The 124101-nt window shown below is 46.4% G+C and overlaps 7 protein-coding genes, 1 long non-coding RNA gene and 1 pseudogene across 10 annotated transcripts; 7 read left to right on the forward strand and 2 right to left on the reverse strand.

Annotated features, from left to right (window-relative positions):
• Positions 1–13099: 13099 nt before the first annotated feature.
• LOC114785454 (P2Y purinoceptor 3-like) lies at positions 13100–14050 on the reverse strand. The gene has a single exon (XM_028971732.1). It carries the CDS (start codon positions 14048–14050, stop codon positions 13100–13102), a length of 951 nt encoding a protein of 316 aa, XP_028827565.1.
• Positions 14051–27789: 13739 nt separating this feature from the next.
• Positions 27790–31841, forward strand: LOC114785754 (tubulin beta-4A chain-like; annotated as a pseudogene).
• A 2780-nt stretch (positions 31842–34621) lies between these two features.
• LOC114785657 (DENN domain-containing protein 1B-like) lies at positions 34622–44499 on the forward strand. Of its 2 annotated transcripts, none has more exons than XM_028972127.1 (22): positions 34622–34811; positions 35063–35127; positions 36018–36061; positions 36133–36182; positions 36259–36378; positions 37391–37460; positions 37538–37618; positions 39210–39263; positions 39345–39455; positions 39529–39629; positions 39699–39744; positions 39817–39918; positions 40001–40126; positions 41723–41824; positions 41917–42007; positions 42087–42130; positions 42224–42280; positions 42605–42652; positions 42720–42833; positions 43110–43201; positions 43287–43509; positions 43606–44499. In XM_028972127.1, the coding sequence occupies exons 1-22, from the start codon at positions 34795–34797 to the stop codon at positions 44299–44301; spliced, it is 2454 nt and encodes an 817-aa protein (XP_028827960.1). In that variant the 5' UTR covers positions 34622–34794; the 3' UTR covers positions 44302–44499. The 2 variants fall into 2 exon arrangements, with proteins under 2 accessions (XP_028827960.1, XP_028827961.1); XM_028972128.1 differs by having other exon boundaries at positions 42090–42130.
• Positions 44500–44991: 492 nt separating this feature from the next.
• On the reverse strand, positions 44992–47787 carry LOC114785919 (uncharacterized). The gene is made up of 3 exons (XR_003749120.1): positions 47651–47787; positions 46933–47031; positions 44992–45488 (listed from the first exon to the last, which is right to left on the reverse strand). It is a non-coding gene; the product is annotated as an uncharacterized LOC114785919 (long non-coding RNA).
• A 1916-nt stretch (positions 47788–49703) lies between these two features.
• Positions 49704–63576, forward strand: LOC114785594 (complement C3-like). Its single transcript, XM_028971978.1, has 39 exons — positions 49704–49827; positions 51290–51485; positions 51564–51732; positions 51819–51889; positions 52335–52423; positions 52579–52661; positions 52819–52906; positions 53428–53533; positions 53618–53854; positions 54403–54555; positions 54667–54867; positions 55107–55298; positions 55390–55545; positions 55637–55766; positions 55970–56041; positions 56125–56319; positions 56390–56504; positions 57178–57266; positions 57359–57711; positions 58111–58171; positions 58262–58348; positions 58452–58655; positions 58742–58817; positions 59061–59220; positions 59300–59395; positions 59534–59687; positions 59837–60000; positions 60092–60250; positions 60444–60503; positions 60590–60680; positions 60853–60901; positions 60984–61074; positions 61161–61250; positions 62239–62344; positions 62426–62515; positions 62614–62715; positions 62797–62880; positions 62969–63104; positions 63225–63576. The coding sequence occupies exons 1-39, from the start codon at positions 49757–49759 to the stop codon at positions 63364–63366; spliced, it is 4968 nt and encodes a 1655-aa protein (XP_028827811.1). The 5' UTR covers positions 49704–49756; the 3' UTR covers positions 63367–63576.
• A 4770-nt stretch (positions 63577–68346) lies between these two features.
• Positions 68347–87020, forward strand: LOC114785455 (complement C3-like). The gene is made up of 40 exons (XM_028971733.1): positions 68347–68568; positions 68655–68823; positions 69650–69720; positions 69844–69932; positions 70121–70203; positions 70535–70622; positions 71137–71239; positions 71314–71449; positions 72393–72505; positions 72598–72750; positions 73479–73685; positions 73771–73962; positions 74036–74191; positions 74260–74389; positions 74470–74541; positions 74865–75059; positions 75167–75287; positions 77021–77109; positions 77192–77331; positions 78251–78463; positions 78644–78704; positions 79242–79328; positions 79407–79610; positions 79692–79767; positions 79867–80029; positions 81024–81119; positions 81239–81375; positions 81444–81645; positions 82442–82600; positions 82679–82738; positions 82821–82911; positions 84331–84379; positions 84792–84882; positions 84970–85059; positions 85223–85328; positions 85496–85585; positions 85657–85737; positions 85814–85897; positions 86513–86648; positions 86736–87020. Exons 1-40 carry the CDS (start codon positions 68347–68349, stop codon positions 86875–86877), a joined length of 4947 nt encoding a protein of 1648 aa, XP_028827566.1. The 3' UTR covers positions 86878–87020.
• A 1977-nt stretch (positions 87021–88997) lies between these two features.
• Positions 88998–106802, forward strand: LOC114785456 (complement C3-like). The gene is made up of 35 exons (XM_028971734.1): positions 88998–89062; positions 89771–89966; positions 91788–91956; positions 92063–92133; positions 92213–92301; positions 92381–92463; positions 92538–92625; positions 92989–93094; positions 93175–93295; positions 93378–93490; positions 94776–94973; positions 96942–97124; positions 97213–97368; positions 97445–97574; positions 97781–97901; positions 97998–98086; positions 98156–98295; positions 99117–99329; positions 99919–99979; positions 100247–100339; positions 100979–101182; positions 101271–101346; positions 101452–101605; positions 101683–101775; positions 102023–102173; positions 102646–102809; positions 102898–103056; positions 103818–103908; positions 104131–104249; positions 104346–104601; positions 104690–104779; positions 105675–105755; positions 105847–105930; positions 106401–106536; positions 106638–106802. The coding sequence occupies exons 1-35, from the start codon at positions 88998–89000 to the stop codon at positions 106777–106779; spliced, it is 4485 nt and encodes a 1494-aa protein (XP_028827567.1). The 3' UTR covers positions 106780–106802.
• Positions 106803–107685: 883 nt separating this feature from the next.
• Positions 107686–109290, forward strand: LOC114785873 (complement C3-like). Its single transcript, XM_028972518.1, has 5 exons — positions 107686–107877; positions 108008–108120; positions 108562–108645; positions 108721–108856; positions 108955–109290. Exons 1-5 carry the CDS (start codon positions 107807–107809, stop codon positions 109091–109093), a joined length of 543 nt encoding a protein of 180 aa, XP_028828351.1. The 5' UTR covers positions 107686–107806; the 3' UTR covers positions 109094–109290.
• A 1430-nt stretch (positions 109291–110720) lies between these two features.
• On the forward strand, positions 110721–122817 carry LOC114785600 (complement C3-like). Of its 2 annotated transcripts, XM_028971984.1 has the most exons (41): positions 110721–110800; positions 110891–111086; positions 111175–111337; positions 111502–111572; positions 111650–111738; positions 112033–112115; positions 112301–112388; positions 113057–113162; positions 113271–113391; positions 113508–113623; positions 113773–113919; positions 114198–114401; positions 114876–115067; positions 115144–115299; positions 115392–115521; positions 115605–115676; positions 115759–115953; positions 116144–116264; positions 116676–116764; positions 116875–117014; positions 117094–117306; positions 117392–117452; positions 117536–117622; positions 117712–117918; positions 118894–118969; positions 119153–119297; positions 119372–119437; positions 119518–119668; positions 119985–120148; positions 120235–120387; positions 120482–120544; positions 120631–120721; positions 120808–120856; positions 120993–121083; positions 121162–121251; positions 121432–121534; positions 121619–121708; positions 122086–122166; positions 122231–122314; positions 122382–122517; positions 122599–122817. In XM_028971984.1, the coding sequence occupies exons 1-41, from the start codon at positions 110724–110726 to the stop codon at positions 122729–122731; spliced, it is 4890 nt and encodes a 1629-aa protein (XP_028827817.1). In that variant the 5' UTR covers positions 110721–110723; the 3' UTR covers positions 122732–122817. The 2 variants fall into 2 exon arrangements, 1 of the variants encoding a protein (XP_028827817.1); XR_003749081.1 differs by lacking the exons at positions 121432–121534; positions 121619–121708; positions 122086–122166; ... (1 more) ...; positions 122382–122517; positions 122599–122817 and having other exon boundaries at positions 110724–110800; positions 120958–121083; positions 121162–121174.
• The last annotated feature ends 1284 nt before the right edge of the window (positions 122818–124101 follow it).

Here is a 124101-nt window from a genome sequence, read left to right on the forward strand (position 1 = left end):
GGATAAAAAAAATGCTAATGTACATGAACCAATTGTGTTAAATACGAGATAACATTATTTTGTGGAGGACTATTTATTAATATACAAGGCAGAGCAGATCAATATTTCATACAAACGTTAATTACAAATATTCAGGTTTGAGTAACGTTACTTCAAAATATTAATACTGTAGTCATCTGAAAAAAAGTACAAAGTACAAAAGTATTTAGTGATAAAAAATACTCAAGTACTGAGTTACTGTTTGATAGTAATATCAAATATCAAATTAATTTTTTTAATTGATGTATTCAGACCGCAAAAATTTTAAATGTGCTAATTCTGGTATTGTATAGTATATTTATAATTTTAATATTAATTTATTAAAGTACAATTTGTATTAATTGACATACTAAATCTGAGCATACAAACTGTCTTATATATGTTAATTATATGTGTTAGCCTTGATATATTAAATAAATTATAACTGTAATTCGTTCCTCCAAGGAAAACTGTGTGGTGGTCTACTTAGCTTGTGGCACCATTCAACAAAAGGTTAAAACAAAAAACGTTTTTATGAAAGACTGTCACGACTACGGACTTACGAGGGAAGGAAGCGCAGAGGTTTGACATACTGGGAAGGGGGTTTTATTATAACAAACAATAAAGAAATACAAATAAACAATGGCGCAGTGGCCGAAAACAATTTAACTTAAATTACGAACATAAACTAACCCGTAGGCGTGTGGCGATTGCCAGAACTCAAAACACATATGAAACAAAACCAGGTCAAGTTCGTGCAGAGTCCACGAAAATGCCAGAGACCCAGAAAGGGCGGAAACTTCCGGCATTTATGGGGCGTCAGGATTTGAGTCAGGTGTGGAGCCCAGCTGCAGGCAATCCTGACAGAGCCCCCCCTCCAAGGGCTACGTCCTCGGAGCCCCAACAGTACCATCAGTGGAGGCGGCGGGGCGGACGGCGGCAACCACAGGGCTCTTGCCCTGCTGTATCCTCCCCTTGGAGGACCCGGTCCCTCGGGCTGGCTCCCCGGCGTGGTCAGGCGTGGTGGCCCCGGTCCCTCGGGCTGGCTCCCCGGCATGGTCAGGCGTGGCGGCCCCGGTCCCTCGGCCTGGCTCCCCGGCGTGGTCAGGCGTGGCGGCCCCGGACCCTCGGCCTGGCTCCCCGGCGTGGTCCCGCTTGGCGGCCCCGGACCCTCGGCCTGGCTCCCCGGCGTGGTCCCGCATGGCGGCCCCGGACCCTCGGCCTGGCTCCCCGGCGTGGTCCCGCATGGCGGCCCCGGACCCTCGGCCTGGCTCCCCGGCGTGGTCCCGCATGGCGGCCCCGGACTCCCGTACCTGCACACAATAATCAGGGCCGATCCATCTGGGTACGTGTGGGCCCTGTCTCCACATGTCCCCTCTGACACGTCTTGTTTCACCCCCTGCACCAGGCTGGTGCCTTCTGGGACTATGCAGCCCCTCTCGCTGCCCGGCCCTGGTGCCAAGGGGGGGGCATTGCCAGACCATCTGGCTAGCCCCTTCTGCGTCCGTTGGGACAAGCAGGCCCTCTTCCTGCCTGTCCCAGCTGGGTCCTCATGCCTACCCGGGGGCTCTATGGCGCTCCACCCCTCTGGAGGCGGACGCAGGCCCATGCCTGGCCCGCCTTCCTCACTGGCTACCGGAGGACCCAGCTCAATCGCTTCCCCACCTACCCTCCCCTCAGGAGGAGTCCCCAACCCGAACACACCCCCCCAAAAAATTCTTTGGGGGAGCACCCCCCCGGCTGGACTTAGGGGTACCTTGGGGCTTGTCCACCTCGCCTTGGACCAGCACATTCGGGTCATGAACCTCCTCCCTGGGGTTCGGCTCCGCGTCTGGGTCGCCATCTGGTGGACACAAAGAGGGGAAGTGGGGGCAACATACGGACACATATGCCACACAGACACACACAGACAGAGACAGACAGAAGAGAGGGTCGTCTGGCTCCCTCTCTGGGCTCTCCGGGACCTCCTCAGGGGGCACAGCCAGGATCTCGGGAGGTGCGACCTTCTCGTCGCCGGTCATTGCTTGGTCTTCTTGCCCCGGATCCTGACTGGTACTGGATGTGGTGGAGGGGCAGTGTTCGATCCCTGGCTCAGGCTCTGGCCGATCAAACTCCGCCCTCAGTCTCAGCTGGAAGTCCCGAAAACTGCTGTCTGTCTCTCCCTGCTGCCCGAGGGCTGCGCTCCAGCCCCATGCTGACCCAAGCAGACACGCGAGGATGGTGGTGGTCTTATCAGTGTCTGCTGCCCCACTGAAGGGTCCCGGGACAATTGGGCTGTCCCACACGGGGCTGGGCTCATGGGTGGAGATGGTGGTAGGTGTGTGGTGTGGAGGGGGGTGGACGTCTTCTCCAGCAGGTGTGGACGCTGGTGCTGCGCTGCCATTTTGCTGGGGAACGTCCGGGCAGAGGGAAGGCGGGTCGGCGACTGGAGCAGGAATGGAGGATTCCCTGCGAGGCAGTCCCGGCAGCGCAGTTGCTAGCTGGCGACCTCCCATCTCCCTCTTCCACCAGCTTTCCTCACACTGCTGGGAGGGACATGGGTCTCCACGGACCTCGTGACGATCCTGGATGGGCGCGATGGGCGGAGCCATCCCGGCACCGACTGCCCAAACGCTGTCATCCTGGTCGTCGTCCGTGTCAACCTCGCACCCCCGGAAGTCACATGGGTCATCACGGACGCCGCGATGATCTCGGACGCGCACGCTGGGCGGAGCCATCCCGGCAACGACCGCCCACCGAAAATCCACGTCATCATCGCTTTCGTAATCCGTGTCCTCCCACCGGTGACTCCGAGGGTCGTCCACCCTGCGGACATCCTGGACCCATGGCGCGATAAGCTCCCATGGGCAGTACTCTGGCCATTCGGGCTGGAGGCTGCCCACCTCCTCGCTGGAGGAACGCCGCCGTTGTTGCCGCTTCTCACCCCCCTGGAAGTGACGTGGGTCCCCACGGACCTTGTGACGATCGCAGACTGGCGCGATGGGCGGAGCCCAACTCTCATTTTTTTTGGTTTTTACACTGAAGATGGTGGCATCGGACATTTTCCATTCTGTGTCTGTGCTGTGTAATAAGTTTGTGCCACCACCAGCCATGGAACTGCATGGCCTTGTCTGATTGGTGAAATGGTGTCATTTGATGGTGCCATTGCTACGTGGTGTTTGCTACGTGGTATTTTGCTACAGTCCCTGTCACTACTGATTGTGAGTGGCTCTGGATAAGGGCGCCTGATGAATGAAATTTCTCCTTCTCACTCCTTGTGATGCCCCCAGAAATGATTTTATTCGTAGCCCAATCTAACTATAATTTCATTACTTATTAATAGAGGTGTATCGAGATCTCGTACGATGAGATCTTGTGATATTAAAACCTCCCGACGTTTCTTGTTGAGGTAACTGCTATCTTGCGAGTGCTGGCCAGTTGCGGTCTGCATGGGTTCTCCTGAAGAAATTCATACAGGAGATGCCCCAAACAATGTTTAAATCCTTTTTTTTGCAGCATTTGTAAGCACTGCAAGAGAATATTACCATACATCCTCAGAAGCATCACAGCACCGTGTTTAAATCAACAGAACCAGTGACGAAAATGCCGGGAAGGACAGACAGCGCTAGAAAAAACCTGCACCTTGACTTCCACACTCACGTGCTGGAGCTGCTGCAGTTACAAGAGACGCGGGCATTTTTATTGCAATAGACACGGAGCCATTGTTCAAATCTGGGACTTAGGAGACATCTTAACACGTTAGAACCAGAGTACAACATTCCATCATGTGTGCGTTTTGCTTCCACAGTCATTCCTAATCTGTACAAGGGGGTTTAAGGCCAAAGTTGTTCAGACCCTGACCGGTGGCTGGACGTCCAGGGGTACGTTGAGCTACATCACAATCACAGTGCACATGATCAGTTGCAACCGGGATGTGGTAAATCTTCTACAATGTTTGAGTGCCACACAGTGCTAGAAGACAGGAGCTTAAAAACCAAACCATGGCACTGCTATTGTGACTGATAATGTACATAATTTGGATGTAGCTGTACACGGTCTCGCTTTTTCTTGGCCGTGTGATACGAATGTTCAACAGCTACCGCAATGTTAATGTTCAAGCAGAAGCTGCTACAACTGTCACCACACATGTTGATCATGGATGTGGTTGATCACCCTGGATATCGGGGCAGTGGTTGCCTAGCGGTTAAAAGCAGAGGACACAGAGGTCACCGTGCGCTGTGCTGCAGTGTCTCACAATGACAATCGCTTCACTTTCACTATCTGAATTGTTACTTGGAGCAGCAAGCCACAATAACAGCAGCAGCAGCCCTGAAATGAGGCAAAATGCCCGAAATATTGATACAATAGATGCATAGATACAGCTGCGATTTCAGAGATGCTGAAGATCTTGTGTGTTAGAGTTATACGTCGTTCCAACACTTATAAACTAGAGAAGAATGACACAAAGCATTCGAGTTCTTTTTACTTGCAAGGAGAGCGATCAGAGACGCGCATTACAGCATGCCTCCAACAGCTCGCATCCTGTCTTTTTATTTAGTACACTGCGGGACAGTTACCATGAGATCACATGCTTATAATTCTTGCATGTAGACTTGTTTCTTGGTAGACGCTCCATTACAAGGTCATGCTCGTGTGATCCATTTACATTTACAGCATTTAAATGACTTACAATCAGTAGTTACAGGGACAGTCCCCCCCTGGAGCAACTTAGAGTTAACTGTCTTGCTCAGGGACACGATGGTAGTAAGTGGGATTTGAACCTGGGTCTTCTGGTTCACAGGCGACTACCATCCCATCTACGGGCACCTTTTATGGCTGCCCACTGCTCACCAAGGGCGATGGTTAAAAGCAGAGGACACATTTCATTTGTGTCACCATGTGCTTTGCTGCAGTGTTTCACAATGTCAATCACTTCACTTTCACTTTATTGCTACCACTATAGAAACAATACAGTCCACATCAATACAGGCACCAAATGGAGAACACAGGTAGATGGCAATAGGTTAGATGGATTCAAAGTAAAAAATTCTGACAAGCCTTTGCCCTGTATGTCAGAAAGGTTCTGCAGGTCAAGATTCGTTCCAGATGTTGTTGTAGTTGCTTTCAAATGCATTTACATAAAGGACCATTATATGCTTATCCTGACCATACAACTCTAAATTAGGCTCATTGAGAAGATCGGTAAGATCTATCAGGAAAGCTGAATCGAAATGTGCATATTCATATTGAAAAGTAAATCTTTTTTTTAGGCAGAAACCATTGGTGATCACTATCAGTTGTGAGGGAAAGTAGCTTACCAGGGCTCTCAAGTGTCACACATTGAGCATAACAGCCACTCATTAATGTGGTCAGGCACTCGTGCACACCTGTCCTGAGGTGAGCTGCGTTTTGTTATTAACAATGGATAATGGATGTGTGGTAGGTGTGTGGTGTCGATATATACAGTATAAACCTGAGTTTGGATCAGATGCACTTTTCCAACAGGTCAAATAGGGGAGGACCCCCTAGTCCAGCACACAGCTGAGCAATGCACAACATGTTGTAGTGTTTTTTGTGAAGAGATTCTTCTACAGAGTCAGAACATTTTCTGCTGTTGACCGAAACACTGAGTAGCCTATGACAGGAGGGTTAAGGACCAGGAAATTCAAGGAGTTCCAGGGCTGAACTCAAAACAGGTGGCTGACACTCAGCAAGACCAATGATGTACAGAAGCAGAACAAGCTGAAGGACATAAAAACCACATCCAGAAAAAAGAGGGTCCTTCTAGTAATCATTAGTGAGGTTTGGTGACTGCAGAGTGACTGTAGTGCAGGGGGCTCAGTACTTGGAGGCTACCACTTGCAACCACGGTGAGGTTGCGGAAGGCAAAAGGCAGAATCATATATCATAACCAGACTGAACACAGCAACAAGACACAAGGTGGTTATACTGCAGCAGCAAGTTAAATCCCCTTCAGAAATGTCCATCAGTGTCATCAGCTCAGAACTGGCAGAAAGCTGTGGGTTTTGAAAAGGTTAGAGACAAAAAGCCATACCTCCAACATGGAAACAAGGCCAAGAAAAGAAAGGAATAGGGGTGCAAAGTAATGGTAGTGGGTACCCAGGACTAAACCATTTTAGCAGAAGTTTGTTCTCCAAAACAGAACTGTACTATAATGCGTGTCTGTAGGCAACCGTGAAGCATTGTTGAGGTTTCTTGCAAGTTTGGTGCTGCATTTCACCAAATTTCATTGAAAGTGAAGTGATTGTCATTGTGATACACAGCAGCACAGCACACGGTGACACAACAAAATGTGTCCTCTGCATTTAAACATCACCCTTGGTGAGCAGTGGGTAGCCATGACAGGCACCCTGGGAGCAGTGTGTGGGGACGGCGCTTTATTCAGTGGTACCTTGGCGGATCGGGATTCGAACCGGCAACCTTCTGATTACCGGGCCACTTCCTTAACCGCTAGGCCACCATCGGCCCAAAATGGTCTCTTTTGAAGATCTGGTGGTTAAAAGTCAACAGCCTGTTTCTCAGACCACATCTGTAACCTGTGGGGTTTGGCAGTGGAAAGGTTACAAGAGCTATAAATATAACAGAAAACCAATTTTCCACTTTGGGCTAGATCATTCCACCACGAAACTACAGGAACAAGAATCAGATGACTTATTGTCTTGTTTTCAGAACAAGCTGAATATCAACTCCATAGTATTTTTGTGTACATATGAGAGATTTCAGATAGAAACAAAAATTCATTTTCATTAAGCTGTATATATCCCATTTAGAAGTAGGTTAGAGCGGTAGTAATGGAGCGGGAGTGTTTAATAGAGTTAGACATAGTTTTATTTCGGCGCTAGCATATGCGCTAATTGTTAGCGCTTGGAACATGTGCTGCACCTCGTTCACCGAGCGCGTTTTATTTCTTCAGGGGAGCCCTGTGTGAGACGCTCTGCATCCACAACCCACGTTTTATTTGTTACAGTAAAAACGTCAGTTGCAACCGTCCTGTGTCCTGTCTACTGTACAATCACAACGCAGAGTACCTGGAAGGGACAGGTCCAGGGAAGACGGGTTACATTCAGCTCATGCTAAATGTATGTTTCAAGTCAGAGTTTCATGGGAGTGAACTTTATTTTTTGCTGATTTTGTTTGTTAGTTGAATTTGGATGGTTGTAGTTGTTTTATGATATGTTAGAATGAATTCAGTTTCACGAGGTGTGGCATCTATGTAGCCCCACCTCCTTATGTTGGGGCCCAAGGGAGACTTTGAACGAGGTGTCGGGAGGAGTAATAGGGAGGACACACTTCTTTGACCGTGTGAGTGTTAAGAAATACGTCAAACAAAGTAAACATTGGATTGAAAAAGTAAATTGACTCACGCGTCACTAACTTCACCGACTGCTCTAGTCATAGCGGTTTTGCTATGAGGGAGGCCGCAAAGTTTAAGCAATATTTGTATCAATCAGGCAGTTCGAGGGCCGCTCAAGAAGAGTGGTCAAGGTACGGGCTGTAGTAATCCAGCAAAGTTCAAGTACAGGTGAGCAGCAGAGTGAATAAGCTCGACAATGAGCGCACGCAGCGTCCAACATGGCCGCCGGGGCTTTATATGGGAGCTTCTGGGTTGCCGACCCCTTGGTCGTCCTCATGCCCGCCGTGGGCCCGGCAGTGGCACGGTGGCCATGACAAAAAAAATCATTGTATAACCTGCCTGTATTTTCATGTCAGTGATGTGCACCTTGAGGGAAAAATATTGGTAAAAGTTTAATGTGTCTCTCAATAAAAGAATAACAGTAAAAAAAAAACACTATCTGGGAAATCAGATGAAGCTTCTAAAATGTCCATAAATATGAGATTGTGGAATGCATAAAAACAATATACCACTCGAATTCAACAATAGTGCTCATTATTTGCTAGCTAGTATATTTTGTGGCCAGCGGGGGGCAGGAGGACACCCCAGAGGACGGGCAGGCCGCCAGATGCGGTGAAGTTCTATTGCGACAGTAAGGTGGTTCTGGGGTATGCTCACAATGATACGAAAAATATTATTTTTATACGCACACAACCGCATTCACTGCAACCGACACACAACTTCTCTACATGCCCACAGATCAAAATTCAGCTCACTTCTTAACAACAGCATATGGTTTACAGCACCCTGGGAGGGGGCGCAGAGGCAAAATTATATTTCTAAAGATGGAATGTATTAAATCCCAATAACACAGCCGATATGATAAGAAAAACTTGGCATAATCTTGCGTTCTGAATAGACTACAGCTGTAAATCTTGGCCTGGGTAATCGAGAGGAACGGGCGAGGGACGGCTTAGCAAAAATGTCCGCTCTCTATTTCTGCAGCGCGTTGACCTCTGCGCCATTCGCTTTGGTGGTGGAGGAACCATGACAGTTTTGCAGGATGTAAATGTGAAAGTGAGAGTGAAGTGATTGTCATTGTGAAACACTGCAGCACAGCACACGGTGACACAACGAAATTTGTCCTCTGCTTTTAACCATCATCACTGCCATGTCTGGGAAGATTCTCAGTTATCCAGGAGAATTTGTCTGAAAGTTGAGTCCTGGCAACTGGACTTTCTTGAGTGGAGAGATGTTTCATTCAGCATCCAGATTCTGCAATCGGATTGATGCAGAATGAAACGACTCTACATAAAAGAAAAAGAAAAGGACTCAATTGCCAGGACTCAACTTTCAGACAGTGGGCAGCCATGACAGGCGCCCGGGGAGCAGTGTGTGGGGACGGTGCTTTGCTCGGTGGCACCTTGGAGGATTCGAACCGACAACCTTCTGATTACGGGGCCACTTCCTTAACCGCTAGGCCACCACTGGCCCATGTAATATTAAATGTGTGCAATATTAAATGTTAGTTTTCTAACCTGCTCAGCCCTGGGCCCCTTTTTGGAATGGACACTCCCAAATTAAACTGAGAAAATCTCTGCAACTGTATGGTCTATTTGTAAAAATGTTTTGTTCTAAATCATAAGGCTACTGAAATTACTCCAGAGTGTAGGATGCAGCACAGATGTCAACTGGGTCAGAGAAAATGGAAAAGAAAAAAGGGAGCTTTACAGCTCAAGTTACCTATAGTGCTAAACCCGAATAATAAACCTGCATCAAACATATGGCTATTAAAGTAAACAGGGAGCATTAGTAGAGAAATTTCCAACCCGTCCATTTGGGCCCGCTGGGGACGTTTTGGACAGCGTATGTGCCATTTGAGATTTCTCAGGAACCTTTAGTAGTAATAGTTATTCCTTCCAAAATAGCTGTTTTAAAAATATCACATTATATGTATATTCCCCATAAATATGTTACCATTCAAATGAACAACATGCAGGACAGACTGGCTGAACAGGATTAGAAATTGAAACATGAAAAATATAACAGTGTGTGTGTGTGTGTGTGTGTGTGTGTGTGTATAAAACCTATACACAATTCAACAGTGAATGGAATAAATTAACTTTATGTACATTATTGTGTATCACGCCATTGCGTGAATCAGTTCTTTTTTCGAAGTGAGGCACAGTGGCTCCTGGCACTTTCTGCACTGTATGGCTCTTTTCACCCTGTGGATGCAGCGCTATGGTCTGCCTCGGCCTTCTCTCAGAAACCACAGAAATAGCGACGTCTGTTGCGTGTCCTGGACTGTTCTGACATATCTCGCGATTGCATTGATCGATTTGAATGGTTCAGGGCTCGTTTAAATTGGCTGAGCCAACAGAATTGAGGAGGATTTTGTGGATATACTGTCATCAACACCATTCACTAATGACCACGCACGAAACCCTGCATGTGCACATAATGGCTGCATTACGGTAATGTTTTTAACCTGGACCATGTTCCATGTAATATGTGCCATCACCTGGCAATAGTGAGCGTTGCACATCAAATGAACATTTAACATGCATCAATATTGTGCACACTGTGCCACCCCCGGGGGCGGGGCCTTCGTTTAGAGTTGGTTAATGAAATGTGATGATGCGCAATTCTCACTGTTGTCAGGTGATTATTATTTAATTATCGCAAGCGAGATGCAAAAATGTGTGCTGACGAGGTGAAACGAAGGCAATTATATTTGAAACCCTTGTCCTTTCCCTCACAGCGAAACAAAGCCAGGCTTTTAAAAAGCTTTACGTGGCACGTATGGCGCAGTAAAATCACCGACTGTGACTGTCATTTATTTATGGCACTGCACAGTATAACAGTCTGCCTGGTTCGGGCTGAATTCAACCAGGCTTGAGCCGGTCGGGCCTGACTTTTTGGGTCCTGCAGCCGTGCCAGGTTGAAGAGTCAACCTGGCATGGGGTGGTTGTAGCCTAGTGGGTAACACATTCGCCTGTGAACCAGAATACCCAGGTTCAAATCCCACTTACTACCATTGTGTCCCTGAGCAAGACACTTAACCCTGAGTGTCTCCAGGGGGGGACTGTCCCTGTAACTACTGATTGCAAGTTGCTCTGGATTGTAAGTCGCTCTGGATAAACCTGATGTCTGCTGTGCAGACAGAGTACTTGGTCCTTGGGGGAGGGGGGCATCCTTCTCGCTAGCTCTTTGTCTTTGTTCGCTGCCTCAAATGTGCCTCATTCAGTTCATCTTGGCCCTGAGAAGTCCCTGCTGGCATCCCTGCTGGATGTAAGAGATGTTGGCTTGTAGCCTGTGATTGTCCCCCCAAACCCATCAATGATGAAGGATTCTTGCCCCTGCTGGCATGGAGAGACCAGCCGTCTGCATTGCTAGCCCATTCTTCCACACAAACTGTTTTTAAATCTTGATGGTTCCTTAGACCTCTTGAAACTTTGATCTTCAGTTCTCTCCATATATTTCCAATGGGTTTTAGGTCAGGTGATTGACTGGGCCATTCAAGCAACTTGATTTTTTTCCTTTGAAACCACTTCATGTTTTTTTTTGGCCTTGTGATTGAGATCGTTGTCTTGCTGAATTGTCCACCCTCTTCCTGGTATATGGCAGCAGATTTTTATCCGTAATGTCCCGGTACATCTCTCCATTCATCCTGCCTTCAATAATATGAAGTTTGCCAGTGCCCCTTGCTGAAAAGCAGCCCCAAATCATGATGCCTCCACCCCCAAACTGTTGGTACGGTGTTCTCTCCGAACATGGCTGTAGCTGCCACATGTTGTAACGGTTAAAGGTTGTAATATCCTAGGTGGAACACAGGGTGGCACATGCAAGTATAAAGGTAGCAAACTCTATGTTGTTGGCAGGTGTTTGACCCGGAAGGGCAAAGGGTTTTTAACCGCTTGCATGAACGCTACACCAGCGCTTATGTACCGCCAACTGCTGAAGTAACCGGTGATATCTGCTATGTGCTTTTTGGAATAAATGGACATTGTATTAGACATCAAGATTCGTTTAATTGTGTAACATATAACAAGACCAAAAGAGTATAGCAATGTTACATCAAGCACGTCAGCCAGGCCACGTCACGTGTCAGGCACCTCCTTTAAACTTCTTTAAAAATGGCATTTACTCTCCAAACATGGTGTGTACAATCTACCCAGAAGTTATATTTTGCTTTCATTGGGCCTTACTATAGTCTCTCAATCATCCACAGGCTTCTCCAAATGCTGTTTCGCAACCTTTAAGCCTCAACATGCTTTTTGTTCAGCAGTGAATTCTTGCGTATTGAGTGTACATGGATGCCATGGCGGTTCGGTGCATTGCTTATAGTACCTACTGATGCATTTACATTTACAGCATTTATCAGACGGCCTTATCCAGAGCGACTTACAATCAGTAGTTACAGGGACAGTCCCCCTGGAGCAACTTAAGGTTAAGTGTCTTGCTCAGGGACACAATGGTAGTAAGTGGGATTTGAACCTGGGTACATTTACATTTTACATTTACAGCATTTATCAGACGCCCTTATCCAGAGCGACTTACAATCAGTAGTTACAGGGACAGTCTCCCTGGAGCAACTTAGGGTTAAGTGTCTTGCTCAGAGACACAATGGTAGTAAGTGGGATTTGAGCCTGGGTCTTCTGGTTCATAGGCGAGTGTGTTACCCACTAGGCTACTACCTGGGTCTTCTGGTTCACAGGCCTGGGTCTTCTGGGTCTGGTCTTCTGGATCACAGGCGAGTGTCTTAACCACTAGACTACTACCACCCTATGCAAGGTCTTGCTGAAGCTCTGGTTCTTGGCTCTTGGAGAACTCTCCTGATTATTCTTTGGACTCCTCGGAGAGGGATATTACATGAAGCACCTGATCGTGGCCAGTTTATGGTGAACTGATGATCTTTCCATTTCCAAATAATGGCCGCCACAGTGCTCACAGTGACTTTAGATTACGGAGATCTTGGCAGAGTTCTTTGATTTTACCCATCATGAAGTCTTTCATGTGCCTCCTGGGTAATGAGAATCATTTATAGGCCACTGATTAAGACTAAATTAGTTGATCCCAATTAATACTGTTAGAATGCAGGGTTTCTCTCTCAAAACTGACAGATTTCAGGTGATCTCCTGACCATGACACTGACTACATCCTGGACTCCTCCAACCCTACAACTGTAGGACTATATCATCCCCAACCCTGCACTGACACCATTTGCTGGCTCACTCTACCCTGGAAGGGGGTCCCTCTCTCTATCACTCCTTCCCAAGGTTTCTTCCTTTCTTTTTTTCTCTGTCCTAGAGTTTTTTTGTGTGGAGTTTTTCCTTGTGTGCAGAAGGGTCAAGTGTGGGGGGTGTCAACTGTAGGGCCTGTCAAAGCCCATTGAGACATACTGTATGTGATTTTGGGCTATATAAGAAATAAATGTTGTTTGTAGGCTTTATAAGCACCTTGTTATCTTCATGTGTTCAATATGTATTCCCTGAGTCATTTCACTTTAGTTATGATGATTCAACTTGTATATGTTCTGATTTCTTTGTATGAATTCAATATTTGGTACATCTAGTGGAAAAATTGTGTCAATTGCCCACTTAGAAATTCCCTTACCGATAAGAATGCTGATGTGAATACTTATTTTCCCCGTTGTATGTGAATAAACAGTTGCAGTATTTTTTTAATCAACTAACAACCAAAGTTTATTTAGTTGCCAGATTGGAGTGAATGCACTCCTTGCCTTCAACAGCAAGAGACTGAGTTGGGGTTTGTGGGAGACATGAAGGGCAGCTTTCTAGCATGGTAGAGGAAGAAGAGGGGTTGGAAGGCAGTTCTGGGAATGGAGAAGGCAGTGCATGTAGAGTACAGGCAGAAGTAAAGCAATGCATTTCGAATATTCATAAAAAACATGTTGAAAACATATGATATTAGAGCAGGGAGGAAGCTGACAGTGATGACTATGAAGATGATAAGCACAGTGATGAAGGCTCTCTTCTTCACAGGGTGCATGCTGTCGCGGGCCACGGGGCCAGAGTCCATCAGGGCTTTGAGCAGCGACAGGTTGCAGAAGATGATGAGGAGGAAGCAACCAATGCAAACTGTGAAAGTGATGGAATTACCTATCTTATATTGACTTTTATCTGTAATGGCATCTATAGCATAGGACAGAGCACAGGACCATATTACAACAATGCTGAGGATCCTTAGCTTGTTGTCACGGAGACGCATGAAGGCGGTCGGGTGCAGGACCGCTACGTAACGGTCCAAACAGATACAGGCAAGGAGAGGCGGCACGCCCAACTCATTCAGGCGAAAAGAAAAATAAATGAAGCTGGTTGCTGCATCACTGCTATTTTCAATATAGCGCATTATTATTTCAATTGGGAGAGACACACAGTACATTGCATCCGTGACGGCTAGGCTGCCAGTATAGAGGTCAGAGGTCGACCGCACCACCTGGGCCCACAGCAGGATCCACAACACCCTCAGGTTGGCTGGGAATCCCAGAAGAGCAGTTAGGATTTCCATGGACTGCCTGAAGTAGGCCTGACCTCTATTTAGAGTACATCCACCAAATAAGCTGTATAAGTCTGAAGAGTTTTTGAAAAATGAGAAGTTCAGTGCATCAGCACTGAGGGTAAGGCTAGAGTTGCCATCAATCATGGAGAAGATCTTTGGAGAAAAAATGGGCATCGTGGTGCAGAGAAAATGCAGATCCTGCTGGGAAAAAACTACAGATCAATGACACCGACACTACAGTTTGTAAACTTGTCTTTGAACAAATATGGTATTTGTAGCACAGCAGATGGGTTGGGAGTGTTTGCATTTAGTTTTTATTTATTTATTTATCTCCTATTAAGATGACTGAATTTATAGTGTTAAGTGTTATACTGCTGCATCTGTTTTATCAGAGGTGCCACTGAGCAGATTAGCAAGGTTAACACAGTTCTTCTCCACTGGATTTTCCAATTTTCCATTTCGGTCTAGGATTTTACTAAATAAATCTTCCATTGAAATTATAGGCTGATCATTTCTATGTTAGTGGGCAAATTTACCAAAAAATCTGCATCGGTTCCAAATTTTTTCCCTAAGTATAGTCTGAGCCTGCCGGCTTTATTCAACCCTGACCAAATCTCTGATTCAATTTGCTAAACTTGAAAGGAATCTCCACCATGCTTCACGTTGGCTCTCATTATTGTAACACTCTTCAGGCCTTTAGTGCGTTGTGCTACAGCCAAATATTTCACATTTTCTGATTTACATTTACATTTACAGCATTTATCAGATGCCCTTATCCAGAGCGACTTACAATCAGTATTTACAGGGACAGTCCCCCTGGAGCAACTTAGGGTTAAGTGTCTTGCTCAGGGACACAATGGTAGTAAGTGGGATTCGAACCCGGGTCTTCTGGTTCATAGGCGAGTGTGTTACCCACTAGGCTACTGCCACCTCTGATGCTGTTTTGCCGCACCGCTATTCCTTTGGCTTTAGAGTTCGGACGCTTGGCCTTGTTTCCACGCTGGAAAGATGGCTTTTTGTCTGCAACTCCTCCATGAACCACTTCTAGACTTCTTCAAGTTGTAAATGGGTGTGTCTGGGACCCACTGGTTTCTTCCAGTCCTTTGCTTATGACAGTGCTGGGCATTGATTGATTCTCGAAGGGATGCAGTATACCCACCTTGCGTTGTGTAGCTGTGTTCAGCCTGCGTTCGCGATGCATGATTTGTACTTCACCTTGGTGGCAGAGATTGGCTGTTTCCCACCGAGTACTAAGCCTCCTGCACCACAATTTTTTTCCAACACCGTGCGACTGGTCATGGGTTTCGTGTACTTCTGCTTCTGTGTATCATTGCTGTTGTTAAATTTCAGTCACCTGTCCTGGTTTGGCACCCCTCTTGTCACCGGAAGCCTTCTGATTCTGACTCTCTTCACAAGTAGAAAGAATAAGTGTTGTGCGTTGCTCACCTGTGTGCTGGACTAGAAGGTCCTTCTCTAGTCGTCCTGTTAGAAAAGTGCATCTGATCCAAGCTCAGTGAGGCTTTTATACCGACACGACAGGCACATACCACATACCGTCCATCATTCCATTAAAAACAAACCCCAGCTCACCTCAGGACAGGCGTGTGTGAGGCAGGTTTGCATGAGTGCATGACCACATTCACTTTTGCATACAGTTCACACATGCAAAAGAGATCATACATGCATTTGTTATCATCTAATGATGTCTACATGAATATAATGTTTGTGACCAGCGCCTGCACAATTCATCTCAGTATTTTTATTTAAAGACTGATTACGTCTTATTGATACTTACGAATCTGTTCATCAGCGAATCGTTTGAAGGAGCAACTTTTTTTGCAGTGTTGTGTCCATGCCTTTCCACCAATGTGTGCATTTTAAGGTGGCAGTGCAGTCCAATGCATGTCATAAATCAATATGTGTGATGCAGTGGTGGGCGATATGTGTGAAATCAGATTTGTGCCAAAATTTTTAAACGACGTTGAAATGTAAAATAAGAGGCTGGAGTTTTGATAGCATACGTTTTTGCTTACATTTTTAGTTACATTTGCTAATTTTCACAGCTTCACTGCTGGCTTTTTGGACACTGTGCCCTGTTTTACGTTCACGCTGCCTGAGGATCCGGTTGGACTTCTGGCAGAGATCTTGTGTCTTTCGTGACAGCTCCATCCCTGGAACTAGCGATGGGAAGTTCGGCTCTTTTTTTGAGAGCAGCCGCTTGTGGCATTATATTTTCGCCTTTCTTGTCAATTAGTGAAAGTGATTGTAATTGTGAAACACTGCAGCACAGCACACGGTGACACAATGAAATGTGTCCTCTGCATTTAACCATCACCCTTGGTGAGCAGTGGGCAGCCATGACAGGCGCCCGGGGAGCAGTGTGTGGGGACGGTGCTTTGCTCAGTGGCACCTTGGCGGATCGGGATTCGAACCGGCAACGTTCTGATTATGGGGTTGCTTCCTTCACTGCTAGGCCACCACTACCCCATTATGAATGTTAATAAATCATGTTATGACATCTCTAATTGTAGAACTGAATGCCACAGGAAGTCATTCTTACCCGTGGCAATGAGACTGTACAACTCTTCCCCATTGTGTAGGTGATCAGTATTATTGTCTGCTTTTTCATGGTCCCATTACACTCTATAGCAGGGGTGTTCTTGATCACTTTTTACTCACTCACTCATTAAACCCTGAGTGGCAGGCTAAGTCAACGGTGGTGTGTGTGTGTGTGCAGGTGTATATTTGTGTTTCAGGTGAAGTTGAATGTTTATTTTAACAAGGAGCATATTTCAATAAAATGACTGTCTAGATAAGTGTGTAATTTCATCTGAAAATGGATGGAAATTAAATTAGTTATGTGAACTTCATCAAGCAATATTTGTTAGTTCAGTTCAGTTATTAGTCATGGGGGCTCAATATTGATCGAAACATCATAGAAACGTTGTGATATTTTACTACTTTTTAAGTAGTATTAAAAAACTAAATAAATACTCTCGACTTAAGTTTTGTTAAAAATGAATGAAATGTGTTCTATTTGGTTAATCATTTTTCATTAAAAACATGGATGCCAGGTGTCTGACAATAGGTAAATATAAACCAAACAAACATTTTCAACACACGCTCATGCCAGATGGGGCCCATAAATCAATAATTAATTTCAATATTTTGACAAAGTGTATGGTATTGTATAGTTAAACATATAGTTTTTTAGTAATAAAATTATAGTTAAAATGGGCTATGAATAAAATATTTTCTAGGGGCATCACAAGTAGTGAGAATGAGGAAATTGTTTCCCTCAATGAGAAAAAGTGTGATTATATATTTTAGTATTGTTTTTAAGGCTTGATGTGAAATGTATGCATGTGCTTTATATTCGCGTAAAAGCATCGTTGTACACATACCGTCTGTACAGTGAATTCCACGTGAAGAAATCAGCTAATCAGCGGAATTCAAGTTTATTTATGAAAGAGAACACAATCATTAAAAAAAAAGCAAATCTTCACCTCACTGACTCCCTGATGGTCTGAGCTCAAACTTCATTTAGTAAAGTTTAAAGAGATGTCAAGATTTGGATAAATACAAATGGCACCAGAATTAAAGACAGGTATTTTTGTAAGCCAGGGATGCAGTGCCTCACATAATTCATGTATGTATTTATGTATTTGTTTATTTACATTTAAGGCATTTGTGTATGGGAAAGATTTTCATTTATTGGCAGATCTGCACATAGGCCACACATAATAACAAACAGTTGTCATGGACCCCAGTTTATAGCCTAGAGGAAGTTCTGGCACCAACTAGGGGACTCAGTCTGATATAAGGTTACCACCCTCAATCCAAAGCGGATAAACCAGGTCTGCAATGTTACTCCTCAGCCCAGCCCTCCACCTGGTCCGACCACCTCTTATTGGCCATGACCCACTCGTTACTTTCGTTACTTGCAGCCCTCACCGGTCACGACCCCTCCTGATTCCCCAGGGAACAGACTGCACCTCACCTGGTGACTAGTCTGTTGAGCGCACCAACGGGACAAAAAACGTCCATGAAACGATATGGTTTGTCATCCCGGTGGCCAATTATGGATGTCAACTAACATGATTGGCTACCAATAACCTCAGACAGCAAGAAACTGGGACCCCTCTTCTTGAGACCCTTCTGAGTAATGCGATGAGTCAACCTGGTGGCCTACCAGGTGTCCATTTCCCATGTTTTCCATGTCTCAAACCAGTGTCAGGCCCTGTCAACACCCTTGTCACCCGCCATCACAGATCAATTATGGGGTACCAACCTTCACCATATAACTTGTCCTCATTTATGTCCGCAGCTAGGACTTCGACTTGGGCCTCAAGTTTCTGATGTGGCTGGGCTTTCTGGAACCAGGCAGTTTGGAAATCTGTGACAGGAGGTAGAGGGAGGGAGCAAGCGGAAGTGACGGGGGTCAGTGTCCACAATAAATGTCAGGTGGCCAGGAGGGATGCTGCCCGCTCTTTGGCGAATTTAGTTCTCAGAGATGCTTTTCAACGATGCCTGACTGACCTCTGTGAAACCACGATCTCTGCATGCTGCCGCACCTTCCTGCCACCCAGAACCAAGCAACAGCGTCCGCCTGTGCCACTCAAGACGCCCTCCCTTCCGGCCCACACTCCCAGACCACCCTCAAACCAGCCATCTTCCTGTTCTCCCCAAAATTCGCCGGTATGCCGGCTAGAATGGCAATTAACCAAATGAACCAGACAAAAGAAATGTGTAAAGCAACAGTAAAACAGAGGCTGGCCTGGTGCCTAGTAAAGGAAAATACAAATCAGCTTCCAGTTTTCATGCAAAAACCCAAATGAACACTCAAACACGTATAGACCTACGTTTCACAAGCATTCGATATGGTGAATCGAGATTGGGGTCCTGATTTAGACAGTTTAGTGTAACCATTGATCGCCATGTGATAAACAAGGAGCGCCCCCAGCTCATGCCCCCAGTTCATGTTCTCTGCCTGCTCGTACCTCAGAACTACAATGCCCTCAATGGACTTAACAATCACTACAGATGACACCCCTCATCCTTAGATCCTTTCTGAACACAAGGAACCACTCCCTAGAGATCTTACATGGAGATTAAATGGAAGAAACCTTCCGAGGTAGCAAGAGAGTACAATGGCCATCACTGCAGCGTTACTGTCAACACTGGTTTAACAAGAGTCACGAGTATAGAAAGTCCATTACTTCTAAGGTTGTCCATGCAGATGATGCTCAGTCATGAGTCCGTTTTTGATTTGGTGGGACCCAGGGTCATGCTGGGGCCGGCAGTTCATGTCCATACCTGCACCTACATTTACATTTACGGCATTTACCAGACGCCCTTATCCAGAGCGAGTTTAGTTACAGGGACAGTCCCCCCCCCTGGAGACACTTGCTCAGGGACACAATGGTAGTAAGTTTGAACCTGGGTCTTCTGGTTCATAGGCAAATGTATTACCCACTAGGCTACTATCACCTCTCTGGTTTCATCATCGGACTTTTGAGGTGGTCTGGGCACCCCCGTCAGACCCGACCACCCTAGAGACACAGCAGATTACGTCATTGCCTGTCCAACCTGCAAAACTTATTAAGTCAAGAATCAACAGCCTCAGGGCCTCCTCCTGTCATTGTCCCACCCACACCGCCCTTAGTCCCATATGTTTCTCACTTTCCTGACCGGTCTCCACACCTCCCATGGCAACACCAGCATATTGGTGATGGTCAACAGGTTCTCACAATCTTTATGCTTCCACTCTGAAATGTGAAGTACTGAGTTGTGGCAATTGAGTTGTGGCCCCCTCCACAACCCCTACTCTAACCTCTCAAGACTCGGCGACTGCCCAATAACAATTTTCAAGGCTTACATCAGATTAAATCATCCAGATCATATCTACAGGCAACCGATCCACCTGTCCACTGGATCCAGTCCCCTCTACAATACACCAAACAATCTCTCCTGACTATATTCCCTTTAACTTCCCCCACTGATCCTGCAGACATCATTAAATACCAACCAGGTTCTCTCATTTCTTCCTTCAGCTATCACTTAATCTGTCTCATTCTTCTTTCTGTATTGGGGTTCCATCCCCTAGTAACCATACAGCAACAGTCAGAGGAACTGTTGTGCAGGAAATTACTTTAGTCCAAAGCTGATCTAAAAAATTTTTTTTACATCTGATTTAAATTTCCAGCATATGTTGTCCTTCAGCAGTTTCATAATATCTCAATGTCTTATGTGCTGATATTGTATCAATACGGGGACACCAAATATCGATATTTTTCCACTGGGGGGTGTTGTTGAGTGTTTTATTTAGTGAGATCAGCAGACGTGAGAGTGAAGTTCAACCTTCACTCTTGAGTTTCAGGCAGAGTGATATCAGAAAACAGGACAGACCGAGCGATTGTCATGATGGCGACCCCCTCAACATGTAAATATATATAAATATGAACCTGAATAAAGGAAACGGATTTGCAATCTGTGTCGTGCCTCTATGAAATATTTAAGCAAAACAACCATTTTACGAGTGTCACGACTACGGACTTACGGGGGAAGGAAGCGCAGAGGTTTGACATACTGGGAAGGGGGTTTTATTATAACAAACAATAACGAAATACAAATAAACAATGGCGCGGTGGCCGAAAACAATTTAACTTAAATTACGAACATAATCTAACCCGTAGGCATGTGGCGATTGCCAGAACTCAAAACACATGAAACTAAATCAGGTCAAGTTCGTGCAGAGAGTTCACGAAAATGCCAGCGACCCCGAACGGGCGGAAACTTCCGGCATTTATGGGGCGTCAGGATTGGATTCAGGTGTGGAGCCCAGCTGCAGGCAATCCTGACAACGAGCTTGGTAAATATGTTATATTAAATATTGTTTCATTGATAAAATTTACACACAAGATATAAAAGAAAACATTACATGTAGATTTTCACAGGGGTATCACTTAAACTGAAATAGAAATGCATAAATAAAATAGTTATGCATAAGCACATAGTTATGGCTTGAGCCTTTCTCACACTTTTCTTTTTTTTTTTTTATCATGATTTACTGCAAAATATGTGATTAAATAGTTGCACATTTTACACACTTTATTTAGTTGTCAGTTTTGTCTGATGGTTTGGAGTGAACGCACTTCCTACCTCTCACTGTCACGTTGGGCTGGACATGGCAAGGAGTGAGGACGCATATGCATGACGTCACAGGACAGGGGTTTAATACAAACTGCACAGGACAAGGGAACATAAATACGCACAATGACCCAATGGCGAACAGACACGAACAGGATAGTTTTATACAATTATATAAATAGACAGCAGGTGAACACGATCAGGGAACATTACACAGTACGAACATGAAACTCCGGTCCGAACTCCGCATCCGGAGTAACCCCTGCCGGTCCGGATCATGACACCCACAGAAACACACTCAGTTGGGTTTTGTGGGTTAGGACATGAAGGGTCGCTTTCTGGCATATTAGTGGAAGAAATTCAAAATCAAATTTAATTTGTCACAGACACAGTCGTACACGGTACGATATGCAGTGAAATGCTTTTAGCGACTACTACAGACCACAGTATTGCAAATGTTGCAAGTATAACCAAATATTACACTTTTATGTTTTTAACATAACATATGTGCACCAGGTAGGGTGAAGGTGTGCAAATGAGTGAAAGACAATGTATAAGATTAAAAAGCAAAAGAAAGAGTAAAGAGGCAGCACGCCCAACTCATTCAGGCGAAAAGAAAAATAAATGAACGCGTATGCTGCATCATTGCTATCATCAATATGGCGCATTATTATTTCAATGGGGAGACACACACAGTACATTGCATCCGTGACGGCTAGGCTGCCAGTATAGAGGCCAGAGGTCGACCGCTCCACCTGGGCCCACAGCAGGATCCACAACACCCTCAGGTACGCCCAACTCAATCAGTCCAATGAACATGTATGTTGCGTCACTGCTATTATAAATATAATACATTATTACATCAATTGGGAGACACACACAGTACATTGCGTTGCCAGATGTTCCATGAAATGCATGAAGTAGAACTGATCACTATTAAAAATAAAAAATTCACACTTGTCATCAAATTCAAAGGAATAATTATATGAGCGTAAAAAGTTTTTGTAAAATGAGAAGTGGGTTAGAGTCAGCCAACACCACCTTGTGTCTTGTTGCTCTGTTCGGTCTGGATATAATCTGTGAATGTTTGTGCCTTGAAATTTGTGCCATCTTCCACAACCCCACCTTGGTAGCAGAGTTTGATTGATACCACCAATTTTTAAGCCTCCCGTACCACATTCACTCTGCCTTCACCAAACCTCACGAATGATTAAACCTACATGAAGCCTCCGTTTTCCATACTTTCATCCAAATTTCCCAACACCATGTGACTGGTCCTGGTTTTCAGGTCCTTCAGCTTGCTCTTCTTCTGTATATCATTGGTGTTGCTGAATGTCGGCCACCTGTCCTGAGTTCAGTTCTGGAACTCCCTGTTTTCCTGGTCCTCACCCCTCCTGTCGTACTCAGTGTCTCTGACACGTCATAACATGTTGTGCGTTGCTCACATGTGTGCTGGACTTTTGGGTCCTACTCTAGTCATCCTGTTAGAAAAGTACAACTCAGTGAGACTTCTACACCGACACCACACATGCTTGATTTGAATGTGTACATCGGCCCCACATGATCCGAATATGGCCAACCCAACCAGAAAGCACGATGTTTCTCTTTATCAATGAATTTTTACTCTTTAAAGATACATTTTAAATTCATGTATAAATGTTTACAAAAATCATGTTGAATCCAATTTATTATGTAATTCCGTCACAATTTTATCACTTTTGGAGTATGAAATTTTCAACTGTAATGTCAACTTTACAGTTGTGAAAATCTTTTTTTTTGTAAGATTATAAGATATTTCAATAATTTATGAAGAAAATTTAAATGAGCATATTTAAAATCTTGCTATTGAATGGTTGCCAATATGAGAACATTGATTATGAATACAGTATCTCCTACCCCCTCTTTACATTTCTAGTGCAGTCACCAACCCATCACCCGAACTAGCAATCACCCAACCACCCAAACGTCATCCCCCTGTAGGCGGGCACATGTAAATGAACCTGCCCTATGATCCAATGACACTCCTTGGTGCCTTTTTTCCATTTCCAGTGGTGGGCAAACATAATTAAATTGATTTCATGTTTATCTAGTATATTCAACCTTCTCAATAATCAACTGAAATGTACTTAACAACATCACGTCTACAAAAGAAACATACATTAATTGTGTTACATTTATTAAAATTTTCAGTGCACATACCACACATCAATTAATTAAAACTGATGAAATTTTACAGAAGCATTCATGCATGTTTTTTACAGTTAAATGTAATATGTTCTGTAATAGGCGAGTGAGTAATACACAGAAGACCCAGGTTCAAATCCCGCTTACTACCATTGTGTCCCTGAGCAAGACACTTAACCCTAAGTTGTTTCAGGGGGGGGGACTGTCCCTGTAACTACTGATTGTAAGTCGCTCTGGTGTCTAATAAATGCAGATTGTTCTGTCCCAGAATGGTCAGGCTGTACACAGTGTGTGTTTGAATGAATGTTTTCTGGCATTTGTAATTGAGAACATAAGTCTCAAAATTTTAAAGAAGATGTGTAAAAAAGACTAAAAGTGAAAGTTACTGAACTCTCAGCAGCAGACACTGCTGGAGTCGCTTGAGGACATCCAGGGCAGTTTCTTAATGTGGTAGAGGGCCAAGATGGGCTGCAGACTGATCCTGAGGATGAACATGATGAAGCATGCCGGGTACACGCAGTAGAAAATCATGTTTGGGGGGGGTACTTAAGAAATACACGTTGAACACCACTGTAGGGAGGAAGGTGAAAATGATGAGCAGGAAGATGCTGAGGACAGCGAGGAAGGCCCTCTTCTTCACCGGGTGCATGTTGTCACGGGCAACTGGGCCAGAGTCCATCAAGGCTTTCAGCAGTGACACGTTGCAGAAGATGATGAGGAGGAAGGAAGCACAGAAGACAGTCATGAAGTAGCAGCAGTCCTGAAAATGCATATTAAAAATGCAGTAGCTCAGAGACAATGTCCATATAAGTGTGGTGGCGATGATCCTGTATCTGTTGTCACGGAGACGCAGGAAGGTTGTGGGGTGAACAACAGCTATGTAGCGGTCCACACAGATGCAGGACAGAAAGGGGCCGACGCTAATCTTTCCTAGATTGTATAGAAACATCACAATGATTCCCAGAGCGTTATTTGGGACCAGCAAAGCGTGGATTACATCCAGGGGGAACAGGAGGCTGAACAAGGAGTCCAGAAGAGCCAGGCTTCCAGTGAAGATGTCCGAGGTTGACCGCTCACCGCGCACGAGGATGTACAACACCCAGAGGTTAGCTGGGAAGCCCACCAAGGTGGTGAGTAACTCAGCGGTGAACGTCAAGTACAGGACGTTGAGGATGTTGTAGTAGCAGTTGTCATACTCGTAATAGAAGGTGGTGTTTTGGTGGTTGAAGTCAGATGTGGAGTTGTGGAGGTATAACCATGGGCTCTGCGTTTGAACGGTGGAGTTCCCAGGACCATAGTTGGAAACGGGGTATGCGCTACGGCTAGAAGGAACAAAACGACTGGTGGGAATTTTTGGGGAACCCATATTTGGAATCCAAATTACAGCCTTCCTGTTGGGGAAGAATAAATAAATATGAACGTAATAATTTCAATTCAGTTTCTGTCTTTTTTTTTTGATCACATGCCAGATTATAAGACAAAATATTAGAAGTTATTGAAAACCTTATTAAATTAGCTTTATTTTGAATAAAATACAGACTTTAAACTAATATGTACAATAAAGTCTTTTATTTTCATTCGAATAAGAAGGAAAGTGGACCAAGGTTTAATCCCTGTGGAATGCCACTTTTCTCTCTGCTCAGTCCCAAAGCAACACAGACCACTGGGCTGACCAGAGGACACGATGAAGGCCCTCTTCTTCACGGGATGAATTCTGGTGCAGAAGTACAGTGAGGAAAATGTTAAAATCTCAGAATTTGGTACAGTAGCTCAGTGAGCTGGTCCATATCAGTGCCGTGTTGATGGTCCTGAAGTGGTTGTACCGGAGACGTCGGAAAGGTCTTGGGGTGAAGGACTTCTATGTAACGTTCTTTGCACATGCAGGTCAGTGGGGCGTGGCAACCCGATCTTATTCAGACGGTAAAATAGCCAAATAAAGACAGCCTCATAGCTGCATCCAAGTAAATATGTTATATGTCTTATGAAAGGAAATTTGCAGCTATCCTGTCTGTGTCATCAGAGTAGTCAAGAAATAATGAAATTATAGATACGATTGGGTTAAGAAGAAGATTATTTCCATTCATGAGTTTGTTTTCTCAAGGATATCTCAGGCATGTTGTATTGTATTACAGCTCGGTGTTCATGGCTTGTTGTGAAGTGTAAGCGTGTGCTTTTTGTTCTTGTAAACACATTCCGAATGTGCAGAGCATTTTCAAGTAAAGAAAACCGGACCAGGAAACCAGCAGTAGTGCAATTGATGCAGCAATTCGATTTTCTATTTTATTAATAAAAGAGAACTCGATAATTTAAAAGCCCCCAACACAACAGGAAATTCTCACCTCAGCAAGTCCCTGGTCGTCCGCGTTCTTGTCACCTGATCGCTAAAGTGTCCCTCGAACCACATTCAGTAAAGATTATATAGAGGTCAGGATTTGGATAAATACAAATAACAGCGGACCTCAAGACAGGTGAGTTAGTGCATCAGCGATTTGCATATCTCTCAGTGGAAAAGATTTTCATGTATTTGCAGATTTGCATACAGGCCACACATAACAACAAACATCATTTATTTTTTTCAATTATTAGAACAATCAGCATTTCAAACTTCATGTGGAATTCGCTGTTTATGTGACTCCAGTGATGTTCTGCAATTCCATGTTGAGTTCTGACAATTAAATCTCTCATTAAAATGTCAGCTGCAAACACACATGCTGACTGCATTGTTGTAATATGAAAATTATGCTTTCTGCACTTGTCAGAGAAGAAAAATCAAAATGCATCGTACTACCAGCAGCACTTTTCATGTCCACTATCATTCGTGTTGCATGCTCTAATGCTGAAGACGTGCAAGGTGAACTTGATGTGATGCCAGTCACTGTCAAAAGCAATAAAATAGGGCCCTTTTTATGGTCATATAAGTAGCCAATTAGGAGCCTTCTGAGAACGATGAAGGGACAGCTTTCAAATATTTAAAATCTAAGTCCCCAAGAAGGTTTACATGACTAAGGGCCCTATTTTATTACCATGCACGATGTTAAAAACCTTTCAGTGCAAGTGGCATCACATCAAGTTTACCCTGCACGTCTTCAGCTTTAGAGCATGCAACACTAATGTTAGTGTTCAAAGAGGACAACAAAATTTGACTTTGGGGTAAAAAAAAAAACAAGAATAATTCTTGGGATAGTTTTCTGGAAAATCCTGAAAAAGGAAATAAAAAGTATAAATAACAACTTCATGTAACAGAAATTGATACTGCAACATTTAAACTTGGCACGAGGCATATCTACATGAAAGAAATGTGCATAAAAATAGATATTTGCATTAAAAAATATGCAAATCAGCCAGGGTCCCACAGACACGTGCAGCTTTTGTGTGCACCTGGCCGTGAAACCTGCGGTCACCCTGCACCATCAGACTAACTGCTATTCAGCACCCAGAGAGGCGCCGAGACTCACGTCAGGTCAGATTGTTTGATTTCCAGCTAAATGGACCGTCTAACACATAATGGTCCATGCAAAACAGCCTGAATTGTATTCATGTAACACATTTAATGACAATACAAAAAAAAGGGACATCAAACCCTGATGCTGGCTTAAGTGCAAGTTTCTTTATGATGATCAAAGACAATGTTGACTAGAAAAGCAAGTAGTTAAAGTCTCTGTAGTGTGTGAAACATGACATCCTCACCTGTGTTATGGACTGCAGGCGTCTTCTCTGGGGATCTGGAGTCTCCTGGACACTGCAGGCTTTATAAAGGGTTCACTTGACCTTGAACCATTCATCATTTTAATAAAACAAATCACACTGTACCACATGATGGAAACGTCTGTGCCAACATTGTGACCAGTCAAACTGGAATTGTTGACATTATTGCAGATTCATTAACAAAATCTGAACTGAATGGTAAACTGAAATATCACATGGTCCTAAGTATTCAGACCCTTTGCTGTGACACATATAAATATATAAAGTTTGGACACACCTTCTCATTCAATGTGTTTTCTTTATTTTCATGACCATTTACGTTGGTAGATCCTCACTGAAGGCATCAAAATTATGAATGAACACATGTGGAGTTATGTACTTAACAAAAAAAGGTGAAATAAGTGAAAACATGTTTTATATTCTAGTTTCTTTGCTCTGATTACTGCTTTGCACACTCTTGGCATTCTCTCGATGAGCTTCAAGAGGTCGTCACCTGAAATGGTGAGCATGGAGCGCAGAGGAGGAGGTGCGATGGTGTGGGGGTCAAAGTTGAAGACAATTTATTCAAAACTGAAGACTTGTTGAGTTCTTTGTAAGCCAGCTATATATTTAAGATACCTCTCCAGCTCTGGGACGGTATTTAATTTTGTTGCATTTGTTACAAGAACAATAAAGATCTCCTGATTCTGATTCAATATTGTTCAATAACAATAAAATGAAAAATATAACAGCTGTATAAGATGGAATATTGAAACTATATCTGTATTGTTGCGTATCAGAATCAGTTCTTTTTAGAAGTGAGGCACGGTGGCGCATGACGGATGCAGCGCCATCGTCTGCCTGGATTCAACAGGACGAACTGCTGTGCTGCACCAGTTATATAAAACTGGAGTCTGCAGAAACGGCGATGCCTGTCGTGCGTTTTGCCTGTAAGCTCAATGGTTCATGGCTTGTTTGAGTCCGTCCCCGAGAAACCTCTCCTCCGCGGCAGCCGTCGGCAGGGCGGTGACGTCACGCTGCAGCAGAGGAGGCCCCGCCCAGCGCGGCCCCGCCCAGTGCAGCGGTCACTCCTCTCGCCCAGACTTGTCCGTCCGAAGCCGCCATGCGTGAGATCGTGCACCTGCAGGCCGGCCAGTGCGGCAACCAGATCGGGGCCAAGGTGAGAGGGACAGAGGGGGACAGAGGGGGACAGAGAGGGGGTTTTATTGTGTGTCGTGCCGGCCGGTGTGTTTTAGGGGTGTGGCAGCCCTTTCTCCCCTTTCAGGACGCGTCTCGGTCTTACATGCTGCTATCATGATAGATCTATATGTTATTATAATTGGTATAATTGCAAATTGAGGCGTTTGTTTTCTCGGATCATTCTGTTAATCCGGTATTTGCCGCGTTTTGAGTTACAGCATTTACCAGACGCCCTTATCCAGAGTCAGTAGACAGTCCCCCCCCGGAGCAATTTAGGGTTACGTGTCTTGCTCAGGGACACAATGGTAGTAGGTGGGGTTTGAGTGTGTTACCCACTAGGCTACAACCACCCTGGACTAATGATGGTAATGTGTATAACTGATCATTACTGCTCTCTCTCTCTTTCTCTGTCTCTTTGTCTCTTTCTCTCTCTCTCTTTGTCTCTCTCTCTCTGTCTCTCTCTCTCTTTGTCGCTCTGTCTCTCTCTGTTTCTCTCTCTCTCTGTGTGTGTGTCTCTGCCTGTCTCTTGCTGCCTTTCTCTCTCTTTCTTTCTCTCTACCTCTCTCTCTCTCTCTCCCTGTCTCTCTGTCTGTCTCTCTCTCTCTTTCTCGCTCTCTCTCTCTCTGTTTCTCTGTCTGTCTCTCCCTCTTTCTCTGCGTGTCTCTCTCTCTCTCTCTCTCTCTCTCTCTCTCTGTGTGTGTCTCTCTGCCTGTCTCTTGCTGCCTCTCTCTCTCTTTCTTTCTCTCTCTACCCCTCTCTCTCTCTCTCTCTCTCTCTCTCCCTGTCTCTCTTGCTGCCTCTCTCTCTCTTTCTTTCTCTCTCTCTATCTCTCTCTCTCTCTCCCTGTCTCTCTGTCTGTCTCTCTCGCTGCCTCTCTCTCTCTTTCTCGCTCTCTCTTCCTCTCTCTGTCTCTCTCTGTTTCTCTGTCTGTCTCTCCCTCGTTCTCTGTCTGTCTGTCTCTCTCTCTCTGTATCTCTATCTCTCTGTCTCTCGCTCTCTCTCTCTGTGTCTCTCTGTCTGTCTCTCTCTCTCTCTCTCTCTCTCTCTCTGTATCTCTGTCTCTCGCTCTCTCTCTCTGTGTCTCTCTGTCTCTCTCTCTCTCTCTCTCTCTCTCTCTGTATCTCTCTCTCTCTCTCTCTCTCTGTCTCTCTGTCTGCCTCTCTTGTTGCCTCTCTCTCTCTTTCTCGCTCTCTCTACCTCTCTCTCTTTCTCTCTGTCTCTCTCTCTCTGTCTGTCTCTCTCTCTCTGTATCTCTATCTCTCTGTCTCTCTTTCTCTGTCTGTCTCTCTCTCTCTCTCTCTCTCTCTGTCTCTCTCTGTCTCTCGCTCTCTCTGTCTGTCTCTCTCTCTCTCTCTCTCTCTCTGTATCTCTCTCTCTCTCTCTCTGTCTCTCTGTCTGCCTCTCTCGTTGCCTCTCTCTCTCTTTCTCGCTCTCTCTACCTCTCTCTCTTTCTCTCTGTCTCTCTCTCTCTGTCTGTCTCTCTCTCTCTGTATCTCTATCTCTCTGTCTCTCTTTCTCTGTCTGTCTCTCTCTCTCTCTCTGTATCTCTATCTCTCTGTCTCTCTCTGTCTCTCGCTCTCTCTGTGTCTCTCTGTCTGTCTCTCTCGCTGCCTCTCTCTCTCTTTCTCTCTACCTCTCTTTCTGTCTCTCTCTCTCTGTCTCTCGTTCTCTCCGCCTGTCAGTTTTGGGAGGTGATAAGTGACGAGCACGGCATCGACCCCACTGGATCGTACCATGGCGACAGCGACCTGCAGCTGGACCGGATCAGCGTCTACTACAACGAGGCCTCAGGTGCGAGGATGGCCGTTGTCTCCGTAGCGACAGGCTGGCATCTAACACCGTCTTTCATGTCCCCCAGGAGGGAAGTACGTTCCCCGCGCCATCCTGGTGGACCTGGAACCCGGCACCATGGACTCGGTCCGGTCCGGACCCTTCGGCCAGATCTTCAGGCCTGACAACTTTGTGTTTGGTATGATTTACACTTTTTTTGTGTGTTCATATTATTTCACATATTGATTTTTCAATTTTAACATAGACAGAATAGTGTAATATATTCACTCACATTTCCATTTCTGGCATTTACCAGACGCCCTTATCCAGAGCGACTTACAATCAGTACTTACAGGGACAGTCCCCCCTGGAGACACTCAGGGTTAAGTGTCCTGCTCAGGTAGTAAGTTGGGTTATTACATAACTCAATTATTATTCTGTATCCGTTATCTATACACGCAGAGACATTTTAATATTACTACGTACAAAATATGGAGAATATAGTGAAATAATTCAATTCAATATTGTGGCCTAGTGGTTAAGGAAGCGGCCCTGTAATCAGAAGGTTGCCGGTTCGAATCCCGATCCGCCAGGGTGCCACTGAGGTGCCACCGAGCAAAGCACCGTCCCCACACACTGCTCCCCGGGCGCCTGTCATGGCTGCCCACTGCTCACACAGGGTGATGGTTAAATGCAGTGGACACATTTCACTGTGTGCACCATGTGCTGTGCTGCTAGTATACGATCAAACGATCAAATTTGTACGATTCTCAGCTATGAATTGTCCACCCGCAGGTCAGAGCGGCGCAGGAAACAACTGGGCCAAGGGCCACTACACCGAGGGGGCGGAGCTGGTGGACTCCGTCCTGGAGGTGGTGCGGAAGGAGGCCGAGAGCTGCGACTGCCTGCAGGGCTTCCAGCTCACCCACTCGCTGGGCGGCGGCACCGGCTCCGGCATGGGCACCCTGCTCATCAGCAAGATCCGCGAGGAGTACCCCGACCGCATCATGAACACCTTCAGCGTGGTGCCGTCGCCCAAGGTCTCCGACACGGTGGTGGAGCCGTACAACGCCACCCTGTCCGTCCACCAGCTGGTGGAGAACACGGACGAGACGTACTGCATCGACAACGAGGCGCTGTACGACATCTGCTTCCGCACGCTCAAGCTCACCACGCCCACCTACGGCGACCTGAACCACCTGGTCTCCGCCACCATGAGCGGGGTCACCACCTGCCTGCGCTTCCCCGGCCAGCTCAACGCCGACCTGCGCAAGCTGGCGGTCAACATGGTGCCCTTTCCCCCGCCTGCACTTCTTCATGCCGGGCTTCGCCCCCCTCACCAGCAGGGGGAGCCAGCAGTACCGCGCCCTGACCGTGCCCGAGCTCACCCAGCAGATGTTCGACGCCAAGAACATGATGGCCGCCTGCGACCCGCGCCACGGCCGCTACCTCACCGTGGCCGCCGTCTTCCGCGGCCGCATGTCCATGAAGGAGGTGGACGAGCAGATGCTGAGCGTCCAGAACAAGAACAGCAGCTACTTCGTGGAGTGGATCCCCAACAACGTGAAGACGGCGGTGTGCGACGTGCCGCCGCGCGGCATGAAGATGGCCGCCACCTTCATCGGCAACAGCACCGCCATCCAGGAGCTGTTCAAGCGCATCTCGGAGCAGTTCGCCGCCATGTTCCGCCGCAAGGCCTTCCTGCACTGGTACACCGGCGAGGGCATGGACGAGATGGAGTTCACCGAGGCCGAGAGCAACATGAACGACCTGGTGTCCGAGTACCAGCAGTACCAGGACGCCGCCGCCGAGGAGGGCGAGTTCGAGGAGGAGGGCGAGGAGGAGGCGGCCTGAGCGCCCGCCGAATCTCCCACCGGTTCCGCGGTTCTGGTCAACGTGTAGCCGTTCCGCCAGCACATCTCGTGTCCTTCAAACGTGACCTTTTCTTTTTACCGTCTTCGTTTTACATTCGTTTTTTTACGTGTCGTGTCTCACTGTGTGCTGATGGAATAAAACGAATTCGCTTCCATTCGGAGGACTCGTTGGAATCAATGTTTACATTTACGGTTACGCCATTTACCAGACTTACAATCAGTACACGAGAGTAAGTGGGGTTTGAACCTGGTTCACAGGTGAGTGTGCTACTAACACCCATGTTGCTCGCCTCACATCACCTAGAAACATTTACATTTACAGCATTTACCAGACGCCCTTATCCAGAGCGACTTACAATCAGTAGTTACAGGGACAGTCCCCCCCTGGAGCAACTCAGGGTTAAGTGTCTTGCTCAGGGACACAATGGTAGTTAGTGGGATTCGAACCCGGGTCTTCTGGTTCATGTGTTACCCACTAGGCTACTACCACCCAAAGCTTTGAGATGTCTTCAGTGGTAGTAGCCTAGTGGGTAAAACACTCGCCTTTGAACCAGAAGACCCAGGTTCAAATCCCGCTTACTACCATTGTGTCCCTGAGCAAGACACTTAACCCTAAGTTGCTCCAGGGAGACTGTCCCCTGAAACTACTGATTGTAAGTCGCTCTGGATAAGGGTGCCTGAAAAATGCCGTAAATGTAAATGTAGGTCAAATTAAAAATTTTATTTGCAGTGAAATGCTTTAGCGACTGCTATAGACCTCAATATGCAAATATTGCAAGTATACAGTGAACCAAAATGCAAATAATGTCCCGACTACAGTGAACCAAAACACAATGTCACGACTACGGACTGACGGGGGAAGGAAGCACAGAGGCGTGACATGCTGGGAACGGGTTATTATTATAAAATAAACAATAAACACAAATAAACAACGGCGCGGTGGCCAAGAATGGGAAATAAAGGGCAACAACGTAAACGAACCCGCAGGCGTGTGGCACATTCACTCACAGAAGTCAAGTTCATGACCGAGTTCACAAAAATGCCAGAGATTCCGAAGGGGCGGAAATCTCCGGCTTTTACGCATTGTCAGGATTGGGCACAGGTGATGAGCCCAGCTGCAGTCAATCCTGACACATAACCAAATATTACACTTTCATGTCTTTAACATAAAACATAAAATATGTGTAACAGCCAGGTATCAAGTGAAAAAGTGAACGGATTTGTGCAAAAATTTGAGTCCAGAGTGGTTGAAAGTGAAAGTGCTGGAGTGTACTGGAGGTCTATGTAGTGTTGTGGTGGTGGAGAGCTCGCATGGCCTGGACGTCAGGGAGCGGAAGCGCTTCTCTGCGCGCCACGCCCTCTGACCTTTCCGGCTCTGGGCCTTGCTGGCCGTTCGTCACATTCTTATTATTACCGATCTTTCTAAAAATCAGCTCGACGCGCCGGGCCTAAAGAGAAACGCTCGGGTCCATTTTTAATACAAAAAAATAATGTGACATCTAGTTAAGAAATATTGACAAATTGGAATCGATTCCCACGTCACGCTGTGGCTGAAAATTCAAATACTTGAAATATTAGAGAAAAGAAGCCCAGTTGAAAGCGATTAGGGTTTCGGTGACCACGTCACAGCCACGTTTACAGCATTTATCAGACGCCCTTATCCAGAGCGACTTACGATCAGTATTTATAGGGACAGTCCCCCCCTGGAGACACTCAGGGTTAAGTGTCTTGCTCAGGGACACAATGGTAGTAAGTGGGATTTGAACCTGGGTCTTCTGGTTCATAGGCGAGTATGTTACCCACTAGGCTACTACCACCCTTATCCTAAATCCATATTTATTTAAACAGTAGATGATCCCAACAAACTGAAGTCATCTAACCACTTGTGCCATTTCATGCGGATCTAAGTAGTTTGTCATTTTTTTAGGAGGAGATGGTTCATGCACGGTTTCCATAGTTAATAGTTCGGCTGCTCGAATGAGTGTAAATACGGCAGCATGAGTTCTGTGCCGCCGAGACGGTGAAGACCAAACGGAGCCCAGATCTTCCCCACTGACACTAGGGGGCAGCACGTAGCACAGTTCCCAGCACGGTCCCGCCATCGCTCCTCCTGGACCCCGCCGGACTTCAGGCTGACGTGAAGGTCTCCGTACCGAGGCCCTGGGAGAGCAAGAGCCCGAGACGCCACCCTGGGCCCCATAATGTGAAAGAGGAAGCCCATTTCTGTCCTGCACTTCCTCTGTAAGAGCTGAAGGCTCACTTAACAATCTCTGAGCATGCTCTTCGCTGACAAGTTGAGCCTTATCAGGGCTTAGTTTGTAAACTCAATATTCTATAGAAACCGGATGAGAATTGCTGGTGTCTTCCTCTTGTAAGTCGCTTTGGATAAAAGCGTCTGCTAAATAAAGTAAAGTAAAGGCTGGAGGACATTTACATTTACAGCATTTACCAGACACCCTTATCCAGAGCGACTTACAATCAGTAGTTACAGTGGCTGTCCCCCCCGGGAGACACTCAGGGTTAAGTGTCTTGCTCAGGGACACAATGGTAGCAAGTGGGATTTGAACCTGGGTCTTCTGGTTCATAGGCGAGTGTGTTACCCACTAGGCTACTACCACCAGGACGTCAAGCAGGGTGAGATGAACGAGGTGAGAAGGACGTCTGCAAGGTAACGCAGCCACAGGGCTGGTTTTGTAACTTTACTACGCGGCGAAAATTCTAAAGTGGGCTTTTAAACAGACCTTCGCACATGACCTGACCGTGCGAGGAACTTGGTGAAAAGACGAACGAGAGCAACTGTGTGGAAGAAACGTTTCAGCCAATAATAAAATGAGGAAGGATACACATTCTGGTTCAGAGAAAGGCAGACAGACATCACACACACACACACACACACACACCAGGAAGTGATGTGGTGAGAGGTGTGCCAATGTGCAGTGTGTTCTGCATGCTGTGTGTGTGTGTGTGTGTGTGTGTGTGCTGACAGTGGACGAAGCCCTCGCTGCTGCAGCTGACCTGAGGATCACCTAATGGACCCAGGACGGTCCCGGAACAACCATGGGGTCCAGGTTAAAGTGAGTTCATCTCTCCTTCTCCTCCTCAGCCAGACGCCTTTTCTCACTTTTACTTCCCCTCCGTCGTCACGGCGATCTGAGAAGAGCAGGAGGAGAGGAGTTCTTGTCCTTCTTGTGATTGTCTTAAAAAACGAAATCCGCAGTGCGAGCATCACGAGCCCAGAGAGAGGTTCTTCTTCGTAGGTTCTCTAAATATCACCCATGTACCTCTTGACACGCCCGTCTTTGATGGTGATTTTGGCACCTTGCAGAGAGAACCCTGATCGAACGTTCTACTGGTTCTTTGAGGCCTCCTGTCCCATTGCCAAAGACAAAGGTACGGTCTTCTTTCTTTCTTCCTTTTTTAACTGTTCTGTGCACGTTAGTCGTTTACTTCTGCGCGAAACGCTCAACTTCCTGCCAATCCACCCAGCCCAGTAACCCGCAGAGGCCGGGCGACGTTGCCGCGGTTACAACCCCTTCAGCAAGAAAGACCGATCTGACGATCCGTCCGCTTCAGAGGTGGATTTTAAAGAGGACGGGAATTAGTGACAGTCAATTTTAAACCGAACAACGCACGCCGTGTAGGAATCGGACCACATCCTACCGCGTTCGAACAGTCGGTAGCTAAATGAGAAAACATCCGGTCGGTGGGCCATTTCGTGCAAAAGTCACCTTTGATATGAAAAAATAAATGCATAAAAAAAAAAAAACTTTTTTTTTTTTAAATGCAACCCTTTTTTTTTAAGAATTGAATGTAACAGTCACGTGCTAAGCCATGCCGTGGACATTACTGCCAGGGCCGGGACCAGGATTTATGGCTCCCAGGCATAAAAAACCTGGAGGGCCCTACATCAAACCAGACCTGCCACGGCTCCAAGGCTTTAGATTTAGATTTAGGTTTAAGGATCTATTTGAATTTTCAGACAGGACAGTTGTGCATAAAATAAAATAAAAAGCTAAACTATATTTAAAAAAAAACTGTCTTTGTTAAAGTGCAGGAGAAATATTACTATGGGCCTGTAAGACTATACATCGTGGTTGAAGAGATTATAATCATTTTGAAGAAAATAAAGATATAAATCAATATTTCAGCACATTTGTATGTTTTTTGTGTCCTCCTGTGATGGAATGACGTCAGTTTGTTCAGCGAACTTCTTTATTCTAATAAAAGTATTGATCCAAATTGAACAAAACTGTCACTGTGGTCTCTTCGGTCCTCTGCAGATCCCGGCGTGCTGTTTCAGTTCCCTGAAGACTTCAGCGATGAGGTAAAAAGGCCTAAACCTGACTTCCCCGCACGGAAGTCACACCTACTTACGGCTCCCGTCTCTCCCGCCAGGAGTCTCTGCGGAACCTTCCCCGCTTCTGCTTCCCATATGACATCGAGAGGTGAGAGGTGGCTTGATCCCGCTGTAGCCGGCGGCGGTGCCGAAGTGGGAAAATAACCCCTTGCTGTGGTTGGCAGGGTGAGGGAAACGGTGGCCGTTCAGCACTTCACCTTTGCCCTGACCGACCTGGAGGGATGTCAGCGCTTCGGGTTCTGCAGACTCACCTCCAGCTCCCAGACGTGCCTCTGCATACTGAGGTCAGACCCGCTTTAAACACGGCCAAACCGCGGCTCGGACCTCAGTGGCCCACGGTTAGAGCATAGATAATCTCACCTGGTGAGATTATCTATTTATCTGACCAAATGTCAAAGGTCCCCTGACATTTTTTTTTTTTTGGTTTATATATCGGTCTTGTTATAAGTCTCGTGGTGCAGAATTACAGCCACTTTGATCCAGTCCCACAACGAGACTCCCCGGGACGCGCCGTTTCACCGTCTGCGGCTTTAAATGCTAATGAGGAGGAGAGGGGCGGGACGAGGAGGAGGGCAGCCTGTAGAAGTTCAAACGGTGTCATCAACACCGTCCCCCAACCACAATGTTTGGGACAGACAGGACGTTGTGTCACCGTTTTTCCAGAAAAAAATTCAAATGTCCCGTGCGACTGAAATAAAATTGACATTCGTGCTCATTTTTACATCCAATCACAGAGCAACTGCAGCGCTTCGCACGTTTGGAATCCATGACGGTCCGTGGAGATCACGTTTTAGGGGAGGGGGCGGGAAATTCTCGGGGTGGAAAAAGCATGAGAAGCGGGAGGTAACCTTTCCCCTTATGACGTCATAAAATTCCGGATCCAACCCTCTGAGCTGCCGCTCCCTGGACGCCGAAGCAGAATGACCAAAGCACTCTTTATACATATCGCCATTTCTAGACACTGCAGGACCACAGAAAATAGTGCTCAGAGTCTTGGCAGTGGTGGCCTAGCGGTTAAGGAAGCGGCCCCGTAATCAGAAGGTTGCCGGTTCGAATCCCGATCCGCCGAGGTGCCACTGAGGTGCCACTGAGCAAAAGCACCGTCCCCACACTCTGCTCCCCGGGCGCCTGCCAAGGGTGATGGTTAAAAGCAGAGGACACATTTCACTGTGTGCTCCGTGTACTGTGCTGCTGTGTATCACAATGACAATCACTTCACTTTATCAATTTAATTCGCGTAGCATGAAACAATCCTGCTGAAGTCTTCCTCTCTCTTTTCCCGACCCTGTTCTGCAGTTACCTGCCTTGGTTTGAGGTTTTTTACAAACTTTTGAACAACTTGGCCGACTGCCTGACGAAAGGACAAGTGCGTATATCCACGCCCGGCGTACACGGGAGATTAAATGTGTTTAATTACGTGTTAATCACACTGAGCCCTTTCAGATGAACGAAATGCGAGAGTTGCTGTCAACCCTCTACGAACACCCTGTTCCGCTGGCGGACTCCCTGGTCACTCTGCAGCTGGTAAGTGGTTCCGGCGTCCGTTAGGAAGGACCTCACCCAGCGTCCCATTAACTGTCGAGAGCCTTGTGTCCCTATTCCGAGTTGACTCGACCCATTGGACAGAAACGTCCACTTGACGGGCCACGAGCCAGAACCTCAGCATTGTGAGCCTGAGTTGGACTGGACGAGACTAACCCACAAGCCTGGACTTTTGTAGAGCTGGACAAAACAAATATTTCAAAAAAATTCATTTAGCAGTTATTTTTTACATCTAACAATTTTTTTTTTCAGATCAATTACATTTTTCAGTTATTTAACATTAACATTAATGGACTATTATAGCCATTTATACATTCTAATTTACATATCTGAATAGTATTCCATGTCTGAATGTTATTTTTTAGCATTCCAATATGTTTATTGCTTTTGAACTCAAAATTACAAAATTCAATTAAAAAGTCACCCAGAATACAATAACCAAAGTGGGGTGGTAGTAGCCTAGTGGGTAACACACTCGCCTCTGAACTAGGAGACCCAGGTTCAAACCCCACTTACTACCATAGTGTCCCTGAGCAAGACACTTCACCCTAATTTGCTCCAGGGGGGGACTGTCCTGTAACTACTGATTGTAAGTCACTCTGGATAAGGGCGTCTGATAAATGCCGTAAATGTAACATGAGGGCTTGAATACAGAAGGTGTTTTATTAAAATAAACAGCATCCATGGAAGCCAGCAGTCCATCGTGGTGTCAGGTTGGATCAGTTTTTCAGGAAACACAAAGACACTTAAAAGCCATATATTAGTCATAGATCCTTTTTTTTTTTATTTATCAACTGATTTATTATATGAGGAATCATAAAAAGATGACTTAGGCAAAAAAATTATTAACCCTGAAATTTCGGCCGGGTTTTTAAGCTGCTTTGACATTTATCTCGTTCGTCAAAGCCTTCGCTAGTGGATCAATTTCCCGCCCACGTGCGATACGGAAATTCCAAGCTAAGGTGTCCCCTTATAGCCGACAATCGAGTATAAAGCGCAAATTACGGGAAAACACCCTTCTTTAATTGAAGTGCCTGCACGTCTGTGACGAACGGTTGTGTTTCTCGCGCTGTTGAAACCCATTTACATTTACGGCATTTACCAGACACCCTTATCCAGAGCGACTTACAATCAGTAGTTACAGGGACAGTCCCCCCCCTGGAGACACTCAGGGTTAAGTGTCTTGCTCAGGGACACAATGGTAGTAAGTGGGATTCGAACCCGGGTCTTCTGGTTCACAGGCGAGTGTGTTACCCACTAGGCAACTAACACCCTAGATATGAAACCCGCGTCGCTGCCACTCGCCGCCGCGCCATCTTTGTTTTACGTCCAGTGCGTCAGCGCGTTCGATGTTGCCCCCCGTCCTGGTGTGGAGCACCAGGACTCAGCATGGTCAGCATGGGGCCCATGCATCTGAACCCGTGAAATTCACCCGTGGCGACATCTGGAGAAGCTGGAATGGCGTTCGGCAAGGTTACAGAGATCGGTTCCTTTAAGACAGGACGTCATCGCGGATCTGACTCGCGCCAGCTTGCCTAGAGGCTCTTTTTTTTATCCCCGCTTTCACCTTCAGATCCCGTACTTCGTTGCCCCGGATCCACGGAGTTTACCGTCCATCCCGGAGAGTGTAAGGCTCCTGTCTCCTTCCTCTTCATCTTTCTCTTGGTTTCCCACCCATGATCTGATGTGAGGGAGATGTGTGCTCCAGAGGAACCTGACGGAGCTGGTCGTGGCCGTGGACGTGGGGAACCTGCTGCAGCTGTACGCCAGCATGATGTTCGAGAGGCGGATTCTCGTCTCCAGCCGGAAGCTCGGCACGGTGAGGCTTGGTGCATGTCCGCCGTCCTGGAACGAGGCCCCTGCTACACCGCGCCCCCTTTCTGTGCCGACAGCTCACCGCCTGCGTCCACGCCTGCGGCGGGATTCTCTACCCCATGTACTGGCAGCACATCTTCATCCCGGTGCTGCCTCCTCATCTCCTGGACTACTGCTGGTGAGAAATCGTGACGCTCAAACCCGCCCCAACGGGACACGCCCTGACACGACACGCTCTCGTCCGCAGCGCCCCCATGCCGTACCTGATCGGGGTCCACTCCAGCCTGATCGAGGTAACATTTTACTACGGCAAAATGAAAAGGGCTCGTTGGGGGGTTTACTTTGTTGACATCTCCGTCACACAGAAAGTGCGAAGTCACGCTCTGGAGGACGTGGTCGTTCTAAATGTGGACACCAACACCGTGGAAACGCCATTTGAAGACCTGAAGAAAATTCCATCTGATGTGGTAAAGTGTCTCTCTGGCTTCCTGCGTGGGCGGGGCCAATTCCAGTTGCGCTGCGTTACGATTCTGCATTTTGCGCGTGCAGGTGGCCGCTCTGAAGGTGCGCTTGAAGAAGCAGTCGGCATCTCCGGGGCCGGGCGTGTCTCGGGCCTTCCTCAGGGCTCAGGCGCTGCTGTTTGGTGGCTACAGAGAGGCCCTGACCTACCCTGCAGTAAGAGCGCGGCACCACACGCCCCGAGACAGGGGCGTGGCATCGGGTTCGGTAGTTTCCGTTCAGCCAATCAGGGTGATAGTAGCCTAGCGGGTAACACACTCGCCTACGAACCAGAAGACCCAGGTTCAAACCCCACTTACTACCATCGTGTCCCTGAGCAAGACACTTAACCCTGAGTGTCTCCAGGGGGGGAACGTCCCTGTAACTGCTGATTGTAAGTGATGGTGGGACGGTCAGTCACACGGTTGGACTATATTGCAGTGCTGCCATGGTTACACTAGATTCATATCACAGGTAAGGAAACAGTCCCGCCGCAGTGCCCCTGAGCAAAGTACCGTCCCCCCCACACACCGTTCCCCGGTGATGGGCTAAACACAATGACAAACACAACGAGTGTTTCACAATGACAATCACTTCACGTTCCACGGTTATATTTAGGCCAAGCGTGTGCGTACAAGTTTTTCCATTTTATATAGACGTTCTCTATATTGGGCCGAGATTAGAATTTCGAGGGGAATTATACTTGCCCTTTTAAAATCCCCTCAGAGCACATCGTTCCGTTAGGGAGGGAAAGAGTTCCTCTGCTGCTTCATAAACGGACCTGGAGAGTTCCTCAGTGGCCAACATTTACATTTACATTTACAGCATTTATCAGACGCCCTTATCCAGAGCGACTTACAATCAGTAGTTACAGGGACAGTCCCCCTGGAACAACTTAGGGTTAAGTGTCTTGCTCAGGGACACAATGGTAGTAAGTGGGATTCGAACCCGGGTCTTCTGGTTCATAGGCGAGTGTCTTACCCACTGGGCTACTACCACCCTACCAGCCAAAGCTTCCGTTTGGCTAATTGGACACTGATTGCTGTCACTCGGTGTCTGTAGTGATTAGGACTGTGCGGCAAAATACAAGCAACAGGCTCACTATTATTATACTCCGTTTTCTACCAAACATTTCTTTTACGGCATTTACCAGATGCCCTTATCCAGAGCGACTTACAGTCAGTAGTTACAGGGACAGTCCCCCACTGGGGACCCTCAGGGTGAAATGTCCTGCTCAGGGACACAATGGTAGTAAGTGGTGTTCAAACCTGGGTCTTCTGTGGAGTGGGGTTCAAACCTAGGCTACTTCCAAGGGTGGTAGTACCCAGGTTCAAACCCCACTTACTACCATTGTGTCCCTGAGCAAGACACTTAACCCTGAGTGTCTCAAGGGGGACACTGTCCCTGTAACTGCTGGTTGTAAGTCGCTCTGGATAAGGGCGTCTGGTAAATGCTGTGAATGTAAATGTTCTGGTTCATAGGCGAGTGTGTTACCCACTAGGCTACTACCACCTACCACTACTATCACCCATTCTTAGCTTTGTACATTTTTTCTTGCACGCTTGAAAGTGTGCCATAAAACGTAGTCGTTTTTGATCAGTCGTTAAACCAACTTTTGTGCGGTTGAATTACTAGCCCGAGACGTTTCTGTTATAAGGCCAGCGTGCGGCTTCCTGGATTCTCTGGCCGTTCTGCAGCGGCTCACTTCCTGTTGTTGTCAGACGTGCACGTACGAAATAGTGTGCGAGCGAACTTCCGTCCTCTCCTGTGCAGGACGGGCCCGTCTTCTTCAGCGACGAGTCCTTCCTCATTCATAAATCTCACAGCATGAGACGGTTCCTGGAGAGCGCCGTCCACCTACAGTTCTTCAAGCAGGTCCCTTCTCTACTTGAACTCTGCCGTGGCCGTGGATCCGTCCGGCGGCTCATTTGTAAGAAATGTCGCTCCTCTTCCCACTGCACATTCAGTTTATCGACGGGCGCCTGGAGCATCTGAATCGAGGAGAAGAACTCGCCGACCTCTTCGAGGAGGAGATCCTGCAGTGCGGCGCTTCATTAGGTGCGTGGGTGTGTGCACGTGCCTCTGAACATCTGCCACATCCTGACACTTTCATGGTCTGTTCTTCAACTTCCTTCAGCAGAAAGCCATAAATCCTACCAGCAGTGGGTGGACAACCTGAAGGTGAGTCCCAGCAAGGATCCGTCTTGCTTCCTTGCGTTCACTCCTTCGTCCGTTCCAACGTGGGACTGGTTTTGTTTTTCCGTCCGTTGGCAGAAAGGAGGCGGAGCCCTGCTCCTGACCGTCAAGTCCAAGGCCCACGTGTACAAAGGCGTAAGTTGACCAATTTAATAATTCCTTGATCCTTGAACTGATCTTTAGTGTTTTAGGCATTTTATTGTCCTGGTGAAGTTCATCACACGTTTATACTTTAATATGCACACAATTCTTAAGACATTTTAAGGTTCCGGTCACAAACTATATTTAAATATAATGAAGTGTGACTGCAGTGCAGCACCAGGATGGGCCAGTCGAGACAGCATGGACATTAAAGTAATGTCAATGAGACAATAAAACTGAACGCATAAATCCAGGTTACACCTCGAGGACCTCTAGTGGTCGGGGACAACTCCAAAGTGACTCGTTTTCTTCTTCCAGGGCAAATGTTACAACAGGCTTGGACTGAAGGACGTTCTCTCAGCCAAGGTAAATGTTTGCCGTAAACTCTGTACGAGACTCTGTTGCACCAAACCAAACTTCACATGCATCCTAGGAGCAGCACGAGGCCATCAGCATCCAGAGGGGAGGTTCGGTCACCGGGAAGCACCGGCGCGCCCAGTCGGACTGCTTGCAGAGCCGCCTGCCGATCACGCCGCATTTTGGACGGGTGAGCCACGCCCACTCCGCGTGACCCTGTAGTTTGAGCGCTCGCGTCATTGGTCACGACGCGTTCCGTCTTGGTCAGCAGTGTCTTGGGGTACCACCAAGGTGCCACTGAGGTGCCAGTGCGCAAAGCACCGTCCCCACACACTGCTCCCCGGGCGCCTGTCATGGCCGCCCGCTGCTCACTCAGGGTGATGGGTTAAATGCAGAGGACAAATTTCACTGTGTGCACCGTGTGCTGTGCCGCTGCGTATCACATGTGACAATCGCTTCACTTCAGTCTCGGCCGCGGCGCCCCACGCGGAAATGGCCAAGCCGGCACGGAGAAGACGGCGAACAGGAGACCAGCTGGAGACCAGACTGGGAGGACGGGTGAGGGGACCGGGTCGGGGGCGAATCGTCTGCCGTCGCGTTCGAGTTACGGAGGAATGAAGCTTGTGTGTTTGTTGCGTGGAAGGGACGTGGGGAATTCTGTGCAGGTTCCTGTTACCGACCTGGTGGTGCAGCTGGACCCGGCGGAGGAACCGGACGCCTTGTTGCTCCCAGACCCGGAAGAGATGGACCTTTTGGGGGAGATCTTTGACACCCTGAGCTCCCAAACTTCCAGGGAACACGGCCTGCTTTATGCCACTCGGAGTCTGGACCTGTTTGGCCCTGACAGTGCCGATTTCATCACTCGTGTGAGAACACGTGCTCCGTGGAGACCCGACTTTCCGCCGTCTCCTGAATTCCGAAGGTTTGTGGGAGTCTAACTTCTGCTTTGTGGTCTCCTGTAGAGCACCCTGGCTGCCCAGGAGAGCCACGAGAGCCTCACATTGTCCATGAGTGGCAGTCTGAGGAGCTGGGAGGAGGGACCTGAGGGCCTCGTCGAGGAGCGTGATGGTGCTGGCGACCGGCCGGAGAGCCCAGGAGCGGAGGGGAGCGGACAGACAGGGGAACTGAGCAGCTGGAGACACACGGGAGAAGACCCGACGAAGGATTCTGATTCTGACCTTCATGCTCAGGTGAAGAAGATGGGGTTGGAAGAAACTGAGGAGAGGTTGGACACTGAGACAAGTGTGGATGATGCAGGGGGAAACGAGGTGCAAGAAGAGCAGGTGAAGCACAACGAGGACGGGTTAGAACTAGGAAGTCCAGCCTCCCGGCCCTCAGAAAAAGAGAGCAATCTCCTCAAAACCCCAGAAACGTCTCCCGTACCCACCACGCTGAGCACTTCGGTTACCGAGGAGAACAAGAAGGCAGAGGAAAGAGACAGAAGTGCATCTTCACCCCGGGTCATGTCTGCAGTGGCTCGATTCCAGGTCCGGGACTTCCAAACAAAGTCCTCTCCAGACGCTGGGAATGTCCCGTGCAGAGCTGCAGCACAGGCTGCTTGCAACGCCATCTCCTCGGCGTCACCGTTAAAGGCTGATCACGATGAAGATCCGCCCCCTGTCAAGGTGTCAGAGCTGAAAAAGAGATTTGAAGGTTGATTGGCGGGCCGGGCAGCTCTTGCATGGTCACGACTGACATGATGGCAGTGACTCCTCAACATCGCCTCTAGTGGCACAAGGTGGTCTTACGAGGCGGCCTGGTCCACCGCAGGGCGGTTACCACAAATGTCTCAGCAATTTCTTTTTATGTTTGACAGTCAATTTCGGTTTTACTCAGATAAATTTATTTAGGCCAAAGCTTTTGTTTGCGTCTGTCTGCTTTCTCACTCTCTATCATCCATTTACGGCGTTTACCGGACGCCCTTATCCAGAGCGACTTACAGTCAGTAGTTACAGGGACAGTCCCCCCCCGGAGACACTCAGGTTCAAGTGTCTTGCTCGGGGACACGATGGTAGTAAGCGGGGTTTGAACCTGGGTCTTCTGGTTCACAGGCGAGTGTGTTACCCACTGGGCTACCACCGCACCACCATCCACAGCTTCGATTGCAGTGATCTAACCCTCTCCAGAAAAGCGCTCGTGAGCAGAAGCTGGGGCCGCTGCAGAATGATGGTCGTTCTCGCGCTTTTCTTCTCGTTTCCTCACACGGGCGGGAACAGCGCGTTAGAAACGCTTGCCTTCCTCCATTTCCGTTTCCGGAGCTCATGTTCCGTCTCTAGATCATCTGAACAAAACGACCAACAGAGGGATCCACCCGATGCTCGCTGGAGACCGTATTGAGCAACGTAGCAAACCGGTGAATGAGCTTTTAATGACAAAACAGATTTCAAAATTTTTTGGGATACAAAGACACATAAAGTTGGCCCGTTTAGACAACAAGGTCCTCCGTTTGTGCGAAAGAACGTACGACACTCAATGGCCACGGCGTGAGAAGAACAGGAAACTAGGGTGTACCTGACAGAACTAACAGCCCACACCAACAATGTCAACTACGAGACGTGATTCCGTGAAGGTGTGTGCGAGTTGAAATAAATAAAGGCGTGAGAGGTGGCCCCGCCCCGCCCGGGCCTCAGATGAGCCGCTCCTCTTTGGGCAGGGGCAGCTCCAGGCCGGGCCTCTCCACGCCGTGGCGCCGCGCCTGCTTCTGCTCCTCGTGGCTGGGCTGGTAGCTGCCCTCCGTCCGGCGCCTCCTGCGGACCACGCAGGTCAGGGCGGCCACGGCCGTCGCCGCCGCCGCGGCCAGCAGCAGCAGCAGCTCCGGCGTCGCTCCCCACGCCATGTCCCCGAACTGCGGGGGGGAAAAGAGCAAAACACGTTCCTTCATTCCGTCAGTGCACTTCCATTTAGGCCCAACATTTACTTGTCTGAGTTCGATTAACTCGAGTGTTGTTTTTTTTCCGTTTTCCTAACAGGTAGCCAATCGAATGTCTCCAGAGTTTAGAGCCAATCACGCCAACTGATGCTGGACAGTTTGCGCATCGCCGAGGTCTCTTTGTAGGAATTGTGAATACACACGTTAACGCAGAACACCATCAATATAACGCGGTGTTCTGCTGCGGCGGTAACTGCGTCGTTCGGCCACGTCCCACCGATTCCGGTTCGGCGAGTCTGTGGCATGATAGGACGTTGGAGGAAATAAAAGCGTATCGGCGTGATGTTCTCCTGCTGGTTATGCTATGTTGGGACACGCCCGTGTTAACTTGGGTGGTAGTGGCCTAGTGGGTAACACACTCGCCTCTGAACCAGAAGACCCAGGTTCAAACCCCACTTACTACCATCGTGTCCCTGAGAAAGACACTTAACCCTGAGTGTCTCCAGGGGGGGACTGTCCCTGTAACTACTGATTGTAAGTCGCTCTGGATAAGGGCGTCTGGTAAATGCGGTAAATGTAAAATGTAAATGCAACTTCTATCTGGTCACCCTGCACATACAGAGGTAAATAAGAGGGGCTGGTGATGGACACTCATATCGGACAGCTGCACTTGAGCGTCCCTTTTTCGTTGGGTCGTGAGGACTTTGCCGAGAGAATTTCAGATCGTGTTCTTGTATCCGGGTTTCGTCCAGACACCAGGAAGTCCGTGTTGACATGTGACCGACGGACACCGACTTTTATTTAGATTCAGCAGAAACGCAGACACCACCACCATAGCCAAAGTTCTCGGGGAGGGGAAAAAGGGGACACGTTTTTACCGCTACAATGATGAGCGATTTTTGCCCCTGCTACCGCATTTTATTCACAAAATTTTCCCCGATGACAATTCACAAAAGTAGCGCAACATTGTCACCATTAAGTCATACTCTCAGATATCAGTTGATGTGATTGGCTGTAAACTTTGGAGACATTTGATTGGCTACCTTTTGAAAAGGCGCCATCAGGCCACAAATAAATGTAAGGTTATTCACAAACATATACGGTGGCTTGTAAATGCAGGTTTTATCAGACATTTGTGCATCATATATATATATATATTAGTTGAGAAATGCATTTGTGAACGGTTTTACATGATTTGTGGGTCATAAATTATATTTGTGAATCTTGTTACATTTGTTCCTGAATCAAGTAATATATTCGTGAACGGTGTGAAGGTTTCGGTTCGAAACTCACGAATAAATACCTCCATCCTGGAGCGGCGCACATTTTCAGTAGTTCACGCTACCTTATTAACAATGTTAATAATTAAACCAGCAGAAAGCGAGAAGTAGATCAGCTGAACGGCAGGGCATGAAAGTACCGTGAGGTCAGGCTGGACGCGGACCAGGCTCCTCACGTCCAGTCATGCGGTGCATTCCCCCGAGAGTGTCCCTTCAGACGGCAGGCCTAGGACATGATCCTGCGGACATACAAAAAAAAAAAAAAAACACCCAAATCTACTTTAACGGATGAAACTGGGGTCACACATTTTTGTCAAAGCACCGGAACACGAATTTTTCTAATGGGGAAGGTTTCGGTGGGAGTTAATCATTCCTCTGGACAAACACGGTCGTCTCCAGGGTCCAAGGCCGTGGAGCCTGGCGCTGGCAGGACATCGTCTGCAGCATCCCAAGCAAACATTGGGTGCCACCAGGTTCCTCCTTTCCCCACATTGTCTGACGAGGCCCGGATTCGAACCCGTGGCTCTGCAAACGAGTCTCTAGTCACAGCTACATTGGGGTTGTCCTGGCCTGAAGGAATGTAAACTCTGGTATGTCGCCATTCGAGCCCGGCCGGCTTCACGCGATGACGTCAGCGCCGTTTTCGGTCCCCGGACGTGCGTTCCTGAAAGATGGGTCTTCTGCCGGTCATTTGTCGTCATTTACGAACTTCACCGCGCATCACCTGCAAGACCTTCACGCCACGCCACGCCACACCACCACACAGCTTCTTCTTCTTTCCTTCTTCTTCTTATCTTTTATCAGATGTGACGGGAAACGAAAGAAAGTTGAAAGACAAAAGCGAACCCGAGCTCTCACCTCCTGGCAGAAGATCCACGGCGAACGCAGTTATTATATTTATTATCGCTGTTTTAATATATTTTTGAACTCCCTCCGCATCCGAGCGACGCGCAGCAGCTCACCTGGTGCCGCGCACACCTGCGCCGGGAAGCTGAGGGGCGGGCCACGTGGTCGGCGCGGACCAATCACAGCGCGGCGGGGCGGGGCTCCGGGCCGACGGGAAATCGATACAGTTATTGTGGTTTACTACGGAGGTTGTAGAGGCGGTCCAATTAATTTATTTTTTGTACAATTTGCACTCTGTACTTGCATGTTATCATTTGCTTTTTATAATAATAATAATAATAATAAAAGTAATAATAATGTTTTTGTGTATAGTGACAGCTTCATTTATTTAGTCTATTGCAGTGCATCATTAAACGTGTCTTGCAAAATCCCTCAACTTCGAAATGGGGTATGTGTGTAGATAAAAACGTGAAATAAATATCCAATATCATTTGATTGTTGAATAATCCACAGCTATAGCTGATCATCTGAATGTTTAATGACGAGTTCGTTTGTGAAAGGAAGGCTTTGTACTCCTCTGTTGCTCCACGCTTGTTGAATTAGTGAGTAAAATGCTCCCAGCTACTTGTTCTGACTCCAAAACAAATATGTTGTGTTTGCATAAAGCAGGGATCTCTATTTAGCAGGATGTGAGCCACGCCCTGGGCTGCCCTGCTGATCAAAACAGCCTGTTCGATGCTCAGTGTGTCTCAATTACTACAAATTCATTCAGCAGGATACTGGGTGCAGGGCGGGGCTTCAGCAGGTAAACTCCGCCCACACATGGTCCAAGCCGGTCTTCGAACCCACAACCTTGGTGGTGTGGGGCTACGTATAACACTATAAACGTGATCATACCCCATATTACATTAAATACTGATGAGATGTTTTTTAGAAATATGTGTATAACTAATGCATTTTCATGAGGTCCGTTTGCTCATTAATTCTCCTGTGTCGTGGGCCAATGCTTCAAATTTTCATTTTGCTGCACCGTTACTGACATGCACACAACAACATTCCGTGAGTATGTCTGGATTCGCGGGCGGGGTCTTCTGGAAGGAGCGGTCGTTGTTCAAGACCGCAGCCTCCTCGCTTTGTTGCGCTGGGGACGGTCGCTTGTGCCTGGACGTCTAAATCTGCTTCGAAGCCTCGCAGCTCAAAGTGGCAAATCTTCAACAAATTAAAAAGTGCCGCAGCGGACGGCAAACAATGGACAGAACGCAGCCTTTGCTCTCTGTGCGTGAGCTGCCAATCAATAGCCTGTTTAGGCTTTCCAGGGTGCCAAAGGTCAAATTTCAGCATGAGCACGCTGTCATTTACCGGAATGGCCTCCAGTAACGGCTTTCGGTTTTCTCGATTCGCCATCGTCTCTTCCCAAAAGTGCAGGATTGGAACACGTTGGGCTCTTTGTGTGGTTCTTACGTTTACATTTACGGCATTTACCTGACGCCCTTATCCAGAGCGACTTACAGTCAGTAGTGACAGGGACAGTCCCCCCCTGGAGACACTCAGGGTTAAGTGTCCTGCTCAGGGACACGATGGTAGTAAGTGGGATTTGAACCTGGGTCTTCTGGTTCACAGGCGAGTGTGTTACCCGCTATGCTACGTACCAGCCCTGCATAACTCTGCATAAGAGAGTTATAATAAACTACTAATAAAACAAAACATGGATCACATCTCCAGGGGTCACGGCTGGGTTATGGTGCAACTCCTACATGCGAGTGTTCATAAATTCAGCGGATAAGTTGCAGAGGTAAACAGGTTGTCAAGCGCGCATTTCTGTCTCTTATCGCCGGGCAGGATGGACGAGGACGCATCTGGTGTGTGCATGGCTGGACTTTCCAGGTCCGAGCGGGGCTCTGACTTAGAGCCATGACCTTTTCCTCCTGTGCTGGAAATTCCCAACTTTTTGGCTTTGTACTAACCCCCCCCCCCCCACAGCTGCCGGTTGCCCAATCGCTCTGATGGGAAATCAGACCCCGAGGGGAGGGGCTGGCCGGGGATAAAAGCTCCGCTCCTGGGGCCGCACGGGCACTGTTTCTCTCCCGAGGACGCACCCAGGACAGACAGGCAGGCAGGATGCTCGTGGACCTGGCGTGGCTGGCCGCCGTGGCTCTCTCCCTCCCGGCGCTGGCCGACTGTGATCCCCTGTAAGTGCTCGTCTGCGGCGTCCACGCTCACTAATGCATGTAGAGCAGCTGGACAGAGTAAAGCGTGCCGGTGTCCATCCTGCAGGAGCGCTGTGGTGTGAGGCAAGACGTGCGGGGACGGTGTTGCACAACGGCTAGACATCAGAGGTCAACAGTATATATACTTTGTGGACCAATCAGTATATGTACTTTGTGTATTTCAGTATATATACTTTGTGTATATTTATCAGTACATTTCAGTATATATACTTTGTGGACCAATCAGTATATGTACTTTGTGTATTTCAGTATATATACTTTGTGTGTATATATCAGTAAATTTCAGTATATATACTTTGTGGACCAATGAGCGTGTTAGGAGGTATTTTATTTTATTTATAGGTATTAACATTTTATATATAGGTATAGGTAGGTATTTTCTATATGTATAAAATACCTCCTAACACGCTCATTACAAACGGAATATCGTGCATGTTGGTCCACTGTTGGTAGAACTCAGCATCGTGATGTTTCTGCCTGATGTAATCGAATCCGTAAGAAATACACATCCTGATCATTGCACAAGGCAAAACGTAAAACCAGGGCCGTCAACTGATGAAAAACGTAATCAATCAAAGGAATTCTTGCTGAGGGCGTCAACAGAAACAAAATTCCATTCCCGGCCAATCAGATTTTTCCGTGCAATTTATCAGTCAGTAATTTATATTTCCTTTTTTTATTTAAGGCATTTGGCAGGCGCCGATGAAGTGATCAATTCTATATCATTTCATTTCATTTACAGCATTTATCAGACGCCCTTATCCAGAGCGACTTACAATCAGTAGTTACAGGGACAGTCTCCCTGGAGCAACTCAGGGTTAAGTGTCTTGCTCAGGGACACAATGGTAGTAAGTGGGGTTTGAACCCGGGTCTTCTGGTTCATAGGCGAGTGTGTTACCCACTAGGCTACTACCACCCTATAGGTGGTAGTAGCCTGGCTCACTAGGACCCCCAACTATGAATACAGTCTTTTTATTCACTCGGTTGTAGTTTCTATACATAATTCAGACAATAAGAACGTTATAAGTTCATATAAATATTCTCTAAAGAGGAAGGTCTTGAGCTGCCGTTTTAAAGTGCTCAGGGACTGAGCTGTTCTGACCACCACCGAGGGGCCAAGACAGAGAAGAGTCTAGATGAGCGTCTTCCTCGTACCTTCAGAGATGGAGGGACCAGGCGATGTTGTATACGATGTTGTGTAGGTATATTATAGGTATAGGTGCATTACTGGTTAAGCAGCTACGTTGTCGTGAACACTCGTAGACACGCCCACCCTCAAGCGTTGACTTGATATGTGTGAAGACACAGTAAACACAGTAAACCCTGCTTGTCTTTTTATTGACGTGTTAAATGTAAAAAATTGGATGAAGCAATTAAAGTCCCAGTTTGAACACAATGAACTCTTTGAACGTGTCCCCGTCAGCTTCGTCATGTCCGCCCCGAACCTCCTGCGTGTGGGCACCCCAGAGAAAGTGTTTGTGGAAGCTCAGGACTACACTGGCGGCGAGATGAATATCAAAATCTCTGTGAAGGACTACCCGAGAAAGAGCCGCGAGCTGGTCTCCGAATCCGTCACCCTCAAAAGCGGGAACAGCTTCATGTCCCTGGCCTCCATCACGGTGAGTGGGTCACACCCTGCCAGGGTTCCGGCTCCGCGGCGTCCTGTCTGAACGCCTCGTGGTCCCCTTCTGATGCAGATTCCGGAGGGCAGAGATTACTTCGACGAAAATCCCACCGAGAACCAGTACGTGTACCTGCTAGCCCAGTTCCCCGGGCATCTGCTGGAGAAAGTGGTCCTCGTCTCCTTCCAATCCGGATTCATCTTCGTGCAGACAGACAAGACCATATACACCCCGTCCAGCACAGGTCAGGCCATCCCGCGTCCGGTGCGCCATTTTTAAATGACCGGGTGCCACGCCCGGTACTAAAACAGCTTCTTCCGTCATCTCCAGTCATGTACAGGGTGTTTTCACTGAGTCCTGTGCTAGAACCTGTCCAGAGTGGCATTTCTGTGGAGATTATGGTAAGTTTGACAATACGTACACTACCAATCAAAAGTTTGGACGCACCTACCGAAGATCCCAGTGCAAGAAACATATTTATTCTCTTGTCGTGTCAGGAGACAGTGAAGTATGTTTGATGAATCTCTTTTTCTGTCGCTGCCTTGTTCACTATCTCATCATTAACATGAGTGAATGATGAGAAAGTGTTCAGCATAAACTGAAGACACGGGCATGATATCACAGCAAAAGCTCCCTGATGTGGAGAGAAGCTGATGTGAGGCTTCTTACGTAACCTCACACGGGTAATTTCGTAGTTCCCGTGTCTTTAGTTTTGTTCTATAATGTAAAAATGCAGGACTGGTAAGTAGGTAGCGGCGTCCAAACCGTTGACTGGTAATGTTTAGACTGTATAAAGGTTGATGAGGCTGAATACACACTGCTGATTGTACCAAACTCCACCTCAAGACCCCTGATAACATCATTATCAGCAAAGAGGTGATTTATCCGAATGGCGGGATGAAGTCTGGGGAGCACAAGCTTCCGGAAATCGTCAGGTGGGCTGTTTTTGGACATTTTAAACAGTAGAGAAATAGACAGATTAAACAGTAAACTTTGAAATTAATTCTCATGAAAATAAGCATGATACAAGCATGCATTTTTACTTGGATTAGTGCCATGATGCGTGACATTTGACCCCTTTTCTGTAAAGCTTTGGGACGTGGAAATTGGTGACGAGGTTTCAGAGTACGCCACAGAAGAACTTCACTACTGAGTTTGAGGTCAAAGAGTACGGTGAGTGACCAATATTTATTTTCTCCAACAAAAGCTTTATTATTCTTAGAATTAATTTTTGTATAATTTAATAGTTTAATTTATTTAGTTTGTAAATTTCTTTACCAACATTAGATATCCATAGTTCGTTTGATATTCGTTATTTATTCGTTTTTAGTGCTACCGAGCTTTGAGGTCTCCTTATCCACTGAAAAGGCCTTCTTCTACGTTGACGATAAAGAACTGACCATCGACATCAACGCCAGGTAAAATACGTAACGTAAACCTGTCAAAATGTTCCATTACCACATAATCAACTTTGCTGAAAAAATTAAATACTGGATAAACTTTAAAAAAATTTAAGTAATCTGTCACACCAAATATTTTAGCAATGACGTAATGTAAATAAACAGTTTACAGCAGGTTTGAATGGTATATTCACTTCATGGTATATTACTTCAATGCTACGGATTACTTAACTTTTTTTTACGTTTAGCCACTTTTTACAGAGTATGCTTGGACTGAAAAAAGGCAACCGTAGCTGTTGTTAGTTTAATGTGTTATTTGGCATTAATGTAGTTAAAAAATATTGCTTTTCTGTTTTAAATAATCTGTCTAATTTCTGAGTAAATTGTGTCATATCCATTACTATAATGCAACTGACAGCAGGTTTGTTTGGCTTATCCACATTACGGCAATGCTGAAATATTAGGCATGACGGATTACCTAATTTTATTACGTTTAGCCGCTGTTCACATTTTACAGTGTTCCTTTTTGTCTTCCCAAGATATTTGTACGGAAAGGACGTGTCAGGCGTCGCATTTGTAACATTTGGTGTGCAGACCACAGACAATACAAAGAAGCTTTTGCCAGCAGCACTACAGAGAGTTGTGGTACAACTAACACACGGACACACACACCAACAAAAAATTCTTCTTCTCCTGCGTGCTGATGTAGCTAATGGTAGCGTCTCACAGGTCAAGGACGGGAAGGCCAAAGGGGTCCTGAAGAAGGAGCACATCCAAGAGACCTTCAAAAATGTGTACGATCTGGTCCACTCCAGCTTCTATGTGTCTGTCAGCGTGTTGACTGAGACTGGCAGTGAAATGGTGGAGGCCAAGAAAGGCGGCATTATGATTGTCACTTCGCCGTACACGGTTCATTTCAAGAGAACGCCGAAGTACTTCAAACCAGGAATGCCGTTTGATGTCACGGTAAAGTGTTCATCCCACTTTCATCATTTCACATAGTATCTTCTTTGCAAATCTTCTTCTAAAACATGCATTTTAAAATTCTACTCAGGTTGTCTGTGGGGTCTAGGTAATGATATTTTAGCCAAAATCAAGATTGCGAAACACTGCAGCACAGCACACGGTGACACAACAAAATGTGTCCTCTGCTTTTTAACCATCACCCTTGGTGAGCAGTGGGCAGCCATGACAGGCACCCGGGGAGCAGTGTGTGGGGACGGTGCTTTGCTCAGTGGCACCTCAGAGGCACCTTGGCGAATCAGGATTCGAACCAGTAACCTTCTGATTACGGGCCGCTTCCTTAACCGCTAGGCACCACTGCCCCTGATAGACCAACTCAGACATTGGTTTTGTAATCTTAGAATCAGTGTATATTTGATGTTAATTAAGGCTGTTTTGCAATGCAATGGTTTACAGTTCAAAGTGCCACTGGAACCATGAAATGGATCAAACATTTCCAAAGTCCAAATTTCTTATGGCAGTCTGCTAATAATCGTTTAACTTTTTGAAAGGTTTTCGTGTCAAACCCCGATGGCACACCGGCCAATAAGATCAGCGTGGAAGTCAGCAGCGATGGAAAGACTGTAATGGGCACCACTAAAGAGAATGGCTTAGCCAAGGTTACCATCAACAGCAAAGACGGGGCATCCAATCTCCCAATCAGTGTAAGTTTTGCTAGTTTTTGTCGTGGAAACAAGGTAAAACTTTTACGTTCATACAATATTTTATTTTTTTGTATAACAAGAACAGACACGTGTGCATTGTTTAAAATGCAGGTGAAAACCAAGGACCCATTGCTCACTGATGAGAGACAGGCCCGGCAGCAGATGACCGCGGAAGCCTACCAGGCCACCGGCTCAAAAAGCTACCTGCACATTGGTGTAGATGCGGCTGAACTGGCCATTGATGACCAGCTGAAATTCAACCTGAATATGGGCAACAAAGCAGACACCCAGAACCACGATTTGACCTACTTGGTAGGACACCCAGGGTCTGGCGGGTGACATGATGACCTTTCACCTCGCAATAGGTCTAAATAACCTATGGGGGGACAAACTTGAAAAAAAAAAAAGAAAGTTTTGCATAATTGACCAATTTGGCAACAGCGACAAAAATGAAATACAAAATTGTGTCTAGTTTTAAATCATTTAGTGTTAGTTATTTTTTTCTGTTAATTTTGCTAGACATTTTGCTAATCTCTTTTTGTCTGACCCAGATCCTGAACAAAGGGCAGCTGGTTCGTGGCGAGAGGTTCAAGAGGCAGGGCCAGTCTCTGGTGACGCTGTCGTTACCCGTGACCAAAGACATGGTCCCCTCCTTCCGCATCATTGCCTATTACCACACTGGCTCCACTGAAGTGGTGTCTGACTCTGTCTGGGTCGACGTGAAGGACACGTGTTTGGGAACGGTAAGGCGTGGTTCCACCGTTCCACCATTCCCCATACAAATGTATTTTTCGATCAGTATAACCTTGAGTGTCTGCTCTTCTTCCCATCCAGCTCAAAGTTGAGGTTGTCAATCCCAAGCCTGTGTATGAACCTCGAAAACCATTCAGTCTATCAATTACTGGTGATCCTGGAGCAAGGGTGGGACTGGTAGCAGTGGACAAAGGCGTCTACGTCCTCAACAACAAGCACAGGCTCACCCAATCCAAGGTACTCTTCTACTGATGCCAGGCAGTGAAGGTCATCTTTCCCCAACAAATTGTCCTGTTCTGATGCCATTTCGGTGTCCTGTGTTCCACAGATCTGGGATGTCATTGAGAAACACGACACTGGCTGCACAGCTGGGAGTGGCAAAAATAGCATGGGGGTTTTCTTTGATGCTGGGCTGGTTTTCCAATCCCAGTCAGCAGGGGGCACTGACTTTAGAACTTGTGAGTCCACATGAACATTTGTGTATATATAACTAGTAATTGTCCATTTCAAGATACGCTTAGCAGTGGTTTGAAAATAGTGCCCCAGGGATGTTGTGCTGGCTTGACCAAGAATGTGTTGATGTGTCTTTATTTCTTAAATTAGTGTTAAAGTCATGATTTGGTATTATATGCAGTGATATATGTATATTTTCTTCCTGCAGCGGCCACTTGTCCATCACCTGCCAAAAGAAGAAGACGATCCATCACAATCATGGACTTCCGAAACACCCTCGGTGAGCATTCCGACAATTCCATTCCATTATCAGCATTCATCATTTTGACTTTAATATAAAATGTTCCCTACACATTCTGACAGCTGAAAAGTACCAGGGCCTGGAAAAAGAATGTTGTACCGATGGCATGACAGATAACATCATGGGTCTCACTTGTGAGCGTCGCTCTGAGTACATCACTGAGGAGGACAAGTGTGTTAAAGCCTTCCTGCACTGCTGTAAGGAAATGGCGAACAAGAAGGTTGAAGCCAAGGAGCTGATCCTTATGCACGCACGCAGTAAGGCCTCTCAAACTGGAAACGTTACACACGCTGCTCTGGCATCTGCTCAGCTTTGTGTTCCGTGCAGGTGATGATGATGACGATGCCTACATCAGTTCTGATGAGATTGTGTCCCGCTCCCAGTTCCCTGAGAGCTGGCTCTGGGAGGAAGAGCTTCTTCAGTGTCCTGCTGGCAAATCCTGGTGAGTGTGGTCATTGATACTCTGGTATTAATTGGGATTCAAACCTCCATCTCTAAGGTCATCAGGTTTAGAGGTCGGCTGGGTTCCCACACAAACCGGTATTACCTTTGAGTTCTGTACAGGCCTAAAAGTAAAGGTCAAACCCAACCTAGACTTGGAACTGACCTGGTCCAAATGTTTGAGCCTGACCCTAACCCAAAACCCACTGGGACCCCAAATCCAATTAACCACTTCATGAATTTTGAGGTGAATCGAGTTGAAAGCAAATCAGAGCAACTCATCAACAACCCATACTAATGATGGGAATGAGCCTTCAACATTTCCGTGGTACTGTAAGTAACAAGGCGGTTTTCACTGGCCGTCCCAAAATTTGTATATTTTCCAAAATTATGCCATTTGGAGTCGAACCGGCAACCTTCTAATTACGGGGCCGCTTACTTGTCCGCTAGGCAACCACTGCCCAAATCTCTAATCATTACGGTCCCACTGAGGTCCCCTTTGATCAGGGTACGTCCCCACACTGTGGTGACAATCACTTAGCGGGGCTGTTTAGACCCATTTCTGACCATAAATCATAAACTGTGCTGGTCTCAGTTTGGGGGGGACTACTGCTTCCTTGGATTCATATACTTTATTCAGTGTTTAATATATATGTTTTCATTCTGATTCTTAGTACAAGCACCTCCTTTATAAAGAAAAGCTTCCTGAAAGACTCCATCACCAGCTGGCAGATCACCGCCATCAGTCTCTCCAAAACCCATGGTGCGCATCTCTGCTGTGTTATGCCCACTGCGCACCAGTGCACCAGCACAAGTGCATCTCTGATCTCTATGTGACATTCACTTTCTCTGCAGGTCTCTGTGTGGCAGATCCGCTTGAAATGGTTGTCGTGAAAAACTTCTTTGTCGACCTCAAGCTCCCGTACTCTGTCGTCCGCAACGAGCAGGTGGAAATCAAGGCCGTCCTTTACAACTACGAAAACCAAGAAATAACGGTGCGCGTTGAGCTGATGGAGACCGAAGACATCTGCAGCGCTGCCACCAAGAGGAGCAAACACCGGGTCACCGTGAATATGGACCCCATGACATCCCGCGCGGTGCCCTTCATCATCATCCCCATGGAGTTAGGAAAGCACTCGATTGAGGTGAAGGCGGCCGTCTTCGACTCGCACCTCACAGACGGGGTCAAGAAGGATTTGAATGTTGTGGTGAGTTTTGGAGTTGCATGCAGGTATTAGGCCAGCTTATTATATCATATTTCATTCTGGATGCGAAAAATCTCAAGGTCATGGGTCATCCATTCTTCAATAAAGTAATTCCATGGACCTGAATTGATTCAAGTGATTCAACCAGCACCTCAACAAATCAACAGTTTGGAAATCTTTACCTCAACCGTCATGAAGGAATCATTGCTAACATTCACTTCCCAGAAGGGAAGGGTTTTTCCCATCTAGCATTGCATGTAGAGTCTGTCACGAAGGACTCATACGCACAACGTCACAAAACAGGGGTTTAATGATCATGACAGAGGCTGAGGGAATGTTGATGTTGTTGGTAATGACGGTTGTGATTTGAGTCGAATTACGCTCACGATTTCTTTCTGCCAGGCGGAGGGCGTATTGACCAAAATCGAGGTGAAGAACGTGGCTCTAAAACCAAGTGAACACAGTGAGTGTTGACAACTGCCGTCAGACCATCAGGAGAATTAGAATTTCTCACATCCGTCTCTCATTCTGTGTTTCTCCACTTGGCGAACAGATGGTCAGCAGGTTGAAGAGGTCATAAGTACAATTCCCAAAAGACAGGTGCCCGGCACACCTGCCACCACACAAATCAGTATTACAGGTAACTGTGAAGAAATGACCCCACTCCTCTCATGACATCAGCAGCACTGATGAGGAAACTTTGGAATGGAGATGATGCCTCAACAGCCTTCTTCACTTTTCAGCTGAGCAGATCAGCCAGACCATTGAAAAGGCCATCAGTGGGGATTCCATGGCTTCTCTCATCGTCCAGCCCAGGGGGTGTGGTGAGCAGAACATGATCTACATGACGCTGCCCACCATCGCCACCCACTACTTGGACAACACCAACCAGTGGGATCAAGTGGGTCTAGAAAAGCGAGAAACTGCGAAAAAATTCATCAAAATGGGTCAGTGTCAATTTTAACACCACAAAGCTTTTCCTTGCTGCTTTTCGATGTGGCTAAAAGCATTTTTTTATGTGTGTTGCATGCAGGTTATGAACAACAGCAGGCGTTCCGTAAGCCAGATGGGTCTTTTTCTGTCTGGGCAGATAAACCAAGTAGCTCGTGGTAAATAATGGAAATAATCTGCATTTTGTCAAATGTTGAGGTTGTGAAAGTGTCTGGTCATTTTACAGGTGAAACACTGAACTCCAAACTTCCTGTCACACCAAACAATTCAGACCAATCTTACCAGATTTCCCAAATTCACATAACCAAATGCATTATACATGTGGCACTTTTTCATTTTTCGAATATCTTCATCCCTCCTCTCTCTGTGACCTCATTCCTGCCATCCTTGAACCCCTGCAGGCTGACCGCGTATGTTGCAAAAGTATTTGCCATGGCCAGTGACATCATAAGCATCCAGGACGATGTCATCTGCAGCACCCTCAAGTGGCTGGTCCTGAATGCGCAGCAGCCTGATGGCACCTTCAAAGAGACGTTCACGGTCTATCATGGGGAGATGGTGGTATGCATATAAATCACCAGCTATTTATTGAGATGTGGCATCAAACAATGCATTAGAGTAAACTATATCCGCCTTCCAGGGTGACGTGAAAGGCAAAGATTCTGATGCGTCCATGACAGCCTTTGTGCTGATCGCCATGCAAGAGGGACAGAAGATCTGTGCCGAGACTGTTGCTGTAAGTGTGATATTTTCGTGTGTTTGTGTCTGCGTGTATATATAGTATGTATATCACAGAGAGAGAGAGAGAGAGAGACCATATACTTCATAGGTAAGGCCTTATATAGGTAGAAATAAGATTCCCTTTGATGTCCAGAGCCTTCCCGGGAGCATGACAAAGGCAACACAGTACCTGGAAGGCAGACTCAAGAGCCTGACCAATCCCTATGCAGTGGCCATGGTCTCCTATGCCCTTGCCAATGCTGGAAAACTCAACAAGGAAATACTCTTCCAATATTCAAAAGCTGGGGGTAGGTCTCTGTCAAATTCTCATTCTGTTCACCATCATGCTTACAAGAGCCGCAAATCTTGGCCCAGGCTCAGGTCGGGCTTGTAGTAGCTTGTAGTCCAATCCACTGTTGACTTGTGATGGTTGGTTGTGTTGGGTGATGCCATGTAGAAGGAACCCACTGGCCGGTTGCTGGTAATCACCTCTTCACTCTGGAGGCCACGGCCTACGCCCTGCTGGCCCTTGTGAGGGCGAAGGAGTTTGACAAGGCCGGGGCCGTCGTGCACTGGCTGAACAGACAGCAGAAGCATTCAGGAGGCTATGGCAGCACGCAGGTACCATGCTGTGTTCAGCCATGGGCAAAACCATCCGCACCACAAACGCTACCACTCTGGCATAACTGGGTTTCCTCTTTTCCGCCTACAGACCACCATCATGGTGTTCCAGGCGGTAGCAGAGTATAGGACGTACGTCAAACAGGTACAGGACACCAATCTGGAGGTGGACGTCATGGTGTCCGGCCGTACTAAATCGGTCAAATGGACTTTCAACAGGGCCAATGCTTTCCTCACTCGTTCAGACAAGGTGACCGTTTTTATTTTTCATAGCGTTTGTGTAGGTGTGTTATATCACTTCCTCGTGTGTGTGGGTTCACCTGATGTAGTGCAAAAATGTGAGATAATTCACAGAAAAGTGCAAACTGGCTTATATTATGCAGACTTATTATGTGCCAATGCACCCATGATGTGAGTGTAATATATTGCTGTTATTTTAATAGATCTCATTGAATCAGAACCTGACCATCACAGCCAGCGGAACAGGGGAAGGAGCCCTTTCAGTATGTAAAGCCGTCTAGAGAGACACAGAAATCTCACGCATTAAAGTACAGCACCACTTACCACCAGAAACCCTTCTGACTCTCAGGTTATGACCCTGTATTATGCCGTACCCAGCGACAAGGATATGGAATGCAAAAATTTTGATCTTAAAGTCACCCTGGAAAAACAGAATAAAGGTATTTTTTTATCTCGGCCTTTAACAACATCACGCAAATTGTAATTGTAGATTAATTGTAATTGTATGGATTAAAGTATTGCATTGGATGACTCTTTACATGTGTTAATGCATTATGTATGTGTTTGATAATGCATAATCTGTCTGCTAATGTGATTTTTCTCCCTCGCCAGTCACTATGCAGGGTGCCCTGGCCACATATCTCCTCACTATTGACACCAGGTAATTTAGCAAAAGCCCAGATGATGTTAAATGGCTTGACTTAAAGCTGCAAAGCCACATGAGGTGCTGACTGTCTCTGCAGGTTCCTGTCCACAACACAGGACGCCACCATGTCCATCCTCGACATCGGCCTGCTGACTGGATTCACTGTGGATAACAAAGACTTGACTGATGTGCGAGACTAAACTATATGGATTGGCAATGTTGGAATTGAATGGAGCATTAAAGGCCATTTCATTCTTCTCTTTCCCCTTCCCAGTTGACCTCTGGAAAGGACAGATACATCCAGAAATTTGAAATGGACAAGTTGCTTTCAGACAGAGGCTCCCTCATCATCTACTTGAATACGGTACATAATAATTTACATTCTGGTTCAGAGGCGAGGGTCTAACCCACAAGGCTTCTACCGCCCCATTTGATGATGTGATGTTGATTTGAGGATGATTGGGCTTATTATGTTTTCTAAAACGAATCATTGCAGCGAAAATATAAAGATAAAAAATGATAAAAACAATTGCATAAAGTAAATTGGCTGAACAAAAACAAATCAAAATCTCTAGAAGTAAACGAGTGATATGCTGCACGTTGGTCTTCGGTGAAAGGAAGCCTCAAGTCGCCTTTCATCCAGCTGGGGAAAAGGGTTGTAGTAGCCTAGTGGGTTAGCACACTCGCCTATGAACCAGATGACCTGGGTTCAAACCCCACTTACTACCATTCTGACACTCGATTTGAGCTATTCTGTGCCAGGCCTCACGGGTAATTTACATTTTACATTTACAGCATTTTACCAGACGGGTAATGGGTTCTTCAGGTAATGGGGTGATGGGAAGTGCCACATTCCAATGGGCCAACGATTTACAAATGAATGGGAGCCAACTGTCGGTGATTGAGATCTTAGTTTCAAATCAAGGGGCCATTTGACCTCCCTCTGGTAGTGCTGAGGGGTCAGAAAACTTTCTAGTGTTCTAGTTTCTGAGTGTCTCCAGGGGGGGACTGTCCCTGTAACTACTGATTGTAAGTCACCCTGGATAAGGGCGCCTGATAAATGCTGTAAATGTAACTCAGGCCTGCCTAAGTATCTTTAAGTTTACCGTGCAGGAATGTCTATATGGAGATCGACTGTAGATTGCGGTTCTGTGTTTCAGTGTCAATAAAACGAATCGTAATCTCTTTTTAATCTTAGACTATTTTATTAGTCACACATTCATATAAACTTATAGCTCAACCCCAACCGCATATAGACTCTGCAGACAACACCTCACTCATAATTCTGATTCTGTGAGAAGCGAAAATGTTTATACATTCTTACAGCCTCAGACATGACATCCTTCCCCCAGGTCTCCCGCACGAGACCCGACAGGGTCGCCTTCAGGATACACCAGGTCATGGAGGTGGGTCTGCTTCAGCCGGCCGGAGTCACCGTGTACGAGTACCTGGCCATGGGTGAGCGCTCCGAGTGCCGCAGCACACTGACACGAGCGGCCCGCCACCCTCACCGCGCTCACGCTTACTGACGTCTTTCAGAGAACCGCTGTGTCAAGTTCTACCACACGGAGAAGAGGGATGGCAACCTCAACAGGATCTGTACCGACGACTTCTGCAAATGTGCCGAAGGTGCGAACAGATCTTCCACGCTGTTTTTTACGCGTCTGTGCTTTCACAAGATCAGGAAAACCACTTACATGGAACATTGTCGACCTTACGTCCTACAGAGAGCTGCAGCGTGCAGAAGAAGCAGAACCTCAACGAAAACGACAAGGAAAAGATGAAGGTCGAGAGAGAAGACAAGGCTTGTGAAGCCGGCATGGATTACGGTATGGAGCCTTTCTGAATCCGAAGATCTCCGTATGTCATGCGCCATATCGGCTAGTAACGTTTCAATAACCACTTTCCAGTTTACAAAGTCACCGTGGAGAAAGCAGACCTGACGTCACACACGGACGTTTACCACATGAAGGTGAACACTGTGATCAAAGAAGGTACGTCTGTACGCGTCTTGCTCATATTCCAATTTTTTTTGGTGTATATGTGCGTATATATGGAACATGGTTCCCCTTGGTCTTATAGGCACCGACTTTGGTGTTGAGGGACAAACGAGGATGTTTGTTGGCCACCCATACTGCAGGAACGCCCTTGGTCTGCAGGTAGGGAAATCTTTCCTGGTCATGGGCCAGTCGCAGGACGTGATCCGCGTAGGAAACAGGTACGAGATCATGTAGTTTATTTTTAAGAAATATATTATATTTCTTTATATTTTAAGAAAGTTCCTTTTCACACATTTATTTATTTATTTATTTATTTCGGTCTGTTTTGTTTAAAACAGCCTCCAGTACCTGATGGGACATCAAACCTGGATCGAGTACTGGCCCACCCAGGCTGAGGGCCAGACCCCAGCATTCCGGGACCAGTACTCATCCATTGAGGAGCTCGCTCATAACATCAACAACTTCGGATGCAGCACATAAATACGGCTCCTGCTCGACGGCAGCCTTTTACAAGTCCAAGAAAAAGTTCAAACATCATCATCATAAACATGTGTGTGTGTGTTTTTTTATGTACCTGGGAAAGTTGTGGTGGACTTTTCATAAAACAAACAAATACAAAGAACGTCTGTTTTCTTTCATTCGATATTTCTGGTTTGAAAATAAAATAAATAAAATATACCTGTGAATAAAGGTTTGGGATCTTTGACTGGGGTTGCCACACATCCCTTAAAATACAATAACAACAACATTTATTTCTTATATAGCCCATAATCACATACAGTATGTCTCAATGGGCTTTGACAGACCCTACAGTTGACACCCCAACACACTTGACCCTTCTGCAAACAAGGAAAAACTCAAGGAAAAACTCAAGGAAAAGCACGAGGTCAGCAGTTGTGGCAGAGGACGGTAGGCCGGGCAGGGCGACCAAGTGGACCGCCTTGGAGAAGCGATCCACTATGGTCAGGATGGTGGTCATTCCATTGGCTTCTGGGAGACCGGGGATGAAGTCCAAGGCGAGGTGGGTCCAGGGACGACGAAGAATGGGAAGATGACGCAGGGAACCAACAGCCGGAGTGTTGGGAGTCTTGGCTCGGGCACAGACGTCGCAGGCTTCAACATAGGCCTGTACATCCCGTCGTAATGAAGGCCACCAGAACACCCGGCGAATGAAGGAGAGGGTCTGTTGACGTCCTGGATGGCCTGAGAGTACAGAGGAATGGCCCCAGTGCAGCACCTCGGACTGGCAGGTGTTGGGGACGTACAGGCACCCTGGTGGGGTGTTAGCCGGTCCAGGGTCAGACGTCTGGGCAGTCCAGACCTTAGTCTCCAGGGACCACCAGAGAGGACCTAGGATGCGGTGAGGTTGAAGAATGGGCTCAGGGTTGGACGATTGGGAATCTGGAGCGTGCTGTCGGGACAGTGCGTCGACCTTTTGATTTCTGGAACCAGGACGGTAGGATAGCTGGAAGTTAAATTGTTCGAAGAAAAGGGCCCACCTCGCCTGATGGGGATTGAGTTCTTTGGCTGCTTTGATAGTGATGAGGTTTTGGTGATCGGTCCAGACCAGAAAGGGGGTGTCACAGCTTTGCAGCATGTGTCGCCACTCCTCGAGTGCCCACCTGACTGCCAGCAGCCAGCGTAGGAGTGATCTTCCGTGAGAAGAAGCAACACAGGTACAATTCCCGGTCCGGACTGCATTGAGAGAGGACAGCGCCAGCACCCACCTCTGACATGTCCACTTCCACCACAAACGGAAGTGAAGGATCTGGATGTTGAAGGATAGGGACGGTGGTGAAACGAAGGCAAAGGGACTTGAAAGCATGAATGGCCTCTGTGATTAGGTGAAACAGGCGTGTCGAAGGCTTGGTGAGAGCATTAAGGCGTGCTGCGACTGTACTGCCATGGATGAAGCAACGATAGAAATTCGCAAACCCAAGAAACCATTGCAGCTGTTTCACATTCCTGGGTTTTACCATCTCGCCCCAGGGTGTGGCCATGGAGCCCAAGAAGCTGGAAGCAGTGGCATTGTGGCCCCTACCCACAAAGCCACTGCTTCCAGCTTCTTGGGCTCCATGGCCACACCCTGGGGCGAGATGGTAAAACCCAGGAACGTGGTGGAGCGCTGGTGGAAGGCGCATTTTTCCAACTTACAGTACAGTTGGTGGGCAAGCAAACTCTTCAGGACTGCTCTCACATGTTGGATGTGGGATTCCAAGGTGGGCGAGTATATGAGAACGTCATCCAGGTAGGTATACACCCACCATCCCAGCATGTCCTGGAGAGCATCGTTAATGGAGCGAACCTCCTGCGACAGACATTCGATGAGGCTTTCCTGGCACGCTACCCGATCACATAAAGCAACGAATTCGGAGGGATTCACAGTGGGCTCAGTCATTCTGTCACGGTCACCGGCATCAGAACATGAGCATGTGTAGGAGATGAGGATCCTCGGTGCAGTGAAATGCAAGGAGGCAGGTAAGTTCCCTCCGACTTAATCTGCGAACCGGCGTAAGACACAAAACCACACAGATGTTGTAGTTCGCTTGCAGGTTACAGGTAATAGAGGATGGAACAGGACGAGAGGAAGGAGTTCAGGAGAAAGGATTCGATAAGGGCAGGAACGGTCTTACTGAGTGGCGAGTAGAGAGGAGCCGAGTCTCGATGATGCATGTCAATCAATGACTGAGAGGCTGGCAGTGGCCATCTTGCCAATTTATAGGAGTCACGTTACCTTGTTTCCATGTTTCTCCCAGTCATATGTCTCATTCCATCATGTGACACAGGGTTTGTGATTGTCCATTTACCTGTATCCATTATGATGCTACTGGTCCATTTGAAAATCCCTGAAGCTGTAGTTGTTACGGTGGTGGCAGTAGTGACCCTCTGGATCGTTTCATGCTGAGTCATCGTTTAGCAGCTGTCAGGAACCAGGATTTATCTGCTGGTCTCTTCACTGGAGTCTGCCAGTAGTCTGTGCTCTTGATTCCGTGTCTCGTAGAGAACAAACAGATGCAGCAGCAGACGGTGGTATTGTACAACTGATTATGAAATATGTGGTTATTGTGGTATATTGGTGCTACAGTGGCCAGGTACCATAACTAAGCCTAACTAAGGTGAATTTTACACTGTCTAAGACTGTCTGTGATTAACAGGGGGACCGTGTGGTAAAGGGTACTTAATAATTGACACTGTCTTGGATTTTAACAGAAAGCCAGAGAAAACAGATGTGTTTTCAGTTTAGATTTAAACACTGAGACTGAGTCTGAGTCCTGAACACTGACCAGTAAGCCGTTCCGCAACTGCGGTGCTCTATAGGAGAAGGATCTGCTCCCAGCTGTGACTTTCTGTACCTTGAGTACCAGTAGTGACCCCGCACCCATTGATCGAAGGGGGCGTGGCGGATCATAAATAACTAAAAGTTCACTCAGGTACTGAGGGGTAAAACCGTTTAGGGCTTTAAAGGTCAAAAGTAGGATTGTTTAGTCAATCCTAAATTTGATGGGTATCCAGTGCAAAGATTGTAAGACTGGGGTGATGTGCCCAAATTTCCTAGTTCTATTTAAAACTCTGGCTGCAGCATTCTGTACTTGATTGAGTTTACTCATGCACCTACTAGAACATCCAGACATTAATGCACTGCAGTAATCGAACCTTGATGTAATAAATGCATGGACCAACTTTTCTGAATCGTGCATTGAAATTATATTTCTTATTTTTGCAATATTTCCAAGGTGTAAGAATGCTATCCTAGTGATATTATCTGCATGCAAATTGAATGAGAGACCTGCATCCATGAGGACACCTGAGATAGAAAGTCTATTCAGAGTTATGATGTAGTCAGTCAGATTATGTCTTCTCAGGGAAAGTAGTAACTTCTCAGGGAAAGGACCTAGGACAGAACCTTGTGGAACACCAAACTCTACTTTACTATGTGAAGTCGAGTCCCCACAGACCTCTCGACGATCACGACCGCCCACCAACTTGCGTTATCATTACTCTCGTCATCATCCGTGTCATCCCAGTCCACGGGAAGGTTTGCCAGCAGAGACAGGCTGAATTCTTCTGCATGGTTCTCCTCTGCCATTTACCTCTGCGTTTTTTTTGGAGACTACAACATTCTGCCACGTCCGCGAGCTGTAGGGGGAATGAAGCGCAGCCATGCCCCATAATAATATTATTAAACAGAAACCAAATCAGGCTCAAAAGCCAAAAACAGGGGAAACAAAAGGGGGAGAACTTAAACAAACCTGCAGGCGTGTGGCGGTTGCCGGAACTGAAAACCACACTACACATACGTTACCCGGTCCACATAAAAATGACGCAGGCCCAAATGGCTGATCAGACGCGCCTTATAACCGCCCGGCTGTCATGCACATGGGTGAGTCTCCAGCTGCACCTAATTGTGACAATAACACAACAAACTGTGGATGAAGTGATGCACTGTGAATACTTTCTGGATTCACTGTGGGTACGTATATATTACATGCATGTACATTTAGTTCACTAAATAGCAAAAATAATGGCTGCAAGTCATTACCGAATGAATCAGAGTGTCAGAGACCTGAGTCATTTTAGTGATTCAAAGAGAATTAACCAAATCACCGAAGGATTTGTTTTTCACATGGGCTCTGCAGGAATAAAGAAATAGCGGCCATGTAATATAAGTGAGTGAATATAAATTCTGGATTTTAAAGTACAGAGCAAGGTGGGGTTTGTTGGCACAGATCCAATCCATTCTAATCAATAAATCTGCAATAATCAAGGAGAGATTTAAACAGAACAGAAACTATCGCTCAAACAAAAGATCACAAAGCATCTGGAGGGTTCTGCAAAACAGGACTTCTCAGTTAAATGGATTAATTTAAGCTTGATTAAAGTCCTGATTAACCAGGACTTTAATCCTAAATTCTTATTGGACAGTCAGGATTCTGTCACTAAATGTTTTATGGAACACAATAGAAAGTACAATGCAAAACAACATGAAATATATAAAATATGTTTTTAAACATCCAGTCTATGAAAAGCCTAAGAAAAATATGCTGTCGCTGTTGAAACTGATTCATCGTCTTTTGTTGGATATCTAACGTGCAAATTAAAAAGTCATTTTCTTGACTTGTGCTCTCAGTTTGTGTTTGTGCTGTCCACTGACCTTTGACCTTTAATATTTGTTTTGTTCGGTGTTTAGTTAAGACCTTCAGGAATATCCGTCTTTCCCGGCAGTCAGAGGGAGTAGGTTCGGACTTCTCCACGTCCGAGCAGCATTTGCGGGAATTTCCGAGAGCAGCCCCCCGTTACGGGAAGAGCAGGAGGAGAAGAGTGAGGAGGACGGCCAGGATGTTCTGGACCTGGGTGGCCGCGGTGGCTCTCTGTCTCCCACCGCTGTCAGGGTGTGACCCCCTGTGAGTATTAATGCTAATGACGAGTGAGCAGCAGCGGTGTGAGGCGCTAAGTCGGGTCATGCCACCCGAGCTGTTCCCTTCCAGCTACGTCATGTCGGCGCCAAACCTCTTGAGAGTGGGCACCCCGGAGCGGGTGTTTGTGGAGGCCCAAGATTACGAAGGGGCCAACATCGATGTCAGGATCACGGTGAAAAGCTTCCCCAGCAAGAAGCTGGAACTGGTCAGCAGAACTGTCACCCTGAACGCCACCAACGGCTACCAGTATCTGGCGGACATGACGGTTAGCCTGCGTCCATGTCATCTCAATGCTGGGGTTGTATTCTTTCCTTTCCTTGGTTGTCACATATGACGTGATTTTGCTTTCAGATCCCTGAGGGAAGAGAGTTCTTTGACGAAGATTCGTCCGAGAACCAGTATGTTTACCTGCAAGCTCAGTTCCCCAGCGGCGTGCTGGAGAAAATCACCCTGGTCTCTTTTCAGTCGGGATACGTGTTTGTTCAGACGGACAAGACGGTGTACACTCCCGGATCAACTGGTGAGCTGGACTCGCTCTGCTTAAAAGAAATGGCTGACCATGATTAAAAAAACGAATATAGACAAGACTAGATTTCGGACAAACGTAGTGAAAATGGGTTTAAAGATGAATAAAAAATAAGCCTAATCAAAGAGCGCTGGAGCGGACGCTCCTGCAGGGACGCTTCAAGAGGACAGAAAGAGAAAGGGACACAATATAAAGGAGGAAGACAGACATGCACAGGGAGAAAGAAAGAAAGAAAGATCTACTGCAGGCTGGTCCCGGAACTCCGTGTGACCACAGGAAAGAAAGTAGGGGGGTCAATGCCATCTCCTTCCTAGGGGGTTTCTGTCAGTTGCGCCTCTTCTTCATTTAATCTCTTCTGTAATGCCATGGGGAAGCGTACAACGTAGTGAAAATGGGTTTAACAATAAAACTAAAACAACACAAGGGCCCAAACCTATAGAAGTCCTGCACATATATAGAAGAGAGGGTGGGAGCTCTCTAATTACACACCATAAGATGGCAGGGTGGTAGTAGCCTAGTGGGTACACTTGCCTACCCAGGTGTAAATCAAATCCCACTTACAACCATTGTGTCCCTGAGCAAGATACTTAACCCTGACTGTCTCCAGGGGGGGACTGTCCCTGACACTACTGATTGTAAGTCGCTCTGTATAAGGGCGTCTGATAAATGCCGTAAATGTGAATGGGGGGGTGGCGTTTTTTCCAGTTATTGAAATATGTGGGTCTGTCCAATTTAAAGTGCACAGTAGGCTTATCTGTCCTTTCATCCTGCTATCAAAAAAATGAAATTTTCTTCGGTTTTAACACAATTTGTTATTCAGTGAAGTACAGGATCTTGTCTATGAGTCCTGGTCTGCTACCTGTTGAGACGGGGATCTCAGTAGAGGTTCTGGTGAGTGATGTGACACTGGTGTGACAACCACAGCCTCTGCAAAAGCCTTATTTGTGCCATTTGCATTCGACAGGACGAGCCAATGTGTGTTTTTGTTTATTTATTCATGTTTTTTTTTATTAGAGTCCAGACGGAATCTTCATCTCCAGGAAAGTCATCTATCCGAACAAAGGGATGAAATCTGAAGAGCTCAAAATTCCTGATGTAGTGAGGTGTGTTTAAGAAAGGGTGTGCTGTAATGTTGGTTTGTTCCTTATGATGTTTGTTCCTTATGATGAAGAAAACCAAATGTCATTTAGTCAGCAACTGAGCAGTGATGATGATGAAGATGATGATGATGATGATGATGATGTTTTCTGCAAATTAAGTTTATTGCTTTTTTGTGTCATGGTATCTTGAGTCTTGGTATCTGGAAGGTGGTGACGAGGTTCCAAAGCACCCCGCAACGGAACTTCACTGTCGAATTTGAGATCAAAGAATATGGTGAGGTTGTTTTCTCTCTTTTAAAATCCACTTGAAAGGCTCTCTATAAAATCTACTTACTGTATATTTAGTTAAAATGGTAATACTGTAAATAAATCTAATAGTAAAATGACCAGATATTAGCATTTCAGTATCGATGCTTTGCTCTGAAGAAACTAATAATACAATTTTATAAAATAATAAAATGGCGCACAGATTAAGGCATTGGTTGTTGGCTACAGAGCAGATGGCGGAAAGCCCTGCACACAGAGTGCTGCGTTCCAGCTCCATGGCCGAGGTCCTGACCCCAGAGACTGTTACATAACCTGGCATCTTGCTGTGTTTTTCTCAGTGTTGCCCAGCTTTGAGGTCACGCTGACGTGCAAAAAGCCCTTCTTTCATGTTGATGATGAACAACTGAGCATTGACATTGAGGCCCGGTAAGAATGGAATATAATAAGAATTATCCATTTTCTTTTTTCTTAAAATGATCATGGTCTAGAATGTATAGAATAAATACCATTATGATGTTGACAACTTACAGTTTTTATAGAAAATATGATTAGTTTTTGTAATAAACAACATAAATTTTTATGACATTGTACAAAACACATCCTATAATTTATTGTTCATGTTGAAAATTTATATTTAGTAATAAACTTGAAAACAGCGGTTTCCCATCAACTTTAAATAAATGCATTTCTTACTTTTGTCATAAATTGTTTTCCAAAAAAACCCATAAAGTGTGACCGTTGATAAGTAATCATTTCACAGTTTTTGGGCAACACATTTTCGTAACAGTACTCAAAAAAGGTTAATATGTAAAATCAGCATCAAGCCATGGTCTACTGTATGAGAACATGATCTATGTTCTCATGTTCTCAAAAAATTAGACTTGATCAATAATAGGACAACGACCAGTGATGTCCACTGCTGAATGTTTCTGTGCTGAAGGTATCTGTATGGGAAGGAGGTGTCTGGAACTGCATTCGTGGTGTTTGGCGTCATGAGGAACAGCGTGAAGAGGAGTTTACCCGGCTCGTTAAGGAGAGTCGAGGTAAATGAACAGCCTCAAGTTTTTGCCCTATTTTCCTCTGCGTATTTGACGCGGAGGCGCGTGTCTTCCTGCAGATCAGAGGCGGTAGAGGCGAGGCTGTGCTGAAGAGAGAGCAGATCCTGCAGACCTTCCCAGATGTGAACCAGCTGGTCCACTCCTCCATATACATATCCGTTAGCGTTCAAACAGACACAGGTAACTGGAATGTGGGTTTTTCAACGGGTCTGCTCCTCCTGGGCATAATATCAGACCTGAGACCAGAACTTTTTTTTATATTTTATTTATGGTGACTGTAGACATTGCCTTAGGGGGGAAATTCAATAACAGTTCTCCACTCTGCATACTCAACATGTAAGTTTAGGTTTATAAAGTTTTCTTCTGTGGAGCTACATCAATATCAACAGTAGATGGTGCCAAATCATGAATACACATGTAAGAACTGGCATGAAAAAACAGACATGTGCAAAAACAGACACTTATAAAAGAAAAAAAAATTGCAGACTCATGTAAAAGCATCACAGATGCAAAAACAGACATTATAGGCACATGTAAAAAAAATTACAAATACAGACACATGTAAAAAAAAAAAAAAAAAAGCTTGACAGATGCAAAAACAGACACATGTAAAACCTTTGTGCAAAAGCCAACACTGGCAAAAACAGACACACATGAAAAATCAGCACGACCAAACCCCAATCCATGCAAAAATTTTGAAAAAAAACGCAAAGCTTCACAGATGCAAAAACAGATACATGTACAAAAAAATGACACATGCAAAAAAATTAACTTTCAAAAGTAGTCACACATTTGAAAAAAAAGACAATTGATCATAGAAAGGAGAATTTTGTTCAATTTGTATCCCCTGTTTGTTTGACTTTTTCGATATAAGTCTTTATAAGGCAACCTAGGCTTTTCCCCTTGTGTAAGACAGAACATGCAGGTGAGATATATAAATGTAAAAAAAAACAAGCATCTTGTGTTTTAGAGCTTTCTAGTTTTGACCTGAGTGTAGCTACCATATATCCAATATGATTTAGTTTCTCAGCTATTTCTCTTTTCCATATTAAAAAAAAGCTGAATTATGATGCTGGTGTGTGTTATCAGTCATATATCATCATTGTGAGCTGATTTCTTCAACTTTGCTTCTTTTCAGGCGAGATGGTGGAGGCCCAGAAACAAGGCATTCAGATTGTCACATCACCGTACACCATTCATTTAAAAAAGACCCCCAAGTACTTCAAGCCTGGGATGTTTTTCGACGTTTCGGTGATCTTACATATTAAACTTTGACTGCATAAAAGCCTTGGCCAAATGAACGTACTGCACCTTGATGAACTTCATCTCTGCTCTCACTGCAGGTCTACGTGACCAATCCTGACCGTTCCCCGGCGGGTGGCGTCCCTATAGAAGTGACCAGTGGGGAATCTGCTCTCTACGGTGTGACTAAAGCAAATGGCTTGGCAAGAGTTTCAATCAACACACTGCAAACAGCATCTGTCCTTCCCATCACTGTAAGCGTTCAATGCAAACTGTAAATCAATCAAATATTCATATTGTCATCATGAGCAATTCGTATATATATTGCTTTGTATGTGGCTCTTTTGCTTTGCCTGCAACAATGCACTAGTTTCACGATAAGCCAAATCAAACGATCCTCATCATGCTGTCACAGGATCAATTTTTCAGCTCGGCATTTACCTGACTTTTCACCTACTGGTGACAGCCTCAAACTAGTTCTCAAATTTTTAGGGATAAAATTATAAAATAAATAAAAAAAAACTCCACCGCTGCCACTAGGAAGTATGCTTGTTCTAGCACTGGGCCGTGGCAGGAAACATGCAAACATATTTTGTGAAGAAGGGTTGCACGCAGCACTGTGAAAAGCCACCACATCTACATTTACAGCATTTACCAGACACCCTTATTCAGAGTGACTTACAGTCAGTAGTTACACTCAGGGTTAAGTGTCTTGCTCAGGGACACGATGGTAGTAAGTGGGATTTGAACCTGGGTCTTCTGATTCATAGGCGAGTGTGTTACCCGCTAGGTGACTGCCACCCTATCATCTACCCCACCATGTACAATGTGTTTGAGGTGAGTGAAGCCGGACTGGCCCCATATTCAGTGTTTTACCCGGACGGAAAACTAAGACACACGGGCAGTCCCAATGTCATGCATGTGCTGGTCGTGTCAAGTGAGTGGGGGAATCCTTTCACAGAAGGCTTGCATTTTATCTCAGGTGAAGACCAAGGCCCCTGACCTCGCAGAGGGCAGACAAGCTGAGAAACAGATGACAGCCCAGGCCTATAAAACACCTAAAAACTCCAAAAACTACCTACATATTGGAGTAGATGCAGCAGAACTCGCCATCGGGCAGCAGGTTAAGATCAGTCTGAATCTTCTTGGCAACAGTCCTGGGGTCCAGAACCAAGATTTGACCTACCTGGTGTGTTTTTAGATCATCTCCGCCTTGCTCTTATCCATCTTCTGAAACAAGTCCCACCACAGGATGGATGTTTTTATTTCACCAGATCGTGAACAAAGGCCAGATCGTTCGCGGCGAGAGGTTCAAGAGGCAGGGCCAGTCTCTGGTGATAGTGTCGTTACCCGTGACTGAAGACATGGTCCCCTCCTTCCGCATTGTAGCCTATTACCACGTGGGTTCTTCTGAGGTGGTGTCCGACTCGGCCTGGGTCGATGTGAAGGACACCTGTATGGGAACGGTAGGTTAATGGTTCCTCTAAGATGATTTGTTGTCTAGTCTGTGCAGATTTTTTACTCTGTTTCTCCACGTAGCTGAAGGTGGAGCTGGTTAACCCCCAGGTGGCCTACTGGCCCAATAAACCCTTTAGTTTATCAATCACTGGAGATCCTGGGGCGAAGGTGGGCCTGGTGGCCGTGGATAAAGCCGTTTACGTCCTCAACAACCAGCACAGACTCACTCAGACCAAGGTACTGTTTTCACCAGTGATGTTTCACATCTGCCACATTCGTTTCAGTAAAAACTCACCTCCGTCCAGATCTGGGACACGATTGAAAGCCAGGACCCTGGCTGCTCTCCTGGCAGTGGGAAGGACAGTATGGGAGTTTTCTACGATGCTGGACTGGTGTTCGTGTCCAGCAGTGCAGGAGGCACCAAAACCAGGACAAGTACGACACGATCAATCAAACTTGTGCTCGTCCTACAGGATTTGTCACCCACCAGTGACTTCATGTGTGGCGTTTTTCAGGTGCCGCCTGTCCTGCCATCGCTAGACGAAATCGACGCTCAGCTCCGCTAGCTGATGTGCAGTCCACTCTAGGCAAGTGCTGTTTCTCCAACAATGTTCTAAAGTATGACTGGATAGATTGACTGATGTATTTAGATCATGTGATGGGTATGATGACAACAGATTTATATCTTGATGCATTTGTGCATTGTAAATGATTAAAATTCAATCAAGTAACCAGACTGTATAAAACTCAAAATATGTGTTCTATTGTTTATATACCAAATGGTTATTTCTGCTGTTGTAGAAATTATGTGTAGTGTTATACCATAGTTTCTGAAGGCATCATACTCTAGTATTACATACTCCTGGGCCTTTCAGATGCCTCCAAAGTGTCCAATCTCTCCGTTTCTCAGCAAGTCAGTATTCAGGAGGCCAGAGGTGGTGCTGTATGGATGGGATGAAGGAGTCTCTGATGGGCTACAACTGCGAACGGCGCGCTGAGTACGTTAACGGAGACGCAGAGTGTGTCCGCACCTTCCTGAGCTGCTGCAAGGAGGCGGTTGTCCAGAGAGAAGAAAGCAAGACGCAGCAGCTCCATCTCGCCCGAAGTAAATCCTCCTTCTTACCTCCATCATCTGAAATGCAGAAACTGCCTGAAACTATCAAGTGTGCGACTGTTTCATGTGTGTGTGTGTGTGTGTGTGTCTTTGAGCAGGTGAGGATGAAGATGATCTTTACCTGAGTTCAGAGGACGTGGTGTCCCGATCCCAGTTCCCAGAGAGCTGGTTGTGGGAGGATGTGGTTCTTCCACAGTGTCCAGTGGCCAAAATGCAGTGGTGAGCTGAGGATGCAGTTTTACTTTCTGGAACCTCTGTGCTGCAGGACGTATGGGAACGGGATCAAATAATGGGAACAGTTTACCTCTAGGGTGGTAGTAACCTAGTGGGTAACACACTCGCCTATGAACCAGAAGACCCAGGTTCAAATCCCACTTACTACCATTGTGTCCCTGAGCAAGACACTTAACCCTGAGTGTCTCCAGGGGGGGACTGTCCCTGTAACTACTGATTGTAAGTCGCTCTGGATAAGGGTGTCTGATAAATGCTGTAAATGTAGTACTGTCACGGCTGGGCCCTGGTGGCGCACTAGCAGAAATTGTGAGGGAGCATGAAGAAGCCACAGGAGAACTGGACACTGTAGGTTGAGGCTGTTTGGGTTTCATCTGGGAGACCACGGAAGACCTGGGAGTGAGGACAAGAGAGGGCTGACTCCGCAGCGGGATACGTGTCACACAGGTTAAGAGAGGAGACTGGGGTTACCATGACATAGGCGCAAGGAAAGGTGGCAGGCTGTAGATGAGTCCGCCGGCGTGGGTCATTGCAGGCAGGATCATATCATTAGAGAGCGAGATGAAAGAGTAGTCTGGAGCGAATCGGTTGGTCGGCAAGATCCGGTCCAGAAGGGGCAACTCAGGATCCGGGGTCCGGACCGAATTTTCATGTTGGTCCAGTGTTATTTTGGTTCCTGGTTGTTTTCACCTTTGTCTGACTGTATAAAGCTGCCCAGTTCGTTTCTGTTGGCAGTTATGTCGTTGTTTGCGGATGTTTCCCCTGTTCTTCCCTCCATTTAATAAACCCCCTGCCTTGTGACGTTGTGCGTATGCCATGTCCAGCCACCGAGACAGAACGACCCAACCAGGTCCTGACAATGGGTTTTCAGTGTGGTCAAGGTTGCCTGCCCCATGGTCACATGTCTGGTGGGATTCAAGGCAAGGTGAAGCAGCTTCACACCAGGGGGAGAGTACTGTCAGGAAGGGCATACTTTGGATATGGGGTTCGGGCGAGAGTTTTGTGTTTGTCTTGTATAAAGCAGGCCTCTTTGTGGCTTTACAATGTTGTTCCAGTGCTGTTGTTTGGTGATTCTCCATGTTGTGTGAACCCGTCTCGTGATGTTGTGCGTATGCGTCCTTCTTCCTCACCATGTCCAGCCATCATGACAGAGATAAATCTACAATGAGCATGCGTTGTCCACAATGACCACCTGATATTCATGTACGATGCCGACCATGGCCTCGAATACCTCCGGGGGGCTGTCCTCTTAGGCTTCTACGTACCTGCTGTGGGCCCAGTGGTTGAACTGCGGCCGCAAAAGCTAGCTAGATCAGGTGGAACTATTTGCTTTTTCCCTACTAACCCAACAAATTGAAGATGAACCTTAAATACATGTCCAATAGGGATATAATGATACACTCAATACGATTCATCAATTTGGCATTTAAGCATCCCCATAATCAAATCCCGATCTGCCAAGGTGCCACTGGAGAGGTGCCACTGAGTAAAGCACCGTCCCCACACACTGCTCCCCGGCCGCCTGTCATGGCTGCCCACTGCTCACCAAGGGTGATGGGTTAAATACAGAGGACACATTTCGTTGTGTCACCGTGTGCTGTGCTGCAGTGTTTCACAATGACAATTTCACAATCACTTCACTTTCACTTCAAAAGACAGTACTGTGATGCCCTTTGTTCAGTTGTGTTTGTAGTCGACTGACTGACATTTGCTTGCCTCAGTTCCACGACCTCCATCATGAAGGGGAGCTTCCTGAAAGATTCCATCACCAGCTGGCAAATTGTAGCCATTAGCGTCTCCAAAACTCACGGTAAGGTCCCCTTTATCCAGTCTCAGCCCTTTATCGACAAACTACAAGGTTTAATGAAAAATACAAAGGTCTTTGTATTCAGGTATATGTGTGGCCAAACCTTTGGAAATGACCGTCGTAAAGAGTTTCTTCATTGACCTGCTGATGCCGTTCTCATCGAAACGCGGCGAGCAGCTGGAAATCAGAGCCGTTCTCAACAACAACGACGAAGACCAGATCAAAGTAGGGGTGTCTTCAGCAGCACAACGAACAGACAGATATTTATTAAATTTGATCTTCCCTCCAACGCCCCTGGCTAGTTTCTTTAATGTAGCTTTAATGATCAATTAGCAAAATCACTATATTTTTTCATTTGAACATTACAAAAATTCACTCTGGCTTTCAAACTGGCGCACAAATAATTTTGAATCCATAATCTTCTTGAAACACGTATGATACTTTAACACAATCATCTTATTTTTTTATTATTAGCGTTTGAATTAATATTTTTATTTGAATTGGCCTGCCTGCAAAATGAACATTATGAAGTTTTGAATTGAGAATAGACGGTTCGAGTTCTTCATGTACAGTACAGGTCAAAAGTTTGGACACACCTTCTCATTCAATGTGTTTTCTTTATTTTCATGACGATTTACGTTGGTAGATTCTCACTGAAGGCATCAAAACTATGAATGAACATGTGTGGAGTTCTGTACTTAACAAAAATATGTGAAATAACTGAAAAATGTTTTATATTCTAGTTTCTTTGCTCTGATTACTGCTTTGCACACTCTTGCCATTCTCTCGATGAGCTTCAAGAGGTCATCACCTGCAATGGTTTTCCAACAGTCTTGAAGGAGTTCCCAGAGGTGTTTAGCACTTGTTGGTCCAGCTCACCCCAAACCATCTCGATTGGGTTCAGGTCCGGTGACTGTGGAGGCCAGGTCTCCACTTTTTGTTAAGTACATAACTCCACATGTGTTCATTCATAGTTTTGATGCCTTCAGTGAGAATCTACCAACGTAAATGGTCATGAAAATAAAGAAAACACATTGAATGAGAAGGTGTGTCCAAACGTTTAGCCTGTACTGTACATTAATATCCACACCGTTTATCTTGCTGTAGCCTTTTGAGATACATGGTGTCACATCTCTGCCACTAGGTGCGGGTGGAGCTGATGGAGACTGAACACGTGTGCAGCGTTGCCAGTAAAAGGGGCAGCTACCAGACCACCGTGGAGCTGGACGCCATGTCTTCCCGTGTTGTACCGTTTGTCATCGTCCCCATGGCTCTGGGCCTGCACACCATTGAGGTCAAAGCCATTGTGTTCGCTTCTTACCTGAACGACGGCATTAAGAAGGATCTCCACGTTGTGGTGAGTCCAGCTGTGAACCTCATGTAGCGGACTTCACTGGTCACGTAGTTTGCATTACGTTTAAAGACAAAAGTATAGAGTTTGACCCTCCCTGTAAATCATTTTTGTTCTGGATGGGTAAATTTCTTGTTTCAAATAATAACAGCATTCAAATCCAATTTGTGGAATTGTGTCTTTCAGCCAGAGGGGGTGCTGACGAGGATTGAGGTGATGAACCTGCACCTGAATCCATCTCAACACAGTACGTAAAAAAAAAAAAAAATTAGTAATACAACAAAGGTTGCACCATGTATATGGCTACATGGTACAACTATTACATTGTAAAAATGTTAGCTATCGACTAGTACAGTCATTCTATATTATGATGCTGCCAGGATCGTCGGAACAGCGGGAAGGAAGCAGGAAGGAAGAACTCAATTGCATGACTTACACAAGATAGGGGTTTTACTTTTTACAAAAAACAGGACCAGGGAAAGAAAGACATACATAGTCAACGACCCGACGTGGACTGGACACGATAAGGCAGTATTTATACACAGAACATCAGGTGCAGACATTCAGGGACAACAACATTAACACCATGAAGTTCAAGTTTATGGTCAGAACCGTGACAGATGATGATGATTATTATTATTTTCAGTTGGGAGAAGAAGAAATTCAGCCATCTGCCACCTACCTCTGTTGGTCAATCACACTTCTCATCATGATAACATGAAGTTAGTTCTCTATTTTACTCCTGTCACTGCCCTGCCACTCTCACCATCTTCTCATCTTGTAGATGGTGTCCAGCACCAAGAGGTCAGAAGTGGCTCTCTGAGAAGACGAGTGCCAAACACACCTGCCAGCACACACCTAAGAGTGAGAGGTAAAACCACACTATCCCAGTTCAAATAAACCATGTGATGGTTGTGATGTGTGAAATGAACCCTGCCCTGTGTTTTAGGGCCAGAGACAAAAAACATAGTGGAGGACGTCATTCATGGAGGGTCCATGGGTTCGTTTCTTATACAGCCTCATGGAAATGGGGAGACCAATCTGGTCACCATGACACAGCCCCTTATTGCCACATTCTACCTGGACCAAACCAACCAGTGGGATAAAGTGGGGGTGGACCTGCGAGAAAAGGCCCTCAGGTTAATCAAAGCAGGTTAGTTCCTGGTGAGAAGGCCCACCTCTTTTTTCCATCTGTCCTCGTATTTGTATTATTGACTGAACCTCCTGTCCTCAGGTTACCAGGAGCAGCTTGCTTACCGCAAGGCGGACGGCTCATATGGTGCGTTTCTAGAATATCCCAGCAGCACTTGGTGAGTACAGCTGGTCTTGCTGAGGACATTCAATAGGCCCACTAATATCAAATAAAATTCCTTTTAGTTGTACACATGGTTTTTGTACCCCCCTTCCAGGCTGACTGCATTCGTGGTCAGAGTTTTCTCCATGGCCAGTGACATCATCAGCATAAACGACAATGTGCTCTGTAATGCCCTCAAGTGGTTGATCTTAAAGGCACAGCTGCCGGATGGATCCTTCGCAGAAATGGCTCCGGTGGTGTATGTTCAGGACAGCACGGTATGAAGGACACCTTTATCTCGTACTGCGTTCTCTGTCTTGTTCCTGCATGAACAGCAATAAGTCACAAATTAATCAGCGGTTTTCACATACAGTCATGGAAATAACTATTTGCTTTTGCTGATTTTGCAAGTTTAAACACTAACAAAGAAATTATCAGTTTTAAATTTCAATGAGATGATATTTTGTTAGAAACAGGAGGAAAAAAATGTAAATAATACCTCTCAAAAAGTTATAAATTAAATTGCCTTTTAATTAATGAACTAGTATTCAATCATTTAAGTTAACTAGATTTCTGGCTCCCGGTTGTGTTTTATACAAGTAAGGAGCTGACATTGGGAGCTTCTCAACTCGTTACCTGCATAAAAGACACTTGGACTCTCACTGTCCACAAGACTTAAGATGTCCTACAGAAAAAATTGTAATATGGGAACCACATGGTAATGCAGCATGTCTATGGAGGCACCATCCCAGACTGTTCCCTTCAGAAAGGTTGTTTTAAAATGTGCACGTTTGGTGGCCCAAAGTTAAGTATAATTAAGTATAGCTGCATTTTGTCCAAAGAAAGAGAGACGTCCTTTCTCAATTCATACACACAAATAATTAAAAAAAAAAACACAAGGACATCAGCACCCACCATCCTTTAAATATCATCATTTTGTTGTAGACAAAATGCCTTTCAAGGACAAAATGTCTTTCTGTCCTTGACCAGATGTATTCTTTCAATGGAATGACTTTGTGTTATGGACAAAAATTCTGTGGACAAAAATTACTTTCTGTTGTAAACAAAATGCATTCTGTGGGCAAAAAGAGACTTTCTTTTGTGGACAGAAATAAGTCCACAAAATTAAAAGCACTTGACCTCTGGATTCAGGTCCAAAGACGATGAGACAAATTAGCAGTTAACTGCATGGACAAGCATTTTATTGGTGTAGATTGGATGTACCGTTTACTTCTGTAAGGTGTATGTCCTGTGTATTCATTTGTGACATAGGGCAAGATATACGGGAAAGACGGCGACGCCTCTTTAACAGCTTTTGTGCTCATTTCCATGCAAGAGGGTCAAAGGATCTGTGATGACCACGTTAGTGTGAGTAATGAATTCATTCATAAGCTTCCTGACATTTGCTGCAGCCACGCTGGCAAAAAAAAAGAAAATCCCCTTTGCCAAACAGCAGAATACATGGGTGTGGTTTTTTCCCTTCTCAGAGACTGTTGGAAAGCATGGGAAAAGCTACACGTTACCTGAATCTAAGGATCCAGACCCTGAAGAGTCCTTATGCGGTGGCCATGGCCTCATACGCCTTGGCCAGCACTGAGAAGCTGCCTAAGGACATCCTTTTACAGTTCAGTTTAAATGGTCAGAGACCTCACCACTCCTTTCTCCTTTGGTGTTGTTTTCTGCCGCCCAAAGTGGATCTAGTCCAAAATCCTGCTTCCGTTCCTCAGATGGCACAGCGTGGCCAGTGCCCGGGAGTCACGTCTTCTCCCTGGAAGCCACCGCTTATGCACTTTTAGCCCTTCTCAGGATGAAGGAGTTTGAGAAGACTGGAGCCATTGTGCGTTGGCTGAATAAACAGAAGCAATTTGTTGGTGGAGGATACGGGTCAACTCAGGTAAAAAACCTCAGCAGAATGTCCATTTTTCTATTCTGAACAATCTTCCTAGGATGTCTTAATGTATCAGCTGAACATAGTTGTTTCTGTCCTAATTTTATTTATTTTTATTTTTTTTTCACATCCCATACTTTGACAATCGTTCGAATTTTATCATTTATCACTTATCCTGGTAACAAACATATGTAGATATACATAAATAGCACAGTTTTAAAGTGATGTACATTCAAGATAAAAATACAATAAATAAAATCCATAAATATTAAAAACAAAACTAATATCCAGACTCAAAAAGCCTGAGTGAAACGATACGTTTTGTCAGACGTTTTTTGAACATTGTCGGACAGAGAGAGTTTAATGTCCAGTGGTAAAGATAGCTGCAGTGGTTTACAACTAATAGGTGTCCAATGGCTCGAGCCAGAGGGCACACTCGCACATATCAGCGGAACGGGGGAAGAGGGCGAAGCGGGACTGGAGAACGAGGGACGGCTGGAGGACGGTCAAGGGGATCGCAATAAGCTGGCTATGTGTTTCAGGGAAAATCCAGTAGTCGGGGGCACGTTAGGCGGGGATTCTCAAGAGACAGCTAGCACAATGGGCAGGTGGCATCCAAGGTTTTATACGGGACTTCCGGGTGGCCGTGCTCCCCCTGCAGTCCTGTTGGTGGGAGTTAGAAAAGAGCAAATGTGACACAAAATGATTGTGCATCACCATGTTTCATATGCAACATATTATAATTTTTTGGTTGTGTGTGTGTGTGTGTGTGTGTGTGTGTGTGTGTGTGATGCATGACCAGTCCACCTTCATGGTGTACCAAGCAGTGGCTGAATACAAAAGGCAGATCAGGAAGTTGAGCGACATCAACCTGGAGGTGAACATTGATGTGTCGGGACGAAGCAAAGCCGTGACGTGGACCTTCAATCGGGGCAACGCGTTCATCAGCCGCTCGGACAAGGTCCCTCCTACCACCACGTCCAGGCGTCTCCTCAAACTGCCAGTTCCAAGTTAACGTTGTGACTTGGTTTTCTTGCAGCTCAGTCTGAACCAGAATCTAACAGTCACAGCCAAGGGAAACAGCCAAGGAACGTTTTCCGTGAGTATTCGGTTGCTGCATGAGTTGCTCACCTGAGGTCGAGTACGGCAGTCACAACAATGATTCCTCCGACCGCCTACAGGTGATGACTCTGTACTACGCCCTGCCCTCTGAGAAGGAGGAGGCATGTGGGAATTTCACACTTAATCTGACACTGGACAAGCAGCCAAAAGGTAAGACTTACTAATAGGCTGGGGTTCAAATTTGCAATTAAACCATGGCATTAATTTTTCTTTCATGTCATTTTTTTCATGGCAAATTTTCTTTTCATGCCATTTCCTTTCTTTCCAAAATCCTTGAGCTGTGTGTCTACAATCAGCTATCATTTCATTTGGCACAGAACAACCTCCTGGATCCTAACTTGTCTGGCTTCAGAACTGATCTTTCTACTGAGATGGCCCTTCTGGCTGTTCCTGAGAAGCTACATGCGGCCAGATTGGCAAAACTGTCATTGGTTCTTATTCTCCTCGACCTCCCTGCAGCTTTTGACACAGTTAACCACAAAACTCTCTTGTCTATCCTGAAGAGGCTTGGAATTCAGGGCTCAGCATGACAGTGGTTTGCTTCCTACCTTGATGAGCGATCTTACAAAGTGACTTGGAAAGGATCCACCTCTGCCTCACATAGACTCTCCACTGGTGTCCCTCAAGGCTCAGTACTTGGTCCTCTCCTTTTCTCAAGATCACTTGGTGAGGTCATTTCCTCACATGGATTATCTTACCACTGCTATGCCAACACACAACTCATCTTCTCCTTTCCTCCCTCTGATCTACGTGCTGCTTCGAAAACCTCTGCATGTCTAACCGACATCTCGTCTTGGATGGCAGCCCATCACCTCAAACTCAATCCCACCAAAACTGAACTAATATTCATTCCAGCAGATTCTTCACCACATCAAGATCTTGCTATTTACATAGACAACTCACAGCTCTCGCCTTCAACAACAGCCCGCAACCTTTGAGTAACAACAGACATCCAACTCTCCTTCTCAACTCACATCAGCAACCTTTCCCGCTCATGTAGATTCCTTCTCTACAATATCAGACAAATCTGTCCTTATCTGTCAACACAGGTCACCCAGATACTGGTCCAGTCCTTAGTAATCTCACGACTGGACTACTGCAACTCCCTTCTAGCTGGTCTACCATCCGATCTCTACAACTCATACAAAATGCAGCAGCACGACTGATCTTCAACCTTCCCAAATTCTCCCACACCACCCCACTGTTACGTTCCCTCCATGAACTTCCCCTTGAGGTCAGAACAGCTCAGTCACTGAGCCCCTTCACACGGCAGCTCAAGACCTTCCTCTTTAGAGAATATTTAGATGAACTTGAAACCTTCTTATTGTCTGTCTTATGTATAGAAACTACAACAGAGTGAATTAAAAAGGTTGTATTCATAGTTGAGGGTCCTAATGAACCGGAATTGATCATTTCATCGATGGTAACTTGAAGGCACGTTGTAAGTCGCTCTGGATAAGGCTGTCTGCCAAATGCCTTAAATGTAAATGTTAATTTCTACAGATACCAGTTCATTTTATTCATCCATCTTTTGTGCTCATGACTATTGTTCATTTTTGTTTGTTACAGTATCGTACAGGGGAGCCAACGCAACATTTTTATTGTCCATCGATATCCTGTAAGCATGATCTATAGTCTTATTTTCTGTCAGCAGTTCTGAAACTTTTCCCCACATGTCAGGAAGAAATTTTTTTACATGCGTCCCATGCACGTTCAATTGGGTGATGTCATGCGTCACAGAACTGAATTATGGGTCAGTCACTTTGTAGCAGGAAGTTTATTAAGTGTTACCTTGCAAGTGCCAGCCCTTCAAATCCGCTTCCTTTCATAACCTCTGGCCAATGACTCACTTTTATTCTAATGACCTAGCACTACGTCAGCCAATCAGTCAAAGGTTACCACTCCTGCACATCCTGCTCGACAGACACGCCCGCCGTCGAGCATTATTTCCACATGACTTTTGCACCCCACTGCTTTGAGAAAAACCCTACTTTTAAATATGAAATCCTGAACTCATGTTCTCCCCCCAGGTACCTTTCTGACATCAGGGATGCAGGTTTTACTATTCTTACCATCGGTCAGTTGACTGGACACATTGTGGACACAAACGACCTGAAAACAGTAAGAGACGTTGGACAAACACAACTGGACGCAGCTGGCCATAGCACCTATATTTTGCACTCATTTTCTCCTGTTTTTACGCTCTAGTTGTCCACTGGCAGGGAGAGGAACATTGAGGCATTCGAGATGGATAAGCATTTATCGGAGAAAGGGTCCCTCGTCATCTACTTAAGTAAGGTCAGGAATCACCACCCAATAAAATCATTTGTTAAACTGGGCAAGACGGCACCGTACACACGACACATGCAGATATGCGAATTCAAAACCTGCATGAAAGCGCTGAAAACTGGTGAAAACGGGTTCGAGCTGCCTGTGGTCTTGTTGCTCTGATATCCACCAGGTTTCTCACAGAAGACCAGACAGGGTTGCCTTCCGAGTCCATAAGATGTTGGACGTTGGGGCTCTACAGCCTGCTGCGGTTGCTGTGTACGAGTACAGTCACATGGGTACAGTCACTGTTTTATCAAAACATTGAATAAGGAAATAATTGAATTATTAAAATGTCACTTACATTATGTTTCTGAGAATATCATGCTTCAAGAAACCTTCTGTCCAGAATAATCTACATCATTAAGGTCATTAACTTCGTTCCATCTGCTGTTCTCTGCTTCAGAGAGCCGCTGTGTGAAGTTCTATCACCCTGAAAAGACGGGCGGAGCCTTACACAGGATCTGCCACAAGGACGTCTGCCAGTGTGCTGAAGGTACCGGTGACGTCACAGCGTACGCGGCATGTAGAAAGCGTGCCTTCATCTTGCCGGTGATGTTTTCCCAGAGAGCTGCAGCTTCCAGAGGAAAGAGAAGGTCGACCCCCAGGAGCGATCATTTACGGCATGCGAACCTGGCATGGATTATGGTACGGATTCATGTTATTCATATTAAAACAGGAGTGATGATGAGGATGATGATTACAACACTTTACTGTTTTCCAGTTTACAAAGTTACTGTGGAGAGAAAAAATCTAACAGCGCAAACCGACTCCTACCACATGAAGGTGAACGAGGTGATTAAAGAAGGTAGGCTGAGGATCGCTTCAGATGTTTTCAGATGTTTCCGTTCCTTGGTAGAAGCTCGATCACGTTCCAATTCATTTTTCATGTGGAATTTGTATCATATCCATTTGATTTGAATTGTTTTTTTTTTTTATTTTAGCTGGATTAAATTTACATTTTTGAATTGATGTGGTGTCATTCCACGTAGGATTTTTATTTTTCCACTTGCAATATTTTAATGGTCCAAGGTGTATGTTAAACCATCATTTTGATGGAACGTTGATGGTCCCAAAGTGTGTATCATTTGGGCAAATGCACAGTGAGGAGAAGGGGGTGGTGCTTCAGGACCCGCTGAATCAGAAACCGTGTTGCCTCTGGGATCGGGGATGGAGTAGAGCTAAAGGGAATCATGGGTAGTAGTCAAGCAATGAAGGTTCCAGGCAGAGGGGTCGAACACAAGCAAGCAGTCAGGGACGCGCCTGTAGTATAGAGTGGGAATTCACGCTATCAACGAGTGAGGACCTTGCATTCTTTTTGATGGCCCCCCTGGATGGAGACATTTTCCCACAGGAAAGGATCATTTTCACATCGTTTTATAAAATGAACGACTGATCGTTCTTAGCGATTCTCTTCTTCCAGGTACCGACTCCGTAGCAGTGAACGCAGCTCGCTGGTTCATTTCACATCCTTCATGCAGAAGTGGCCTGGGTCTGACCAACGGCCACTCCTACCTGATAATCGGCCATGCTAAAGACGTTATAAGGACGGATGGGAGGTGAGATTATGGTTGCGACTGAGCCTCTGAATCGGCATGGTCCTTTTTCATCCTCATTAACAAGTTATTTGATTATCCTCCCCGCAGCTTCCAGTACTTGCTGGGTGAACGCACCTGGGTTGAATACTGGCCAACTGAAGAGGAGAGTAAAACCCGGGAGTTCAGAAGAAGATCCACAAGCATTGAGCAGTTTATGCAAGACCTTTTAGAATATGGCTGCATAAATTAATGAAACATTGCTTTATTGATGTCAGAAAATAATAATCCGTTAATTGATCCATTTAAATTGATTAGTTGGTTTTCTCTTCATTGTTGCATATTTTAACCTGTTTTCATTGCGGGCTAAATGAGTTACGAATTAGTCAGTTTCACGAGCCTGTCATTTATAATAGATTCAATTCGATTAAACTTTATTGTCATTGTGCAGACTACGGTGTAAAAAGCCAATAAAACGCGGTTTTCAAATATAGATTTGTTTTAAGTGAGCTATAAATATGTATCTTATATTATGTAACTCGTAATGTCTTCCTTCCTCAAAAAATTAAAAGGACAATTGCTTTCAAATGTCCATATGAGTTAGGGAACCCTGTCACATAATCATGTCATATGAGTGAGGTAACCCTGTCACATAATCATGTCACTTTTCAGAAGCCTGGTGGCATCAATGTTGCCGGTATCTGTGTCGATTACGTACAGACGACAAAACATCACAAGCCAGCAGAAGGGCAGTAAATTGATTAAAGTAAAGTGACAGCACAGCACACGGTGACACAACTAAATGTGTCCTCTGCATTTAACCTATCACCCTTGGTGAGCAGTGGGCAGCCATGACAGGCACCCGGGGAGCAGTGTGTTGGGACGGAACCTCGTTCAAGGGGACCTCAGTGGCACCTAGGCTGTTCAGGACTTGAACCACCAACCTTTACGAGTCCACCTCTTTACCTCTTTATCTCTGATTTCTTACTTTTTTTTGTTTCAGATCATTAAAAAATAATAGTAAATATTACTCAAAGTCGACACAAGTAACACCAAATATGTTTTTAAGTGAAGCATTTTAATGTTAAAGGATAAAAAAAAAAATTATGGCCCCCCACGTTTGAACATAACCGTGCTTTATCAGACCTAAGTTCAATATCTGCAGCCGCACCCAGTCCTGCCGCACCTGTTCTCCTGACAAAGTGGTGTGGACAAAAGGTTCCTCAAGAGCTGGACAGCATGCCGCGGTCCATTTACATTACATTTACAGCATTTATCAGACGCCCTTATCCAGAGCGACTTACAATCAGAAGTTACAGGGACAGTCTCCCTGGAGCAATTTAGGGTTAAGTGTCTTGCTCAGGGACACAATGGTAGTGAGTGGGATTCGAACCCGGGTCTTCTGGTTCATAGGCGAGTGAGTTACCCACTAGGCTACTACCACCCTCCAAAGAAATTAAGGAGCAAATAGAAAAAAAAGTAATTGAGATCTATCTACATTTTTGTTATTAAGCCATTTCTAAAAACAGAACTTCAGGCCTCGCTTGCATCAGTGTTCATGGCTCCAGAATAAGAAAGAGACTGGACCAAAATGCCGAGCGAATAACAGATCCACCAGTGTCCACGTCTGTCACGTCGGCGAGCTGACGATGTAAGTAATACCGGAGACGGAACATTCGATAAACAAGGATTTATTAACAGACACAAATAAACACGACGCGATGGCTGAAAACAGGGGGAATAACGGGGAGGATGAAAACCAGGCGTGTGGCAATTGCCAGAGCTCAGAACTCATCTAACATTTGCCAGGTACACAACGACGGTCAGGTTCACAAAAGAGTTCACTAAAAAAGGGCGGCTGGTGATGTCTCCAGCTGCAGCCAATCCTGACAACGTCCAAAGATTCGGTCACGACAGGCGGTGGCAGTGTGATGGTCAGGGGCTGTTTTGCTGCTTCAGAACCTGGAAGAATTGCTGTGATTAAATGGAACCGTGAATTCTGTTTCCTACCAAAAAAAATCCTGGAGGAGAATGTCCAGCCATCTGTTGGTGACCTCAAGCTGATAAGAAATTGTGTTCTGCAGCAGGACAACGATCCAAAATACACCGGCAAGTCCACCTCTTCCCGCTCGTGTTGTCTGTTTGAGCTCACAATGGTTTGAACATTGACCTTTGAACCGCACCATGTGCTACTTTGTTTGAGTATTGTGTTGAGCAACTGAGTATCATCTCGAGTGAGATCTGGGATGAGATCAAGTTTTTTTCTACACTGGCTGGAAATCCCACTGCTGTCCGGTGGAGACCCTACAGTAAGCTGTGAGAAGCACAAACAGCAGAAGCCGGGACCAGAGGCCAGAGCAGGAGGACGTCAGGATGCGTTCGGTGTGGTGGCTCGTTGTGCTTCTGTCGCCCCCCACACTCTCAGAGTGTGAGCCTCTGTAAGTAGACCGATCGGCGTGCACAACACGACACGAAATGGTCCTCACGGCGATTTCTTCACCATCTCTGCTGATGACCACAAAAAAAAAACTGTCCCACAGAATATTTGAAATATTCAGCTAGAGGTTATTTGTCTGGTTCCTGTCGAATGCAGCCTGCATTTCATTTCTAGCTCTCTTTTGTTCCCCACCTGATGAAGGTGGGGTTGCTGATGTCATATATGAACGTGACTCATTTATTTTCTAAGCAAAGGTTTGGTCACACCTACTGTAGGCTTTTACATTACAGAACAAAACTGAAGAAGAAACAGGAAATAACACCTATGTGGTTATGTAATAAACAAAAGTGGAGTGATGTTGATGATGATGATGAGAAGAGTGAAAAAAACCGCCATGAAGGTTAAAAAAAGAGGCGACAAATTCATCAACCATATATCTGTTGTCCTCTGAGCAGCAATACAATAGCAAAGCACCGTCCCCACACACTGCTCCCCGGGCGCCTGTCATAGCTGCCCACTGCTCACTCAGGATGATGGGTTAAATGCAGAGGACAAATTTCACTGTGCTGTGCTGCTGTGTATCACATGTGACAATCACTTCACTTTAAAAGACAGCATGATGTCTTTATAGAATACTGTATTTGTAAGTAATTGTGCTGTAATATGAAACAGGGATTGATCTGGCATTATTCCGCATTTCACTCCTCAGCTACATCATGTTGTCTCCAAACATCTTGAGGGTGGGGTCATTGGAGAGAGTGTTTGTGGAGGCCCAGGATTACGCAGGACCTGGGCTGGACGTCACAGTCATGGTGAAGGACTACCCAGGCAAGAAGAAGGATCTGGTCAGGAAGACTGTAACCCTGAAAGCAACTAACCAAAACCAAGCTCTGATAAAGATAACTGTGAGTGACTCCAGCCTGCAGACCACCTGTAATCATCATGTTCACAACACATGGTGGTAAAGACAAACTCGGGATGTAACAATGCTGTTATGCTACGCAGCTGAAAGTGAAAGTGAAGTTAGTGTCATTGAGATACACTACAGCACACGGTGACACAACAAAGCGTGTCCTCTGCTTTTAACTATCACCCTTGGTGAGCAGTGGGCAGCCATGACACTTTTCCTCCACTCTTTTGGGTGCTTGGCGGCTACCAGACATGCTCTTGCTGCCCTCTAGTGGCACAGGATCATTGCTGCTAGCTGTCAGGGGAGCGTGTAAGTTACACCCGACCCTTTTCAGTCCTGCTTGCACTGATGTGCCACCTGCAGGCACAGGGCCAGGAGGCAGGGACTGGGGGTTGCCGGGAAGGCAAATTTGCAGAGGATGGCTCTGGCGCTTCTTCTGTGCTCCGGACCTCTGGTAGAGCTTACACTTCACTGAAGAATGAAAGGCAACCTCCTCCAAGATCGACAACACATAACTTTCTTCCTCCACCTGTCACCCTCTACACAGCTTACCCTCAACACTGCTCTCAACTTCCTCCAATGGGACCCACTTCCCACAGAGAAGGTTGTATCTGTGGAACATTCATCCACCAATCCGCCTCATTGTCACTGACGTTGACTTGTAGCTTCTCCTCCCTCAACCCCTCCCATGGCCGGTCCCACTTCTTGGGACCTCCATCGTCACGTGGATCATCCTTTCAATGTACCTCATCGGGCCATGGCGCAATCAACTCTCAAGGACAGTACTCCGGCCATCCTAGCCAGAGACGAAAGACCGGGCGTTCCTAATAAAGTGGCCGAAGGATCAGGCGTCCGTAATAAAGTGGCCCAAGGACCGGGAGGTCTTAATAATGTGGCTGATTGGCATCCTAATGAAGTGGCTGGTTTAAGATTCCATTGAATCACAGTGCTGGCGCTGCTGCTGTGTCAGTACCCCTTGTAGGACCCCCTTTGCTGGCAATGACACTGTAGCAGTACCACTTAAAAGGGGCCCCATTTTGAAAATGTTTAAGATCTGGGCTACATGCTTTTGTTATTTTTCACCCATTGCTGGATAAATTAATGTTAAACACTTTCAGGCAGCAAGGTGTTAAGTGTAGTGGTAGTTGCCTAGTGGGTAACACACTCGCCTATGAAACAGAAGACCCAAGTTCAAATCCCACTTACTACCATTGTGTCCCTGAGCAAGACACTTAACCCTAAGTTGCTCTGGGGGGGACTGTACCTGTAACTACTGATTGTAAATCACTCTGGATAAGGGCGTCTGGTAAATGTTGTGTTAGAGTTATACGTCGTTCCAACACATATAAACCAGAGAGAAATGACACAAGTTGAGTTCTTTTTACTTGCAAGGAGAGCGATCAGAGACGCGCAATACAGCATGCCTCTAAATGCTCTGCCGTCTCTTCCGCTTCCTCTCTTTTTATTTTATACAGGGCGGTACATTCATCACAGGATCACACCAAGCTTATAATTTGCATGTAGGGTTGTCTCTTGGTAGACGCTCCATCGCAAGGTCATGCTCGCTGGTTTCTTGCTTCTCCGCGGCTGCAGGCCTCCTCTTATCAAGTCTTGGTCATTCTGTTCTGCAAACAACCTGCAAACAACCACCAGTTTCTCATCCAAGAGACTAATGATTAAATATAGTGCGCATATTAAAAAGATTAATACAGTTTAATACATATATGTCAAAAAGGTAATAAAAGGTAATAGCATGATAACGTATATACATTTTCCAACATGCTGTAAATGTAAATGTGCAGATGCTTCTCAACAGGTTCCTGGAGGAGCCCCCAGTTTCGATGAGGACACCACAGAGAACCAGTATGTTTACCTGCAGGCCCAGTTCCCCGACCATCTTTTGGAGAAGGTGGTTCTTGTGTCCTTCCAACAAGGATACATGTTTGTTCAGACAGACAAGATGGCGTATTCTCCTTCAAGCACAGGTTTTATTCCAACCTTTTCTTTATTTTTACCAGCCAAGACTAGTGTCTCCAGTGTTGTATGGAGATAAATAGAAACTATCTAGCTTGTAAATGTGTTTACCTCCAGTCCGATACAAAATCTTCTGCCTGAGTCCTGGTCTACAACCTCTGGATAAGAATGTTGTAGTAGAAATGGTGGTGAGTACTTTCGCTCAGAAAAGAAAGGACATCACGTTGCACCGTAGATTCAGTGGTAACTGGTTAGTTTGTCTTCAAGAGCCCTGGTGGAACCATTGTGAAGCAGGAAGTCATCAGTGTCGAGAGTGGAATGGGCTCAGGGGCTTACAGAGTTCCTGAAGCAATCAGGTGGGCTTTTTTTTTTATTTAGGTGACCTTCTCAGGCCATTCTGAGCATGTTCAACTGCTGCAATGTTTGACCTTTCAGCTTTGGGGTGTGGAAGATAGTGACCAGGTTCCAGAACAGTCTGCAGTTAAGCTTCACATCCAAATTTGTGGTCAGAGGCAACCGTGAGTCTTGTCCCAACTCCACACATGTACAGTAAAAAGTCGTGTATTTTCTTCATGTAATACTGCTTCTACAGGGCCACAACACTTCCAAGTGAGACTGAGTCCCAGAAAAACGTTCTTCTCTATTGATGATGAGGAGCTCAGGGTTAATATCATGGCCCGGTGAGATTAGACGTTAACACCATACACAGTAAACATGAATGTAAATACAGAATTGTAGAACCATCTCAAGGAGGATCAGAAGATATGGACAGCACACGATTTAAATATATGAGTGTCACAGCAAAGGCTCTGAATACGTAGGACCATGTGATATTTCAGGCTTTCTTCGTTAATAAATTTGCAAAATGTCAACATTTTGCAGATTGTCAATTGTCAACTGTTTATTGCTTATGCATTTGATCTTTGTCCAACTCCGTCGGCCTGGATGTGAAGGACACATGTTTCTGGACTTTAGCATAACATCAAAACCATTTGAGCTTTTTGTCTTTCGTCTAACAACTATATTCTCCATATTATCTCCAGGTTTTTATTTGGCAAGGATGTGGAAGCAGTGGGGTTCGTGGTGTTCGGGCTTCTGACAAAAGACAATAAGAGAATGGATCTGCAAGATGCACCACAAAGAATAGAGGTAAGAACCTCAGAAACGGTCCAAAACCCAAAACTGTTCCGCCGCATGGGCTTCCAAGTGCTAATGAGGCGTGGCTGCAGATCCGCCGTGGCAGAGGCGAGGCTGTGCTGAGGAGAGAGCAGATCCTGCAGACCTTCCCAGATGTGAACTGGCTGCTCTACTCCTCCATACACATCTCTGCTAGCGTTGTGGCCGACGCAGGTACTGCAGCGCGGCTCATCTAGCTCCCAGTTCGTCTTTTCTATGTTAATGTCCACCTCTGGACCGCTGATGTCTCCCTCAGGCCGTGAAATTGTGGAGGCGCAGGAGACGGTTCAGATCATCGCGTCACCATACCGCATTCACTTCAGTGGAACCCCCAAGTTCTTCAAGCCAGGAAGCCCCTTATCTATAACGGTAATTTAGTGACGTGTTTATTTTATTTTTATTTATTTTTAACGTATTTGAAATGGGATTCATTTCTTTCTCCTGTTTCTCTCCATATTTCAAAATGAAACATCTCAATATATACACCGATGGCCCAAAACCAAGCTTTCCGTGAGGAACGCCGACCTCTCACCGGCCGGAGGGGTTGCTGTCGAGGCCGGAGCCGGAGCCGGTGCTGTGGAAGTGCGTGGGGTCACGGAGGAAAGTGGCCTGGCGAGACTGGCCGTCAACACGCAGGAGGGAGCGTCACCGCTGCTGATATGGGTACGGCCTCCGGCCTCTGCCTCAATAAATTAGCCAAAACCGCAAGTACATTTACGGCATTTACCAGACGCCCTTATCCAGAGCGACTTACAATCAGTAGTTACAGGGACAGTCCCCCCCTGGAGACACTCAGGGTTAAGTGTCCTGCTCAGGGACACAATGGTAGTAAGTGGGGTTTGAACCTGGGTCTTCTGGTTCATAGGCGAGTGTGTTACCATTGTGGATCCATTGGGGACCATTCAATCCATTGTGGAGTAAGGCTGTAACGTAACAAAATGTGAAAAAAGTGATGAATATTTTACGGATGCCCTGTATTTGAGAAGATCCCATGTGCGCTCCCAGTTACCACTCTGTCTACAACCCCGCGGTCCTCTTAGTTTTTATCTAGAGCCGTGGACCCTGGTGCCAAATTCAAATTTTATTTGTCACAGACAAAGTCGTACACGGTATGATATGCAGTGAAATGCTTTTAGCGACTACTACAGACCACAGTATTGCAAATGTTGCAAATATTGCAAACATAACCAAATATTACACTTTCATGTCCTTAACATAAAATATGGTGTGCAAATGAGTGAAAGTCAATGTATAAAGATTTTTTGCAAAGAGTAAAAAGAGCAGAGATTTTGTGCAGAGTGATTTTGTGCAAAGAGTCCAGAGTGATTGAAAGTGAAAGTGCAAAAGTGTTCCTGTTTGCTGTCGACACAACAGCACAGCACACGGTGACACAGCAAAATGTGTCCTCTGTATTTAACCCATCACCCTTGGTGAGCAGTGGGCAGCCATGACAGGTGCCCGGGGAGCAGTGTGTGGGGACGGTGCTTTGCTCAGTGGCACCTCGGCGGATCGGGATTCGAACCGGCAACCTTTTGATTACGGTAGGCCTTAACCGCTAGGTTAATCCCGAGCCACCAAGGTGCCGCTGAGGTCCCACACGCTGCTCCCCATCATCGGCGTGCCAGGAGCGGTCAGCTTTGTGTTTCCCTCGCAGGCGAGAACCAAAGCTCCCGGGCTCCCGGATGCCAGGCAAGCTGAGGCACAGATGACGTTTCAGGCCTTCCAGACTGCAAAAGGATCCGGGAGCTTCCTGCACATGAGCGCGGATGCCGCGGAAGTGGCGATCGGAGAGGATGTCCTGGTCACCATGACACGGGGTGACGGGCCCGCGGACCACGAAATGACCTGTCTGGTGGGTGCCTGACTGCCAACAGCTTCATGCAGACTGGTAGACAAAGCAATGACAACAACAACAACAACATTTATTTCTTATATAGCCCAAAATCACATACAGTATGTCTCAATGGACTTTGACAGGCCCTACAGTTGACACCCCCCACACTTGACCCTTCTGCACACAAGGAAAAACTCCACACAAAAAAACTCTAGGAGAGAGAAAAAAAAGAAAGGAAGAAACCTTGGGAAGGAGTGATACAGAGAGGGACCCCCTTCCAGGGTAGAGTGAGCCTGCAAATGGTGTCAGTGCAGGGTTGGATATGATATAATGATAAGTCCTACAGTTGTAGGGTTGGAGAAGTCCAGGATGTAGTCAGTGTCATGGTCTAGATTACGTGTCCATAATGATGTTACTGGTCCATTTGAAGATCCCTATAGCTGTAGTTGTAACGGTGGTGGTGGCTGTGGTGACCCTCTGGTTTGTTTCATGGTATGTCCTTGTTTAGCAGTTGTCAGGAACCAGGATTTATTTGCTGGTCTGATCACTGGGGTCTGCCAGTAGTCTGGGCGCTTGATTCCGTGTCTCAGATAAAACAAACAGAAGCAGCGGCAGACGGTTGGGCTGTATGACCGATACTGAAATATGTGGTTATAGTGGTATATTGGTGCTACAGTGGCCCGGTACCCTAACTAGGACAGCCTAACTAGGGTGAATTTAACTCTGTCTGTGTCTAACAGGGGGACTCTGTGATAAACTGGACTTTATAATTGACACTGCGTCAAAGTGAAGTGAAATGAGGGTCTAGGACTTTAGCAAAAAGCCAGAGAAAACAGATAGGTTTTGAGATTGGATTTAAACACTGAGACTGTGTCTGAATCCCGGACACTGACAGGCAAGCTGTTCCACAACTGCGGAGCTCTATAGGAGAAGGATCTGCTCCCAGCTGTGACCTTCTGCACCTTTGGTACCAGTAGTGACCCCGCACCCATTGATCGAAGGGGGTGTGGCGGTTCGTAAAGAACCAAAAGTTCACTCAGGTATTGTGGGGCGAGACCATTTAGAGCTTTATAGGTTAAAAGTAGGATTTTGTAGTCAATCCTAAATTTGATGGGTAACCAGTGCAGTGATTGTAAGACTGGGGTGATGTGGTCAAATTTCCTGGTTCTGGTTAGAACTCTGGCTGCAGCATTCTGTACTAGCTGGAGTTTACTCATGCACCTACTAGAGCATCCAGACAGTAATGCATTGCAGTAATCTAACCTTGATGTAATAAATGCATCCAACATTTCTGCATCATGCATTGAAATGATATTTCTTATCATTTCAATCATTTCAGAATGCTATCCTAGTGACATTGTCTACGTGCGAATTGAATGAGAGACCTGCATCAATGATGGTGAAATAGAAAGGCTATCCAGGGTTATGATGTAGTCAGCCAGCTTACCTTGTCAGGGTTTAACAGGAGAAAGTTGGTGAGCATCCACTGTCTAATGTCCTTCAGACAATTCTCTATTCTGTTCAGCTGCTGCCTCTGATCTGGCATTGCTGACAGATACAGCTGTGTGACGTCAGCGTAGCAATGAAAGCTAATACCGTGTTTGCGGATGACGTCACCTAAAGGTAACATGTATAGAGAAAAAAGTAACAGCGTAGCAATGAGGGGTCCGGAGGTACAAAGTTTTGTTCTGTATCACCAAATGCAACATAATCTATATTAAATTGCTCTATAATTGCACTATTATGTTTTAAAGGCCATTTTGGACGAGGCAACGGCAACGTAAAAGCCGATATCAGCTGCCAATTGATATTCACAGCATCACGGCAGCTTACAATCAGGGTTTAGTGCCATGCTTTTGGAAACAGTGGTAGGAGGTGGGATAAAAATTGCCAATTCATCCCAGAATATGGAACGTCCTCGCTAAAAAGGGACCGTTGGACAGTTAAAACAGGATGACATCTTCTTCATCTTCTTGCCTTTGTTAGATTCTGAACAAAGGACAGATCTACCACGTTGAGAGGTTGAGAGGAAACAAAGTGTTCTGGACGCTACAAGTGACTAAGGACATGGTCCCCTCCTTCCGCGTCGTGGCCTATTACCACACAGGCTCCTCGGAGGTGGCGTCCAACTCCGTCTGGGTGGATGTGAAGGACACGTGCATGGGGACGGTAGGTTCGCAGCTCCACCTGATGACTGGTTTGTGGTTCCGTTTGCCACTTCTCCAACATTGGCCCTTTGCTCGTCCCTTTTTTTCAGCTCAAGCTGACCAAAGAAAGACATCGCTCTGTCTACAACCCCGGGTCCCCTTTGTCTTTATCTATAGCCGGGGACCCTGGTGCAAAAGTCTTCCTGTTTGCTGTCGACAAAGGAGTCGGCCCCCGCGGTGACCCACACAGACTCACTCAGACCAAGGTGGCACGTTCCGCGCGGTTCCGGCAGATCCGTTAGAAATGTCTTCCCACTAACCCGTGGTCGTGTCCACCTTCAGATCTGGGACGCGATCGAGAGCCGGGACCCTGGCTGCACTGCTGGCAGCGGGAAGGACAGCATGGGCGTTTTCTACGATGCCGGGCTGCTGTTTGAGTCCAGCACTGCCGGAGGAACGTCCATCCGGACAGGTACAACAGGACACAGAGCTTATTTGGGGCATGTATTGAAATCCTATTAGACTTATTTCATGAAAACATTTCAGAGTCCACCTGTGAATCTCCAGTAAAAAGAAATCGAAGATCAGCAGAAGGTACGAAACATCATTTTAAAACTGGACTTGTCAAAAAATGACAACATCCAACAGTGCAGTTTTTTTTTTTTTTTTTTACTGCAGGTCAGGATGAGGACATGGACGACATCTTGGACATATTGGAATACATGAATTCCCGTTATCAGTCAGAGGAGGCCTGGCTCTGGGACGAGCAGGTGCTTCCTGAGTGCCGGTACAGACCCTGGTGAGGTTTCTGCGCGCTCTCCCTCTTTCCCATCAGTCCCTCCATTACTCCGTCGCTCCATTCTCCTTCTCAACTCTCTATCCGTCCTCTCGCCAGCAACGCCACCTCTGTCAGCAAGCGGCTTTTTCTACACCGCTCCATCACCAGCTCGGAGATCTCTGCTGTCAGCGTTTCCGGAAGTCACGGTAACAGCCGCACTCGCCTACTGTAGGACGAATGAGACGGCGGGTGACATGCTTCCCGCTCCCGGGCAGGTATCTGTGTGGCAGAACCGTTGGAGGTCCGCACCATGAAGGACTTCTTCGTACACCTGGTTCTACCGTATGTTGCCAAGCGCTACGAGCAGCTGGAAATGAAAGCCGTTCTCTACAACTATGGGGACGAGGACATGAAGGTTTCACACCGACACACACACACTGTGGACAAGATGAAATACAGCTCTGTTCTCATTTTAAGGGGAAGTGAAGTGATTGTCGTTGTGAAACACAGCAGCAAAGCTCACGGTGACACAACGAAATGTGTCCTCTGCTTTTATCCATCACCCCTTGGTGAGCAGTGGGCAGCCATGATAGGCGCCAATAGTGAGGTGCCACCGAGCAAAGCATGGCTGCCCACTGCTCACCAAGGGTGAAAAGCAGAGGACACGTTTCCTTGTGTCACCGTGTGCTGTGCTGCAGTGTTTCACAGTGGCAATCGCTTCACTTTCAGTTTAAATAATTCAGATTGATTTCCGTGATCGTTGTATTTGCCAACATAGATTTTGATTCTGTTACATTACGTTGCATCCGTTTATCCACGCCCCAGGTTTAAATTTACAGCGTTTATCGGGCGCAACTTACAATCAGTAGTTACACGGACAGGGACCTGGAGACACTCGGGATTAAGTGTTTTTGCTCAGGGACACAATGGTAGTAAGTTATGTTAAGTGTTACCCACTAGGCTGCTACCACCCTTTCATTTGCAGCTTCATTTGCTTAGTCTGAAAAAGTCGCAACGTTCCCCATCATGTCCATGGTAGCATGAATTGGACTAAACCAATAAATTAATGACTTATGTGTGATTTTATATATCAAAAGACACATTGTTAGCAACAAAGCAAAAGCTGAATGCAACAGTGTAATTTTAACCAGTTCATACATGGAACACAGCGAGAAGCACTTCAGAACCAGCTCTCAGTTCTTCTGGATCTGAGCTGACTGCATGTTCTTCTGAAAGGTGCGAGTGGAGCTGACGAGAAAGAGGGACATGTGCACCGCCGCCAGCCCGGTAGACCGTAACTACCAGGTGGTCCAGGTAAAGGTCAACTCTTCCTATGCCGTGCCCTTCGTGATCGCCCCTTTGGAACTGGGGAAGCACACGGTGGAGGTCAAGGCAGTTGGCTACAACTTAATCTTATATGATGGTGTGAGGAAGGACCTCTATGTGCAGGTGAGGCCTGATTTTTAACCATTAAAGCAACATGAGTCTTTGTCAAATTGTCATTTTAGTTTTTATTAGTCTTAGTCATGTCCACACTCATTTCATTTTAGTCAAATTTTAGTCAACTAAAAGTCAGAGCATTTTAGTCTTATTTTAGTCAGAAAATGTTTCATCGAGACACTTAATTGTAAAGAAAGTGACCAACAGTCTCTTCGTCTTTGTCTACCGACTATCCGCTCACCAACTATAATATATCTACGACCCACCATGAGCATTCTGAAATCTAAATAATGCACAAACAGGAATTGAGGAATTTAAGGGCATCTTTGGAACCGGATGGGAGAAACAGGAACAAGAAATATTGCATAATAAGATTGTTATTAAACAAAAGAAAATAACTTATATTGCTCTTAGTAACCAAAAGAGATGTTTTCTATAGTTTTTATTTTGTAAACCATAGTCTTTATTCGTCATCAATTTTACATGATGTATTTCGTTATAGTTATCGTCATATAAGCAGCATTTATGTTTCATTTACGTCTCATCTCGATTCTGTCCGAAAAAAATGATGTTGACAAAAACAACACTTTGTTTTTAGCCGGAAGGCCTGCTGAGAAGCACGGTTGTGAAGAAGATCTTGCTGAACCCAGTAAAATATGGCAAGTTTGATTTTCCATCTTTTTTCTTAGCAGATACCATATTAGGTGGTAGTAGCCTATTGGTCAATACACCTGAGCAAGACACTTAACCCTGAGTGTCTCCAGGGGGACTGTCCCTGTCACTACTGGTTGTGAGTCAATCTGGATAAGGGCGTCTGATTAATGCTGTAAATGAAAAATGTCGTTTCGCATGTGTAACGTAGTTGTATGGAGCTTTTTCACATATTGCGCTACTGTGTGTGTTTATGATATTTGGGTTTGGGAAAGGTGGCATTCAGACAGAGTTGGTGACAATCCGGTGGTCTGACGTGGTGGGCCGCATGCTGCACACACCGGCCAGTGTTCACATCCGAGTGGAAGGTAATTCATCACGACAACATTGTCCTTCAGCAGATATACTGAAGAAAAAAACTCAGTGCTTACTGATATATATACATATACATATATATATATATATATATATATACACGTGAAGTGCAGCACAGCACACGGTGACACAACAAAATGTGTCCTCTGCTTTTAACCATCACCCGTGCACTTTTGTCTTGAGTAGAGGTTCATCACCTCTTTGTTCTCCATACCTTTGTCAAACAGCCTTCCCCTGGCCATTTGACAAAGTTATGGAGAACAAAGAGGTGATGTCCCATCTTACAGTGCTTTCTGAAAAGCGAGCCGAACCCTCATAGACAACCATGTGTCCTGCAGGTCAGAAAATGGCCACAATGAGATCCACCGAAAGTAGAGTAAATACAATGCAAACCCAGGTTTTGGCGGCTTGTGCCCCACATTGGGTTGTCTGTTTTGGGCGGGGCGTGTCCTAGCAGGTAAGGAAGCATACTCATAACCGCCTGAACCGCTAAGGTGCCACTGAGGTCCCCTTGACCTGTTATGGCTACTCACAAAATGGTGATGTGGCAATCAGTCAGAAACGAGTTTCACTTTTGCTGAACCTTTTTAAGTTGCTACAAGTTCTTTTCTGTTTTTTGCTTCGTCTGCAAGGCCAAGATTTGAGTCGAATCATGGAGAAGACCTTCAGGGGGGAGTCCCTCAGCGCTTTCCTATTTCAACCTGGTGGGAACAGTCTGGAGAACATGCTGACCATGACACTGCCACTCACCGCTGCCCACTACATGGACAGAACTAACCAATGGGATGAAGTAGGGATGGAGAAGCGTGCCGCAGCAGTCGAGTACATCAGCACAGGTGAGCGATGGAAGGAGGTCAAAGCTGCAATCATTCGTCCGAGTTTGGAGACACCCTGGAGGATCTGAGATTCTTTTTCTTCTCTCAGGTTACCAGAGACAGCTGACGCACCTCAGACCAGATGGCTCGTTTGGTGTTTTTATGACGAGACCCAGTAGCACTTGGTGAGCCTCTACCACCAATAATTCCCAGAACCTGTGGTCCTGAAACTTCTCACATTATCCCAGGTCTTTAAAAACAGACGCATATGTTTCCATGTCTGATTGGAGGCTGACCGCATACGTTGTTAAAATATTCACCCTGGCCGGAGACGTCACGCCCGTAGAAACGAACGTGGTCTGCGGCGCCCTCAGGTGGCTCCTCCTGAAAACACAGCAGACTGATGGGAGCTTCAGAGAGTTGTTCCCCGCTGTGTTTGCCCTGGTACGTTGTGTAGATTCAAGGCCGTGTTTTCTGAAACCGTCAGTCAGTTTTTCTGACAGCCTGGCTTGTGTAATCAGGGCAGGATATGGAGCAGGAAGGACACGGACGCCTCGCTGACAGCGTTTGTCCTCACGGTCATGCAGGAGAGCCAACACCTCTGTCCTGGAACCGTAAGCATGACTAGCCTGAGATGTTCTCCACGTACATTCTCCGCTCTTCGGGACAGGTCTCAGTCTTATGCCAAATATAAGTCATAAAACATAAAAAAATACTCTGAATATTAGCCTTAGAAGGCAATTTGGCAGGGGATGAAGTTAAATTGGAGCTGAGCAACATCCCCAACGCACCATAACTGCTGTAGACACGCCTACCACAAATGCAAATTTTAAAAAAACGTAGCTTTTTTACTTTTTCTAGAACCTCGTGGAAGGTATGAGGAAAGCCGTGCAATACCTGGAGCTCAGAGTCTTCACGCTGGACAGCGCATACCCTGCTGCCATGGTTTCCTACGCATTGGCTAATGTGGGCAGACTCAGCGAGGACTTCCTGTGGAAGCACGCCTCACCCAGTAAGCGGGCGTGGCTCCGTTCGCTTTCTTACACTGAATGAACCTGCAGACGATCTGAAGCCCAATACGTCGGTGAAACGGGCAACGCCGTTTTCACCAGAACGGCACAACACAGACACGACCTCCTAAGGAGAAAAGAAGCCAAAACTTAACCTTTGATGGTAATCCTTCAGGGTCACGGTCCTACAGGTCAACCCACAGAGTTGGATCCACAGATCTGCGTGAAGACTAATGGGTGGTAGTAGCCTAGGTGGTAACGCCTGTGATCCAGAAGACCCAGGTTCAAACTCCACTTACTACCATTGTGTCCCTGAGCAAGACACTTAACCCTGAGTGTCTCCAGGGGGGACTGTCCCTGTAACTACTGATTTTAAGTCACTCTGGATAAGGGCTGGATAAGGATGTAATGTAAAACAAAGTCCCATCCCAATCTGACCCCTGACCCCTGACACTGTTTGTTGCTGGTTCGTAGAAGGCAACGTGTGGCCGGTTCCCGGGGATCACTCCTTCACCCTGGAGGCCACGGCCTACGCCCTCTTGGCCTTGCTGAAGACGAACGAGTTGGAAAAGGCTGGCGCGGTTGTGCGCTGGTTGAACACCGAGAAAGCTAGTGCGGGGATGTATGGGTCCATTCAGGTAGCGTGAAGTCCAAAAAAGTAAAAAAAAATTAAAAATTGTTTTTGTTTCATAAAGTAAAATTTGATTCTAAAATTCAATTCCACAGTCCACGCTCATCGTATACCAGGCCGTGGCAGAGTACAGGACACGGGGCAAGGAGCTCCTCAACGTCAGCTTGCAAGTCACCGTCGATCCCGGTCCAACGCATCGCCCCACCACGTGGACCTTCAACCGGAGGAACGCCCTCGTGAGCCGATGGACACAGGTAACCCGGACGGTTCACGTCCCACCTACACACCGGCGAGCTCAGACTCTGAACTACTTCTGACCGCCACCCTCGCAGTTCCCTTTCTCCGCCTCCCACCATCAGGATTTGGAGGTTACGGCCAGAGGGACCGGCCTCGCGACACTCACCGTGAGTACCCGGCGAGCTCTTACTCTAGATCAGTGTCTCAGACCTTCTCACGCCGAGGACCACTTTATCGCAGACCACTAAACCTCCCTGAACGCCGAGTGTAGTTCAACAATATATTACAAATGGGTTTCTAATTCACGTCTGGCTGCACCCTGGACCCCTTTAACCTCGTGTCTGGGGGGGACACCTCTGTTCAGTTGTGGGGCTTTGTTGTCAGTCGTCCAATCAGGATGGAAAATCCAGCTTTCACAGAAACGACCTCAGTATCTATTACGACTGGAACTGTTAATACGCACATAATTCTAATAATAATTATGATTATTTTTATTTAATAATTCTAAAAATAATAATATTAAAGGAGCACAGAATTCTGAGAACAAAGCATGATATAAAATACATGCTTTACTTGTCCCCCCTGCTGAAAGGTTGGAAAAGGAGACACAACACATCCATTTTATTTTATTTTACTTATTTAAATGTTCGTACTGTTTTAGCTCCTTCGCTTTCAGTACGATGTAAACATCGCTCTAGATAAAGGGCCATCTTATACTGGTGCCGTTGAGGTAAGTCGGTGCAGTTAATCGTCACTTAGCTTGTCCCTGTTTTTCTAGGCCACAGTCGCGTATTCCGCCGTAGAAAACGATCAGAAGGAGGCCTGCCGACATTTCAAATTAAACGTGACTCTGGAGAAGCAGTCCGAAGGTAAACTGCACCCGACTGGGTGCATATTAGTATGTAAAAAATGTTCATCTCTGACTTGCCCTGGGTGAAGAGTCTGTGATGGTCGAACATTATTAAACATTTGTTACATTTTTTTTTTTTTTTAAATCTCAGTTTTGTACGACGGAGCCAGTGAGACGTACTCTCTCAGCGTTGAGGTCGCGTAAGTCCACTTCAGAATCTTCACCTGCTTTTTACCAGCAGAAATATCAAATCCCGCTCCTGCCCTCAGCATCCTGTCTGAAGGCCGCCAGGCAACAACTTCCGTCCTGGAAATTGAGCTGCTGACCGGATTTGTTGTGGATGCTGGTGATTTAGCTAAAGTACGACAGTAACGCCACAGGAATGATTCAATTGTTCAAAATGTTCAAATGATATATGCTTTATGTCAGTTCTTTTTTTTTTCCTTGCAATCTCAGTTGTCGTCTTTAGAGGGCGTCAGTGTCAAGAGACCTGACGTGAATGAAGCATCGCCTCTCGTCTTCTACCTCGATACGGTACAGAGCTTCATTTTTTCATCTTTCTGCTGCTTCTGCGTTCTCTACGTTCTTCCTTCCTTCTCCCAGGCGTCCTCTGCAGAGACGCACCGTCTTAGGCTCATGGTGCACAAGGTGGTGGAGGTGGTCGCTCTGCTCCAGCCGGCTGCCGTCCGTGTGCGCAGGTTCAACTCGGCTGGTCAGTCCGTCCTCTTCTCTTCTCGGCGTCAGGAGGACCTGGTTCTGCCGGGCTGTTTATCTCTGTCGTTGATCTGAACGCCTTCCAGAGAGTCTGTGCGTAAAGTTCTACCACCCGCAGAGGGGAGGCGGACTCCTGAACAAGATCTGCCACAGCGATGTGTGCCGATGTGTTGAAGGTCTGTCTTCTTTTTTTATTCCGAATTTGTCCCATCATATATAACAAGCGAACAAAACCAATCTGTTCTCTGAGCTCCAGACCAATATTTCCCATCTTTTGAGTGTTAATGGTTGTTGGTGCCACAAGGTTGAAGGACAGAAGAGGCACAAATGCTCGACGGGTGAACGAAAACGTATTTTTTTTAACAGAAAAACACAAAAAAAAAACAAAAAAACAAGGTAGCATGTGGCAAAGTGTCAGGATCTGTTCAGGAAAGGCGCGTCCATGTCACTGCAGGAACAACTATTGCCTACTCACATGTAAAGGGTCCTTGATCCGAGCCCAGCTGTACGACAACAACAACATTTATTTCTTATACAGCCCAAAATCACATACAGTATGTCTCAATGGGCTTTGACAGACCCTACAGTTGACACCCCCCACGCTTGAACCTTCTGCACACAAGGAAAAACTACTGGTCCATTTGAAGATCCCTGAAGCTGTAGTTGTAACGGTGGTGGTGGCTGTGGTGACCCTCTGGCTCGTTTCATGCTATGTCCTCTGGTGGTCTTTTCGCTGGAGTCTGCCAATAGTCTGTGCGCTTGATTCCGTGTCTCGGAGAGAACAAACAGAAGCATCGGCACTTGGTGGCATCGTACGAATGGTACTGAAATATGTGGTGATAGTGGTATATTGGGGCTACAGTGGCCCGGTACCCTGTACCTAGGCGTTACAAGTAGAAGTGATTGAAAAACCTTTAAAAAGTGTTGTACAATTTTTTATGTTATTGGTTGTGTGAGATGTTCATTTACAATGAACATTTACACCAAATTTTAGCATCATTTTAAAGGTAAATGCAGAAGTCAGTTAGAGATGTAACAAAAATCTCGGAATAAATTTCTCCCCCCCTGCAGCGCGCTGCGGCGTACAGAAGAAGCGGGATTTGCAGCAGGCCGAGCGCAGGGACAACGCCTGTGTGCCGGGCGTGGATTACGGTGAATAACCTGCTGGCATTAACCTGTCCCCAGCCGGGCGGCGTCAGCACCGGGCCCGGATTTAACCGAGATGCTTCTCCTGTCCCTGCAGTTTACAAAGTAACCTATGAACAGGCAGAGGCGGTGGCTCACACAGATACGTACCACATGAGGGTCGAGCAGGTGCTGAAAGAAGGTAGGGACGGTCGTATCAAACCGTACAGAACAACGATAAAAGTGTTCAAAACGCAGCTCATTACTTTTTTAAAACTTCCCATTCACTGCTTAACTCATTTTACATTTACAGCATTTAGCACACGCCCCTTATTCAGAGAGACTTACAGTCAGTAGTTACAGGGACAGTCCCCCTGGAGACACTCAGGGTTAAGTGTCCTGCTCAGGGACACGATGGTAGTAAGTGGGGGTCTGAACTTGGGATTTTGTGGTCTTTTGGTTCTAGGCTGCCACCACCTTTTTTGAATTGTTGGTCAATTGCTTTGCGATTGATTGCCGCTCTTGTGCACCCTGCACGGCAGACACGCCCACACCCAATGACACAACGTTGTTGAACAAAATGCATCTATTTTAATTCCCGGTTTTACATTTTTTACGCCGGGAGATCTGGGTTTGGGTTCATGTCATGGTTCTGGTTTCGTTTTACCCCAGGCACAGACAGTCTGGTTCAAGGCAAAGTACGTCTTTTCATGGCCCACCCCTCCTGCAGGCAGACTCTGGACCTGACTAAGGGCAGGTCCTACCTGCTCATGGGCCACTACAGGGATCTGGTCCAGTCGAATGGGAGGTGTGAACTGAGTTCCTTTACTCCTGGAGAAGGAGAATAACTGGGGACAATACCGGAATTCTGTCTTTCAGGTGACTCTCTGTCCTTGCTTCTCTCCACAGTTACTTGTACTCACTCAGCGAGTCCACCTGGATTGAATATTGGCCAACAGAGGTGGAGCGTGCAAGTCCTGCATTAAAGAAGAACTTAGCAGATATTGAAGCGTTTGCTGAATACATTAAAACGACGGGCTGCCTCTTTTAAAGTCTTCACATCGATCCATATTCACATTTTACATTTTGTTCATTTTCTATGTAGCATTAGCACTCAATTAAAAAAAATGTTACAAATAAACTACAAAGAGAACACCATCTTTTACGGCGTTTCCGTAAAGGATCTTTTCTGGAGTCGGTGAACGCTCACTTCCACGGTTGCCATTGATCTGTTTTGAAGTGAAAATGAAGTGATTGTCACATGTGATACACAGCAGCACAGCACACGGTGCACACAGTGAAATTTGTCCTCTGCATTTAACCCATCACCCTTGGTGAGCAGTGGTCTTTGCTGAAATCCAGTTGCTGTTGCTTATTTCAATTTACTTGGTCAGAGGTGAGAGATTCCAATTTCACAGATAAACAGCAAAAATAAATATGTAATAAACAGAAACTATAATTCTAGATTTTTTTACACAAAGTAATGAAAAGGTTGACCTGCCTGCTGATCTCAGATTACATCATTTCGTTGTTGAGCCACGAAGGATCGGGCGCAATGACGTTCAGGCAGGATTCGGAGATGTCGAAATTGTCTAGATGGCTCCACCGAGCCGTAACTCCACCCTCACAGGCCAGTCACTTATCAGCCCCCGGCAGGCCCGCCGGTTCCTGTAGGCCGGAGTCAGCATGACTCGCTTTCGCACCGTGCAGCCGTTCCCTCTCGTCCGGAATCAGGCTTCTGTAGGCATGTACCCGCCCGCTGCATGATACGAAAGCGAAGCGCAGCACACGGCGACACAACGAAATGTGTCCTCTGCATTTAACCCGTCACCCTCGGCGAGCAGTGGGCAGCCATGACGGGCGCCCGGGGGGGGGTCAGTGTGTGGGGTACGGCGCCTTGCGCGATGGAAAATGATGATGAAAGTTGCATCAGCGCCGGTCGCATGGGACCATGCGGAGATCTTCGGTTAAGATCCTCTCGCTGAAGAACCCGCTGATTCAGGGGGCGGGGCCTGCACCGGAGCTCCACCACTCTGGTGCTTCTGGCCCCCTGAAGGCAGTCGGGGCCTGACGGCGTGATGGACGGGGTTGTGGTGTGGTGGACCCTGCTGCTGCTCGCTCTCCACGCGCTGTCTCTCTCCGCCGAGGCGTAAGTGTGTCTCTGGGGACGAGGTTTCACTGACTTGAATAAAGTGCAAAATACTGTTGCATTACGCACACATTCGTGCACAATCCAGCTTCCTTTCGAGCTCCACGCGTCTCACGCTGTTGTGTCCCAGGTCGTCCGCAGCGACGAGCATCGACTGTCCGGAGAAATGCAGTCCGCAGAGGAGGGGCGTCTCCGACATCAGCGCACTGTCCAGCCAGGCCTGCAAGCCCTCCATCGATTACGGTGAGTGAACGCGTGAGAAGAAGCGTTACCATCTCTGAAGGTAAAAGGAAGACGTTCATCTAGACTCTTCTCCGTCTTGGCCCCTCGGTGGTGGAATGAACTTCCCCTCGAGGTCAGAACAGCTCAGTCACTGAGCACCTTCAAACGACAGCTCAAGACCTTCCTCTTTAAAGAATATTTAGATTAAATTGTAATTTTCTTGTTGTCGAACCTTGTGTACAGAATCTACAACAGAGTGAATAAAATAGATGTATTCATAGTTGGGGGTCCTAGTGAACCGGAATTGATCTCTTCATCGATGGTAACTTGAAAGCACGTTGTAAGTCGCTCTGGATAAGGGCGTCTGCCAAATGCCGTAAATGTAAATGTAAATGTAAGAAGCCCCTGAGATGCCCGAGGTAGACTCTTCTGCATTTCCAAGCCGCTCTCGCTCGTTTCCAGTGTACAAGGTCCGGGTGGAGGACAGCGAGAAGACCATGCACACCGACGGCTACAGGCTGACGGTTGAAGAGGTTCTGAAGCCCGGTATGTCTCTCAACCACAGTCACACACACACACACACACACACACGCTGAAACGGGAGGCTTGTATCTCGTGCAGGGACGGACGCCGAGGCCTACGGGGAGCAGCGGGTCTTCATCTCTCGCTCCGCCTGCAGGTCCGACCTGGAGCTGGAGCCGGGAAAGACGTACCTGGTCATGGGCGAGGCCGAGAGCGTCAAAGAGTTGAAGGGCAGGCGAGTGGCTTTTTTTATTTATTTATTTGTTTTTTTTGCTACTGGTTTACTGGAGTGCGGGCGTGGCTCTCACGACCGCGCGTGCTTTGTGGTGGCAGCTACCATTACGTGTTTGGCGAACACACCTGGCTGGAGTACTGGCCCACGGAGGAAGAAGGGAAGAGCGCGGCTCACAAAGCCCGGCTGGAGAGTCTGCAGCAGCTCCTGCAGGACATGGACTTTGGCTGCCCCGAATGACGCCCCACCTGCTTATAAAAAATGGAATTAAAAAAAATATGGAATAAATGTTTTAACCAACGTGCACAAGCTACATTTCTGCATTAAACTGTAAAGTAAACCAAACAGATTTTTCAATTGGTTGTAAAACGACTCGTCTGCTGCTTTTGCCTACATCGGATGCAGAAGTTATGAATAAATCTCAAGCTGTGAATAAATGCAAGTTTAGCGATTTGTTTAGTGTGCGCACACATTCACACGCCAGATGAACAGAACTGAACCTTCAGCCATATCGCTGTACCAGGAATGGAATGTTTACTAGAACCAATAAAGCACCTAAGATGGGAGTTAACGGGTCCGAGATGGGAGGTTCCACGTTCGCAGATAAATGGGGCTGATGAAAGTATTTAAAATAAGAAGTAAAATACCGTGTAACTGATAGAATTCAGTTATAATTCACAGCTAAGACGAGAGACCGCTGTGAAGGTTTGTTAACGCCATGCCGAGTTTCTTCGTGTTCATCAGGGTTAAAGTGTGACAGATTTACCCAAAAAACGTTGGAGTAAGGAGTAAGGAGTAAGGAGTACGGGTGGTATTGGCCTAGAAGGTAACACACTTGCCTATGAACCCAGGTTCAAACCCCACTTACTACCATTGTGTCCCTGAGCAAGAAACCTAACCCTGAGTGTCTCCAGGGGGGGACTGTCCCTGTCACTACTGGTAGTGAGTCTGATAAATGCTATAAATGAGTAAGGTTTAGGAGTAAGGAGCAACCTTACTTTAGGAGTTAGGTTAGGGTTGTACCATGGTGGCTTTCAGAGTAAGCAAAGCCCACGCACGTGCAGCCCAAATTGGGTTATCAGTCCAAACCGGCTCCTCAGCACTCGTCCATGTGTGGACGTGGCTCCAAGCTCACTCAATCACGCCTCTCTGATGGTGGAGCGAAGATGCGCGACTTTTTTACACCGCGTACGGCTGTAATAATGAAGGCGTAACATTTCGCAAGTAAGATTCTACTTTATCATCTTGTATGTTACGAAAGTTTGTCTTCCCGCCCCCACCACACAGGAAAGGCCCAGCTTCTGTTCTGAAACCTCTATATGTTGCATAGCTAGTCCATTGTATATAGTTCCCGACAAATTTATACGAAATGCGTCTGTGCATGAACAAAAATTAAGCAGGTAAATGGATGTTCATCTTTCATATTCAATAAAAAAATTATTTTCCTTGTCTGCTTATTGTCGATAGTTTTCTACAAATCCATACAAAAGCCAGGTGCTTTGGATGAAGGCGTCAATATAAATGTATGAGCAGTGAGGGCTTCATCATGATGGATTTTTCATGATGACTGCCAGGGTCTTTCGGTGAACGTTGCCATGAACCTTTTTTGAGGTGGCTTTACTTGCATTGTTCTGCATTAAGTAAATGCAGGAACTGCAAAAAAATGTATTTTTATGAACTGAAGGCAGTTGGGAGGTTTGTTCATAGTGCAACTTTATTTTTTGCTGGAATGTTGAGATCTGTGGGTTTAATTGGTCTTTAGGTAGAAGTCATCGTGTATATCGTGAAGGTTAAAGGAGGGCCACCTCTGACGCCTCGAGGGTGAAGTCTTATAAAAGTCTGGCGGATGAGGAACCGCCAGATCGGCAGGATGTGCGTGGACCTGGTGTGGCCGAGCGCGTCTCTGCTTCTGTCTCTTCTCCCTGCTCTGTCGTTATGCGAACCTCTGTAAGTATACAGCACACACACACACACACACACACACACACACACAAACACAGATATAATGCTCTTCTCCCTGCATCTCCGCCACCTCAGCTACGTCATGTCAGCCCCAAGCCTCCTGAAGGTGGGCGGCCGGGAGCGAGTGTTCGTGGAGGCGCAGGACCACGCGGGGGCTGCATTTGACGTCCAGGTCACGGTGAAGAGCCACCCCGACAAGAAGAGGGACCTTCTCACCGAGACCGTGAGCCTGAGCGAGGCCAACCATCACCAGGCGCTGCTGGACGTCAAGGTTCGAGCTCCTGTGGCACCTGACCCGGTCATCTGTGCCGTGCATGTCGTTCGGTTTGGGTCAGCATTTCGCATTTTTACCTCCTAAGATCCCTTACGAGAGCTTTGCGGAGGGGACGAGGAGGGACACGTTGGTTTACCTGCAAGCGCAGTTTCCAGGTCGCCTGCTGGAAAAAGTGGTCCTGGTCAACTTCCAGTCCGGATATGTGTTTGTGCAGACTGACAAACCCATCTACACTCCGTCCTCCGCCGGTCAGCCAACCTATATGTGCCGACTCTTTATATTTCACCCCCTTTCGTGCCTTTTCTTCGGGGATGTTGAAAATAAAGTAAAAAACTGTATTTGCATGACAGGATAAACCGCATGGGGCACTTTAAAAGTGTTTTTTTTTTTTTTATTAACGTCTCATTTCTAGTGCGCTACAGAGTATTCACTTTGACCCCTGACCTGCAGCCAGAAGAGAACGCAGTGTCGGTCCAAATCATGGTGGGTGTGTGGGTGTGTTCACGTCACGGGTCGCGTTAGGGGGGCTCGTGAAATAAACCCCCATTTCTCGTGCCTAGAGCCCCGACGGCGTCGTGATCCAGGCAGACAGGCTGGGTCCCGGTGACGGATATAAATCCGGCTCCTTCAAGTTGCCGGACCTTGTCAGGTTGGTTTCTGGCCCACATGACCATGTAGCCTGTGGAATTTTTTATTAATATTGCAGAATGTCATTTTTTTTTATATTTACGTATTTAAATACAACATCCATGTCTTCAGTGTGCATTTTTGGTTCCTTGCAAAGCTGCCTTAACGGTGTGTCATTATATAATAAAATTGCTGAAATAATATCTGATATGAATTACATGTAGGTTCAACGTAGTGACAAGACATATAAAACATAAAATACATTTGAAACAGGCTCTATAATTTGAAGAGAAGTTTTTTTTTTCTATTTCTGAAGCTTTGGTGTATGGAAGATCATGACATGGTTCACCACTGCTTCACATGTCAACTTCACGTCTGAATTTGAAGTGAAAGAATATGGTGAGGACACCAATGCCTACCACGTGCTATATCTGAACATCGCCAAAGTATTATTATTATTTATTATATACAAATATATTACGTTTAAATCAATGACTCAGCATGTGTGGAATAAATGTATTCACCTTTTTTTGTGCAATATTTAACATATTCTGTTAAATACATATTCTGCTTCACTCATTTAGTCTTGCCAAGTTTTGAGATTACTCTCAGGCCCACACAACCGTTCTTCTACGTGGACGATTCTGAGCTGACAGTGAATATCGAAGCGAAGTAAGTTGTATTTATCAGTTGTGTATGAATAGAAAAACTCATAGTTCCAAATGCACACCAGTCTTCAGTGTCCTAACCTGCCCGATTATGAACATGCAAACATATTAAGTTTTAATATATATGTAACATTTACTAGGACAAGAAATGACCTTAAAATGATTTGTTGATTTGTGTGTTGATGTGTTGACCATCGTGTTGATGTGTTTGATTTCAGTTTTTAAAATGCATTTCAGAAGGCTGATATAATACATTATGGACTGTTTGTTTAAAAAAAAAAAAAAAAATATATATATATATATATATATATATATATATATATATATATATATATATATATATATATATATATATATATATATATATATATAATTTATTAATTTTATTCGCATCCTTTTGCCAATAGAAAATGCTTTAATTCAATGTCGAAACTTCCACCTCCATGTTTTTTTTACCCCTTGTTATGTACTGTATGCATACCTTCCACTGTGTTGCGCAAAAGTTCTTAGTCCAGACTACATTAAACCTTTTTTAATACATTAAACTTGCCTGAAAATATATTAATATGATGAAATACTATGGTAGCGGATAATCGTTACATCAGCTGATAATTTAATGGCATCCATGCCTACACACATTCCCTTGGTAAGAATATTGGACTTCTTCTGAAGGTATTTGTATGGGAAGGAAGTGACCGGAGTTGCATTTGTCGTGTTCGGCGTGATGACTAATGACCGAGATAAGAGGAGCCTCCCGGGGTCATTGCAGAGAGTAGAGGTGATGACACTCATTAACAGAACCTAAACACACACACACACACACACACACCAGGCAGGCAGACCATACAGGTGTAATATTGTAGGGTTTTTTTTTTCTCTCCTGCAGGTCATGGATGGTAAAGGCAAGGTGACTCTGAAGAGATCACACATCACCCAGGTTTTCCCGAGCATAACCGACCTGGTTGACTCGTCTCTGTACGTCTCAGTCACGGTGTCCACGGAAACAGGTGACATCCTGAGATCTACAATTTGCCTCGTTCATTGCACGCGTTCCCGCAGATGCCGAGTTGTCATGTAGATGGCGATGCGCGTGAAGCGTTTTTTCGTGTCGCCCCGTGTCTAGGCAGCGAAATGGTCGAGGCAGTGAAGAGGGGCATAGCGATTGTCACGTCGCCGTACACCATACGTTTCAAGAGGACGCCCAAGTACTTCAAACCAGGGATGCCCTTCGATGTCTTGGTATTTCTGGTCTTTTAGTGCATGTGTTGCTTGAGCTTAATTCTTTTACACCAGGGAGTTACTGCGTTAAAACCTCGTTACTGAGTGACGGAGTTACGGAACGTTCAGTGGGTGAATATTGTATATTATTTATCATATGGGCATGCTAGGTGTTAGTCGTGAACCCAGACAACTCTCCCGCCAAAGACATCATTGTGGAGATCAGCCCAGGGTCAGTGAGGGGGAGGACGGAGGAAAGCGGACTGGCCAGAGTCACTATAAACACTCCAGCGGGGATCTCCACTCTACGCGTAACCGTAAGTTCTTCTGTTCCATGCTAATGTGGGTGGTAATAGCCTAGTGGGTAACACACTCGCCTTTGAACCAGAAGACCCGGGTTCAAATCCCGCTTACTACCATTGTGTCCCTGAGCAAGACACTTAACCCTAAGTTGTTCCAGGGAGACTGTCCCCTGAAACAACTGATTGTAAGTCGCTCTGGATAAGGGCGTCTGATAAATGCCGTAAATGTAATTTCTCCATGGATTCTGGTTGATGGGTTCAGCGTCACGTTTTTCACTTGCGTTTGATCACAGGTGATGACTAGAGACCCGCGTCTGTCTGAGGCCAGACAAGGACGACAAACAATGACGGCGAATGCCTACCGACCTTCAAGAGGCTCCAGGAACTATCTGCACATTGGTGTGAATGCCGCGGAGTTGACCATTGGTGACCATTTGAAGGTCAACCTCAACCTGGGCGACAGTCCAGGAGTCCGCAGACAAGATTTCACTTATTTGGTTCGTTGTTATTGTATCATTGTAGTACTTTTTATGCTAATTATGGTCCATTCGCTAACTATGCTAATAGGCAGTGGTGGCCCACCGGTTATGGCTGCCCACTGCACTGCTGGTTAAAAGCAGAGGACATTTTGGTTGTGTCACCATGTGCTGTGCTGCAGTGTCTCACAATGACAATCAATTCACTTTCACTTCATTTTCACTTAGTCAAGTCAAGTCAAGTCAGCTTTATTGTCAATTCTGCCACATGTACAGGACATGCAGAGAATTGAAATGACGTTACTCTCTGACCCATTCAAGTAACATTAAATACAAAAACAGTAACAGTAACATTGAATACAAGGTATAAATACAATTAAAAAAAAAACACAATATACAATTTTTAAAAACACCATATACTTAAAAACACCATATACAAATAATATAAAATAATATAAAAAAAGAATAACAGTATTTTTCTTGCCAAACTTGTAGGTCATGAATAGAGGTCTGATTGTTCGTGCTGAGAGGTTCAAGAGAGAAGGTCAGTCCCTGGTGACACTGTCGTTACCCGTGACTAAGGACATGGTCCCCTCATTCCGAATTATAGCCTATTACCATGTGGGCTCCTCTGAGGTGGTTTCTGACTCGGTTTGGGTTGATGTGAAGGACACTTGTTTGGGGACGGTAGGCTCACTCTCACAGAAAAGCCCTTTTTGTTCCATCATTAGTCATCTGGATTTATGTTCCTGTCCTCTCCTAGCTCAGGTTAGCGCTTGACAGTCCGAGGCCTATGTACAATCCAGGGACACCCATCACCATGTCCATCACTGGGGAGCCAGGGGCGAAAGTGGGACTGGTTGCTGTGGACAAGGGAGTGTATGTCCTGAACAATAAGCACAGACTAACACAGACCAAGGTGAGAGCCATGCCCGAGGTGGACGAATGTCTCCACTGACGCCTAGCCGATGCTGGTCTGGAGTTCCACCCGCATTTGTGTTCCACCTGCAGATCTGGGACGTGGTGGAGAGCCTGGACCCTGGCTGTACAGCGGGCAGCGGGAAGGACAGTATGGCCGTTTTCTACGACGCCGGGCTGGTGTTTGCATCCAGCACTGCAGGAGGCACTGATACCAGGAGGGGTAACGCTTCCTCGAGATCTTTCAAATCAATGTTTCTGGTCTAATTTTCCCACAAATCAAGTCTGATTTATTCATTCATTCAGTTCATTCCTGTCCATCTCCAACAAAACGGCGTAAACGCGACATCACAATTCAGGAGGTCCACAGAGCACTTGGTAAGCGAGAAATGCTCCCCAAACTGTCCCCTGGTGAGCGTAGCGAGACCCCAGTGGACAGCATGCTTCTGCTCGTCCACAGCGAGCAGGTTCGCAGACGACCTGAGGCAGTGCTGCGTGGATGGGATGAAGGACGTTCCTCAGGCCTACACCTGCGACCGCCGTGCGGAGTACATCGTGGACGGCCCAGACTGCGTCAGCGCCTTCCTGCACTGCTGCAAAGAACTGGCCGCCAAGAAGAAGGAGACCAGGGTGGTGGAACTCATCCATTCACGCAGTGAGAACATCTTATGTTTAAGGAGATTACAAGATGGGAGTGACAATTTGTACGTTAGTGCTGCTTAGCTGCGTCATTCTTTGTCTTGCCGTGTGTAAATGAGCCCCGCCCTTTTTTTTTTTTTTGTTTGGATCTGGAAGATACGCGTCCTGATTTGCAGTGCTGCTTTTTGTCTTTTTCATGTGTTCAGGCGAGGAAAAAGACGACGATTTCGTGAGCTCTGAAGACATTGTGTCACGCACAGAGTTCCCAGAAAGCTGGCTGTGGGTGGACGAGGTTCTTCCTGTATGTCCTTCCCACAACAGAAACTGGTGTGTAGACAAAGTTGGATTTCAGATACATTCACTTGAGCCTTGACATCTGATTTAAATGTTCTTGAAATCCCTTCTCAGCATGTTCCTCTAAAAAAAATTAAAGAGGCACTTTTCATCTGAAAACGAAAATGTCTAAAAATGTTCCTTCTAAATGGGGTGTGGTGGTAGTGGCCTAGTGGGTAACACACTCGCCTGTGAACCAGAAGACCCGGGTTCAAATCCCGCTTACTACCATTGTGTCCCTGAGCAAGACACTTAATCTTAAATTGCTCCAGGGGGGGGACTGTCCCTGTAACTACTGATTGTAAGTCGCTCTGGATAAGGGCGTCTGGTAAATGCCATAAATGTTCTAAATGTCCACGGAACAAGCGCACGTTTCAGTCTTTCTTTACTCTGTGCAACACTCAGCGACACAACATCCATAACCAAGAGAAGCTTCTTACAAGACTCCATCACCACCTGGAAAATAACTGCCATCAGCCTCTCAACAACTAGCGGTAAAAATCGACCTCATATTAGCCTCAGAATAAGAATAAGAATAAGAATAACAATAATATATAGGAGATATTGCAATATGCTTTTATGTGTCTTTTCTCCTTTCGTTCAGGCATTTGTGTGGCCGACCCCTTGGACATTGTTGTCATGAAGTACTTCTTCGTTGACCTGAAGTTACCTTATTCTGCCGTGCGAAACGAGCAGATCGAAGTTAAAGCCCTCCTCCACAACTACAACGACTTTGCCATTAAGGTCAACGAGATCCACGCACGATGCTTGTGGCTCCGGAACCTTCCGCACGTCGTATTGACCCTGCATGCTCACCCGCCAGGTGGGCGTGGAGCTGGCCGAGAGCGACAACGTGTGCAGCTTGGCCACGAGGAGGGGCCGGTACCGCGTCACGGTAGACATGGACGCCATGTCGTCGCGGGCAGTGCCCTTCGTCATCGTGCCGCTGGCTCTGGGGAGGCTGTCCGTTGAGGTCAAGGCTGCCGTCCGTCGCTCAAGTCAGACGGACGGAGTGAAGAAGACACTCCGCGTGGTCGTAAGTCTGCGGTTCCGCCAAAACGATGTCACCTGAAATGTACCTGCGGCGGTCAACGCGCCTCACGCTCTCTCTCTGCATGAAGGCTGAGGGCGTGCCTGCCAGGGTGGACGTGAAGAAGCTGGTGCTGGACCCATCCAAGCACGGTCAGCGCCACCAGTTGCTCGTCGGATGAGATTCGGTCGGATTAAATGTGTCATGATGACAGTGACCTTTAACCCCTGAGCAGGTGGAGTTCAGAGGGAGGAGGTCATGGGGGTAGAGCTGGAAGATCGTGCCCCGGACACGCCGATGAGCACATACGTTACAGTTCTAGGTAAGTTCTAGGGTTTTTTTTTTTTTTTTTAAACCTGCAACTTCGTTTCTTGGTCCCATTTTGGTCCCCACGCCACTTTTCTCGCTGAGGTAACGAGATGAGCTTGACCGTGGAAAAAGCCCTCCGCGGGGACACGCTGTCCTCCCTCATCGTAGAGCCGGGCGGCTGCGCCGAGCAGAACATGAACAGCATGATCTTCCCGGTCATCGCCACTCACTACCTGGACAGGACTGGACAGTGGGACAGTGTCGGTGGGTCACAAGCAAGAGCCAGAGCCCTCGGCCACGTCATCAAGGGTGGGTGTAGCAGATGCACGAAATCAAGGCAACGATTCAATTATTTTGTCCGTTCAGCTCGTTCATAATTTAATCATTTGTATTAAACAAGAAGAAAGTGAAGTGATTGTCACTTGTGATACACAGCAGCACAGCACACGGTGCACACAGTGAAATTTGTCCTCTGCATTTAACCCATCACCCTGAGTGAGCAGTGGGCGGCCGTGACAGGCGCCCGGGGAGCAGTGTGTGGGGACGGTGCTTTGCTCGGTGGCACCTCAGTGGCACCTTAACCGCTAGGCCACCACTGCCCCTTATAAAAACTGTAACCGTGTTCTGCTTCAGGGGGTTAGGGATTTTCGGATGGATGTTACTATTTATCTAACGCCTGTGTGGAGGGGAAAATGTACGGGCCTAAACTTCTCATTTTCTATTTGACCACCACCTTTGGTCATGAAACAATCAGAAGACAACTGAGTGTCTTATGTCTGACCTTGTTGACGCAAAAGCTGAACATCGGCTGATAAAGGGACCCCCGTGCACGGTGAATTAAACTTGGTTCATTCAACTCACTCGGCTTTCTTTGTTGCAGCTCCCCGGACGGGACATGTACCGAAATTCCACACACAATCCGATGATATTTCATTTTCTGGAGCGTGAAACGTTTTCACTATCAGAGGGGTGGCAGTGGCCTAGTGGGTAACACACTCGCCTATGAACCAGGAGACCCAGGTTCAAATCCCACTTACTACCATCGTGTCCCTGAGCAAGACACTTAACCCTAAGTTGTTCCAAGGGGGACATGTCCCTGTTTGTAAGTGATTGTAAATCGTTCTGGATAAGGCCGTCTGATAAATGCTGTGAATGTAAATCAGAACGACGGGTCGCAGGAATAGAACATGCGCGCACTCGTATTACCAGTAGTCGTGTCTCTGTTCGGACGAATGACTGGACGTGTGTTCGCACCGAATTTTTATCGAACTGTTACGGTTCCAGGTTACAACCGGCAGCTTTCCTTTCGAAAAGCGGATGGTTCCTTTGGGTCTTTTGGACGTTCAACGCGGGGCACGTGGTCAGTCTCGCTCCCTCTTTCTACCTTAAATGCAAAGAAACATATAATGAAACAATAATTTGCGTACTTAAAAAAAAAAGAATAAAGTTGGGAAAAACTTTTTACAGCGTGTGTGTGACAAGACTAGCGTAGAGAAAATATAAATGTGGAAGAAATAAAAGCCGCTTCTTTCCTCTTCTGAAGGCTGACTGCCAAAGCTGCCAAGGTGTTCGCCATTGCCAGCAACTACGTCTACATCGACCCAAACGTGGTCTGCAGCGCCCAAGCCTGGCTCGTCCGCAACGGCGTCTTCCGAGACGCAGCCCCTGTGTACCACGGGGACATGCTGGTAGGTGGCGTGGGCGCGCGCCGAATCCGCACGTCTGCGGCCCCAACCTTGACCCAAACCGTTGTCTCCCGCAGCACTCTCTTCCGGCGTACGTCCTGATAGCCATGCAAGAGGGGAGCGGGCTCTGCCGCCACGTCGCCGTGAGTGCAACGCCGTCCTCGCGACGCCTGGCAGTGGCACTGGGCGTGACCTCCAACCGCTGTCGCCATCTAACCCTCAGGGACTTGCCGACACCATCAGCAGAGTCATCGTGCATCTGGAGGGCAGAGTGTCCTCAATGAGAGACCCCTATCAGATCTCCATGGTCTCCTATGCCCTGGCCAACGCTGGAAGGCTCAATAAGGACGTCCTTCTAAGATGTGCTTCTGCAGGTGTGTCACTTTTAATATTTATATGTTTTTTTCATCTCTTGTCTGACTTTAAGCCAATGCTTGGCACCAATACTGCAACAAAGGTCTTTATTGTCATTGCACATTCGTGCTTGTTACATTAGTACAAGGAGATTGTGGTCCAGCCCGCAACCCCTCAGTGCAAAATGCCACAATCAAGGTAGTGGTAAGCAAAATAAATATGGAATAAATCCAAATCTGTACAGGGGTGTGCAAAACTAGCTGAAATAAGAGTTGAAAAGTGCACAAATGAATAAGTGAGAATAATGTTGGTCTGACATTGTGCCTTCAAATACAGATCACAGCCACTGGCCTGTGAAAACCAACCCCTACTTCACTCTGGAGGCCACTGCCTATGCTCTGCTTGCACTAGTGAAGGTGAAGGACCTTGAGGCGGCTGGACCTCTGGTCAGCTGGCTAAACGCTCAGCGGTCGTCCAGCGGAGCCTTCGGGTCGAGTGAGGTGAGCAGCCTCCGAATATGAGCGACGGTTTGGACGAATGGCGTGAAAGTGAGGAAGCGTCCTTGGTGCCCCCTTTCCCCCTACAGAGCACCCTAATAGTGTTCCAGGCGTTGGCCGAGTATCAGATGCATGCGACGGGGCTGCAGGATCTGAACATGGAGGTGACCGTCAGTGAACCGGGCCGGGACATCAAGTGGCTCTTCAACAAGGACAACCAGCTGGTGCCTAAGTCAGAGAGGGTGAGAAACATGGAAACATTTTCAGACGATACGCCATATCAAAGAATCTGGGGAACCGTAACCTACAGATTCCGTGTTTTTTCTTCGTGCACAGATGCGTCATGCTAATGATCGCATTGTTGTGACTGCTAAAGGAAGAGGTCAGGGGTCACTGTCGGTAAGTTCCAGTAAGTTCCATGGATCCTTCACCCAAATCCTTCTACACACCTGCAGAGAGCGAATACTTTTCTCTGGAACACTTAGGTGCTCACCATGTACTATGCAATGCCCAAGGAGAAAGACTCAGACTGCTCAGACTTTGCCCTTGAAGTGTCCATGGAGAAGGACCACAGAGGTTTGACGCCAGGATGATGAAAGTGACTTTTCTACATTAGTTTGTTCCACAGCTTTGTGAATAGTTTTTTTTTTGGTTTCTTCAAGTTTCGTACGGACCAGCCTTGGAAACATACAGACTCATCATAGACGTCATGTAAGTGGATGGAAATGGAAGCATGGGAAAATTAGCAGTAATGTAGCTTCGCACCAGTGAAGAAGAATGTGATTCTGGCCTGTGTGTGTTAAAATATGAAGGTTCTGAAGGTGAATACCGCCATGAACTCCTGCAGGTACCTGTCCAAGAGTCGAGATGCCACCATGTCAATCCTGGACATCAGCCTGCTGACGGGATTTGTTGTGGATGAGACCGACCTTGCGGCTGTGAGAAAGGCCAGATTCATCTCCTGAATCCTCCCTAAAAAATGAAACCGTCCAAGCCACCTGCCTTCCTTTCCACAGCTGACCACCGGAAAGGACAGATACATCCAGAAGTTTGAGATGGACAAGCAGCTGTCGGACAGAGGCTCCCTCATCATCTACCTGAACAAGGTATCTGAATAGTTCCACTGGACCAAGTGGGTGGGTGAGAGGGTCCCGTCTGCCTTCTTCTCGGTTTCTTCTTCTCAACTTCCTGTTATTGGTCCAAAGACCCGAACATTCCTAAGGAACTCAAATGGACGCCACGTTTTCTGTCTCTCAGCGTTTATCTGCTCTGCACTTTTATCTCAGGTGTCCCACCAGAGGCCAGACCGATTAGTCTTCAGGATGCATAAGATTCTGTTGGTCGGCGTGCTTCAGCCTGTTGGTGTCACCGTTTACGAATATTATTCAGGTGGGCGTGCTGATTCGCGCGCCGTACCCGGCGGAGGCGGGCGCAGTGCAGTCCCTCACAGGTCACTGTTCCCTCTCTTTCCAGAGAAACGTTGTGTGAAGTTCTACCACCCACACAAGATGGATGGCGCCCTGAGAAAGATCTGTGACGGAGGCGTTTGTGAATGTGCTGAAGGTGAACGCTCTTCCAGAACTGCTGAAGCGTTCTTGATCTTCACTGTCATACCAGGATGTAACACTAGGTGGAGCCTTCATAGAAATATCCCTAATTTCGGGGCAGAATGGTACTTTATTTCATGCCAAAGAAAGAGAACATTTACATTTTACAGCATTTACCATACGCCCTTATCCGGAGTGACTTATAATCAGTAGTTACAGGGACAGTCCCCCCTGGAGACACTCAGGGTTAAGTGTCTTGCTCAGGGACACAGTGGTAGTAAGTGGGGTTTGAACCTGGGTCTTCTGGTTCATAGGCGAGTGTGTTACCCGCTAGGCTACTACCACCCTCATATCCCTCAAGAGAATGTTCCCGTGCTCTCGTCCCTCCACCAGAAAACTGCAGTTTGCAGAAGAAGGAGAAGATCGGGGACAGTCAGCGCGTGCGGATAGCCTGCGAGCGAGGCCGGGATTACGGTAAAAATCTCTTTCTTTACTTCCCCGGGTCTTTGGATGCATGACCCCCTGCGTTTGTCCGCAGTTTACAAAGCTACAGTGGAGAGAATTCATCTAAACGCCGTGAGGGACGTATACTACATGAGGATTAACAGTAGTCTGAGATGGGGTGAGTGTCTCCCGAGAAGTCCCGTTCACATTACGGTGAAAAGCATTCAACTTTTTGGTGGTTTCAGACGCCGATGAAGATGTTGTGGACCAGCTGCGCGCCTTCATATCCTACCCGCAGTGCCGGGACGCGCTGGAGATGAAGCAAGGAAAGTCGTACCTGGTGATGGGCCAGTCAGCAGACATCAGCCGGGTCGCAGGAAGGTGGGGTTCACGCGCCCCAACGCGATGTGATCCGAGAGCTGGCCGTTTCTAACGGAAACGCTCTCCTCTCGCCTTCTGCAGGTACGAGTACTTGGTGGGCTTTGACACCTGGATCGAGTACTGGCCCACTGAAGAGGAGGGCCGCACAGATGCCTTCAGGGTCCGGTATAAAGGCATCGCCTACCTGGAGCAAGAACTGGCTTACGGCTGCTAAACGTTCCTGTCTTTAAATCCGTTTTTTTCTGAGTTTTAACAAATAAATGAATGCAGCAAGTGTAATACGTGTTGCTCGTGGGATATTAGGAGCTATCTACTGTCATTAGATATTGATGACTGTCTGCATACCTGTGCCAAATGTGCCGCGGACAGCATTTAAAATAAAAAAAATGCAAATTGCTGATCTTTTCTCCACATGAATTTACACTATAACACAGTAGTAATGCATCTACACATAATTGATCATTCGTGACCGGAATACTTTTGCAGCACACCTCCGTTCGCAGCTTCTCAGCGCTTTAACAGTAAGATGTGTCTTTTTGCACATCGTCCAACAGTTGTTTTCCCACAAAGTGGAAGACATGGAGCCACAAATTTAAAGATCCTACAAAAATTTTTTTTTCCCCATCAGATATCAGGGCAGTAAATGCCTGTAAAATACTAGAAATCGCAATATACATAGTTTCCCAAGGCACCACCTGAAATTAAAACTCTATTATAGTCACGTCCCCGTCTAGGGGTCGGGAAAACATGACAACAAACGAGGGGAATGTGTGCGGTGGGAATACAGTGGTGAACAACCAACCAAACCTAACGTGCCATACACAACAACTACACAACAATCCACAGGAGGACAACACGCCGTGAAAGGAGAGACTCTACAAATACACAACAAGGCCACAACTAACCACACCGATCACCACACCTAACACACAACAAAGGCTTATCTGCAACTTTACAACAATCCAAAACTCCTCCTGCTCCACAACAATGAGCCTCGACTGGTGGTTGGAATGGTCCTTAAGTACTCCTGTCTTGTGCGTTGATTGGCTGCCAGTTGACGAGGGAATTGGTGGGCGGAACCATAATCCAAGTCTCCGCCCAGCTGACAGCCTAAAAGGAAAAGACGCACAAGCACAGAGCACCCCAAACCATTCTACGGCCAGAAGGACGTAACAGTTATAAAAAATGGTGCAGTACACTGTTGACAAAATATTCTTAAATTTACGTCACTACTTGTGTTCTGACCCCGAAACGACCCAAACCACAAGACCACGAGTGTAGCCAGCTGCAAATGCGCCCCACAATCACGGCGATGATGGTTTTACAAGGTGGCGGTTTGGCGTATAAAGCGTCTTTATGACAGCGCTAGATAGTTTTCCACCATGTTTATGACTTTTCTTCAAATATAAAGCTAACCAGGCCATAATTCCAGATACAATACAACAATATGTTGACATATTTCTATGATGAATTATACCAGAGCCCCACTTGCCAGTACAAACTTGATCTTACCTAAACCTAAATAAACCTAAACACATTTAAATGTCCAGCATGTGCGTCTGAAACAGCTCGCGTCTGTTAAGA

The sequence above is a fragment of the Denticeps clupeoides genome, chromosome 3 (assembly GCF_900700375.1).
Source record: "Denticeps clupeoides chromosome 3, fDenClu1.1, whole genome shotgun sequence".
Classification (NCBI taxonomy): domain Eukaryota; kingdom Metazoa; phylum Chordata; class Actinopteri; order Clupeiformes; family Denticipitidae; genus Denticeps; species Denticeps clupeoides.

Excerpts from the sequence above, each read along its gene's own strand:
- LOC114785454 (XM_028971732.1), bottom strand. The coding sequence starts at position 14,050 with ATGCCCATTTTTTCTCCAAAGATCTTCTCCATGATTGATGGCAACTCT.
- LOC114785657 (XM_028972127.1), top strand. Across the intron at positions 36,062-36,132 it reads CTGAAGACTTCAGCGATGAG|GAGTCTCTGCGGAACCTTCC; the intron begins GTAAAAAGGCCT and ends CTCTCCCGCCAG. Across the intron at positions 36,379-37,390 it reads ACGTGCCTCTGCATACTGAG|TTACCTGCCTTGGTTTGAGG; the intron begins GTCAGACCCGCT and ends CCTGTTCTGCAG.
- LOC114785594 (XM_028971978.1), top strand. The coding sequence starts at position 49,757 with ATGCTCGTGGACCTGGCGTGGCTGGCCGCCGTGGCTCTCTCCCTCCCG. Across the intron at positions 55,546-55,636 it reads ACAGGCTCACCCAATCCAAG|ATCTGGGATGTCATTGAGAA; the intron begins GTACTCTTCTAC and ends TGTGTTCCACAG. Across the intron at positions 59,396-59,533 it reads TCTGTGCCGAGACTGTTGCT|AGCCTTCCCGGGAGCATGAC; the intron begins GTAAGTGTGATA and ends TTTGATGTCCAG.
- LOC114785455 (XM_028971733.1), top strand. The coding sequence starts at position 68,347 with ATGCCACCCGAGCTGTTCCCTTCCAGCTACGTCATGTCGGCGCCAAAC. Across the intron at positions 71,240-71,313 it reads GCTCGTTAAGGAGAGTCGAG|ATCAGAGGCGGTAGAGGCGA; the intron begins GTAAATGAACAG and ends GTCTTCCTGCAG. Across the intron at positions 77,110-77,191 it reads TAGCGTCTCCAAAACTCACG|GTATATGTGTGGCCAAACCT; the intron begins GTAAGGTCCCCT and ends CTTTGTATTCAG.
- LOC114785456 (XM_028971734.1), top strand. The coding sequence starts at position 88,998 with ATGCGTTCGGTGTGGTGGCTCGTTGTGCTTCTGTCGCCCCCCACACTC. Across the intron at positions 97,575-97,780 it reads AGGAACGTCCATCCGGACAG|GTCAGGATGAGGACATGGAC; the intron begins GTACAACAGGAC and ends TTTTTACTGCAG. Across the intron at positions 104,250-104,345 it reads ATGCTGGTGATTTAGCTAAA|TTGTCGTCTTTAGAGGGCGT; the intron begins GTACGACAGTAA and ends TTGCAATCTCAG.
- LOC114785873 (XM_028972518.1), top strand. The coding sequence starts at position 107,807 with ATGGACGGGGTTGTGGTGTGGTGGACCCTGCTGCTGCTCGCTCTCCAC. Across the intron at positions 107,878-108,007 it reads CTGTCTCTCTCCGCCGAGGC|GTCGTCCGCAGCGACGAGCA; the intron begins GTAAGTGTGTCT and ends GTTGTGTCCCAG. Across the intron at positions 108,646-108,720 it reads TGAAGAGGTTCTGAAGCCCG|GGACGGACGCCGAGGCCTAC; the intron begins GTATGTCTCTCA and ends TATCTCGTGCAG.
- LOC114785600 (XM_028971984.1), top strand. The coding sequence starts at position 110,724 with ATGTGCGTGGACCTGGTGTGGCCGAGCGCGTCTCTGCTTCTGTCTCTT. Across the intron at positions 111,573-111,649 it reads CAGTGTCGGTCCAAATCATG|AGCCCCGACGGCGTCGTGAT; the intron begins GTGGGTGTGTGG and ends TCTCGTGCCTAG. Across the intron at positions 122,315-122,381 it reads TAACAGTAGTCTGAGATGGG|ACGCCGATGAAGATGTTGTG; the intron begins GTGAGTGTCTCC and ends TGGTGGTTTCAG.